Here is a 141846-nt window from a genome sequence, read left to right as displayed (position 1 = left end):
CCCAGAGGAGGAGGGTTGTGGTAAATACCATGGTTCCCTAAGAAATAGGTGGGCGACAGTCACAGAGGAGCCTGGGAGTGTGGCAGACAGTGTGAAGTGGATGCCTGTCCTGCTCCTTCTCTCCTCTTGTTTGCTTTTGTGGCCTCTCCTACCCTGGCTTCCTGGCTAGTCTTAGAACACAGCTCACATGCCCTTGTTCTGAGGTCTTTGTTCTGGGTTTTCCCTCTGCCTGTCAGACTCTCCTTCCATTTGTCCTTCAGGTCTTTGTCCATTGCTACCTTTTCTGTGATGCCCCACCTCCACCCTGTGTAACTTTAGCCTGTGGGTCTCCCCTGCCCAGCTCTGTCACTTACCATATTTAGGAAAAGTACTGTACTTTTTATCCTTCCCAGTAAAACATACGCGTCATGAGGGCAGGGATTTTGGCAGTGTTCTTCACTGATGGATCCCTAATATTTTGATAGGGCTTCACACACAGTAGGTTTCTGGTAAACATTTGTTGAAAGAACGAATAACTTTTCATTATCAGTAAATGCATTTTTTTCTTAAAAATTTAAGTCATAGAATTACATATATAAATATATTCTTAAAAAATTTATTCAATGCAGATAAATCACAACTTTCCTTTGATCCTGTTCCTGAATCTCACTTTCATAGAAGTAACCACTGGTAGTGATTTGGATGTGATCTTCCAGATCATTTTAAGGGTATCTGTATATATATAAAGAAATATATATATTATAGAAATATGTAGTTTTGAATTTGAGTATGTTTCATAAATGTGCACACACACACCAAAACTGCTGTCTACACTCAAAACCTTTTTATCACTCCTAACATAAACTCTGTACCTGTTAAACTAGCTCGTTCTTTTTAACTCTCATCTTACAGATTTGCCCTAATTTACTGGTTGATACTGAGGTTTCCAATTTTTCCTTAGTTACAGACATTGTTGAAGCATGCAATTAGACTTTTACACTTCGTACCCGTGGGGGTGTTTTCTCTGTTTATGCCCTGAAAGTGAGAACAGTTTAATCTCTTTCTTTGAAATTGTTATACTACTTTTTGCGGGGGGGTGTGGGGGGGTGGGGCATAGTTTTCTGAAATAGATATTGGAAATTGAATTGCTCAGAAGTAGAGAATGCAAGTTAAATTTTTTGATGGAATAAAATTCTTTAAAAGAGTCATATCCATTTGTGCTCTGTAACTGGTGATAGCAGCATTCATATCTTTGCCCTTCTGTGAGTGAAAAATGCCTCATTTTAGCTGTTGATGTTAAACATTTTATATGCTTATAAGTCATTTCCATGTCTTTTATAAACCTCCTGTTTGTATCTGTTTCACCCCTGTAAGGGTTGTTCTTTCATCTTTATTGATTTATAGGTATTTTCTATAATTACAGCTATTAATTTTTTGTCTATTATTTATAGAGCAGATAGTATTTTCTTCTAGTCTCTAATTTGGCTTTGGAAGTGTTTTATGGTATCTTTTTGCTAATCAGAAGTTTTAAATGTTTATGTACTCAAATATCCATTTTATAGCTTCCTTGATTAAGGAAGTCTGTACCAAGGTTATAACCATATTCTCTGTGTTTCGCTTTTAATTTGTTTGGAGTCTTAATTTTCATGTTTTGCTCTTTTAATTCACCAAGGGATTTATTTTTGTTGCAGCATGAAGTAAGGGTCTAATTTTTTTCTTCCCAAAATGAATAGCCTTTTCTTTATTAGTTTGTTCATCCTTTCACAATTGATATGGGATGCCATTGTATCACAAAGTATTCTCTCATATAAATGGATCTATTTCTCAACTTCAGTCTATTTTATTGACGTATTTGTCTTTTCTTGCACTAATACCACACTATTTTAATATTTTGATAGAAGGAACTAGCTTTGTCATATATCATCTTTTACAAAAATGTAGCTGGATTGTACATTTCCTCTTCTAGATGCATTTAAAAATTAGCTCATCAAGGTGAATAAAATACCTTGTTGGTATTTTAATTGGGAAGGAAAACTTTTCTCTAACACAGTTTTAATTTGGTCAGGTAGTAATAGATTGTATGCTTATGCCATATTTTACTTAAAAATTTCTCGTTGTTAGACCAAAATAACCCTTTTAAAATATTACCTGGTAATTTGACTTTTTAAAAGATTGAGGTATAATTGACATAACATTGTATTAAGCCAAGGTATATAAAACTGTGATTTATATATATATATATATATATATATATATACATATACAGTGCAAAATATATATTGCAAAAATGATTTAATTGTATATGTTCATATGTATACACTATATCTTCTTCATCTCTCCATAGACACTTAGGTTGCTTCCATATCTTAGCTATTGTAAATAATGCTGCAATGAATGTGGGGTATAAGATATCTTTTTGAGTTAGTGTTTTCATTTTTTTTCACTTCACATACCCAGAACTGGAATTCCTGGATCATGTGGTAGTTCTGTTTTTCAATTTTTGAGGAAACTACATATTATTTTCAAACTGTGCCTTGTTGTTCAGTTGTATCCAACTCTTTGCGACCCCATGGACTGCAGCGAGCCAGGCTTCCCTGTCCATCACCGTCTCCTGGAAGCTTGCTCAAACTCATGTCCGTTGAATCGGTGATTCCATCCAACCATCTCACCCTCCATTGTCCCCTTCTTCTGCCTCCAGTCTTTCAAAGCATCAGGGTCTTTTCCAATGAGTCAGTTCTTAGCATCAGACAAAGTATTGGAGTTTGAGCTTTAGCATCACTCCATCCAGTGAATAATCAGGACTGATTTCCTTGAGGACTGACTGGTTGGATCTCCTTGCTATCTAAGGGATTCCTAAGAGTCTTCTCCAACACCACAGTTCAAAAGCATCAGTTCTTCAGCTTTCAGGCTTCTCTACGGTCAAACTCTCACATCCATACGTGACTACTGGAAAAACCATAGCCTTGACTAGGTGGACCTTTGTTGGCAAAATAATGTCTCTACTTTTTAATATGCTGTCTAGATTGGTCATAGCTTTTCTTCCTAGAAGCAAGCGTCTTTTAATTTCATGGCTGCAGTCACTGTCTGCAGTGATTTTGGAGCCCAAGAAAATAAAATCTGTCATTGTTTCTGTTGTTTCCCCGTCTACTTGCCATGAAGTGATGGGACTGGATGCCATGATCTTAGTTTTCTGAATGTTGAGCTTTAAGCCAACTTTTTCACTCTCCTCTTTCACATTCATCAAGAGGCTCTTTAGTTCTTCTTCACTTTCTGCTATTAGGGTGGTGTCATCTGCATATCTGAGGTTGTTGATATTTCTCCTGGCAATCTTGATTCCAGCTTCTGCATCATCCAGCCCAGCATTTCGCATGATGTGCTCTGCATATAAGTCAAATAAACAGGGTGACAATATATAGCCTTGACATACTCCTTTCCCAATTTGCAACCCATCCGTTGTTCCATGTCCAGATCTAACTGTTGCTTCTTGACCTGCGTACAGGTTTCTTAGGAGACAGGTAAAGTGGTCTGGTATTCCCATCTCTTTTAGAATTTTCCACATTTTGTTGTGATCCACACAGTCAAAGGCTTTAGCATAGTCAGTGAAGCAGAAATAGAGGTTTTTTCAGAATTCTCTTACTTTTTCTGTGACCCAATGGATGTTGGCAATTTGATCTCTGGTTCTTCTGCCTTTTCTAAATCCAGCTTGAATATCTGGAAATTCTTGGTTCACGTACTGTTGAAGCCTAGCTTGAAGAATTTTGAGCATTACTTTGCTAGCATGTGAGATGAGTGCAGTTATGCGGTAGTTTGAACATTCTTTGGCATTGCCTTTCTTTGGGATTGGAATGAAAACTGACCTTTTCCAGTCTTGTGGCCACTGCTGAGTTTTTCAAATTTGCTGGCATATTGAGTGCACTTTCACAGCATCATCTTTTAGGATTTGAAATAACTCAACTGGAATTCCATCACCACCACTAGCTTTGTAGTAGTGCTTCCTAAGGCCCACTTGACCTCTTACTTCAGGATGTTTGGCTCTAGGTGAGTGATCACACCATCATGGTTATCTGGGTCATTAAGATCTTTTTTGTATAGTTCTTCTGTACATTCTTGCCATCTCTTCTTAATATCTTCTGCTTCTGCTTTAGGTCCATACCATTTGTGTCCTTTATTGTGCTCATCTTTTCATGAAATGTTCCTTTGATATCTCTGATTTTTTTGAAGAAATCTCTAGTCTTTCCCATTCTATTGTTTTCCTCTATTTCTTTGCTTTGTTTAGTTAGGAAGGCTTTCTTATCTCTCCTTGCTCTTTGGAATTCTGCATTCAGATGGGTACATCTTTCCTTTTTTCCTTTGCCTTTTGCTTCTCTCCTTTCCTCAGCTGTTTGTAAGGCCTCCTCAGACAACCAGTTTACCTTTTTGCATTTCTTCTTCTTGGGGATTGTTTTGATCACCACCTCCTGTAGAGTGTTATGAACCTCCATCCATAGTTCTTCATGCACTCTATTAGATCTAATGCCTTGAATCTATTTGTCACTTCCACTATATAATCATAAGGGATTTGATTTAAGTCATACCTGAATTGTCTAGTGGCTTTCCCTATTTTCTTCAATGTAAGTTTGAATTTAGCAATAAGAGTTCATGATCTGAGCCACAGTCAGCTCCCAGTCTTATTTTTGCTGACTGTATAGAGTTTCTGCATCTTTGGCTGCAAAGAATATGATCAGTCTGATTTCAGTATTGACTATCTGGTGAGGTCCATGTGTAAAGTCTTCTCTTGTGTTGTCGGAAGAGGGTGTTTGCTGTGACCAGTGCATTCTCTTGGCAAAACTGTGTTAGCCTTTGCCCTGCTTTGTTTTGTACTCTAAGACCAAACTTACCCGTTATTCCAGGTGTCTGTTGACTTCCTACTTTTGCTTTCTAGTCCCCTATGATGAAAAGGACACCTTTTTTGGTGTTAGTTCTAGAAGGTCTTGTAGGTCTTTATAGAACCATTCAACTTCAGCTTCTTCAGCATTAGTGGTTGGGGCATAGACTTGGATTACTGTGATATTGAATGGTTTGTCTTGGAAACAGAGATCATTCTGTCATTTTTGAGGTTGCTCCCAAGTACTGCATTTCAGACTCTTCTGTTGACTATGAGGGCTACTTTGTTTCTTTTAAGGGATTCTTGCCCATACCATGCCTCAGTTCAGTCAGTCAGTTCAGTGGCTCAGTCGTGTCGAACTTTTTGCGACCCCATGAATCACAGCATGCCAGGCCTTCCTGTCCATCACCAACTCCCAGAGTTTACTCAAACTCATGCCCATTGAGTCGGTGATGCCATCCAGCCATCTCATCCTCTGTCATCCCCTTCTCCTCCTGCCCCTAATCCCTCCCAGCATCAGGGTCTTTTCCATTGAGTCAACTCTTCACATGAGGTGGCCAAAGTATTGAAGTTTCAGCTTCAGCGTCAGTCCCTCCAGTGAACACCCAGTACTGATCTCCCTTAGGATGGACTGGTTGGATCTCCTTGCAGTCCAAGGGACTCTCAAGAGTCTTCTCCAACCACCAGTGTTTATTCCCACCAGTAATGCAAAGCAGTTTCCTGTCCTCCACATCTTTGCCAACACTTGTTATTTTTTTCTTTTTGATGATAGCCATTCCAATATGTATGCTTTGAGAGCTCACTGTGGTTTTGATACCCATTTCCTTAATGATGTGATATTGCTCACCTTTTAAAAAAAGGGTATTCTTTAGAGTATTCTTTTCTCTTTTTATTAAACTTTTTATTTTCTGTTGATGTATAGTTGATTAGCAGTGTTGTTGTGATAGTTTCAGGGGGACAGCAAAGAGACTCAACCATACGTATAATGTGTATTCATTCTCCCCCAAACTTTCTCCCATCCAGACTTCCACAGAACCTTAGGGTATTCCTGAGTTGTGGCTTTTGTTGAAAGCTTTTACTGTTTTTGTAAATTAATAAGTATTGATTTGTTCAACTAAGGTAGATATGCCCTGTGTTGTGTTTACATAGTCATGAAAAGTTAAGTTAGTGTCAAATTTAATTTAGATGATCTGAGTGGCTAAGATTTGTCAACTTAACAGACTTATTTTTATGTTCCTAGTTCAACATGTAGCAGTGGGTTAAAAACAACAATAACAAACAACTTAATGAAACAATAGAAATTTTCTACTCCTGATAATCAAGTTACATTGACATTTGACAGATGTAAGTGTAATATTTAATTTACATAGCCTGTCAAATAGGATGTGCACAAGGTCAGAGAGTGAAGGTTAACCCTTGTGGGGAGTGAAAGACCAACTGAAATCTACACATGTGTGGGGGACAAAAATACAGTGACTCCACCACTAGCATCTACTGTCAGGAGCAAGGTTAACTTTGCAAATCTGCCCCCAGTGGAGCATCTGATTTGCTGAATTGTTTGCATTTACCTTATTTACAGCATACTTGAAGTTATTATTGACCTTCCATTTGTTGAGTTGAGGGAGAGGAGTGCAAATTCAAACATTTCAGTGGGAATTTTCTTTTTAACTGTCTGTTAAATATTTACTGAGTTAAAACATTTTCTTGCAGCCACCATACATAATAGGTCATATCTTCATAGTCACACTGAGTTTTGTCCTTCCAAAGCGCTTTAAAAGTTATGTCCAGCATGTTAAATCATTTGGCTGAGGACTTAAGCTATAGAAATCTCTCTGGCATTATTGTAACTTTTCTCCGTAATAAATATTCTTACTCAGTGTTTAATCTTAGCCTTGAAAATCAAGTGCTTTATCGTGGAGCCGAGTAGTATAAAGGGAAGGGGAAACATCATGTAGCTGTTTGTTGTTCAGATGACTTTTAGATCTTTTAAAAGTTCTGTTTAAAAGTAAGTATACCATGGCAGTTTTATTTTACATTGATGTATCACTAAAAATGAAATAGTTAAATTCAGTTTTATTCTGCCTGGGTTTTGTTGTTTCCTTTGTGTGCCTGTGTATGTTTGACTTCAGAGCTTGTTTTGTACAATTAATTTTGCTTTTTAAATTGTTATTTATATTTCTTAGAGGTGTTTCATATTTTAGAATAGCTATACTTTGGCTTCGGTCTCTTTTATTAGAATCTCCTGTAATAGGCTCCTGTTTAGCTCACTGAAATAATTTTAAATAAGATGAACAAGATCCAGATCAGTTAGTTCATGAGAGCTTATTTACATAAATAGCTCTTAATGTATTCTGGTCACCACAAGAGGAGTTCTAATGCCAAAATCAGTAATAAAGGCAATAAAACAATTTAACATGAATAGGAAATAAATGAAATAAAAGGAAATAAATGAAAAGTGAATTAAATTTTTACAGTTTTCAAGCTCCTGGATATTTTACTTTTTTTTTTCCCCTCACTGCATGAAAAGACAGCAGACTAGCAATAAAGAGAAGGACTTGCCAGATGTTCTACAGCAAAAGTCTTCATCACTTTATTTTTCTTGATCCTATTAAGACTATGAACTGACTGTTTATTGTTTAAAAATCTAAGTGATGTTGTAAGATTGAAAAAGTCTTAGTCCTTTTTCACAGCTTAGCATGGTGACAGATGGTAACTGGTCTTATTGCAATGATTGTTTCATATTGTAAAAAAAATTGAATCACTAAACCTGAAACTTACCTAATACTGTATGTTAATTATAACTCAATTTTTAAAAATTTATATTCTTAGTTTCACCTGTGTAAGACTTGTATTTCCGCCAACTCGTATCTTTTTGGCTCTGAAGATTTATTTATAATAATTATTATTATTGCACTATGGGGCTCACTGCACAAAATATGGCGGTGTATTTCAAGAGTTGATGAGTGCAAGCAGTGGGTGCTATCTGCAAAATCTTATAAACCAACAGAAAATTTTGTCGTATCAGACCCATGATGAAGTTTCAAGACTATATGTTGAGATGACCACTAAATTATTGCCATAGGAATAATAAATAATAATATATTATAAGTAATAATAATAATAAACCTATCAACTGCATAACATTAACTCAGCATTTACTATGTAACTCTCTGGTAAATGTTCTTCATGGTTTATCCTACTTATCTTGTCAGCTGGTGAGGTAGGTGCAATACTGTTAATCCCCACTTTAATAAGTGTTATCATTGGCACAAATAAGGCATTTGTTGAAAGCCACATAGCCAAGTAAACAATGGACACAAGATTTTTGAAAGTTAATATAAATTATCCTTCACTTGCCTTTTTTTCACTGAGTGTAAAGATGACATTCCCATATGCTTTTATAAATCTACCTATATTCTTCTAATGGATACAGAGTATTTCCTAGTGTACATGTTTCATAATATGTGTAGCCATCTCATCCACGTTTGATGAATGTGGTTTCTGGTTTCTCACTGTTACAGATAGTAATATTAAGGAGATTGGACATATTTTTGTAAGTTTTTTAACTCTGATTTTTAATGTGAGTTAATTACTTAATTATTAATATTTTGCCCATTTTTCTTTTTTTCTTGTTGAATTATAGGACCTTGTATTAATTAATCCATTATCTTACATATTGCTAATATTTTCACCTATCTCAACTGTCCTTTTTATTGAATATTAATTGACATAACATTATATTAGTCAGACACATAGCATAATGATTTGACATTTGTATACATTGTGAATGATTGCTGCAGTAAATCTATTTAACATCTGTCACCAAACATAGAAAAAATTTTTTTCTTGTAATGAGAACTTTTCAGAACTATTGTCTTACTGTGAATTTTATTTATGGTGTCTTTGCCATGTAGAAATTTGATACTTTTATGTTTTCGTTGTTTCCTTTTTGTCCTTTTATGTTTTGTCTCCTTTATGGTTTCTCTCTTTGGGTCCAGAGTGATTTTTTTTTTTTTCCGAGTGACCTTTTTTAAAACAAATTTGATCTGTTTAAAACAGATTTAAAAAGGGCTTCCCTGATAGCTCGGTTGGTAAAGAATCCACCTGCAATGCAGGAGACCCCAGTTCGATTTCTGAGTCGGAAAGACCCGCTGAAGAAGGAATAGGCTACCCACTCCAGTATTCTTGGGCTTCCCTTGTGGTTCAACTCGTAAAGAATCTTGCCTGCAATGCGGAGGACCTGAGTTCAGTTGGATCCCTGGGTCTGGAAGATCCCCTGGAGGAGGGCATGGCAATGCATTCCAAGGATAATTCCATGGACAGAGGAGCCTGGCAGGCTACATCCATAGGATCGCAAAGAGTCGGACAATACTGGTGACTGAGCACGCACACACTGCTTAATTAAAGAAGCCCTTGGTTGCGTCTCATTGAGAGGTAGTGTATCATACAGTGCTCGAGGAAGTAGAGTGTGGATGTTTTGCTAGGTTTGAAACCTGGTTTTCCTTCTTGCTGCAGGACACTTCTGTAGGACCCTGGCAGGTAGTCCTTGTTCTGAGCTTGTTTCCTCATGGTGGTCATGGTTACCTTGTCCAGTTGTTGAGACTGTTAAATGGCTTAGTATGTGTAGGTGCTTCGGATAGTACCCACACATGGTAAATCCTCAGTAAATATCATGGGTGTTATTTTCTCTCTTCCTGTCCAGTTTCCTCGTGTGCCGCTTACCCGGTGGGTTCTGAAGCTTCAGCCGCAGAGGCCTCCTCTCGGTCCCTCCCTGCCCTAGAGCCTCTGTGTGTGCTGCTCCCTGTGCCTGGACCACACTTTCTTTTCTGTCCTCTTTGACTCGCTGCAGTTTCCCCTTTGTTGTTCAGTCATTCAGTTGTGTTTGACTCTTTGCAATCCCATGGACTGCAGCACACCAGGGTTCCCTGTCCTTCAGTATCTCCTGGAGTTTGCTCGAACTCATGTCCATTGAGTCAGTGATGCCATCCAACCATCTCATCCTCTGTCACCCCCTTCTCCTCCTGCTCTTAATCTTTCCCACCATCACAGTCTTTTGCAATGAGTCTTTCTTCACATCAGGGGACCACAAGTATTGGAACTTCACCGGCAGTCCTTACAGTGAATATTCAGGAAATATTGGTTTCCTTTAGAATTGACTGGTTTGATCTCCTTGCTATCCAGAGGACTCTCAAGAGTCTTCTCCTGCACCACAGCTCAAAAGCATCAATTCTTTGGCGCCCAACCTTTAGTATCACCTTAAATATCCCCCTCACCGCGCCTCCCCACCCCACCGCCTCCAACCAGGGACCATGTCAGTGTCCTCTTAGTTTAGGTTAGGTCTGCCATTATGTTCTATTTTAGCACCCGCTGCTTTTCCTTCTTAGCACTTTAAATAATTGTTGTAAATTGTTAGCTTAAATTTTCTTTCTCCTGTTGAAAATAAGTGTCATGAATGCAGAAACTAAGTCTCTCTTGGTTACTTTACCTTTACCCCCTGGAATAGTAGATGGTAATGAACTGGTGTTCCATAATATAGGGAGTGAATGAATTATAGGTGGAATGGTATGGTTTGAATGTTTTGGACTTGGAATTAAAAAGGAAGCTGAGAGAAGAAAGCTTGCTCAGAGGCTTTAAATGTCACTACCAAGTTTGTACTCAGTTGTTCCTATCTGTGAAAGTGTGAGTTTCAGTGCTTAAGTTGTATGAAAGGACTTTGGATAACTGGCAGTTACCTCAGATGGGATATCCATAGTATTAACAGTTATTAAGATTTTCTCTATGCTCAGTAAGAAATTTTAGTTTTAAAAGCTGAAAAGGATGTTATGCTCATTTTACAGATTTTAAAAATGGACATAATGTAGTTTGTATAAGATAGCATATTTGTCGTGGGTGGAGCTGGAGCTAGAATCTGTTTAAAAGGTTTTTATGAGAATCCATTACTGGGGATTGAATACAGATTCAGAATCTTGTTGACAGGTTCAGAGGTATTTGCTCTTGTAGGTAACCCAGGCAGCTGTGGCTGTTGAGTTCCTGTCCCACCCTTAACGGATTTCTGCGTTGTTGTCCTTGTGGTCTGTTCACATTGTGCCTTCGGCAGCAGCTTCTTTCCTCTCTCTGCTTTATTAGGCATACGTAAGACAGTATCTGAGATTGTTTTGCATGTAAGTAAAGCAGGAATAAATAGATTCATCCATGTGCAGCATGGATGGGCCTCAAAAACATGCTGACTGAAAGAAGCGAGATACAGGAAACCACATACTGTATGATTCCATTCCTGTGACATGTCCAGAAGTGACAAAATCTCTAGAGACGGAAAGTTGATTAGTGGTTGCCTGAGGCTGGGGATGGAATGGGGAAGAACTGCAGGTGGGAGGGAAGTTCTTTTCCAGGGGGATAGAAATATTCTAAAATTGGATTATAGTGATGGTTACACAACTCTGTAAATTTACTAAAGATTATTGAATTGTACACTTAAAATGGAACATTTTGGCATGTGAGTTATATCCCAATAAAATTTTTTTTTTAAGAATAAATGAATTCAGAGCTCATTTTGGAAGAATTGTGCTTTCTAATTGTAGACAAATATAGTTCATACTTTTTGGTTCTGCATAATATTCTAGGTAAATGAGATGGGAAACTAGATAAAATAATACATTGTATCCTGAATCTTACTCACTAATACAGAACTTTCAAAGCTAAACTCCTCCTCCACTCCCCAGAACTTCCTTAAGAATTGGAGTTTTCGTGGATAGGCCTGCTCAGTATTATAATCTAAGTTGAAGGGATAGTGATTCAAATATATATGTTTATTTGTTGTGATTTTTAGATATCAAGATCTTAATAGCTTGCTCTCTCTGTGTCAACACACACACACACGTCTTCAAAACTAGAAACGGTGTCAATTTTTGTCTGATTACATCTATGCTGCCAGTGTGTTTTCATTTGCCGTTTCAACCCACCAGAGTGTTATGTCTTATGAATGAGTAAACACGGGACTGCAGCCTGTTAATGTGTTTGTTCTTTTTGATTTTTCAGCACTTTCACTTGGACCCTTCGATGCCCATTGAACAGATGCTTGAGAATTGCAAGTAATCTTCAGATTGTAGCATAACCATAAGGCCTGTCCTCTGTGTGGGGAGGAGATTACCCATGTGCTGTGGAAATGAACGGGGAGCAGCAGACTGATGCAGGTATTGGTTTTGCTGAGCGGAATCTGTTTTTCGGAGTGCAGAATTCCATTACTCACCTATGTTACATTGTCAGGCTTATCTTTCTACCACTAAATGGGAAACTCTTTGAAGATATGAGTTATCTTTCTTTGTCCTTGGCACTAGGGGTGCTCAGCCTGTTTGCTGAAAAAGTAAATAACTGTTATGAGCAGACTTCGTTAAAAAAAAAGTTAATTTGTTTTGAAGTAATTATTAATTCATAGGAGCTTGCAAAGATTCTGACAGTCTTCATGTACCCATCACCCAGCTTCTACTGTAAGTTACATCTCATTTAAGTATAGTGCAATATAAAAGCTGGAAATTGATACATGTATCAAATGTATGTATTTCTCTATGATTTGTGTAAATTCCTGTAACTGTCACTTCAGTCAAGATACAGAACTATTGTATTGCCACACAGAGCTCCTTTGTACTGCCCCTTCACAATTAAACCGACTCCTCTTCCCCAGCATTCCCTAACCCCAGGTAACCATTAATCATTTCTTCTATAATTTTGTCATTTCCAGAATGTTACATAAGTAGAACCACAGTATGTGAGTTTCTGAGATGGGCTTTTTTTCACTCAAAGTAATGCCCCTGAGATATCCATCCAGATTCTTGAATATATTAGGAATCTGTTCTCTTTTATTGCTTGGTAGTATTCTGTGGATATACTGCCGTTTGGTTACCCATTCATCTGTTGCAGTACATTTTGGTTGCTTCCAGCTTTTGGCTTTTATGAATAAAGCTGCTATGAATACTCATATACATAAGATTTCATTTTTCTGGGATAAATGCCCAGGAGCACAGCTACTTTCCAGAGTGGCTATACTATATACATTCTTTCCAGCAATGTATGAGATCTGATTTCTTCACATCCTCGCAGCCATTTGGTATTGTCACTATTTTTATTTAAGTCGTGCTGATAAATTAACAGATCATCTTGGTCTTACTTTGCATTCCCCTAATGGCTAGTGATGTTGAACAGGTTCTTACTTGCCATCCCTATATCCTCTTCAGTACCATGTCATCGTAGTTTTGGCTCATTTATCAGTCATATTGTTCGTTTGCTTTTTAATTAACAACTTTTTTGAAGTACTTTTTTTGAGATACAATTCACATGCTATAAAATTTACCATTTGAAAATACACAATTCAATGGATTTTAGTGTATTCACAAGCACTACTACCTAATTCCAGAACATTTTCATCACTCCTCAGAAGAAACCATTGGCAGTTATTTCTTGCTTAATCTAGCCTCTGGAGATCATGTCTACTTTCTGTCTCTATAGATTTTACCTATTCATACTCTTTTTTTATTAACATTTCCATGGTATATCCTTTTCATTCTTTCACTTTCAACCTCTGTGAATCATTATATTTGAAGTAACTTTCTTAGAAAACCATATAGTCATTAAAAAATTTTTTTTCAGTCTTGTAATTGGTGTGTTTAGACCATTTACACTTATGTTAAGGCTCATGTGTGCCTTTTTTTTTTTTTTTAACATCTGTTGGTTTTTGTTTTCTCTATTTTTTGTTCCGTTTCCTATCTTCCTGTGGGATACTTGAAAATGTTTTTAGAATTTTGTTTTGATTTGTCTCTACAGTGTTTTTTTTTTTTTTTTTTTTTTTTTTAAAGATTTTGTTTGCTTGAGTCTTTGTTGCTGTGCAGGCTTTCTCTGGTTGCGGAGAGCAGGGCCTAGCCTCTCGTCGCAGTGCACTGGCTTGTCGCTGGGGTGGCTTCTCTCGTTGCATAGCACAGCCTCTAGGCACACAGGCTTCAGAGATCGCGGCTTGCGGGCTCTAAAGCGCTGGGTCAGTAGTTGTGGCGCACAGGCTTAGTTGCCCCATGGCATGTGGGATCTTCCTGGAGCAGGGATCGAACCTATATCCCCTGAGTTGGCAGGTAGATTCTTAACCAGTTGATCATCAAGGAAGCCCTATATACTGTTCTCGAGTGTATCTCTTTGTGTAGATTTTTTAGTGGTTGCTCTAGGTATTATGTATACCTAACATATCCCACTCTGCTGATGTTATCATTTTGTTAGAGTGAAGTGTAGAAATTTTACCTGCTTCTTATATCTCTTTACCTACTTTTATTTATAATAAAAAATCTTGTCTTAAATATTTCTCTACATATTTTGAGAACCACATCAGATATTGTTAAAATTTGGGGGAACTTTCCTGGCTGTCCAGTGGTTAAGACTGCACTTCCAATGCAGGATGTTGCATGTCCTATCCCTGGTCAGGGAACTAAGATCCTACATGCCTTGTGGTATGGCCAAAAAAAAAAAATTTTTTTTTTTGCTTCAGCTGTCAAATATAATTTAGAAATTGAAGAAGGAAAAATGTTTCATAATAATGTTTTCCACTATTTTTATTTTTTGTTCTTTATTCATTCCTGATTTTCCAAGATTCCTTCTACTATCATTTCACTTCTGTTTATAGAATTTCCTTTAGCCATTTTTCTAGGGTAGGTCTATTGGTGATAACATTATTAGTTTCCCTGTCTCTGGTCACGTCCCTTAGAAGGGGTATTGTTCTCTTGCTGCTTTCAAGATTTTTTGTCTTTCATTTTCAGTAGTTTGACTCTGTGTGTCTGTGTACAGATTTCCTTGGGTTTATCTTGTTTGGAGTTTTCTCAGCTTCTTGAAACTGTAGGCTTTTTTGACAAATTTGAAATGTTTTCAGCTATTATTTCTTCTGGGACTTTTACTGCCCTGTTCTTTCTCTTCTTTTGGGACCCTGAAGACACTTTTGTTAAATCTTTGTTATTGTTGCACAGTTTTGTGAGGCTCTTTTCATTTTTTTCTCTTTGTTGTTTAAATTGGGTGTTTTCTATTGCTCTTTAATTTTAGTAATTCTTTGTTCTCCTCATTCTGCTTATAGAGCTTATCTATGGAGGGGTTTGTTTTGTTTTTTGTTTATTATATTTTCAGTTCTAAAATTTCTTTTTTTAGCTGAGGAGGAATGAAAGATGGGAATAGGACCAACTTAAAGTGCCACAGTCCCACTCTTCTGACAGAGGTTCAGTAACTTGTCTTGAATAGATGCTTTTCAGTTTGTTTTTTTTTTTGCCTTTAGTTAATTTCAGAACTTTGAAGTAGTCAACTTTCATCGTTTAGCCAGTATTTTTGCTGCTTTTCTGAAAGAGTAAGGTATTCACTTTGCTATTTAGGAAGTTGACTTGTTCTCTTTTGTTTTAGATGTTGTTGTTAACTCATACAGCATGTACATCGCATGTATAATATATATTACGTGGGAATCTGAGTCCGTTGCTGTCATCATTCATTTGATGATCAAATTGTTCCATTCTCGAGCAGTGAGAGTTGTTTCAGATTGGTTCCTGTGTTCTTTGGATGAGATGTCATTATATCTCTGATAGTTTTAGTCCTTGCTTTCTGGCATAGTAAGATTCTGAGGTTCCTCCTGTACATTTCCTGCCCCAACTTTTTGCAATCTGACATTTCTCTGAGAAGCTTTTTTTTTTTTTTTAAGTGGATATGATATTTATAGTCTACAGCCTAGATGCTGGGGTGCTCATTGATAGCAGCTTGCCATTTCTTCTAGGTCTCATCCCTAAACATAGCTGGAAAATACACATCATTTTGTTTGTTTGTTTGATGTGCAGTGTGGGGGATCCTAGTTCTGTGACTAGGGATTGAACCCGAGCCCCCTGCATTGGAAGGGTGGAGTCTCAAGCATTGGACTGCCAGCAAAGTTCCAAAATACACATCTTTTGAAGAGAAAAGAAAATGAGATGGCTTAATCAGATATTTATAATTTTATAAAATTACAGGGATTTTCTTTTTTTATTTTATATCTTTTTCTTTGTCTCTTTTCTTTTGAAAATGTGTTGTTTTATAATCTTTAGTATCATCACTTATTTGTTTTTATCCTTGTTTAAATTGTTTTATCCTTATTTAAACTTATTTATTTATATAATATTCATATAATTTTCTCACAACAAGAATGCCAACATTCCAGATATCAATAGAGTAGTAGTGTGTGGTTTAAGATTTCTTTATTGTAAAAAAAAAAAAAGGATTTCTTCATTGTTTTGTTTTTAAATATATTCTACTCAGGTTTGCAGTCAGAATTTTGTATTTTAATAATGACTTAAAGGGATTCTGTTTTATTTGTGGCTTTTCCACCAACCATTAGGCATGTTTGTTTAAGTTCATTTTCAGTTTTTAGAATTTTTAATTTAAATATGTTTCTAAATCATGTAAAGAATATACATAATTATAAAATCAAAATTATATTTATAACAACTTTCCCACTTTCAGGCTGATAGAATTCATGCTTTTTATTCTTCTCCATATATAAAGAAGTTTTATTACATTTTATCCTGTTGTTCATGTTTTAAAATGTAAAAAGATATATGTGAGCATTTACATATATATTCATATCTCTTTTACCTTATGCAAAAATTAGAGCTACAATAAAAACTGCTCTGTTTTGCTGTTTCACTTAATATGTACTGAGGTTATTCCACATCAGTATGTGGAAATCGTTCTCATTCCTTTTTACTGCTGTGTAATGCTGGATGTTGGAGAAGGAAATGGCAACCCACTCCAGCATTCTTGCCTGGAGAATCCCAGGGACAGAGGAGCCTGGTGGGCTGCTGTCTGTGGGGTGGCAGAGTCGGACACGACTGGAGTGACTTGGCAGCAGCAGCAGCAGCAATGCTGGATGTATATACTATATTTTATTCACCCAGTTCCTTACCGATGGACATTTGGATTACTTCCAGTCTTGGTATTACATATATAGTACTACAATGAATAGCCTTGTACATATGTCTTTTTGTATTTTTGCCAGCATATCTTTGGGATAGATTCCTAGAAGTGGAATTGCTGGATCAGAAGGTAAATACATATGTAATTTTGTTAGCTGTTGCCAACAAAAATACAACCCCTTTCACCAGGGTTGTATCATTATACTTTACCTGCCTAATTATTTGTCTTACCATGGAGTATGTTGTCAAACTTAGAATTTTTTCCAATCTGATATCTCAGTATAGTTTTCATTTGCATTCTTTTAAAAATGAGTAAATTTGCACATCTTTCCATATGTTTAAGGACTATTTGCAATTAAAAAAAATAAATTCCCTTTTCATTTATTTTGCTCATTTTTTGTCAGATCGTTAATTAGTTTTGTTTTTTCTAAGTTTTTAGGTAGTTTTTTTGATGTATGGGAGATTTTAATCCTTTAATGCATTGCTTTTATTGCTCCTGTTGTTTATTTGTTTATTTTTTAACTAGCATGCTGCTTGAGGTGCTAGGGTTCTTGCCAAGGACCATGAATACGAATTGTCTAGCCTTGTTATGTTCTAGTGATGGAAGTTGGCTTTCTATTGACTCATGCTTCCGGGATGCCCCCAATAAAGTCTTTATTGATTTGTTTTATTTCTAGTGAAAAATTTCAAATATGTAGAAACAAATGGAAAACATAAGGAATACTTCTGTACCTACCATACAGAATTAAAAATTAGTAAATAATAAATAAACTTTGTCCAAATTTGTTTTCATTTTTTTAAATTGTGGTATATTATCCATAACATAAAATTTACCATTTTAACCATGTTTAGGTGTACTGTTCATTCACGTTGTTGTGCAGCCATTAACACCACCATCTCCAAAACTTTTTTATCTTCCTGTTTTGGAACTCTGTACCCATTAAACACTAACTGCACCTTCCCCTCTCCCCACCAGTCCTTGGAAACTCCCATTCTTCTTTCTATCTCTATGAATTTGACTACTCTACTTCAAGTAAGTGGAAACATATAATATTTGATCTTTTGGGCTTGACTTATTTAGTGTAATGTTCTCATAGTTCATCTACATTTTGTAGCCTGTATCAGAATTTCCTTTCTTTTTGTGACTGAATAATATTCCATTGTATGCATATACCACATTTTGTTTATCCATTCGTTTGTTGATGGGTACTTGGGTCGGTTACTTCCACCTTTTGGCTGTTGTGAATATTGCTACTCTAAACATTCATGTACAGATACCTGTTTGAGTCCCTGTTATCAATTCTTTTGGATATATACCCAGAAGTGAAATTGCTGGATCATATGGTAATTATATTTAAAATGTTTTGAGGAACCACCAAAAAATTTTCCACACTGACTATACCATTTTATATTCCAAGACCAGCAATGCACAAAGATTCCAATTTCTCATTTCCTTGACAACACTTATTTTCTGCTTTTTGATAATAGCCATCCTAATGAGTATGAGATGATGCCTCTTTGTGGTTTTGATTTGCCTTTCCCTAGTGATGTTGAAGATCAGTCCTGGGTGTTCATTGGTAGGAGTGATGTTGAAGCTGAAACTCCAATACTTTAGCCACCTGATGTGAAGAGCTGGCTCATTTGAAAAGACCCTGATGCTGGGAAAGATTGAGGGCAGGAGGAGAAGGGGACGACAGAGGATGAGATGGTCGGATGGCATCACTGACTCAGTGGACATGGGTTTGGGTGGACTCTGGGAGTTGGTGATGGACAGGGAAGCCTGGCGTGCTGTGGTTCATGGGGTCGCAAAGAGTCAGACACTACTGAGCGACTGAACTGAATGATGTTGAACACGTTTTCATGTGTTCCATTTTTTTAAATTAATAAAACATAATACAGTTTAAGTCTCTTTTACTTTTCTTCTAACCTTTGCTTCCCTACATCCCCAAAGGTTATTGAAATGCGTGTATTTATAAACATTATTTTGCAGAGTTTTGTTTTGAGGCTTAAATTATATCTTGTACTTTTTATTCTGCACTTTTTTTTTTACTTGATATGATTTTTTTTTCTTTTTGAGATTTATATGTCAATCCGTTCATTCATTTCAGCTGCTATATAGTAGTGCTCCATTGTAGGATTGCCATAATTTATCTATTCTCCTACTGATTGCTTCTGTCTGTTGCTGTTAGAAACAGTGCCGTGGTGATCATCCCTGTATTTGCTTGCCTCCTTGTATTTGTGTGAAGCATAGACTCCCCAAGGGTATACTCATTCAGCAACTGTTTATTGCAAACCTGGTAGTGTTAGGCATCGTCTTAGACAGTGGGGATATGTCAGTGAATAAAACCCTGCTTTTAAGCAGCTTATGTGAATTGGGGTTATTGGATTACAATGAAGTGTTTGAATCTTTGCTCACTCAACAAAAATGTGTTGAGTCTCTGCTATGACAGAAATAGAAGATTTTCCAAAACAACGTTCCTGTCTTCATAGAGTTTGTTGTCGAGTGGGGAAGATAAAAAGACATAAGGTATACTTTGAGGTAGGAATGAATGCTTTGAAGATAATGAAAGCAGAGGCTGGGGGCTTCTACTTTAGATGTGCACTGATGGAAGGCCTTTCTGGTTGATGGAAGGTCTTTCTGAAGAGGTGTTTGAGTAGAGATTGAATGAAGTAAAGCTGTGAATGACACAGGGGAATGAGCCTAAGCTGAGATAACTAACAGAGGCTGTGAGAAGAGAACATGGTTAGAAAGTAAAAAAATGAACAAACCTCAATGTTCCTCGAGTGCAGTGAGCAAGCAAGAGGCTGGTTGGGGATGCTATGGCAAGGTCAGGAGCTAGGAGTCAGATCATATACGGCTTTTGCAGTCTCCCAGAGATTTTAGGTTTTATTGTGTGATTAAAAGGTGAAAGATATTGTTGTTAGACCTTGCACTTAGAGCAGTAGAGATGGTGGAAAGTGATTAGATTTGGGGTATTTTTAAAGATTGTACCTACAGAATTTTCTGATGGATTGAATGTAAAATGTGAGAGAAAGAGAAAAAAGTAAGAATAACTCCACAGTTTTTGGATTGAGCCAAAATATCAGCCAGTGGTATCTTTTACTCAATTTGAGGACACTAAGGAAGAAGAGATTGAAAATTTAAGTTTGAAATGCCTATTAAGGATCTCAAATACTTGGCAGTTAGATACCAGATTACGGTCCAAAGTGATTATAATAGTTATACTCTCGCCAGCTTTATATGATCCATTTAGGTGAATCCCAAATGGGTCCCAGCAGGAGATAGCATGTCACATTCTATGATGTTGAGATTCATTGATAATCAGTGCATTAAGTGGAAGTGAAAGTGTTAGTTGCTCAGTCATGTCCAACTCTTTAGGATCCCATGGACTGTAGTCCACCTGGCTCCTCTGTCTATGGAGTTCTCCAGACAAGAATACCGGAGTGGGTAACCGTTCCCTTCCCCAGGGGATCTTCCCAACCCGGGGATCAAACCCTGGTCTCCAACATTGCAGGCAGATTCTTTACCATTTGAACCCCCAGGGGAGCCCCGACCAGTGCGTTAAGGGAAACTGCTATTTAAAAAGAACACTTAGTAATCTTGGGTGTAAAGTAAATTAACTTGTGAAGTAAGTTGTAAGTTAGGTTTACTAAGTTTATATTTTTATATATTGCGTTTTCTTTCATTGGATCTTACCTGTTTTGTGTTGTTTTGTTTTAATTCCAGATGCTGGATCTGGAGTGGAAGAAGTGGAGTTAAGCTGGGAAGACTATCTGGAAGAGACAGGGTCCACAGCAGTTCCCTATGGGTCTTTTAAACATGTAAGTGGTGACTATATTGCTTGACTGCCTGATCCTTTTTCATTTAAAAAAATGAAAATCTTTTTTCATTTGATCTTTTTTCCTTTGGAGTCCTTATTGTATGAATCAGTTTTAAATTGCTGGTATGATACATCTCTGCCATATCTGAGCTTGGTTCTAATATCTACTCTGTCTCTTCAAAATGTGTCTTTTGTTTTTCAGTAGCTCTGTAAGTTTTTGTTGAAAGCTGGATATGTTAATAATATACTGAGTTAAAAAAAAAAATGAGTTTTCATTGTTTTCTGTTTATCCAGATAAAAGTTAGGCTGATTTTACTGTTCGTTTTAGCTATAGGTGTGAGAGGCTAAAAGGTACTTTGCTGTCATTTATTTTGCCTCACCTTTTGTACAGGAGCCCTCTTGATGTGGTGGTAAGGTATGAGGGGAGCAAAAGCATTCTCCAGTCCTGTGATTTGGTCTCAGTGTTTTAGTGATCCTGAGTTGTGCATATTCTTTCCCCTATTTTGGAGGCCAGAGGGGGCTGGAGTTGGGTATTTTCCTTACCCTAGATCAGTAAGGTTCTGTTCACTGTAGTTGGTTAGGACCTAGTAAAATAGTTTTTCTTGAGGATTAGTCTTGTTAAGAAGAACAGAACATTTTGGATGTATTTCACGATGCTGCTTTCTTCTCTCCCGTATTTCAGGCAGATTCTTTAGCCACAAGGGAAGCCCAATTTTTGTTGTAACTTGTCGCAAAGAATTTTCTAATTTCCTTTGTGATTTCTTCTTTGATCTATTGGTTAACAGTGTGTTTAATGTCCACATATTTGTGAATTTTTTAGTTTTCCTTGTGTTACTGAGTTCAAGTTTTATTCCATTGAGATCAGAAAAGGTACTTTGTATGATTTTTTAATTTTTCTTCTAACATTATGGTCAATCCTGGAGAATGTTCCATGTTCATTTGAGAGGAATGTGTATTCTCTTGTTGCTGAGTAGTCTCTTTATGTCTGTTAGGTCTCGTTGATTTATAATCTTGTTTAAGTCTTCTGTTCCTTTCTGTCTGGTCATTCGATCCTATGTTAATTGTAGGGTACTGGTTTGTTTAGAGATCAGCACAACCTTGATACCAAACCTAATAATTCAAGAAGAGAAAATTACAGAGATGGGTCACTTATAATGACTGATGCAAAAATAGCTTCATACAAAGTAATACCAAACTGAATGTAGCTATATTTAAAAAGGATAATACATTAATAACAAGTCGATTTTTTTCAGGAATGCAGGATGGCTTAACATTTGAAAATAAACGAGCATAATTCACCATAGTAGTAGAGTAAAGGAGAAAATTTTTACTATTATCTCAATATATAAAGAAAATTATTGATAAAATTCCATATCCGCTTATGATCTTAGCAATCTATAGATGAGAATTTCCTTAATTTGATGATGTGTATATATACAAAATCTACAGAAAATTATTAATAGTAATATGATCCATATTTCTTTTTATTATGGAATAAGACAAAAATTATGCTGGTTAGCATGATCCCTATTTGATAATTGTATTGGAGGATCTAACCAATACAATAAGGTAAGAAAAACAATTTTAATGTTTAAAAATTGAGAAGGAAGGAGAAAATAATCATTATTTACAGATGAATAAAATAATGTACAACTATATTATTAGAATTAATGAGTAATTTTTGCAAGATTTTTAAATACAAGATAGATATAAAAAACTATTATATTTCTATATCCTAGTAACAGACAAAAATGGAAACTGAAAGATGTGGTTTACAATAACATAAAAAACATCAAATAAATGTAAGATATTTGCAAAGAGACACAAATCTTTATTGAAATAAGTTAAAATGAAGGAATATGCCTTGTTCATATAATGGAAGACTCATTATTGTTAAGATGTCAGTTTTTCCCAAACAGATCTGTAGATTTACTGCAACTCAAATGAAACACCAAAAAAATTTAGGTAGAAATTGACAAGCTGATTCAAATAAGTAAAACCTGGCCTCAACCTAATACCACAGATAGAGATTAACTCAGGGTGGATATTAGTTCTCCATATGAAAGGCTTCTAGAAAATAATATAGTAGTATTGATATATCTTATGACCTCTAGGGATAGGAAGAATTTGTTTAAAAATACAGAAAATTAATTAACCTTTTAAAGGAAAAATATTGATGGATCAGAGTATATTGCAATTAATAACTTCTGTTTATTAGACAACACCATCAAGAAAATGATATTTGTAATACAAGTAATTAGCAAACTGATACCTGGAATGTTGACCAAAAAGTTGGCAAAAAATTTAGGCATTCCTCAGAAGAAGAAATCTAAGTGGCTAGTAAAATATAAAAATTCTCAACTCTATTAATAATAATACAAATTAAAATCACCACGAGATAATACATGCTTCAAGATGGTTAAAATGAAAAAGGTTGAAAATACAGTAATATTTGTTAGAATGTTGGAGCAAGAAGATTTCTTGTACACTATTGGGAGAGTACATTGGTGCAGCCACTTTGGGAAACAGCTTGGCCATATCTTTTTATTTTAAGAACTCATGTAGGTATGCAAGTGACACACAGATCTATTCTTATAGTCATGACAGTGTTATTAGTAGTCTTCCAAAACTGTGAACTATCCAGAGTGTCTTCTCCTAGAAGAATTAGAATGGATAAATTATGGCAAATGTGTATAATGGAACACTATACAAGAGTGAAAAGAGATCAAGTACTGTTATGTGCAACAGCACAAACAAATCACATAAGCAGTGTTGGGCAAGAGAAGCATTCATACTGCATAATTTTGCCCACATATTGCTGAAACACAGGCAGTGTTAGACTGTAGTGTTATAATTTAGGATAGTGATTACCTTTCAGGAGTACAGCAGGTTAGTGATTAGAATAAAAAGGAAGTTTTACACAGGATGCATGCTTTCCCTGTCTGTCCTCTCCTTTTCAGAAGCCCCCTCACTTCCCAGTGGTTATGATGGCCACATTGTACTTAGTTGTTGTGTTTCCATGGTCTCCTCCAATGCATAACAGTTCCTCATTCTGTCTTTCATGGTGTGGATACTTTTGAAGTGCAAATCATATACCAGTTATTAGGTTGGTACAAAAATAATCGTGGTCTTGCATTGTTGAACTTCGCTGTTTGATATCAGAATACATTCTTTTATAAATGTGGTTATGTTATACATCATTTTAATACACATTTCTTACTTTATATCTTTTTGCTAGTGACTTATTGCTTGCTGTTTATTTTGTATTTATTTTAAACTAGGGAAATGATGTTAGATGAAAGGCAGATTTGAGCAATTTTCCTATTCAAGTTCAAAATGGGTCATAAAGCAGCGGAGACAACTCACAACATCAACGCATTTGGCCCAGAAACTGTTAACGAATGTGTACTTCAGTAGTGGCTCAAGAAGTTTTGCAAAGGAGGTGAGAGCCTTAAAGATGAGGAGCTTTAAGCCACTGTGCTCCTTAGTGACTGGCCATCGGAAGTTGACAATGACCAATTGAAAGGATCATCAAAGCTCATCCTCTTAAAACTACACGAGAAGTTGCTGAACACTTCAACATTGACCATTCTATATTCGTTTGGCATTTGAAGCAAATTGGAAAGGTGAAAAAGCTTGATAAGTGGTTACCTCATGAGATGACCACAAATCAAAATACCGTCACTTTGAAGTGTCATCTTCTTTTATTCAATGCAACAATGAACCACTTCTTGATTGGATTGTGACGTGCGATGAAAAATGGATTTTATATGACAACCGGTGATGACCCACTCACTCAGTGACTGGACTGAGAAGAAGCTCCAAAGCACTTCCCAAAGCCAACCTTACATCCAAGAAAGGTGATGGTCACTGTTTGGCTGCCTGTCTGATCATTACAGCTTTCTGAATCCTGGCAGAACCATTACATCTGAGAAGTATGCTTAGCCAGTCGATGAGATGCACTGAAAACTCACAAGAGTCGGACATGACTGAGCAGCTGAACCAAACTGCACTGAAAACTGCAATGCTTGCAACTGGTATCGGTCAACAGAATGGGCCCAGTTCTCCTCCACAACACCTGACCACACGTCACACAACCAACACTTCAAAAATTGAACATATTGGACTATAAAGATTTTGCCTCATCTGCCATATTCACCTGACCTCTTGCCAACTGACTACCACTTCTTGAAACATCTTGGCAACTTTTTGCAGGGAAAATGCTTCCACAACCAGCAGGAGGCAGAAAATGCTTTCTAAGAGTTTGTTGAATCCCAAAGCATGGATTTTTATGCTACAGGCATAAGCAAACTTATTTCTCATTGGCAAAAATGTGTTGATTACCATGATTCCTGTTTTGATTAATAAAGGTATATTTGAACCTAGTTATAATGATTTAAAATTCACGGTCCAAAAACACAATTACTTTTTCACCAGCCTAAATGTTTTAGGTTTCTTAGTTGGGCTTTGGTTTTTCTTGTGATTAGCTTGAATTTATGCATTTTGGTTTGTGCACTTCTTTATCCCACAGTGAGAAACTTGGCTCTCATTATTTAGTATATACGTACAGGATTTCCAGAATTGCAGACTGCAATGTTTGTGACTATATAATTTGTCATTTAAATTAGTGCACTTTTGAGAGAGATAGGAGGCATTATTAGAATTATTCAAGGATAACAGGTATAAACACAGACTGTTTTAGGGTAACTGGGAAATATGGCTCCCTCTGTATGGTACATATTATACATATTTATTATCGATATAACTTCTGTTTATCCTTTACTTTTTCTAGCTTCATAAATTTTCTTTTGAATGATTGAGAAGTCACTCTTGAAATCTTAATGTGTTGAAGGTTGTTAAAATGGTGAACATTCAGTGGTCTGTATATTTAATAGAAAGCATATTCTATAATCATGATAGACAGCTTTCATGGAATATTGAGTTCTCTTAAAGCTCCTTCAGGGTCGATGGAACAGAGAATCATTGCTAGTCCCTGTTTTGTTTGGATCACTCCTGTAAGTTAGAATTGAAATTTCTCAGATTTCCCTTGAGAAGATTTTATTGCATTTAGTGCTTCAGAATGGTATGTCTTAAAGAATGTTGACCAAAGAAGCACTCATTTGAGATGTTTTTCTGGTGGTTAATAACATTTCCATGTTCAGGTGGACACACGTTTGCAAAATGGATTTGCTCCTGGGATGAAACTGGAGGTGGCTGTGAAAGCTGATCCTGAAACCTACTGGGTTGCCACCATCATTACCACCTGCGAGCAGCTGCTGCTCCTCCGCTATGACGGCTATGGGGAGGATCGCAGAGCAGACTTCTGGTGTGACATCAGGAAGGCTGACCTCTACCCCATTGGGTGGTGTGAGCAGAATAAGAAGACCCTCGAAGCCCCAGAAGGTAATGGTGATACGTCATATCAAGATGTGGTGTGGTATTGATGTAGGAAAATTTGGGCTGTCCACAGTCTTAAGATTTTCACATCTCCTAAGCACAGTAGTCTTCCTAACTTCTTTGGGTTAGTATTTTGAATGAGAATATAAGGATTAATATACATTTCCATTAAAAAAATTATTTTCTGTGCTCCTTATAAGCCTCAGTCTTTTGTGACATTCATAGGGAGCATCAGTTGTTTATCATCCTATGGGTGTGTGAGGCTCTCTGAGTTTAAGACTTGTAGGTCTGGCTGTCTTAGAGTACATTGGGCCAGCTTGTTTCTCTTCCTGATTTTATTGTCCTCCCTCCTATTACCTACAGATGATCTGGGACCTGTGAGCTTTTAAAATAAACCAGCTGAAGCTCCCTTCCAGGAAAGAGCCCTACTGGGAGTAGAATCCAAATTAAGCAGGACAGAGACAATAGGACAAAAGATAGAGAAGGGTCATATAAACATGGAAAAAGGGATGCCTTAAGAAAATTCTTGACCTTATATGCTTTTCTTCCAGCTTCTTATTTTGTTATATTGATAATTTTAGACTTACAGAAATATTTCAGATTTGCAAAAATATAGAAAATTCTTGGGGCCTTATTGCCAGCTTTGCCCAAATGTTGGCATTGTCCCACATTTACTTTATCCTCCTTTCCTCCCTGTCTTTGTCTCTCTCTTCTCTCTCTCTCTCTCTCTCTCTCACACACACACACACACACGCACGTGCATCTTTTTAATGAACCATTGAGAGTCACTTGTAGACATGATGCCTTTTTTATTTACTTTTTTTGCTTTTTTACTCTTATGAGAATAATATGAGAATATACCTCTAAAAACAGGGACATTGATGAACACAGTAAAATAATAAAATCAGGAAATTAGCTTTGATATAATACTATTATTTAATCTATAGAGCTTGTTCAGTTTTTATCAATAGTGTTTTTATAGTAAGATGTTTCTATAGTAAAAGAAAATCCCAAGTCATTTGTTACATTCATTTATTGTGTCTCCTAAGATTCCTTTAATCTGGGACAGTTCCTCAGTCTTTTCTCTTCCGTGACTTTGACATCATTGAAAGTTACAGGCCAGTTTTCCTACTAATGTTCATTATGTCTTGGATCCAATACATTCATTATTCCCCATGTCTTTTCCTTGTCCAAGATTTCAGTATATTTGGCTATCATCTTTTTAGTTTCCTTAACCTTTCTTTGTCTTCCTTGATGTTGACATTTTTGAGGAGTATAGGCTGATTATTTTTTAGCATGTCTCACAATTTGGGTTTGTCTGATGTTTACTTACATTCAGACTGTGGACATTTGGTAGGAAAAAATGCAGAAGTAATGCCATGTCCTCCTGGTGCATCATGTTAGGAGACAACATGCTGTTGGTTTGTCCAGTAACTAACTTGTGATACTAACTTGCATCACCTACGTTGGTATATGCCAAATTTTTCCACTGTAAAATTACTTTTACTGTTTTTAATTAGTAAGTATCTTGTGGGAAGATACCTTGAAATTATGTAAATATCTCATTACTCTTCAAACATCACCCATTATTTTTGGCATCCATTGGTAATTTTTATCTGAAACAGTTATTACTTTAATGCTTAGCAAATGGTTTTTTCTAATTCCTTCTACATTTCATAATTGGCTTTTTACTACAGAAAGGGCTTTCCCTTTTCTCTTATGTACACACACGCATTTGTGTTTGCATCTGTATTTATGTATATATGTCAGTGTAGACTCATGAGTCTTATTCAGTGGATTACAATCCTTGCTGTCATTATTTATTTTGATGATCACACTGTCCTAGATATGGCCAGTGGACACCTCTTCACGCTGGCAGATGTGTCCCTTGCTGTGTTCCCATTATTCTTTGAGTAGTTTCTTGTTCAGGAAACTTTTCCCTGCCTCAACCCTGAAATCAGCCATTTCTCTAGGAAACCCTGGTGGGTTTTTTTTTCCTTTTTGTATTTTGAAGGATGATATTTACAAATGAAGATCTGAGTCCTGGGGTTTTGGTGGGCTTCTAGCTGATCATTAACATTCTGTGAAAAAACAATGTAAAAGAAAGTTATGGAGACATGAGGTTACCTGGCCCACTATCTCAAGAGTATAGCAAAATTCACCTCATTTAAACATGAACAACAGGAAATTATTTCTGTCAAGTCTCATACAAGGTCACATTATTATAATTAGAAAAAAAAAAAGGCAAAAAGGAAGAATAAAATCCTTCCATAGAAACATAATCACAAAAAAGGTGAACACTATCAGACAAAAACATTTCAAAACAGGATAAAAGAAAATAGTAACTATGATAGAGCAGTGAGAAAAACCATAAATAAAATTTATAAAAATTAGAAAATCAACTGACTGGAGAAAAGGAAGATTTGAAAAAAGAATAGAAGTTAGATAAGAACTAGAAGTTTAAAAATACTTGAAATGAAGACTAGGATGAAAACAGGAGTGAATGGACCGAGAGTAATAACTGAACAGAAAGAGAAGATGAAAAAGAAGAAAAAATTTTAATTAAAATAAAAGAAATAAAAAGGACTTGGAAAAAATAATATATGTTGGCAAAAATAGATGTCCCTGAAGATAAGAACCAAAGCAATGAAATAATAAAATACTGTAAACTAAAATTTAAGAAAACTTTATGGAAATCAAATAGGACCTAAAAATACATATTGAAAGGGTTCACTATGTACATGGAGAAGTCAAATGAGAACAGGTGTGTATTAAACTCTAAAGCAGAAATGGATCCCTTGATTTTTTAGGCAAAAAACATTTAAGTTTCTTGAAAAGTTAAGAAAACAAGATTGTCACCAGACTAATTGACAACATGCTTTATGCCAAAAGATGACAGGGTAACATATGTAAGAAATTCAGTAAAAGAATATACAAGGCCAGGATTTTATGTTTAGCCAAACTGAGCTTCAGGTGTAAAGGCCGCATGCCAACTGTTAGGAATATGTAGAGACCCAGGGAATATTGTTCCCGTGAGCCCTTCCAAAGAAATCCACTAGAGAATGAGCCGCAGAAAATGAAACAAATGAAGAAATGTTAGTGTGACAATGATTAGTGAAACCCTAAATGTATATATGGCTGTAGAACTTAAATCTAAAAGATGGTTATAAGAGAGACAGTATACTATGTAACTGTACATGCTCTGACAACATAAATACAGTATAGCTATAAAAAATATGAGACCACAGTAGAGAGAACAGGTGAATAGTGGTATAAACTTGTTCATCCTCCCTCCCTGTTTTAAGACAGGGTTATTGCCTAATAATTTAACTGATTACCTTTCATGTATTAACTGGGAATAAAAGGCTGTTATGTGAAATAAGATCCTGAAAGAGAGAAGAAAGGAGGTTATTGCTAACTTTTAATGTTCGCTAAAAAAAAAGAAATAGAAAATAGTCTAAAATTAGAGAGGACTAGAATTGTTACATAAAGATATTAGTATAAAGATAACCAGAAGGAAAAAAGAACCACAAACTTTTCTCAGTGCCAAAAGATAGATTTTAAAAAGAAGAAGTATATATTTAAATAAAATATATCACATAGTGAAAGACTATATACTCACACAGGTAATTTATGTAATATTAATAAGACAGCATTGAGGCCATATCTTTGATAATGTAATAAATTATGTTTATAAATAAATTATATATAAATTAATGGGCTTGCTCTTCTATTAAAAGTAAACAATTCAGGTTGGCTCACAAAGTAAAACCCACTTCTGTGCTATTACAGGAAACATACGTAAATGGAGATATTCTGAAAGAATAAACAGAAAAGGATGGACAAAGATACGTAGACCAGGTGCAAATAGAAAAGAAAGCAGGAGTCTCAGTCTTGATATCTGACAAAGGTGGAATTCAGATCAGAAAGCACTGTAAGAGACAAAGAAGGGTATTTTATTGTTGTTTTTTTAATTGAAGTATAGTTGATTTACAATGTTGTGTTGGTTTCAAGTGTTCAGCAGAGTGATTCAGTTATACATAACATATTATATAAATTATTTTTTAGGTTCTTTTCCATATAGGTTACTGCAAGATATTGAATGTAGTTCCCTGTGCTGTACAGTGGGTCCTCGTTTCTCTGTTTTGTATGTGCTAATGTATATCTGTTAATCTCAAACTCCTAATTTATCCCTCTCCCTCCCCTTTGATAACCATAAATTTGTTTTCTATGTCTGTGAGTCTGTTTCTGTTTTGTAAGTAAGTTCATTTGTATCAATTTTTTAGATTCCACATAAAAGTGATATCATATGATATTTGTCTTTGACTTATGTCACTTAGTATGATGATCTCTTGGTCCATCCGTGTCGCTACAGATGGCATTATTTCATTCTTTGTTATGACTGAGCAATATTCTGTTGTGTGTGTGTAACAATATATATCACCTTTCCAAAGAAGAATACTTTATAGTGACAGAAGGTATAGTCATTAAAAAAAAGAAACAGAGTCCATCTATATACATCAAAGGAACGGTCTCCAGATACCTTGTTACATGAATAAAGAAAAATCTGTATTGAATGAGGGAGGAGGAAGGTGTATGAATGTGTGTGTGAATTTCATTTTTTGAAAATGAAACAATGGTTGAATAGCAGTAAGGAACACACTATTTTAAAAAGTTACCTATGGGAAAAGGAGGGAACAGGATGAAGGGAACAAGGATAAAAGCCAGATTTTCTGAATGTACCTTACTTTCTAGATTTGAATTTTGAACCATGTAAATATTCTGTATAACTTGTAAAAAAAAAAAAGTTAAAAAAATGCAAAAGCAAATAAAGAAATCTGTGTTTGGGGCTTGTGAATTAACCACCCAAAATAGAAAAGCTATTTCAGTGATTTTCAAATGCAGTAATTTAAATGTATGTTCCTGTGGGGAAAGTTACCTGTGGGGAAAGAAGGAAATAGGATGAAGGTAACAAGGATAAAAGGCAGTTGTTGAAACTACTGCACATGGGGATTCATTATATTATTTTCTCTGCCTTTCAGTATGTTTGAAAATTTCCACAATAAAAAAATAAAGTAGCTCATTTTGGGATAACATTATACTTAACAGTGATCCTTACTGTGAGTTGGGCCTGTTCTCTTTGTTTAGGATACAACTCATTAAACTAACCAGGAAGTAACTCTTATCTACAGGAGTATTATTTCTAAGCTCTCAAAGAATCAATATGTTGGGCTCTTGCATATTAAAATGATAAATGCACCTCTGAACCATTTTCACAGAGTTAGTTTTTCTGTATTCTGTGTGGTTTACTTTCTTTGTGTTTTGTGGCTGACAGTATGATTCCGTCACCTAGGCATCAGAGATAAAGTGTCTGACTGGGATGAGTTTCTACGGCAGACCCTGACGGGAGCATGTAGTCCTCCTGTTCCGCTGCTAGAGGGCGTGAGTATTATTGCTTCCAGAATCAGGGTGGAAAACTTCTAATCTTCCTGTCCAGGGAATCTTAAAATGACTTGCTCATTTACCACTGAGTCAGATCAGTGTTGCTACTACAGACCCAGGCGTAGGTCTTAAGCGGTGTAGACTTACCTCAGAGATTGTAAACTGGAGGCTTGCTCAGAGCCTAGAATGTTTTTGAATTAGTTGGAAACACATAAAACTCTATAGTTTTCCAGATTCTTTCACACAGCTTGGAAATGTGGCCTTTTTGAGCTCTCACTTGGAACTGAGCTGGGGTTGACTCTTTCAGTGTGGACATGCGTAACTCCTGCACCAGCTGACTTGAGAGACCCCTTTTCTTTTTCTCAGAAGACCCTGGATCACTACCTACCTGCTTTCAGCAGTTCTTTTAAATTAGTGTAGTAGCTTTTGAGCTTTTTGGTGAATATAGATTTCTTATTTTTGTGAAATAAATTTATTGGTTATGATGTTTCTAATTTACATTTTGTCTCTTTCTGTTATACCAGCAACATTGTAGCATATGTGAAATGCGGTTTATGAAGGTTCCAATGTCTTTACATCCTTACCAACACCTGTTGTTCTGTTTTTGGCTATAGCTCTCCTATTGTGTGTAAAGTGGCTTCTCACTTTGAGTTGCATTTCTCTAATGACTAATAATACTGAAAATCTTTCTATGTACTTCTTTTTTGGAGAAATATCTGCTCATTTTAAAATTGGGCTATTTATCTTTTTATTATTGGCTTGTAAGGGTTCCTTATAAATTCAGATTACAAGTCTAGATCAAGATATATGATTTTAAAAATATTTTATCCAGTTTTGTAGATTGTTTTTTCACTTTCTTGATGATATTGTTTGTAGAACAAACGTTTATTTCAATGTAGTCCAATTTATCTTTTTTTCTCTTTTGTCTTAATCTAAGAAGGCTTTGCTTAACTCAGGGTCAAAAGGTTTGCTCCTATATTCTAAATGTTTTATAGTTTTAACTCTTATATATTTGATTCTGTGATCCATTCACAATTCCCCTTTAAAGCTTCAATGTCAAATTTGTTTCTAGGTGATTTTTATATATCTTCTACACACATACCTTGATTTATTGTGCTTCACTTGACTGTGCTTTGCAGATACTGCAGTTTTTACAAATTGAAGCTCTGTGGCAACCCTGCTTTGAGCAAGTCTGTTGGCACTGTTTTTCCAGCAGTGTTTGCTTACTTTGTGTTTCTGTATTACATTTTGGTAATTCTCACAATGTTTCAAACTTTTTCATTATTATTATATTTGTATGATCTCTGATCAGTGATCTTTGATGTAACTATTGTATTAACTTTTTTGTTCTGTATTTTTAAAGTTTATGCATTGTTTTTTTAGACATAACGCTGTTGCACATTTAATAGTTTATACAATAGTACAAGCTTAATTTTTATATACACTGGGAAGCCAAAAAATTAGCATGGTTCACTTTATTTCTATATACTTTATTGCTGTAGTCTGTAACTAAACCTGCAATATCTCGGAGGTGTGCCTGTACTCTGACACATTTAATTATGTTTAGTCAGGGTCTGTCTCACCACTCAGTAACATATGAACAAATACATTGACTTTGATTCTGCCATTTTTATCTTTAGTTGTGGATGTGTGCCTTTATTTGTTCATGTGTTCTTTTCCATATTTATAAATATGTAATTGTCATAGAACAGTTCTTATTAGGAAAAAAATGTAAGTTTGAACATTAAATGATGATACTGAAGTCAGCCTTTTTTCTTTCTTTTTTCTAGTTTTTAATAGTATATCTATAGAGTGAGAATTAGACTTTTCCTTTGCTTGAGTGTATTCAAAACACTCTATTATTCGTAAGAGCATTGTTGTGAAATGAGTAAAACATCAGAAATAACTGAAATCCCATCAGTATATAAGTGGATAAACTACTGCCCAAGTATAATAGAGGATATCAATAAAGCAGATTAAAAGGATGAGGAAGATTTGTATGTGCTGTAATAGAAAGATAGCTATAAAATATTAAGTGACACAAACACACTGAAAAACAATATACATTTTTCAAAAAATACAAGCGAGAGAAAAAGATAAGACATGGATGGATGTTGACTTGGGTGTAAAAAACCTATTCTCAGTGTTTGCCAAAGCATTTATCATGTTCTTTCCTGGAGGTGGGTTGGGGGTGATTTTGACTTTTGTCATGTTTGATTTTTTTTTTTTTAAATGATGATCATTCTTGGCTTTTACAAAGACTAAGTAATGATGCTATTTTAAAAATTCTTTCTAGATGAAACTCTTTAGCATAGTCCTGGAGATAGAAATCTTTTAGAATAGTTCTATTGCTTTATAGTAAATTTTCTTTAAGGTAGACATTTTCACATCACCAGAAATAATACTATACAGACTTGTCTAATATTAGACAGTTCAATGTCCTGGCTTTGAATGGATAAAAATATAAAAGCTAGTTTGAGTTCATTTAAAACTTGACTTTTAAAAATGTTATGTTACCTCTCATAAAAAATCATTTTGCTTTTTTACCTATAGCTCCGTAACGGGAGGAATCCTTTAGATCTCATTGCTCCAGGTTCCAGGCTGGAATGTCAGGCTTTCCAGGACTCTTTAAGTACCTGGATTGTTACTGTGGTGGACAACATCGGGGGAAGGCTGAGACTGCGCTATGAAGGCCTTGAGGGCTCTGCTAATTGTGAGCATTGGTTGTATTACTTGGATCCATTTCTCCATCATGTTGGCTGGGCTGCTCAACAAGGGTATGAGCTCCAGCCCCCATCAGGTGAGGAGCAGTGCAGCATTTTTCTTTCAATATTGCATTATTGTTTATAACATTTAGTCATATTTATTGTTTATTAATATCAGTGAGACTGAAAAATACATTATTCTGCATATTACAAAAGCCTTTGTTGATTTGCATAATAATAATAATTGCAAATGTATATGGAATAGGTAAATGCCTTTTTTTTGGAGGGGGGAGCTTTGTTGCCTTAGTAATTTGCCACACATACTGATATACCTTCTGCCCCAGCTCTACTGACTGCTGCCCCAAGTCATACTGACCCCTTACCAAAACTGAAGAAAAGTTCTCTAAGTAGCATCCAGACAGATATAGGAGTAGGACAGGTCTTGAGTTCAAAGAGGATTATTGATTAAAAGATACTCCAGTTTAAAAAAATAAAAAACTTTTAAAAAGATATTAAAATAGGAGTTAATATTGAAATCACTCACATTCATTATTATGTACCGCAGTTTGGATGTTGTATTATTTTGTGGACTAGAGTAATCCTTGTGGTATCATGATAGGTGTTTTTACTCAACTACCACCCAGGTTCTGAACAGAGGACACAAGGTATTGAAGTTTAAGTAGTTGTTCTCTGAGTAAAGATGGTATAAGTGGGCTTGAACCCCTACCTTTTCCCGGGGGAAAATGACTTTTTTGTTTATGTGAATGCTTTCAGAGCAGTTATAAAATGTGTAAGTTCTCACATCACTTAAAGCATCCTGTTTTGTTTTAACTAAAGCCATCAGACATCTGAAAAATGAAGCTGAGTGGCAAGAGATCTTGGCCAAAGTGAAAGAGGAGGAAGAGCCATTGCCATCTTATTTGTTTAAGGTAAAAGCAAAAACGTGGCAGATAGGGACTTGTCTTCTCACAATAGAGTACAGCAGTATTGGGGAGCTGCGCAGTGTGAAATAACCCCTGGTGTCAGCGAGAGCGCTGTGATGGCTGAAGGAGACAAAGAGGTTTCAAGGCTGGAGTGATGATCATCCTTCCTTTTTTCCTGAAGGTGGTCTAGGTTTTCTCCCAAATGCTCTTAAAGCATTCTGAGTCTTTTCTCTTCTGCTTTTAACTACATAGCCCTGACTTCTATTAAAATAAGCTTGTTATTTTCTGTGGATGGTCCTTGTGTTCCAAATGTAGCGAGTAGGAGTGCTTGCTCCCTTTGGTTTTCTTTTTTTCCTGAATAGTTTTTTCTAGGCAGGGAAGATAATTACAGGACTAGATTATTTAATATAAGATGGACAGTTTCATTATTTTAATTAAGAGTAGTTTTCAGGACTTCCCTGGTGATGCAGTGGATAAGAATCCACCTGCCAGTGCAGGAGACGTGGGTTCGATCCCTGTTCTGGAAAGATCCCACGTGCCATGGAGCAACCAAGCCTGTGCGCCGCAAGTACTGAGCCTGTAGTCTAGACCTAGGAGCCACAGCTGCTGAGCCTGCATGTTAGAGCTACTGAGGCCCGTGTTCCTAGAGCCTGTGCTCTGTAACAAGGGAAGTTACCACAATGAGAAGCCCACACACCACAGCAGGGAGCAGCCCCCACTCACCGCAACTGGAGAAAGCCTGTGTGCAGCAACAAAGGCCCAGTACAACCGAAAGCGAATAAATAAAAAATTTTTAAAATGAGTACTGTTCAGCTATATGTTAGTGTAAAATTAATGTGAAAATATTATATTTTATTTCCTCTTGGCCTTTGCATTTCAGGACAAGCGAGTGATTGGCACTCATTCTTTCTCTATAAATATGAAATTAGAAGCTGTGGACCCCTCATCTCCTTTTGGCATCTCTCCTGCTACAGTTGTTAAGGTAAAATAGAGTCAACTATCTTGGTAAGAATTCTTGTCAGGGTGGCTGTTTTAGGAAATTGGTGGTGTTTTGATCGTCAGACTCCACTAATCCAACCCATTGTTTCTCCTAAGCTGTGAGGTTAGAATTAGTTCTGTGCACGTCTTACGTTTGTAATGTCCAGCTCTTTGTGGCACCTTCCTTTTTCAGAGCTTGGTTGCCCCAGCTAACCAAGGCCTGGGTGCCAGAGGAGTCGGGTGCACATTCTTTGGGGGCAGTCCTAGCTGTGTCCTATGACAGTCCTGCATAACTAGAGGAGATCTAACCAGGAGGTAGCCATGGTATCTGAAAAGTTTGGAGGCAGGCAGTGTCATCAATGTCCAGCTAGGTGCCAGGCTCATTGGGTGAACAGGTGTGTGGGAAACAGTGGCTTAGTGTCACGAGACTTGCAAGTAGGGTTGTTCCAGCCATGGATTCCAGATGTAGACTTTTAATCTTTTGGAAGACTAATGAAAACAAGGCTCTGGTTAGGAGTACGCACAAGAACAGGGCAGGTTGTCTGTGACTGTAACAGGCCCAGTTACTCGTTATGAGAACTGATGCATAAGGCAGAGGATTTTGTTTTAGTAGTAGAGCAGAAGCTCATTTACTGAAAGTAGAACCAAAAGTCAGGTGTGACAAGAGGAGTGGTTACTTGGAAGCTGAATTGTCTAGCCTGTTGAGATTTAAATTTTCCTTGTCTTAGAAGAGGATAATTCTTAGAACAAGAAGGGATCTTGAACCTGCAGTGGGACCAGAAAGTCTTTTCTGGAGTCTGAAGGATAGGTGGTAAGGAGCTAGGGGAGGTTCATAAAACCTTCTTTTTGGTATTTGAAACTAGGCTAGGATCTGATCTAATAAACTAGTGTAGTTGACTCCTCACTGAGTCTGAACTAAGCTTTGTTCACAGCTCACATACTTAGATTTAAATCTAAGCTCTGTTTCTACCTGTCTGTGTAACATGGTGTAAGTTATTAACTGTTTTTTAAACTCAGTTTCCTCTTCTGCAAAATAGGGTTGATAATGGTACCTCATTAGATTGTTAGAAAGATTAAAACTGAATTAATACTGCATGAAAAACATTTAATTAAAACAATGCCTGACATAAAGATAAGACTTACTGAGTGCTTAGTAGTAGTATTAAAACAGACTTAATGTTACTATTAATGTGGCTATGAACTTTTATAACATGTTTATTAGCTACACCAAAGAAATGGCCTGTGTGTATGTGCACACATATGTGTATATGTACACAAAAAACATTTATCTATTTTCTGTGTTAAATCATACATACAGGTTTTTGATGAGAAGTATTTTCTGGTGGAAATGGATGATTTGCGACTGGAGAATCGTGCACAGCGATCCTTCGTGTGTCACACTGACAGCCCTGGTATTTTCCCCGTGCAGTGGAGTCTGAAGAATGGTTTACACATCAGTCCCCCTCCTGGTGTGTATTCATTCTTTTCTTATTTGTTTGCTTGGGAATGAGATTTATCATGAGATTTATCAGGTGGCTTTACCTGGATCTTTGTCCCCACCTCTCCTCACACGCAGTCCAGTCCTTAGTGGTTTGCGGGCACAAGACAAGTATAAACAAAAACCTAGATTCCAGTTTCTACATATTTAAGTGTTACAAATTAAGCTTGTGCTGCTGTGCTGTGCTTAGTCGCTTAGTTGTGTCCGACTCTTTGCAAGCCCATGGACTGTAGCCCCTCAGGCTGCTCTGTCCATGGGATTTCCCAGGCAAGAATACTGGAGTGGGTTGCCATTTTACTCCAGGGGATCTTCCTGACCCAGGGTTCGATCCCATGTCTCCTACTTGGCAAGCGGATTCTTTACCACTGAGCCACCTGGGAAGCCCATAAATTAAGCTTGAAAACTAGGAAAGTATGTCCTACTACTTAGATAAATATCTTCATGACAACCTGGGATTCCATGCAGCCTCCATCTGTGTCTGTCGGGAGGCAGTAGGGGTGAGGGTAGGATGCAATGAGCATCGGGAGCTGGCTTACAAGAAGTGGCCTGAGAGCCGGAGTGGGGAGGTGGACTGATGACTGTTCGGTTTCTGGACCTCCTTTTAGAGGGAGATGCTTTGGACTTGGCAGAGGGAGGTTTTTGGTCAAAGTAGAACTCAGGCTGTAAGTAGGAAAGTAGCAGCTCATTTTCCTCATGTTTGAGCTTTGCAAAATTTAATCTTTGACCCTTTTAATTAAGGCTACTAAATATGACTTAGTTGAGCTGAAATTAAAAAAAAATTTTTTTTAACTTACAGTATCTGGAAGAATAATATGTTTATCTGATTTTTATATCAGCAAGTCAGATTATTTGACTGGCGGTGTATGTATACTTTATTGGCAAGTCCTTGGTAAAATGTATCTTCACTTTCTAAATGGTGACTGCTGGAACACTGGACTGTGAGTGTTCTTTTCTGTTCACAAGAGTCACACACTCTGAACCTTTGTCTTCCGTTCAGCCTTCATTTATCCAACAAACATTCGTGGAATGTTTGCGTTGAGCCAGGCCTTGGACTTGTCACTGGAGAAACAAAAGTGAGAAGGACAGTTCCTGCAATGAGCAAAGAGGGGAAAACAGCAGAAGCCCCCTGGTTCTCCCTCATCAGTGACCAGACAGTGGGGGTAACTGCCTGGTGAGGATGGAAGGGTTGGGGTACACACCTTCAGGAGCAAGTTCTTTGCGTGAATGCTCTGAACACCCCAAGTTCCTTATCCTCTCTGCTGTCTTTCTGTGAGAAGATAAAACATTTTTATTAAAGATATCAGAGCTCTCAGCGTTTTTATAGACAATGCAGCTGTCTTTATAAATAGAAGGAAAGTAGTGGATTTTGTATTGAAAATGGCAGGTGATTTACTGTCAGGAATGAAGTGGAGCCAGAGGAAACACGGTGCTGGTCTGAGCTGGGTGAGGAGGTGGCTGCACGTCGCAGGCTGGCACGGTCTCGAGTAGCCTGCTCCGTGCCTTTGGGGTACTGAACTCTGGGGAGCAGAGAGGAGCGCAGACCCAGCGGAGCGGCAGGGCTCAGTCAGCTCCTGGCACAGAGCCAGTGCCGTCAGGGTGTCGGGTTAGAGGGGCTTCTGCCAAGGACCCTGTAGACTGAAGCGGGGAATTAAGCTCAACTTTTTTTGTGAAATGAATTCATGATTCAGGTTATGAGAACATTGAGATTTTGTAAAAAATGTAACTGTTGAGAGTATTAGTAGTAGCTAAGACATGTTTTGGAGAAGGAAATGGCAACCCACTCCAGTACTCTTGCCTGGAAAAGCCCATGGATGGAGAAGCCTGGTAGGCTACAGTCCATGGGGTCGCAAAGAGTCAGACATGACTGAGCGACTTCACAAGACATGTTTTAGGAAATAGCTTTGTGAAAGAAGTCTTCACTGATTTAACTAGTGCTGTAGGTTGTTTGCTGTCTCTTTTCCTTAGAGCCTAAGTCATAATAGAAGGGTAATGAGACTAGAATTATTAGCACAGATCAAATTCAGTCATAACGGTTTTAAAATCTTTTGTTAAATTGTCAACAACTAATCATAAAATACTGCTTGAATAAATGCTTAATTTGAAGTGTGAAAGTTGAAAATTCTGTCCAGAGTTGCTCTACTTTATAAAAATCAACAATACTTTAGATTTGATAGGATGTTTTTTCCTCTAAAATGATCAAGTCCTCAAATTAGCAAAATTAAAAGTTGTGGGTGGATATCAGCAGAGAGGTAAAGCCGGGCGAGCACATGAGGTGTGAATCATTGCTCTTTTGTCCCTGCCTAGGCTACCAGGGCCAGGACTTTGACTGGGCCGACTACCTCAAACAGTGTGGTGCTGAAGCTGCTCCCCAGAGGTGCTTCCCTCCGGTGAGAATCCTGTGCCTGCAGGGCCACTGCTTCAGGGCTGCTGGGGACTGCTGCCTTCCTGCGCTGTAGTGATGTTTACTCTGAAGCCAGTTCTCTCATGCAACCCAGAAAAGCTTCTTGTTGCTTGTAATAAAATGGTCCAAGGAAAAGTTCATTTACTGCAGAAGTTAATTTGTTAATTTAATTAACAGTTTTATTGTTTTTTTTCTTATTAGCTGAAATCATGTGAATTTAAAATTTTAGTTTATGATTAGTTTTGATGGCCCATTAAATATGAAAATATGTTGAAATATTAAGGGGTGAAAATTGTTAAACTTACTTATGGTTAACAAGGCCAAATAGCAGTGAAAAGCTTAGGACATAAACCAATAATTTCCTACTCTATCTGACTTTCCATGGCTTCCCTTCCCAAGAGTATTTACTTCCTATTCTCACTGTTATTCTCATATTTATAGTTCTTTATTTATAATACACTGCTGTCTTGTGAGTTAATTTTAGATGCATCTCTTGATTCTATGTTATGATAAATGAGTAATCTGGCTATTTTACTACTTTTCTCCTCTGTCTTTCCTGTTTCCTCTTCCTATTAGGTTGATTTTACAATTTTTGGTTAAATCTGAATTTGAGTATTTATGTTACCATGGGCATTTAAGTGTGATTCACAGATTGTTGTTGTTCAGTCACCAAGTCCGACTCTTTGCCACCCCTGTAGACTGTGGCATCCCAGGCTTCACTGTCCTTCGCCATCCCGGAGTTTGCTCAAATTCCTGTCCACTGAGTTGGTGATGCTATCTAACTGTCTCATCCTCTGTCACCCTCTTCTCCTTTTGCCGTCAATCTTTCCCACCTGATTAGTAGTGCATTATTTTATGATTGCTTTGTCTTTTAATTTGTCCTCAAGTTAATAATTGCCTTGTTTTCATAGCTTAATTTTCTTTGTTTATAATATAATTTTCTTTGTTTCTTTGTTATAAAACTACCATTTCCCACACCATTCAGTAGATTCTCCAGACTGTTTGCACATCAGGAAATCTGTCATTTTTAATTTTTTTTTTTAAGAGACACCCCTCTTAGCAACCCCTTTATAGACAGGTTACTCTGTAGGCTTGCTGTGCAGTTTTAATTCTGGAAACTGCTCTTCTCTGTCTCCCAAGGAATTGCCTCTCCCTTTTCTTTGGACTTGAAATTCCGGTTTTGTATATCTCATGACCTCCTCTCTGGTTTACTTGCTTGTTTTGATGGAGTCTGTCTTTCAAAAGCTTCCTGAAATGAGATGCAAGAGATGTAAATTTTAGTAGATATTTTGTGTTTGAAAATATCTTCACTCAGCTAACTTGACTCATCATTTGGCTCAGTGTGGAATTTGGGGCTGAAAGTTATTTCATTGTAGAATTTTGAAAGCATCAGTTGTTTTCTACCTTCAGTTCAGTTCAGTTCAGTCGCTCAGTCGTGTCCGGCTCTTTGTGACCCCATGGACTGCAGTACCCCAGGCTTCCATGTCCATCACCAACTCCTGGAGCCTATTCAAACTCATGTCCATTGAGTCGGTGATGCCATTCAACCATCTCATCCTCTGTCGTCCCCTTCTCCTCGTGCCTTCAATCTTTCCCAGCATCAGGGTCTTTTCCAATGAGTCAGTTCTTTGCTTCAGGTGGCCAATGTATTGGAGTTTCAGCTTCAGCATCAGTCCTTCCAGTGAATATTCAGGACTGATTTCCTTTAGGATGAATTGGTTGGATCTCCTTGCAGTCCAAGGGACTCTGAGGAGTCTTCTCCAACACCACAGTTCAAAAGCATCAATTCTTCGGCACTCAGCTTTCTTTATTTATAGTCCAACTGTCACGTCCACACAGGACTACTGGAAAAAACACAGCTTTGAGTAGACGGACCTTTGTTGGCAAAGTAACGTCTGTGCCTTTTAATATGCTGTCTAGGTTGGTCATAACTTTTCTTCCAAGGAGCAAGCGTCTTTTAATTTCATGGCTGTAGTCACCATCTGCAGTGATTTTGGAGCCCTCCAAGATAAAGTCTGTTACTGTTTCCGTTTATTTGCCATGAAGTGATGGGACCGGATGCCATGATCATAGTTCTTTGAATGTTTTAAGCCAACTTTTTCACTCTCCTCTTTCACATTCATCAAGAGGCTCTTTAGTTCTTCTTCACTTTCTGCCATAAGGGTGGTGTCATCTGCATATCTGAGGTTATTGATATTTCTCCCGGCAATCTTGTTTGCAACTTTTGCTTCATCCAGTCCAGCATTTCTCATGATGTACTCTGCATATAAGTTAAATAAGTTTTCTGCCTTACAGTGTTGGTATTGAGAAGTTAAAAGACATTCTTATTCTTGCTCTCTCATGTATGACCTGCCTTTTTCTCTGTTCCTGGAAGATTATAAAATCTCTTGTCACTACATTTCAGTGTGAAACCATGGCTTGGCCCATCTTTACCCATGTGCTGGTGCGTGGAGAGCGGATTCTCTCTGGACCTTTGCCTCTCTGTGCTGGGAAGTTGTCTTGAATCTCTTCTTTGATTCCTTTTCTCGCTCTCTTTTTTCCTTCTGAAATTTTGCATCTTGTTGGCCCTCTGGATTGTGCCTCTAATCCCCCAGACCGCCTGCCCCCTCCCCAGCACCTTTCCTACTTCTTAGGGCTTTTCCCCCTTGCTTTCTGGAAGATTTCCTAAACTTTAGGTTTCAACACTTACTTTGAGTTTTTAATTTTTGATATCACATTTTAAAAAATAGTTTATTTTTGGCTGTGCTGAGTGGGCTGCATGGGCTTGTCTCTATATGCAGCAGTGGGGGCTGCTCTCTGGTGCATACACAGGTTTCTCATTGTGGTGACTTCTCTTGTTGCCGGGCACATGTGCTCCGTAGTTGCAGCATTTGGGTTCTAGAGCACAGGATTAATAGTTGTGGTGCATGGGCTTAGTTGCTCCTCAGTTTGTGGGATTTTCCCAGACCAGAGACCGAACCTGTGTCTCCTGCATTGACAGGTGGATTCTTTATCACTGAGCCACTAGGGAATCTCTGATATCACATTTTTTTTTTTGATATATTTTTTTTTGATATCACATTTTTAACTTTTAAAACATATTTCTGATCTCTGAATATTTGTTTTTAATAACATGCTATTCTTATTTTAAAGATGTAGTAGTGTTTCTTATCTTTCAGAGGATGTTAATTACTCCTGCTTTTTTGGTCATTTTTCTTCTTGCGTAATCTGGTTTCTCCAAGTTGCTTATTTTATCTGTTTTTGTCTCTAACTTTCTTATCTTTAGATACCTGTTAATTCCTCAGTAGGATTTGCTTGTTTATATTTAAGAAATCGGGACTAAGAGAAAAGGCTGATTGGAAGCTCTAAGCATGTAGGTAGCGCTTGTCCATCTTGAGCTACCCAGTTGGGAAGGATCTGGCTGGCCATTTGTTGGAGAAACCTAAACCCATATCTTTATGTGTTCCTTCTTGTGCTTGTCATATTAACACAAGAAGTCTCTTTCAGTCCATTGCATGGCGGGTAGAGGCAAGGGCTGGGCCTCCCGGCATTCCGTATAGTACTCCCTGTTTGGGACAGCATGCACACCCTCAGCAGTTCCTGTGTCCTCCTGCCCAGGGATCTGATGTTTTACTGCCTAGAGGAGAAGTCTCATCTTCTATAGGGAGAGGAAGGGACAGTTATCCTGGGGTGTGGAATAGAGGAGTTACTCTGGAATTAACTGTTACTTGGAAAGATCTTTCAGATGAGCACATGAGTGAATACTGAGTATGTTATTTGGTGAATTTATTTTCTAGTCAATTTCTGAGCATGAATTTAAGGAGAACATGAAGCTTGAGGCAGTGAACCCTCTTCTCCCCGAAGAAGTGTGTGTTGCCACCATTACTGCAGTGAGAGGCTCCTACCTGTGGCTCCAGCTGGAGGGTAGGTGTCAGCTCCCCTGAGAAGCCTTCCTCTGAACACTCTTCTTTGCCTTCCTGTTTACCCCTGTAATGTCGTTTGTTCAACTTAATTGATTAACTAAATAAGGTTCTTGTTTAGAGACTTCTAATTTATAATTTAAGAGTCTAAAAATTTGTCTTCCTATCCTTGACCTTCAAATTTTAGGAAATGAATATGAATAAAAGCCTTCACTTACAGGGTCCCCTGTTTTCTTGAAGGGGAAAATATAGATTAAATAACATATATTTTGATGTGACCGAAATATATGAGCTTGAACATTAATAACCAGCTTATTCAAGAGATGATATTTTGGTTGTCCCCAACCAGAAGTACCAAAAAGTATGTGAAATTGACAGGATACATCATACTAAAAGTACTATTCAGTAATGGAACAGGTTTGTGAACAGAAAGTAGTATGTGAGTACTCATCTCTACAACTAACTATGTTTGGTCTGGATTTTTTTGTTGTTGTTTTATCATTCCCGAATAGCCAGACTTGGTTCTTATGTTGTTCCCAGTTTGCAGAGTTAGTGTTTAACACAGGAATCAAGAACCGTATTAGATATACATGTTTATGCAGCCCCTGCTGAGCAATTTGTCTTCATCACTTTCTGATTTGAGCTACCTTTTCTACCTCCTGGCTTGTTCCTGAGTACCAGAATTGATGTTTTTTAAATGAGTAGAACTATAACTTTTGCCTTTTATTTTCCAGTTGCTTCATGGAATTCACTATCATATTTGTCGATCATCTGAATATTACTGGTAGTTCTAGTAGCTTATTTGCTGTTCCCTAACTAAGGGTTACCCTGTATATTCACTACCTGTTTTGATCATTATTGGGGGACAGTTTACTTTTTTATAAATGTTTGTTGCACATGAAAAAGTATGTGTGTATTTGCTCTGTCGTGTCTGACTCTGCCAGTCCATGGACTGTAGCCCTCCAGGCTCCTCTATCCATGAACTTTTCCAGGTAAGAATACTGAGGCAGGTTACCATTTCCTACTCCAGGGACTCTTCCTGACTCAAGGATCTCTTGTGTCTCCTGCATTGGCAGGCAGATTCTTTACCACTATGCCACCTGGGCAGAAGTATGACTTTTGTAAAGGAAACATGCTAAAGAAACTTTGTGTCTTTTGCAACAATAGAACACTGGGCACTGTCTACTAGAATACTGTCTAGGAAGTAGTTTATGAAGAAAGCTATTTAGTGGTCTTAAATTTTTTTTTTTTAAATCTAAACAGGTTCTAAGAAGCCTATACCTGAATTTATTGTGAATGTGGAATCAATGGATATATTTCCTTTGGGCTGGTGTGAAACCAATGGCCATCCCCTTAGCACTCCTCGCCGAGCACGAGGTAACTGTCTACTTCTGGATCAAAGGTTTGATTGTTAAATAGTATGTTGTTTGACTGTTATCAAGTAGGATGAATCTGTACACTTGAGAGAAAAATAAAATTATATTCTGGTTATCCGTTCCTGCCTAGGAAATTATTCATTGCAACAAAACATTTATTATCTCTCAGTTTCTATGGGTTAGGAATCTGACACAACTTGGCTGGAACCTCAGGATCCGAGTCTCTGGTGAGGCTGCATTTCAGGGTGTCAGCAGGGCTCTTGTCATCTCAAGGCCCAACTGGGGAAGGGTGTGCTTCCAAGTTTACTCAGATGTTTGTGGGCAAGAATTCATTTCCCTGTGGGCTGTGGGGCTGAGGGCCTCTGTTCTTTGCTGGCTGTCAGTTGGAGGCTTATGTCAGTTTCTGGCCATTTGGGTTGCTTCATGAGGGCGCTCACAGCATAGCAGCTGGCTTCCATCAGAGCCAGCGACTGTGAGAGGAAGAGATTGAGCAAGATGTGAGTGCCCATGTTTAGTAACCTAATCCTAAAGTGTTCCTGCCCCTTACTTTTAAAAACAGCTTTATTGAAAGATATTTATTCACCATAAAATATCCTCCTTTAAAGTACGGTTGACCCTTGAACAATGCGAGTTTAAACTGTGTGGGTCTACTTATACATGGTTTTTTCCAATAAATATATACTTCAGTACTGCACGACCCCTGGTTGGTTGAATCTGTGGATGAAGAACTGCACCTGCAGAGAGTGAAATGTAAATTTATACATGGATCTTTGAGTGCATGGGGATTGGCACCCTAACCCCTGCATTGTTCAAGGGTCACCTGTTTTTAAAACCTAGTTCTGTGTATACTTAAGTAGCAAATACTACAGAGATTGAAACCCAAAATAATATTTTTATGCCTCCCTGGGCCAGCTAGCTTCATTTTATATCCAGGGGGATATAAAATTGTGTAGCTGCTTTGGATAACGGCCTGGCAGATCCTCAGAGTATTAAATATAGTTATGTACTCATGAGAAATGAAAACATATATCCACAGAAAAACTTGTACACAAATGTTCATGCTGGAAACAGTCCAAATGTCCATCAGCTGATGCACAGATAAGCAAATGTTATATCTCAATGCTGTGGAGTAGTCCGAAATATAAAGGAATGAGGTATTAATACACACTTGAACGTGGATGAAGTCTGAGAACATTATGCTAAGTAAAAAAAGCCAGTCACAAAAGAGCACATGTTGTGTGATTCCACTTATAAAAACAGGCAAATCTAGAGAGAGAAAAAGTAGATTGGTAGTTGCCTAGGGCCTCAGGGGTGGTAGATTAAGAGGTGATTGCTGTGGGGTGCCAGGTTTCTTTTTGAGATGATAAAAATATTCTCAAATTGATTTGAGATTGCCCAACTCTTTGAATATACTAAAGATCAGTGAACTGTGTGTAGTTGTCCCTCGGTATACACAGGGATTGGTCCCAGGATCTGCCATGGATACCAAAATCTGCAGATGCGCACGTCCCATAGTTGGCCGTCTGTCTCTGCAGTTTTGCGTCTGAGGAATCGGCCAACCTCAGATGGTGTAGTACTACAGTAATTACTGTTGAAAAAGTCCCTGTATAAGGAGACCCATGCAGTTCAAACTCATGTTGTTCAAGGGTCAACTGTAAGCTAATATTAGCTTAATGCATATGTAACTTTTCTTTGTCTTTTTATTTTTCTTGACATTTATTTATGGATTTCTTTTTTCTTTGTACAGTACACAAACAGAGGAAAATTGCAGTGGTTCAACCAGAAAAACAGTAAGTAATAAAAAGTATGTTAAATAGAAGAAGGAAACATAAAAATGTTTCTGTTCTTCATCTGTTAAAAAAAAAATGAGTACAGATCTTCCTCTGCTTACACTGGGATTATGTCCCAGAAAAGCTACCGTAAGTTAAAAATATCATAAGTTGAAAAATGCATTTTACATCCTTGACATACCAAACATTGTAGCTTTGCCTGACTTAAACATGCTCAGGACACTTACATTAGCCTCCAGTATGGAAGAATCATGCACCATAAGGAACACCCAACTAATACATTGACTGCTCTACTGAAAGCAAAGAACAGAATGGTTGTAAGTGTATTGATTGTTTACCTTTGTGATCTCCTGGCTGACTGGTTTGCTGCCCAGGATCATAATGTTATGCTGTCCCGCATAACATTAGCCAGGGAAAAGATCAAAAGTCAAAGTATAGTTTCTGCTGAATGCATATTGCTCTTGCACCTTCATTAAGTTGAAATATCATTAAGTGAAACCACTGTCAATCAGAGATCATCTGTAGTTTACTTGTGTTTTAAGAATCCCACAGGCATTCTATAATTTGCTGCTCACATAAATGCAAGTTAGTTTGAATGTGCAGTATCACAGCACTGTCTACATACTGTTGTTTTCCCCTTAGAACATATAAATAGCTTTTAAAACAATTGCTTTTTTTAAAAAAAAGTATGATCAAGGAAGCACTTTTTGCTACAGATTTCGCAGTCTGCCACATTTGCTTTCTTCTTAGATTTGAAGGAAAGTAATCCTCACATTTTGTTGACCTTAAGGACCATCTCATTATATTTTGTTGCTTTTTCTTGATGCAGAATACCATCCTCAAGGACTGTCCATGAGGGTCTGAAGAATCAGGAGCTGAGCTCCCCAGACTCAGGTATAAGTTCAGACAATCTTAGGGAAAAGATGACCTTTAATTTCCTTTAGTGGACTTTATCTAAAAATAATTTAAGTTTATTGGAGTAGCTTCATAGAGGGATCTCTTAATTGTGATTTTAAAGAGTTAAAATTGTCTAAGATGTATTCAGTTTACTAATTATCTTTAGGCTAGTATTTCTGTGCGTTTATAATATTTTAGCTATTATTTACTGATCACTTGTCGATGTTAAAGGCTCTGGAGGTCAGTATATTATCCCTGAGTTTCATAAAGAACCTGAGGCTTTCCAGATCATGCTCTTTTTTAAGCTGGGTGGTTGAGAGATAGATGTTTGTTCTTCTTTAAAACCTTTCTATGATATACACACTATATTTTGTCTATATTTTGCAAAAACAAACAAACAACAACACTGAAAAACATTATCCTTTATGCAATACCTGTTAAATTAGACAGGGCTCCTTGTTGGAGGTCAAGCTGTTGACCAGGACTCCTTGGCTCCCTCTTGCTGGTTGTATGACACGTAGCATCTTGACTCTGTGTGTTAGCACACCTTAGGCTTTTGGGAGGTATTCAGTGAATGCCTAGGAAAGAAACCAAAGCCCAGAGAGGTCACACAGCTTATAGTAAAAGGGTGAGAAAGGGAACTCAATATTTCTCAAGTTTGTCTCTTCTGCTGCTGCTGCTAAGTCGCTTCAGTCGTGTCCGACTCTGTGTGACCCCATAGATGGCAGCCCCACCATCCCTGGGATTCTCCAGGCAAGAACACTGGAGTGGGTTGCCATTTCCTTCTCCAATGCATGAAAGTGAAAAGTGAAAGTGAAGTCGCTCAGTCATGTCTGACTCTTCGCGACCCCGTGGACTGCAGCCTACCAGGCTCCTCTGTCCATGGGATTTTCCAGGCAAGAGTACTGGACTGGGGTGCCATTGCCTTCTTTGTCTCTTCTACCCACTGCCTTTTTGTAACATCATGGAGGATCAGGGTTGTGCATTTCTTTATTTTTGTTGTATTACTGACCATTTTAATGCCCACTAAAACCACAGAATTAAGATATTAAGATCTCATGTGATCATAGCCAAAATCTTTTTGCTTTGGGTTTTGTTGTAGGTCAAGTTACCTTGGAAACAGAGTCTGAGATTGATATTTGCATGTAGGAGTTTCAGGGGAGTGCTTTTGGCAACACTTCTGGGAAGAGTTGAAGGACACAGGACTGGGCAGAAGGAGAAGCTGAGTCGCAGTGCAGTTGTAATAGAAGTCCTTTCCAGCCCCTCAGGGAGCCCTGGAGCCGGTGGAGCCACTGAGTGTTGCTAGCAGAGGTGTGGTCGCCATACCCTGGTGTCCCCTCAGTGGTCAGCTGTGGAAGTGAGCTCTTCCTCCCTGCCCACCTCACACAGGGTGGGGCCTTGGGCCAGGTAGCTCTCTCCTCCTGAGGGGCAGTTCTAGGCTGAGAGTGATTCCAGGATAGACTCACAACTGAGAGCTGTAAACTGCCAGCATTTCCAGGAGCAGGGTGCATCCCCAGAGGGGACCTGGGTGGCAGAGTTCAAATGGAAAAGTGGGTCCCTACATGTGCTAAGACTGGGTTCTTGGGAATTCCCTGGTGGTCCAGTGGTTAGGGCTCCGTGCTTTCACTGCCGTGGCCCCAGGTTCAATCCCTGGTTGAGGAATTAAGAATCCTGCAAGTCATGCAGCGTGGCCTAATAATAAATTAAATAAACAAATACAAGACTGTGTTCTTAATTAGAGTGTGAACACTATGTCCTGCTGGATGCTGTCGGCACTGGGCAAGAGACTTTCCTAGTGGTCCACTGGCTACGACTCTGTGCTCCCAATGCAAGGGAACTGGCTTCAATCCCTGGTCAGCGAACTAGATCCCACTAGGCATTCACATGCACAACTTAAAAAAAAACGAAATCCTGCATTCTGCAACTAAGATGCGGTGCAGCCATATAAGCAAATAAATACTAAAAAAAAAAACTGGACAATGTACATACACTTTTCCTTTGGGTTAACAAGGCAGTCTTCATCAGAAGAGCTTCTCTTTGCATTGTCTGACAGTAGGAGATGTTATAGTGTTTTTGCATTTTTTTTTTAATTTTTAGTAGCTGAATTGCCAACTACACAATATGAGGGGTTAAAAAAAATTATGTTGGAGTACAGTATTCATACAAAAAAATAGTTGAAGAGAGGGTTCTCTAAGCCCAGTTACACCCTACAGTACATGAAGAATTTAGAGATGTGGTCGCAGCATGCTTTTAGCCCTCTGAAGAATCCCAGTGATGGGAGGACTCCTGCATCATCAGAAGCTGCCAGTGTACTAGTTCAGTGGTTTTAAGGGACAAACCGTAGTTCTGGATATTCACCATCACTATTTAGAAATATTCTAGAACTGATTGTTGAGTAGTTGGTCTTCAGAAATTATCATGAGTTCTCAAAGTAAATCCTCCACTTCCTGTAGTGATAGAAGCACGGGGCTCTAGAACAAATGTTGCACTAACCAGGAGTTAATCTGCAGTAAATCAGGATATTCAATTTCAGCAGAGTGATAGCCCTATAATAGACTTTTTGTTAAGTATAAGGTATTTCATACTCAGACTGTATGTTAAGCTTCAAAATAAGTCCTGACTTTATATAATAGTGGATATACTGGTTTTTTCTTCAGTAATCTTGCTTTAGAAGCATAGGGTAGGATTCTGTTCTGAATATTTGTTTTTCTTCATTTCTCAGTTATGATTAATGGAAAATATTGCTGTCCAAAGATATACTTCAACCACCGTTGCTTCTCAGGGCCATATCTTAACAAAGGAAGGATCGCTGAGCTGCCTCAGTGTGTGGGACCTGGGAACTGTGTTCTGGTCCTCAGAGAGGTAAGGTTCCTGCCTAGAGTATAAGAACTTAAGAAATTTCACAGCTGACTCATAGACTCATTTAGACAAGGATCAGCATGCCATAGATGTGACACCTCCAGGTTTTATCAAAAGTGACTCAGTTTTCTTGTGTCTTGAACAATGAACTAGGCACGTGAATATTTTTTGCTCCATAGGGAACATTCAGTTGAGCAGTTCTTCACGTGGCAGTTCATCTCTGTCACTGTAGAAAAGTCTTCTGTCAGAGCCCACGTGAGGACCATGAGAGTAGTCTAAGCCTGAGAGGCTGCGTAGCATTAACCTGGGACCATGACAGAGCTACACACATACCTGCTGGGCTTGCGCCTCCCCACCAGGGTGCTGCACTCTGGGCAACAGATGTGAGGTTATCAAACCTTCCAGGCCTTAGGGTGGCGAGGCTGCGTCTGGAAAGGCTGAAGCTTCCGTGTGTCCCATGACTGGGAAAGGATTTGGAAGCATATGCTAAGAGTAATTCTTGGTTTGTTGCGCCTATTCCTTCCTGACCATAATGTTTAGAATGTTTAAGATGGTCTCATTACTATCTTATTTGCAACTGTGGTCAACTGTCATATCTTCAGTATTATTATTTTGTTAGTGCTTATTAATTAATTTGACTAGAGTTAATCACCTAGGTGACATTCTAGGGGATAGCAAGGTTCTAATGGTCTGCTTTCCTTTTTCCCAACCCAAATTTCTGCCTTAAAAATGGAGCACAGGTCCTCACTTTACTGATCAATGCAGCCTATAAACCCAGTCGTGTCCTTCGGGAGCTGCAGCTGGACAAAGACTCTGTGTGGCATGGATGTGGGGAAGTCCTCAAGGCCAAGTGAGTAGACTCCTCTGCCCTTTTTTCTTATTCATTCTTAACAGGTGCTTCCATGGAAAATATTAGGATACTTCTGTTCCCTTGGGCAGTCCTTCCTCAACTCTCTGTGGTAAAGGACCAGGTTTGTTTTCTTTTTTAAGTTGACATCCTATTGTGGGCCAAAACTTTTATAAAATATAGTAAAAATGAGTTATAGGAAATATGGAATTTAAAAGATACAAAATGCAAGAGCAGATTTTTTGTTATTAGATTTAAGAGCCATAAAATTACTTTGGCAAGTTACTGTGAAAGTTTGTAAACATCTGCTTTTGTTTTCTGACCTGATCTTGTCATGGACGGGTGGCAGTTGGCTGGTTTTATTGGTCTTGGCTCATACCCTTGTATCACTGCTTCAGGATCAAGAAAGACTCAGTAAGAGTCACTGTTTTTTTAGTAGTCAGTGTAGAAGTTATTATTTGAAAACCTTAAACTTAGAAAGCAGGAACTTTATTTTGCTAATTTAAAAAACTCAGCTTTTAGCTGTCCTAGCTTACTAGATTGTAAATTTGACTTAACTACAACATAAATTTCTCATTGTTTTCAGAGTCCTCAAATTGTAAGCAACATATAATACTCTAAGAAGCAAAACTATTTTTCAGGTCTGTTAATATACTTGATTTTTCTCTGCGAATCACTTGCCCAATATATTTGGTGTCTGATGTCTTCCAATGGCAGATACAAAGGAAAGAGCTATCGAGCTACTGTCGAGATAGTGAAAACAGCAGATCGGGTGACTGAATTCTGCCGGCAAACCTGTATCAAATTGGAGTGCTGTCCTAACCTCTTTGGGCCACGAATGGTTCTGGATAAGTGTTCTGAGAACTGCTCTGTTCTTACAAAGACTAAGTATAGTGAGTCAACTTTTTCAAATTTGTTCACTAATAGCAGCTGACCATACCTCATCTCCTGCAAACTTTTAATTTTGCAGATATTCAGATATAGCTGAGGGACACAAACTTTCTGTATAAAGGGCCAGATAATATTTTAGGCAATAGATCATATTTTACATATTTTAATTTGTCTAGACTTAAATCACCTAGGTGACATTCTAGGGGATAGCAAGGTTCTAATGTTCTACTTGTCTCCTTCCCAACCCAAATTTCTGCTTTAAAAATGGAGCTCAGGTCCTCACTTTACTGATCAATGAAGCCTATAAACCCATTCGTGTCTTTTGGGAGCTGCAGTTGGACAAAGACTCTGTGTGGCATGGATGTGGGGAAGAATATGCTTTTGCATATTCTTTTTCTGTTTTATTTTCATTTTTTAAAAGAACACTTTTAAAAATGTAAACTAAAACAGGCCATGGCCACATGTGGACTATGGGCTCTAGTTTGCCAACTTTTATGTACAAACGGTGTATAAGTTAGCTTTTGCCTTTAATAGGATATATAATCCCTTTATACAGTCTGCAACTATTTATGTGTCCACTGTGTACCACTACTGTTCTGGCACTGGGATACAAATGTAAAGAAAAAAATTCATTCTCATTGAGTTTACATCTTAATGTGGGAAACAGGTAGTAAACAAGTGAAAAAACAGAAGTACTATGGAGAAAAATGAAGCAAAGTAAGCGCAGTAGGAGAGTGAGGAAGGAAGGCTAACAGTTGGGATGTTGTTCATACAGGTGGCCAAGGAAGACTTCCTGACAGGTAACAACCTGAAGGAAGCAGCCCAGCTGTACAGACTTTGAGGGAAGAGGCGGGAGCATGTTATAACAATACCTGCTACCTCTCATTGCTTATCTTTTCCCTTGTGAAGCTGCAAAAAGAAAAAAAATTATACATAATGAAAATTTTAAAATATTTATTTATTTTGCTGCACAGGATCTTAGTTGTGGCACACAGGATCTTTAGTTGTAGCATGTGGGATCTAGTTATCTGACCAGGGATCGAACCCAGGCCCCCCTGCATTGGGAGCTCTGAGTCTTAGCCACTGGACCACCAGGAAGGTCCCCAAAATGAAGATCTTAATTTGGAGTCTTGTCAAGGCATTGTTACTCAGAGACAAAATTCTGATCCTACTTTTCCTTAAATCCTACAAGCCCTGGTATACTTAGGAGAATTAATATAGAAGTGGATTTTACCCTGTTTAACTTGAAGATTTCTTTTAAGGCACTCTAATTTTGTGTGTCTTTAATTTTATCATGTGGGTAAATCACCTAAGGATCTTGTTGAAATGGACATTCTGATTCTTCAGGGTATATCTGGGGCCTAAGTTGTCTGCATTTCCAATAAGATCCCAGATGCTGGTGATGGTGCTTATCCAAGGTCCATATTTAGCATGACGGGTTTTCTAATCAGTGTATGAATCACAAAATCATATGAGAGTCTCACCTTTTTGTTTCCACTTAACATTTATTGGAATGTAAACTTCTTAAGAGCAGGATTTGTCTAGCTTATTATTATTGTGTCAGATTCAGCACTTAGTTAGGCAGATTGCAATAATTAGGAGCTAAGTGAAATGTACTGTTCATATAAGCACATGTTTTAAGCACACCAATTTGAGCCTTTGGTATTATTTGGATTATGTTACATTTCTTGTCTGAATTTATTTTTCACAATGAGATAATTGAAATTAGCCTAGATTTTAGGAGTCTTTATAATTTTTCCCAGTTAGTAATTTAATATCAAATGGATTTATATTCTTTAGCACTCATTTTAACAAAAAAATTACATTATATTTTCATATTACTTTAATGTATAGCTCAGAGTTAAACTATATATGTGTTATTTTTTGAAGCATTTCTACATTCTATAATTTATATGAAAATACAGAGGACCTAAAAATAGTCATAACAATTCTGAAAAAGCAGAATAAAGTTGGAGGACTTACTCTACCTGACTTCAAGTTTTACCATAAACTACAGAAATCAAGAGTGTAGTATTGATGAAAGAATAGTCAAATCGAGTGATAGGACAGAATAGAGGGTCCAGAAAGAGACACAAACATGTAGCTACAAGATTTTCAACAAAAATGACTAATGGGAAAGGAATTTCTTTCAACAAATGGCACGGGTACAATTGGACATCCAAATTGAAAAGGCAAAAACAAAATTCCTTGGCTCCATCTCACTATAGACAAAAATTAATTCAAGGTGTGTCATAGACCTCTTGTAAAACTAAAACTATAAAGCTTCTAGAAGAAAACAAGAAAAGTATCTCAAGATTTTGAGCTAGGTAAAAGTTGCTTAGAGAGTACACAGAATTCACTAACTAACTGAAGGAAAAACTAATACATTAAACACTATGAAGTTAAAACTTTTGCTCTTTTAATGATAGTATTTATAAAAATGAAAAGACAATGCACAGTCTTGGAGAGAATATCTCATTTATTTGTTTTGGCATCTCTGAATGGCACAGAGGAGAAAATGTTCTTAATATGTATATCCAACAAAGAACTTGTCTCCAGAATATATTAAAAACTCACAACTCACTAAAAAGAGGTTTTGAAACTAAAGAAAACTGGTAGTTGTACAACATTGTGACTATATTAATAGCACTCATTTGTACATATTTATGTTTAGTTGTCATTAGATTTTATCTCAATTTAAAAATAAATAAAAAGAGGAGTTAATCTGAAATTAGATAGTGGTGGTGGATTCATCTGTGTCGAAAAACCACTGAATATGTACACTTACAAATGATGGATTTTATGTTATGTGAATTACATCTCAATTTTAAAAAATGAAATAAGCAGAGAAAACTGTTTTAAAAAGTGAATAAAAGACTTGAATAGGCACTTCACCAAAAAAGTGGCCAAAAGCACATGAAAATGTGCCTAGGTTAGTTGTCAGGGAAATGCAGGTTTAAACTATGATGAGAAAGTACTATGTATCCATTAGATTGGCTGAAATGAAAAAAGACTGACAGTCCCACACATGGGCAGCGTGAACCAAGCTGCAGCGGTGAGCCGAGCAGCCTGACCTCTCGTACATTGCTGGTAGGAGAGTAAAATTATATAACCCTCTTGGAAAACTTGGCAGTTTCCTTGAAGGTAATCCTGTGTCTACCATGTGATCCAGCAATTCAATTCCTAGGTATTGACTCAAGGAAAATGAAAACATGCCCACTAAAAGCCTTGTACAAGAATGTTCACTGGACTTAATAATTGCCAAAACTTGGAAACAGCCAGGTGCCCGTCGGCAGGAGAATAGATAAGCCAGTACATTCATACGATAGCATGCTTTTCATCAATATGAAGAAATGAGCGTCTCACACATACAACATAAATGAAACTCAAAAACATTCTGCTGAGTGAAAAGGAGCCTTGTTGGAAAAAGTACTTACTGAATGATTCCTTAGATGAGGCAAAACTAACCGATAGTGAGGAAAATTAGAATAATGGTTACTTCTGGTGAGGGGGACTGATGAGGGAGTGACACTGAGAACTTTCTACATTGATGGGGATATTTTATATCTTGATAGGGAGGATTATCTAGGTTTATGCATTTGACAGTTACTAATCGAACTATACATTCAGAATCTACACAGTTAAGATTATTCCATTATATGGAATTTAACCTTAAATACACTGTATCCATTTTGTGCTATGATAGTGGAATCTCTTGTGGTTTGAGGTACACAAAAATAATGAAACTACTTCATTTTTCTTTGTCATACACATTTAGCACACTACTACGGAAAGAAGAAAAATAAAAGAATTGGGAGGCCACCTGGTGGGCATAGTAACTTAGCATGTGCCCTGAAAAAAGCAAGTAAGAGGAGAAAGAGGCGAAAAAATGTTTTTGTTCATAAGAAGAAACGCTCCTCTGCGTCTGTTGATAATACACCAGCAGGCTCTCCCCAGGTATGAGATCTGTGATGTCCCAGTAATGTCTTTACACCAAGAGATCCCTGCTTTACAATTCAAACAGAAAGATATCTGCAGGTCTTTTTTTAATTCGAATCTCTAGCCAGTGGAAGATGGTTTTGTGGTCCAGGAAGTAAATCAGTCTGGAATTTCAGTGACACATCTCCCCTTGTCCTCTAGGGAAGTGGTGGTGAAGATGAGGAGGACCCGGATGAAGGGGATGATGATTCCCTAAGTGAAGGCAGTACGTCTGAGCAGCAGGATGAGCTCCAGGAAGAGTCAGAAATGTCAGAAAAAAAGTCATGCTCCTCCTCCCCCACCCAAAGTGAGATATCCACATCACTGCCTCCAGACAGACAGAGAAGAAAAAGAGAACTTCGCACTTTTTCATTTTCTGATGATGAGAATAAACCTCCTTCACCAAAGGTACCCATTTTAAAACTACAGTGTTTTTTTTTTTTTCTTTCTTGACAATTTCCCTCAACAGTCTAATGGTGAATGATATTGGCATTACACTTATTTCAATATGGCATCAGTTGAATTTCCTGAGTCTCTTTTTAAAAGATCCCAAATTCAGATTTACTTGTATGTCAAGGATTATTTAGAGATCAAATAATAATAATCCTTATCAGGGGGAAAGTCTCTCAGAATGGCAGCTTATTTTAAGTTACAAAAGTTTCATTGGTAGTTTATTAGTAGTCTATTAGTCTTTTAGGGAAAACTGTCTTTTTGATATTTTTCATGATATATGTGGTTTTTTTAGAAATAGACTATTTATATCTTTTTGGCTCTTGTTAAACCATTTTGTTTGTAGATTCATATGTGCATATTATATAACACATACACACATTATGAGAATGGAAGAGTAAGTTAGTATTTTAAACTTGGATTGCTTTTTAAATATAGTCTGTGAATAGAAGTGGTTAAAAATGATTTCTCCTGGTAATTTAGTTAAGCCTTCTCTTATTGGAAATACCAGCCTGTTCACTTCTGCACCCTGACAGAGCGTGCGCTAAAATAAACCAAGGAACAAATGGGAGATTTTAAAACTATTTTCTGCTGTTAAATTATCTACATTATTTGTATTGAGACTTTGAGATACATTCTTGTCCACTGGTATTTCTTATTATAAAAGACAAACAGTTTCTCAGTACCTAATGTGTGTGGACCTTTGCATATTTTCTGGGAGAAATCATGTCCTTAAAAGCACTTTGAATTCTGCCTTTTAAAGGGTTATGACTTTCTGTAGAGACTTTCTTAGAGTGAAGTAGCTTTAACACCATTTGTTTTGCTTTTGTTGTGGGGAATGAAGGAAATAAGGATTGAAGTTGCTGAAAGGCTTCACCTGGACAGTAACCCCCTGAAGTGGAGTGTGGCGGACGTTGTGCGGTTCATCCGATCCACAGACTGTGCTCCGTTGGCAAGAATATTCCTAGACCAGGTATCACAGCGACCTTTAGTTTTTAGTAATGCGTCTCTTTAGCAAAGGACTATGGATATAATAGCAATAGCAATTTATTTACAAGTCTTAGGAAAAATACTTCTATCCAAAAATAAAAAATGATTTCCCTGTTTAGGAGTAGAAACGTGATAAAAAGTTATTTATCTGACTTCCTTCACAGTTGAAGCAGATTGTTACTGCAATCTTATTTTTCCTAAGAGTTTGTTTGCATCCCCCATTAAATAACTTAAAATCAAGCATGCTATACTTAATGCTTATACTTATGCCAAATATATACTTATATATATACACAAATATATACTTATGCATGTACTTATGCCAAAATAGCGATTTGCTTGTTATTAAAAAATAATTAACATCTATAATATGTTAGGATCTAACAGAAATAGTCTGTGACCTTAAACAGTGAAATAAATTTTGTTTTGATAATTGAGATTCACAACTGAACATCTTTGAAAAGCTTCTCAGGCTTTTGTGAATTACAGAGCAGGAAAACATTGTAGTTTATAGGTAATATTTTCTTTCGGATTTAGGAAAGTTCCTCTAAAAAGATGATTCTTTTGACACATTTAGTTGTCAATTACAAGGCTAGTTAGTTTACTGGATTTCTGCAGAACAGAATAGATTCTTACTTGTGGTAAAACTTTCATTATTCATTCTGAAGATTCATTAGTATAGAGGACCATGAGAGGTATTTAAAAGGAAATGTGTGATACTTACTTAAGGAGAAAAAGTAATGAAAAGCACAGGGACCCTGATTTTGACAAAACGAAGTGAACCAGGGCTGTCATGGTTGAGCTGCCATTCATGTGCACATCACAGATAATTTGTATTTTATGCTTTAACAGGAAATTGATGGGCAGGCCCTATTGCTCCTTACTCTTCCCACTGTTCAAGAGTGCATGGACTTAAAACTGGGCCCTGCTATCAAACTTTGCCATCACATAGAGAGGATCAAGTTTGCTTTTTATGAACAGTTTGCCAACTGAGAAGGACAACCAAAGTAGGCTGTATCTTTGAAGCACAAATGCAGCAAATCCTTCGCCCTGCTCTACAAGTGGAGCTGAAGTAGTCCCAGGGCTCTGGGCCCTGCAGGTGTCGGCTTGCTCTCTTTGCACTTTCAGGGAAGGAGGACCCACACCGAGGAAGCAAAAACTGCACAAAAGTGGCTCTCCCGCCAGTGAAAATGTGGGCATCTCTTGTTCATCAGATTGCAGTTTTAAAAAAAATAAAGATTGTGAAGAAAAGACTCATATAAAAAGAATAAGCATTTCCACTGGTGTGGCCTGGAAACAAGGATAATCGAGGCTGCTGGCACGCACCCTTTTGATTTTCTTTTTATTCTCTCTGTTCCTTCCCATTGTAGATGGAACTTTGTTCTCTGCTTTCTCTTTCTTGGGAAGAGAGGACACAGCTTTAAGTCAGCACTGATTTGGGACTGTGCCTCAGGCACGTCAGTGCTTCATTGTCATGTGTTTTAAAGCTTTTTTAAATTAAAACGGTTCATTTTGGGGATAATTATGTGGCTCTAGGTTTTTGAATGTACAGTCACACTTTGATCCATTTTAAAATCTATTCTTAGGAGTTCCTTTGTTTACTACCTCTGTTGATAATTGAGCTTGTAGCCATGTCTGAGGTTTTTTTAATGATGCCATTTTTAAGCTACATGAACACTAAAACTATGACAGAAGTTGGAGGAAAAGACACTGTTTTCTTTCTTAAGAATAATGTGTGGCACTTACACCAGTTCCTTAACTGACTGATCTAAGAACTCTGCTGTCGTCGTTTTCCATCCTCACCTCGGTTGGGCTGCCTGTTTCAAGTAATATCGCAGACTGTTGCTGTTTTAAGTTGAATTGCTCTCTCCCCACTAGTTCTCAGAAGGATGTCCATAGCTTTTATTTTGTATTTACTTTTCTCTACAGTTGTTTGTCCAACTTTCATTTTGAGAGTCCTTACTTTGGGTAAAAATCAGTAGGTGTTTCCTGGACCCACAGTAAAGCCCATTTCCCCATTTTTCTCAGTGTCTCTAGACAGATAGTATAGAAGCACAAAAGAGAAAATATGTTTTGGGGGAGGGGGAAAGTGATGCAGAGCATCAAGTTTCTGTCACAGTATGTCCTTAGTGACCAGATAAAGATTGAGAGATGGTTAAGGATTCTAGAAACATCTTTGACTAGTCACATTTACACTTTCTTTGATTAAACCTTTAAATTGAATGTATTCTACAGTCAGTTTCCACTCAAAAACTCAGTTTCCTTTTAACTGTTTCTTTTGACCCATCTCAACTTGACATTAAACAGAAAAATTTTCACTTATGATTGCACTGGCTGTTGGCTGTTATAGAAGAATAGCATTTACTGTACTGTTTCTTCCATGAGGAATGAGGAAAGATACATAGGTTGCTTCTTTTAAATGGTTTGCTTTGCTGAATGGTTTTTTTTTTTTTTAATTATCCTAGTTACTTACAACTTTATAACCTAATCATTCCTCTTCAAGATTTGAAAATGTTTTAAAACTACAAACTGGGTAAATTCTAAATAGCTATACAAATATAAGGTAATTTTATTACAAATTTAAACTGATTGTGATTTTTTTCCTTTTCTTCTCCGCTGTTCCACCTTTTTTTTTTTGGACCTTGGCAAACATTTTGTAGTCTGACTCTTCTCTTTATTGGATAATTTATGAACCACTTTAGTTCAAGCCCTCCAACCAGACCCTATATTAAAGCATCAACTCTTTGCTTAGGTTACTACCAGATATACCTGGAAAGAAGATTTAAGTAAAATTAATCTGTTTAAATGTATTGGGAGATCCAGTTTTTAAAGTTTTGATTGATTCTGTGCCACTGCAAGAGAAGCATATATAGGATGCTTGGGAACAATTAGTCTTAAGTAGATCAAGTTTGGGGAGCAAGTATCTTGCATAATAATGTTTTGTGAGAGCTCAGCAGTCAACACACTATGGCAAGGAGTTCCTTGAAGTAGATCAGTGGAACAGAAAAGTCTGGAATTGATTAACATTGTTGTCTTATTTAGGAAAGTGGTATTTATTTTCTAAGAGAGAATTTACCAAATGTAACAATGAATATATTATCTCTCTTTTGACCTCTTCACAAACCATAGAATTTAAAACACCTCCCATCACAAATGAGAGGGCAGAGCCCCTGAAAGATGAAATGCATGGACCTATGTAGAGTCTCTGATCAGAGTCAAACCCTAGCCAGCTTGTCTATTTACACCGTGTTTAATCAAGCTCAGCTTTCTCCTAGAGAGAAGCTGACTCTAAACTGGACAAGTCAGTAGGGTTTCCCTTAATATTGTTTTGCATTCTCATACCAAGATAATAGTTTTATCAGGCAACTACAGTGAAGAAGCATGATATACCCCCAGCCCCTCCTCCCAGATATCACATAAGAGAGGATAATTATTTGGGAATTTTAAAGTAGGAAAAGCTTCCCTGATAGCTCAGTTGGTAAAGAATCTGCCTGCAATGCAGGAGACCCCGGTTCAATTCCTGGGTCGGGAAGATCCGCTGGAGAAGGGATAGGCTACCCATTCCAGTATTCTTGGGCTTCCCTTGTGGCTCAGCTGGTAGAGAATCCGTCCACAATGTGGGAGACCTGGGTTTGATCCCTGGGTTGGGAAGATCCCCTGGAGAAGGAAAAGGCAACCCACTCCAGTGTTCTGGCCGGGAGAATTCCATGAACTGTATAGTCCATGGGGTGGCAAAGAGTCAGACATGACTGAGTGACTTTCACTTTCACTTCAAAGTATAGAAGGGCTTTTAAAGTATAAAATTAAACTCCATTTGCCTCAGTGTTGTTGGGGCTGGACTGTACAGCAGTGATGGTCTAATTCTTTTGCTTCTAAAACAGATGTTAAACCTGATAATACCTCACCATGTTGGGTAAAATGTTTGTATATTGCCCATAGGTATGTGAACTTTGTTTTTTAAAGATACCAACCTCTTAAATTTGTGAGAGGTACATTATGAGGGACTGCATTTGTCTAAATTTGACCTTCAGCTGGCTCTGTAGCCTCCTTAAAGTCAGAAAGTTTTCCAGCATCAATTTTTGATCCTGAGTTGACAAGCTTGGACACAGGTGAATGGATTATATCATACTTCTGGACTTTGAAGTTGATTAACCAACATAGACCTCTTATTGTAGTGTTGGTGTGTTAGGGAAATCTTTTACCACCCGTGAAGATTTGCTATGACATTTTGAGTTTATTTTGTGGGCTTCTGGGAACTCATGCTATTTTTTATTTGTAAACTACCTACCTCCATCTCTCTCAGTTGAAGCAGAATTGAGGTGGCTAATGCAGGAAATGCACTAACGGGGTGGGGGGCACTTTTGTCCTGTCTGCCTTTCTTTAGTGATGTAGGTGGCACCCAGCATATATGAGGTCAGAAAAGGGTAGTTACTAACCTCTGGAAGAGTTGGGCTTCTTGGGTAAATATTTATTGAATTATGATAGAGGCAGACATGGAATACCAGTTCAGAACTTGACATTTATATATTTCTTCTCCTGAAAGCAAAATTATTCTCACTGTGAGAGAGAGAGGGCATTGGACCAAAGCTTCCTGAGGACTTGAATACATTTTACTTGTTCTCTTATCCCAATTGTCGCTAATACAGCACCTGAATACAGAGTGAAAGCTTTAGGAGGGCTCAGGTTAGATAGTATTCAGAACTGCAAGCCAAAAAGTATCTCTGGAGCACACATAGAACATCAGGGAACTGTAGGTGAGATTTAACTAAATGGGGACATTGGGAAAACTATCATAGGCACTTATATTTACTTGGCACCTATCACCAAAGACTTTGCCATAAGACACCGTGTGTTGGTTTGATTGATGCCCACAGATGCTCTGAGAGAGTTGTTAGGAGCATAGCCTCGACAGTGGAATCACACGCCAGGTTTGAACTTTAGTGGTGTATATTGGGGATTTTGTGTGGTTGTGTATATATGTGGAAGTTCAAAAGTGTTCAATGTTATCAGTTGGCCTTTTGAAGATGGAGAAGGCAGTACTAACAAATGAAGTATAAATCTCAATGGGGACTGTGTACCCTCTTTAAAAATTTGAATGTCTTTGGGTCCAGTGTAAGTAACCATGTGTCATAGTCATGATGCTGGCTCAGAAACTCTGTAGGACAGACGCTCCTGCAAAACAGAAAAGAAATCAGTCACTTTCATGCAAGTGTAATTCTTGATTTTATTCACTTTACAGTGTTTTGCTAGTGAATTTTGATGATTCTCTCCCATTGTGTGAGGATGTGCATACTTTAGAAATTTGAATTTATCTAAATGAGCCACCTATGGACTTGGAGTTTTGGAAGAAGAGTTCTAAAGTCCAGCCCAGTCCAAATGGATCTGGTTCCAAGCCTGCTTGCCTGGGATTTCCTCTGTACCTGTTTCAGGTTTCACAGGTAGTTCTGTTTCTAAGGGGAGCCTTAGGGGTGAAGGTATAGAAGCTGATGGGCCCCAAGTGCACTGGAGATCAATTTTCTTCATTCTCATGTTTCAGAAGTCTTAAGATTTTTGCAAGAACCAGCAAAACCAGGAGTAGGGGTTGCAGAAATGGAGAAGTAGGGCTTAAAACTCCATTCCATTATGTTTCTTCTGACTTGACATACCATTTGGGTCTGTCCTGGTGCCAGGACCTATCACAAAAGACTGTCTTCAGAGGGAAACAAGCCACGGCCTTGTTGGACATGTCTTTAACTCCAGCAGCAAAACTGGGACCCAGAGCTCTCGGGAGGCAAAGGATGACACTGGCTAGGGCAATGAAGCTATAATACCATTGCTAATAGGTGTGCCTGTTCACAAGATGTGTGGGAACTCATTCCTAAGGGTTTCTATATGTTTTATTGAATCTAACTATGCCTAGCTAGGCAGAATGGATGTGGGCAAATAGTGTTGAAAGAATGAGGTTAGGCTCTTGGGGCAAATCCAGTCACAAAGCAGATGACTGAAGAAGATAACAGAGTTAAGACAGTTAAAACTGGGCAGTTCCTTAGCTACTTTTGCAAGAAATCTCTGGGGAAGTGGACTTTGAATGTTTCTCTTGAGATTTTAAAGTGCTTGTTTCTTTTCCTCTTCTTATTCTTCTGTTTTTTTGTTTTTTGTTGTGGTTGAATATTCTCTGAAGACAATCAGAGGCCTGCCAGGGTGGGACTTCTGGCTGGTTCCAGCACTGTCCTTAGGCCTCTTTCTAACACTAACTCATTGGAATTGATGCACTTTGTTTAATGGATATTGTCCTTTTTTTTTTTTCTTTTTTTTTTTAAGCTGCTTGTTTGGAACAAAATGAAATGCATATTGCATTGTATCCCTCCTGCTTGCTGTTTTTATCTCAAATTTAAAAGTTATGCATTGAGGATTAAGTACACTTAAGAAGAAATATGTGGAAGAATACCTATTAAAATAACTCCCATCAAATTTGATGGTATAATTTCAAGGGATTAAGAAGTAACTATTTTGGATGAATATTTTGCGCAGTGGTGGTTTTTTTGTTTTTTGGTTTTTTTGGTTTGTGAATAAGAGTGTATATAAATGTGTGGTATATTACAAGTTTTAAGTGGTCGTCAGAAAATTAAAACTGGTCTTAAGGTATATATTTAACGTCCTTTGACAGCAAGGAAGGCATCTTGACCAGAGTAAATCCTTCAGAACTTTCCAGTGGGACCTCAGAGAATCATCTCTGAATGGAGGAGAACGTTCGTGCTTCAATAAAATTAACCTTTCCAGAATTCTCCCCCTCTCTCCTGCCATCTGATGCTTTCCCCTCTGGATTCGGGTGCTTTTTAATTGCAGTTCAGAAAAGGTAGGGAGAGCAGAATTTCCCAGAGTGAGCTTGCAGCTATCACTGGGGACTCTGCTCCTGATCTCTGAAGACTGTTTCTTGTTCTTTACTTTTGCCTTGGTACAGCAGCAACTGGCCTTAGGACTCCTCCACATCTGGATGTGCAGAGCACTGCTTTGTCAAAAAATGCATTTTTCAGCTCTATGTGAAATTTTCCTTGAGCTGTGTCTTCAAGCAATCAGTAATCTCCTTATGCCCAACTACAGTCTCTTCTGCTTTACACATCCTACTGTTTGGTTCTCTCTAAACATGAACTGTAACTGTTGAGCATACCCATAAGGGACCTTCTTAGACTTAAGACAACGGTAATGCAATTTTTCCTTACCTGTTTATTTTCTTAATCTGATTTTCTGTATTTTCCCATGGTCAATACTTGTGGAGAGTTTTAAATTTTATAAATTAAAAATCAGTTTAATTTAAAAAGCATTTTGTTGCATGCTCTCTGTGCCAGGCACTATGTTGGATTCAAAAGTGTGAATAAAAATCAGTTCCTGCTCTCAGGAGGCTCACACTTAGCTGGAAGAGAGAGGTGTGTACAGCCGTCTAGAAGTCTAGACTGCTAAAAATTTAGCAGTCTGAAAAGTTCCAGTGGAGCAGCCAGCACACACAAAGTAATCTGGATGCATGAAGCATGGTTAGCAGTTCATGACGCAGGGAAAAGGAAACTGTATTCCATGCAGCTAGAATGCTATGTATAGGCACAGAGGTGTGGAAGTACATTTTTTAAGAAAAGGGCTGGAGAATTGCCTCTAAGGAGCCAATTAGCATTTGTGTTCCTCAGATAATCAAGTTAGTATTCCTATTAACCAAGAAAGCTTTTGGATAGCATTTACCGTTTTATGTAATTGGATTTTTTTAAATTGAAATTTCTTGATGGCTATCTTAAGGGAAAATTTCCCTAGATTTGATTTTTATTGTTCAACAAATGTACCCCAATGTCTACTGGAATAATACTGTGTACATTGGCATTAAGTGGATGCAATCCTGGTCAGGGACCCGAGAGCACCAAGAGATGTTTGGAGAAAAGCGAGAGGCAACTGAGAGGGTAGATGACAGAATGGGGATTAGAGGTCCTAGTTGAGGAAGAGAGCAAGTTCCAAGGAGTCAGAGTTGAAGGGGAATAAATGTGTTTATTTGGAGGGAGGCTCTGGAGACTGAAAATACCAGCAACCTGGTTTTCTTTTATGAATCACGTTCAAAATTAACAAGATGGGGATATATTCACATGTTTACAGTATATACCCCATATATTTCTAAATGAAGGCAGTTGGATTGAAAGTGACGATGTAAATTACGTTTATGGGGGGAAAAGTGGATTGGGGCCTGACTGATGAATTTAAGCTATGCCTCTTGGGGACTTCCCTGGCTCTGCAGTGGTTAACACTTCACCTTCCGATGTGTAGGGGGTGCAGGTTCCATCCTTGGTCTGGGAGCTAAGATACCACATGCCTCCTGGCCAAAAACCCAAAACATAAAACAGAAGCAATATTGTAAAACATGAAACAAAGACTTTAAAAACAGTCCACCCCCCTTCCCCAAATCTTAAAAGATTAACTTTTGGCCAGTATATTGGTACTAACAAGGAAGGTAGGACGCCGAACGTCTGGGTTGAAGGGAATATGATCAATTTTCCTCAACGACCTGCCTCAGAATAATCCAGGCTGCTTGCCGAAATACAGATTATTGGCTACCTCTCAGAACAACTGAATCGGAATCTGAGGGAGGAATTCAGAACTATTTTTTCACAAATTCTTCAGGGGTGAGGGGTTTATCTTGGAGGGAAAAAGATTTTAGACAGATCTTCCCTGCTCTTCCCCTCAGGACCAGGAGCTCGGGGTCCAGGGCGGGACTCTCAATCCGGTTTGAGCAGCCCGCCTCACCTGGTCTGTCCTACCTGTGGTGGGGACCCAGGACACCGCCCCCTTGCCGACCGGAGCCCCGCCCTTCGAGAGGGAGAGCGGGAGCGGCCAAGGCCCGCCTCCACGCCGGGTCTGGCCAATCAGGAGCTGCGGTCTCAGACGTCGCGTTACGCGCGGCGCTGAGTCGGCCGCGGGGCTGAGGTACCGGCTCCCGGCTCGGACTTCGGGCTCTGGGCTCGGTGGCGCGGCCCCAGCAGGTTGGGAGGCCCGGCGGGCGGGCGGGCGGCGGCGCCCAGCGCCCCTCGCCAGGCCCGCTATGCAGGGCCCTGTCGGGAACTCGAGCCACTCACTGCCGGGAGGGCCGCCCTCCACAGTCGCGTCCGGAGCGGGCCGCTGCGAGAGCGGCGCGCTCATGCACAGTTTCGGCATCTTCCTGCAGGGGCTGCTCGGCGTCGTGGCCTTCAGCACGTTGATGCGTGAGTCTGGGACCCCCGCCCCTCCTGAGGCCTTGCGCCTCAAGCTTCTGGCCCACCGGCCTCAGGGAACCTCCTGTCTGAGGAGTTCAGGCCTTGGGCCCTTTGACGGAGGTTCCTGACTCGCGCGAGCCCAGGCTGGGCATTCCCAGACAACGGGGAGCTCTGACCCCAGACCCAGGGTCCTGAGTTCCTCACCTTATCGCGTCAGCCTCTAGTCAGGGGTCACTCCTGCTCCTCTCTTCACACCACGCACGCTTCTCTTCTGAGATGTCCCCCTGCAACCGTATCATCGCGAATTAAAGCTACCTCACTTGACAGCCTACGCCAGGACCCGCAGGTGGCATATTCCTTTCAGCCCCCTCTTCTCTTCTTAGCCTCCTCTTCACACTTTGAATCCGCATTCCCCAGTCTGATCCTGAGTTTTTTGTTTTTTCTTCACCTTTACGTCAGGATTTACTATCTCCCGTTTGCATGTAAATCCTATCCTGTCACCTTGCAATACCGGACTTGTTAGGTCTTGCGTTCCGTTCCCGGCACTGCCTACCCCCTCTCCCCTTCTCCCCGAGCCTAATTTTCCGTTTCGGTTGGAGCAGGACCCACCCAGACTGCCTTCTTCCCCGCATCTCATTTTTTCTCTCCTTTGCCTGAACGGGCTCACCTCTCTGTCCCAAGCTTTCCTAATCAAGTTGCATCTCAAGTCTCCCCTCCTCAAGTCTGTTCCCTTTCCCAGCCCACTTTTGTTTATGTTTCAAGTATTCTTCCTTTCTGTGAGACTTGGGCAACTTTAGAAACTTAATAGAGAAGCAGATTCAGAGGGTCTGAGGAGGTCTTAGAATTTCTGCGCTAAATCATCAGGGGCCCTTCCTGGAGCATTTCATGATGAGGAAGAAAGCACCAAATAGGCCCTCTGGAAAACCAGAAGTTCCAGCTTGTTGTCCTGTGTACCACTGGTGACGGCTTATGTTTCCTTAGTGCACGTCCTTCCTTTTATTAAAGTGATAGGAGGCCTGGTTCCCCTGTGATTGCATTTCAGGGAAGGGAAGAGTTATAACTATTTTTTACAGAGGTGTTAATTCCAAAATGACTTCTCAAAACTTCCCCACTGTACTCACGTGGGCAGAATGGGAAGTTCCTGCAAAAACTATGCTCCTTGGCATCTGGGAAGGAGCCTGCAGCCGTGTGTGTCTTGTAGAGTCCAGTTGCTGGAGTTGCAGCTTTGCTTGTTTATGATGCAGGCCTTCCTTATTTGGGTGAATTCTTCCAGGCGTTAAGTAACCCTGAAGAGGCTGTTCTTGGACACTACTTTTTTCTGGTTGCCTGACCTTCATAAGTCTAGCAGCAAGTCCTGGACTGTATATGTTTGCTACATTTTCTCTCCTTTTCAATCTCTAGTTGCCTTGCTATATTTTCCCTGCTGAACAAATACCCACTTGTTCCCACAGTAATAATATGTGACGACTTAGCCAAAATCAGCTGCTGACTTGAGTGCATGAACTGTATGTGTGTGTGTTCGAGACTGTGTGTGGGTCTGCGCTCCTCTCCCCACGTCTCTCCTCCAGCTGGACTTCTTTTCTGTCTAAAGGAACTCCAGGCTTAGGTTTGGTCCCTAACCTAAGATTTCTTAGCATGGCCTTGGCTGTTTTCATGGGTTTGATTGATACTAATGGCCCGACTTATTCCCTGGGGTTTGATACTTGGGATTCAGAGAGGGAAATGTGATTATGACAGGGCACAGTTGCTCACAGCTGAGAAGTGTGCCAGGTTGAAAGTTCAGAGTGACAGTGCTGGCCCTTTGAGTCTTCAGGGACACAAACACTTCTGTACTTAATATTCGGTGTGAGCACAAGTGCAAATCTCACTGTGGTTGGTATATTCCGAATGCAAAGGCAGGACTAGAAGTAGGGTTTTTTTTGCTCAGTGTAAGCTAGACATGGAGGAACTTTGTGGCAATGGGTAGTAGGTCTTGGGACAATGATGAGTAGGGGTGATGGGGAGAAGAGTTGAAAAGGCTCGAGCTATGACTGCCCAGGACACAGGCATGGTCATGAATCGAGAGCCTTTTTCCCCCCACCGAGAAACAGACAGCAGGCCAAGGAGAGTCCCACTGGCCAGGACCAGTCCAGAGAAGTACTTTTCTTCTCTTTTAAACTTGTTGGTTCTAATGAAGTAGAACTGTAGGGCTTTTCCATTTTGCAGAGCTGGTAAGAGGAGACGTCATTTAGAAGCTGCTTTACATTTTGAAATGAACTTTGCTGGGGAAAAGGAAGGGGAAAGAGTTGGTCTCAAGGAAGTTTTCCTGCTTGGGTTTGGCTGTCTTCCTGGTCACAGGACCTGTTCCTCAATCTGGCACAGCTGCTGTCAGGAATGCCAGGCTCCCACTACAAGACTGCTCATCTTGTAACCCTTTGAGGGAGGTCTGGGTTTGTTGAGATGACGCCACTTCATTCTTTATCAATTTCATTCTTAGTTTCTTAAGCATATTTCATCTCTCTTTTTTGGAGGGAGGGGGGCACCATTCAGCATGTGGGATCCTAGTTACCTGAACAGGGATGAAACCTGTGCCCTCTGCAGTGAAAGGGCAGAGTTCCAACCACTGGGCCATCCAGGAAGTCCCCAAGCAAATTTTTAATACCAGTCGTCTCTCTTGAGCAGTGAAACTGACAGCCCCTGTCCTCTTTGGAATCCAGTCGTTTTCCTTCCAGTGCTTTCCTCCTGTGTGGTGAACTCAGACACTTCTGACAACTTCCCAGTTTTGAGGGCTGGCGCTATTCTGTTTTCCTGTTGGATCAGCTATGTTCTATAGGATGGACCCATTTCTCTGCTAGACAGGCCATATACAGTATGGTTGCCTGACCTTTGTAAGTCTTGCAACAAATCTTGGACTGTATATTTTTGCTACTTTTTCTCTCCTTTTCAGTCTCTAGTTGCCTTGCTGCAACATTTTCAATCCCTTCACATCCTGACTTCAGTGAACCGTCAGACCACTGTTTCTGTGTTTGTTTTTCTATCCCCCACATCACTTTTTTTCTCCATTTACAGCTTGCTGTGTTTTTTACCTGAAGGAACACCCTCTTATATCTCAAGAGAGGATTTTTGATTCTCATGGGGATTTCTCATCCTGATGCTTGGCTCACTGTGTAGGGCTTTTCAGACGTCTCAGGCCAGGCAGTTGGGAGTTGATGTGATAGTTGATATGTATAGCTGATTCTTTAAGCTACATAAACATACAAGCCACCATCCACAGGCGTGTGCCAGCATCAGCATCCCCTTGTTCAGGTGGTGAGCTTTCCAGAGGCTTCAGCTAAGGTACCTTCTGTGTACAAGGAAAGCCCAGCAAACTCAGAGACAAGCTTTTATAGGGCCTTCCCCCTCTGGGTTTTCTGAAGTGTTTCTGAAATGCATTGGGTGTAGAAGTAGAAGGAATTGCTTTAAACGAGGGACCTTTGCCATGCTCTACCTGCCAAGCAGTTCCTCTTGTTTTGGTGACTTTATCTGTGGTCTGTGATTTAATTAAGTCACAGCAGAGCAGAGCTGAGCAGTTCTGGGGCTGCCTTGTGTGTTCCAGCCCAAGCGAGTGGCCCAGCCATCAGCCGAAGGTCATTATTGACCAATGTGTATGTTGGCGCTAGGATTATTTACTCTCAGGACCTGTAAATGCAAAGCACACTCAACCCTCCTTCACCGTGCACCATCAGAATCCTGGCTGAAGTGTAGACAGGATTGCCCTTTTAAAAAAAGCATTTATAGAGTTTGGATAAACCTACCTTCTTATTTTCATGTGACAGATTTTGGCACTAGCCAGTTAGGAGAAGGTGTCAGTGTTTTATGAGAACACTGCTCACATTGAGAAATGATAGCTTTTTTCCTGAGGTCCAAAGTAACATCACAGACTAGTCTACCCAGCTTTGAAATCTTGATCTCACATGAGAGTCCCTGCTATTTTGTCAAGCAGTGAGCTGGCCCCCCTGAGTGTTCTGTATAGATATATGCATGTTGGGACAGCCTTTCCTGGGATCACCCCTCCCCACCTCTTTCCAATATTTATCTTAAAAAATGTCAAATATACGGAAAAGACAATAATACAGTGAATGCATATCTGCCCCCCACCTAGATTCAGAAATTGTTCACCTTTTGCCACATTTACTTTATCTCTTTATACTTTTTTGGGAAGAACGGGGTGATACATTTAGAGATAACTTGCAGCCAGCATCACACTTTATCCCTAAAAACTTCAGTTGAGTCTCCTAAAAATAAGGACAGTTGCCTTCATAACCACAGTTTCATGATCACACCTATGAAAATTTATAACCCTGCAAGATCATCTAATAGCCAGTCTGTATTCACACAAACACACAAAATTCCTCCATTGTCACAGGTCTCTAATAGCTGGGATTTTTGCAAAAACTCTGACCTGATCAAGATCCACACATTGCATCTGATTATGTTTTGGGTTTTTTTTGTTTGTTTTTTTTTTAATATTCATTTATTTGGCTGCCGGCTTAGTTGCTCCAAGGCATGTAGAATCTTAGTTCCCTTACCAGAGATTGAACCCATGTCCCTTGCATTGCAAGGTGGATTCTTAACCACTTGACCACCAGTGAAGTCCCTGGTTATGATTTTAAGTCACTTTTAGGCTGAAAGAATCTCCCCTACATGTGCATGCGTGCACACACACAAACACAGAGTTTTCCGTTGTTGTTGTTTACTGACATTGCCTTTGGAAGAGTCCTGGCCAGTTGTTGTGTATGGCGCCCCATCTTCTGGAGTTGTCTGGGTGTTACCTCGTTGAGGTGTTTGGGTGGTTTCCTGGACCCCTGTGTTTCCTGAGTTTGGTGTGATGGAGCCATTAGATTGCGATGACTTTTCTTTATAGCAAGAACACTGTGTGAGCAGTGCTGTGTGCTTCGTGTTACATGGCACCAGGCAACACATGACATCAGGCTATCCCATGGTTAGTGACAAGGTCAGTTACTGGGCATAGAGGGCGTGTGTCTAGCTTCCTCCTTTGTAGGGTACATTGTCCCCTTTGCAGTTAGTATATTATCTCTATGGTGGTAACTCTTAGAGATCTTGTGAATATCCTGTTCCCTGGTCACTTCACTTCTGGTAAAATAATGAAATTCAGTGATGGCTGGAATGGACCTGGAGCTCATGTGTGAAGGTGCCATCTCTGGGCCTGTCACCCAACACGCTCTAGATAATGTCGCTCTCTGTCCCCCCTCCCCCACACCTGGAGTGCCAGCCAAGGCACAGGAAGAGCATTCTGTCACAGGCTGGTATTGTATCCAAGGGGGAAAAACGTGTGGCCAACATTAGCATGGAGGAAGATGAGGGGTTCTTTTGAGGGGGGGGTCATTATTTTTAGGAAGTTTTTGGTTTTCTAAATGCTGATTCATCTGGTAGCATTTATCAATAATGGTGATCTCCTTTTTAAAAATTATTTATTTATTTGTGGCTGTGCTGGGTCTGCGTTGCTGTGTGGGCTTTTCTGTAGTTGCAGGAAGCAGGGGTTATTCTAGTTGTGGTGCTTATGCTTCTCATTGCCGTGGCTTCTCTTGTTGCAGAGCCTGGGCTCTAGGGAGCATGGGCTTCAGTCATTGTGACACATGGGCTCAATAGTTTCGGCTCCCGGACTCTGGAGCACAGGCTCAGTAGTTGTGGCACACCAGCTTAGTTGCTCCGAGGTATGTATGATCTTCCCAGACATGGGATCCAGCCCGTGTCCCCTGCCTTGACAGGCATATTCTTTACCATTGAGCCACCAGGGAAGCCCTATTCCTTTATTTATAATGAAACTTCACCAATTTGGAATAAATTCAGGGCCAAAGGGAGTTGTCTGAATTAGGGGATAATCTGAGTTGTAATGAAATGGATCTTTTTAGCCTTTTAAATACCTCTGTTTTTCATGTTGTCCTATAGGGGATTGTCAAGCTTCTACTGCTTTAATGAGCTGTTTAAAATCCTTTGCATTTAGTACTTCCATGAAGTCTTCTGTTGAAGAAATTTTACAAATGGTTAAAAATAGCAGGATCCCTGGCTCTGGAATCCATCTGACCTGGCTTTCATGCCTGCCTCTGCCACATACTGCCCTTGAAGTGAAAAAGTGAAAGTGGCTTAGTCTTGTCCGACTCTTTGCTACCCCATGGACTGTACATTCCATGGAATTCTCCAGGCCAGGATACTGGAGTGGGTAGCCTTTCCCTTGTCCAGGGGATCTTCCCAAACCAGGGATCGAACCCAGATCTCCCACGTTGCAGGCAGATTCTTTACCAGCTGAGCCACAGGGGAAGCCTAAGAATACCGGAGTGGGTAGCCTATCCCTTCTGCAGCGGTCTTTCCCAACCCAGGAATCAAACTGGGGTCTCCCGCGTTGCAGGTGGAGTCTTTACCAACTGAGCTACCAGGGAACCTTGTGGCTCAGCTGGTAAAGAATCCGCCTGCAGTGAGGGAGACCTGGGTTTGATCCCTGGAATCTCCTGTCTGCAGGATTCTCTTCTTTTAGTCTGTCTTTATGGGCTTCCCTGATAGCTCAGTTGGTAAAGAATCCGCCTGCAATGCAGGAGACCTGGGTTCGATCCCTGAGTTGGGAAGATCCCCGGAGAAGGGAAAGGCTACCCACTCGAGTATTCTGGCCTGGGTTGCAAAGAGTTGGACATGACTGAGTGACTCATTTTCACTGCCCTTGAGCAGCCCACATATATCTCGAAGCTTTGGTTTCTTCCCCAGCAAGATGGGATGGATGATTTTTCTGGGACTGTGGGGATTAGAAAGAGTGTGTGTAAGGAAGCTGGATCGGTGTCAGGCACTGTTGGGCCCTTCATAGTGGGACGGGGTGTCATAATCCTCATTGTTATTACAGTGTTCTCATTCAGAGTTCAGTTAAGAACATCTCACAAGTGCTGAAGTAACTTGTTTTCTGAATCAGGTTAAACAATTTCCTTTCTGTCTTGTTTACTCAACATCTTTACCTTTAGCCCTCTTTTAAACGGTGTGAAGTCAGGTTAGCCAAAAAGTTCATTCAGGTTTTCCTGTAAGAGCATACAGAAAAACCTGAACAAACTTTTAGTAGTAAAACCTGAATGAACCAGTAGTAAAAAATTGTAACCCAGCCAGCACAGTGACTGCTCATTCCAAGTTAGCGTGCATCCAGACTGGGTAGCTTTGGTATAAGTAATAATCTCCTTCCTTCTTTTCTTGAGTTTTTGCCTGCAGAGTCTCACGTGGGCCGTGAGTGGGCAATGGGTGGACTGGGGCAGCCCATTTACAGGTGACAAGGTCAGAGTTCCTGACTTCATCGCCCAGGTCTTGTGGTAGCAGGTGGTGGCGCTGGCCGCTGGAGCCTGCATTTCTGCAGTTGGTTCTTTGCTGAGTCCCTAGTGTGCTGTCTTTTGTGCTCAGCTCTTGATGTGCTGCACGGGAACCTTGGTTGTTTTTCCTTTGCAACCAAGGAGAGTGAGCAGGTGTAGTGTGTAGCACTGGGCCCCTGTCCATAGGTGCAGAGCTGAGATGTGAGCCAGGTCCCTCAGGCCCCAGTAGTTCTCAGCCACTTCCCCTGCCCTCTTTACACAGGCACGCTTCTGATTACTCTCTTTCCCTGTCTACTTCACCTCATTCTTTTTTCCTGGTGGGATAATTCCGAGTTTCTTTCTTAATAATTCTTCTTAATGTCCAGAGTATTATATGGAACTTCAGACGGTTGTGGCTGTTGATAACATTAAGCATGTAAATTTGAAATGACCTACCAGTCCTTTCATGTATGTTTGAGTTACATCTTAGGTTTGCTTTTCTGGCCTGGGCCTTTGTGAAGGGTTTTCCTCGCTGTGCTGGGATGATGAGCCCACCCTGGGACCAGGGTCTAGTGTCTGAGGCACAGCCTCCTGGGGCCCCAGGGGAGGCATACATGAGTCCATTCTGTGACTGGTGAGGAGGGATTTCCAGGGCCGTTGGTGATTTCAGGTAACCTCAAGTTTTCACAGAATTTGTTTTCCTGGTGCTGTATGACTATAGGGAGACTAGTTAGTAATCCTAAGAGTTGGAGATGACCCTTAAGAGTTATCCTTTTCTTCATGTGTGTGTAGAAGTGGTCTGTACACCTGTTTTAGTTCATGCCACTGCTCAGAAGTTATCTATCTAACCCAGGGTTTTTCAACTTGACACCACTGACATCTTGTGCCAGGTAATTCTTGGTTTGGGGGGCTGGCCTCTGCATTGTAGGATGTTTAACAGCATCTCCAGCCTCAATACACTGGATGCCAGTAGCTCCCCCACCGCCACCCCACTGACCCGTGGGGTTGAGATTGCCCCTGTTAAGAACTACATTTGTTCAGTTTGTGGACTACTCAGCAGACTCTCTGTGGGCCGTAGTAGAATGGATCTGTTAAATAAAGACCTGGGTGCCAGGCATGTTGTTGGTTGCTGCCTTGACAAAGAAGAGCTGAGACCTAGTCCTCTGTCCCTGAGGGGCTCACAGCTGGAGTGGACTGCGGGAGCCCTCGTAGGTCATCCCAGTGCAGTGTGAAGAGGGCTGCTGACGTTTGAACAGACTTGAGGGATGAGAGCTTCTGCCAGGAGACCTTGGGAAGTGACCCTGAGGAAGACCTGCTTGGTCCCAACACTGGAGGTGAAGGAGATGTGAGGGGCTCTGGATCCAGAGGGAATGGTGAGAACAAGGTCCAGATAGGAGATCATGGGCATGGCCATCGGTTCTGGAGGCTGGAGATAGTGGGGGCAGAGGCTCCCAGAAAAAGAGGCAGTGTGTTTGGAGGAGAGCTGCCTTTTTTTTCCATTTTCAGGCCTATTTTCTACAGCTTACACTTAAAAAGGGTGGTGAATTAAATCATTGGGTGGCAAGTCAGGTTCTGCATTTACCTCAGGCTCCTTTTGGATTGTTTCTTTGAGAACCTTTAGAGCAGTTTCATCACATTCCTTTTAGATCTCATGGGGTCTCCCCAGGGAAGGTCTGCTCTTTGTGTCTTTGGGGCTGTAGGAGAAGAAACAGGACCCAGTGACCTTCTCCCACCCCTGTGTCCTATTGGCAATGCCTCCTGAGATAGCTGTTATGATGATGTGGGCAGACCTGCTGGGCCTGCTCGGTGCCAGCCATCGTGAATTAACCCAGTTAGTCCTCACAGTCATCTTGAGAGGTGGGTGTTGATGTTGTCTCCATCTCATAGGTAAGGAAACTGAGTCACTGGGAGGTTAAGTAACCTGCCCAAGGTCACACAGCCTGTGAGTGGTAGAGGCAGGCCGTGTGGCTCTGGAGACACTGCTTTCACCTAATAAGGGAAACAGTTCCTTATTGGTAACTGGCTTCTGTAGACTGTCCGCTGCACTCCACACAGATAGACACAGTGGGACGCTTCACCCCTGGATTTTTGGTTCAGGCTCAGTTGTGGACAGCTGTCAGGTGTGGTCTCAGAGACCCAGAGGGTAGGCCAATCCTGGGAACTTCTAGCCCCTCTGAGTGAGGCCCCAGGCTGTGGTGATGTTAGGCTTTGCTAACGAACCTCTCCTATGAGTTTCCATCCTCAGTACATGCTGGAACTCCTGCACTAGTGCAGTGGGATTGCCAGCCCCTGAAATCACCTGCTTGCCTATTAGGAAAAGGCTTCTCACCAGAGTTACTGTAGCCCCGTCGATGCAACACGGCCTCCCCTGTGTTTCCTTTGATTTAGAGCATCCTCTTCATTCTAAAGGGTATCTTGCTATAGTCGGGTTCCACTCAAGCTGCTTTTCTGGTGAAGGAGGCAGGAGCTGGCGAGGCTCAGCATCCCCCAGGGTGTGGTGTCACTTAGGGCCTCGGCGGAGGAAGGGTTGCTCAGGTGGCTGGGTTGCTCACCTAGCGTTTTCTTGGCTCTAAAATTGCTTTTAAAGACTTGATGTTGAGCGTTTGTGGCTTTTGCTATTAACAACAAGTGATAGGTGTCAAGAACTCTAATGCCTTTTCTCTATTTTTCTCTCTCATGGACCAAGTTGTATGCACAGTCAGTTGGGACACATGTGTTTTTTACATGTTCAGCTTCCTCAAAATGCTTTACCCCCCACCTCCCAGTCCCAGCTTATATTCTAGTCCATGGACTTATCCAACCTCTTAGCTCATCAGTGTTCTTCACAGGCTTTTCTGTTTTCTTAGAAGTTTTTCCCTTAATAACATGAAAATGACATAGAGAGATGAGGTGGTCACAACACTTGGATTAAATGACAGAAGCCAGGCTGCAGTCCTGCAGGAAGAGATGAACCTTGACAGCGTACACGCACCTCTTGCCAACCCCACACGCACTGGGAGCGTCTTGGCCCAGGTGGGCTCAGAGCATGAGCACAGGTTTTCTATCTGGGTAGCAAGTTTGGGCCTAAAGTATTTGTAAGTGGCTCCATCGAGGTCACGCATGGAGTGGAGACTCACTCATTGCTCCCTTGAATGCCTTGCAGCACAAATGTGCTGCTCCTGCCTGCCATGCCTTTGCTTCTGTGGTTTCCAGGTAGCAGTCTTGAGGACCGCAGATCTGCTATTTCCAGCTCTGCTGCCCCCTCTGGCTGGTGTCCTGAAGACACAGTGTAGGGAGACGTAAACGGATGTGTTTTTTTCTGGCAAGAGGCCTGCTTTTATAATTTTGTCCCCAAATTCTCTGTGAGACATCTCATCAGTTACGAGCAAAAGAAAATTCCAATTCTGTTACCTGAAATTAGAGTAAACAGGAATGTTCAATTGCCCCTCAGTTGGCTTAGCAGATTACATACTGATTTGTTTTTCTCAACGTGTGTTTAGGTAAATAATTTGCTAATACGCCAAATAGGTCAGATTCTCCGAGGAAATGTCCAACAAGCACTGTAGTCTTGCTAAGGACCTGCCTGAGTTCAAGGGCCACTGCTGCGGATGGAACAGTGTCCTGCGTGCAGCTGTTTTATAGTTCTCCCAGCAATGGAGCTTCTCAGGCCCGGCCAGCATGGACGTGGCTCAGGTTGAATTTTGGTCGGTGGTGATGTGAGGGTGAGGAGAGCTGGGGCCAGGGGCCACTGTCTGACCCTGTTCAAAGCAGGTGAACCATTGAACCATACCAGGAACTCCTGGAGTCTTGCTCCCACTGGCCATGGCTGCCAGTGGTGGTATACAGTGGGTCCTCCTTTGCCTGGGACTAAGGTAACACCTTGAAGGACAGCCAGGCTCCTGGACCTGTTTCCCCATCTTTGTTTTCTGAGCTCTTCCTGTGCTGCAGACATTCCAGCTATCACTGTCTGCACTGTAGTCCAGGCCAAGGAGCACAGCCGTGATACCAAACACTGGGCTGCAGCAAGATGCCACCTGCTGCTCTTCTCTCAGCCCCCACACCTGCCAGACCCGGTCCTGCCTCCTCCCCTTACCCACAGTCCTCTTTCCCCTAAATGCTTTTCTCCTTCCTCCCACCTTGCCACGTTCTCTGCATCTTCTAATAGGTGCTCCCTGACCTTAGCCCATACTGCTCTCCTTTGAAGTTGCAGGACATAAGTCTGTACTGTACATGTTAGGTCTTTGCGTGGCACTAGCTGGCCTGGACTGACTTGGCTGCCAAGCAGGTGCTGGTGCCCTGGCCGGGTGCTCAAGGCCAAGGTGGAAACTTGTTCCCTACTGGGAATCTGGTCAGAGAGAGAGCTAGGAGGTGGGGAGACTGAGATTTTTTTCTTCTCTAATCACCGCATGGTTCAGAATGCATTTTCTAAGAAAAACACAGATGTTCTCTTTTAGAATTGTGGTACAGTTTGTCAATGCTGGAGAAATGTAACATTAGTATGCTATTACCAATTCACAGTCCATATTCAGATTTTATAAATTGCCTGAATACTGTCTTTATAGCTATTTTTCCCTGGTCCAGAGTCATACTTTGGATTCAGTTGTCATATCTCTTTAGTCTGGAATCATTCCTTAGCCTTTCTTTATCTTCTTAGCCTTGGTACTTTTGAGGAGTACAGGCCAATGACTTTATAGAATGGCCTAGATTATGTTTGTATGATGTTTTCTCATGATTACATCCAGGTTATGTGTTTTTTGGAGAGAATATTCCCCAGGGATTGCTGTGACTTCCTCAGTGTATCAGACCCTCTGGCACCTGATGCTGCTTTATCCCAGCATTGGAACAAGCCAACACCTGACACCTTGGGTGAGGTGGTTCCTCCAGATCTCTCCACTGTGAAGGTAACATTTTCCCCTTGTAAATTAAGTAAACTGTGGCGAGATACTTTGAGACCATGTAAATATAGGGTCTATTTTCAGTCTTTCTTGTAAAGCCTCCCCTGGGTGGGAGGTAAGAGCCATAGGCTCTGAAGGAGCTTTGGCCAGTTAGAGGTCTGGTGGTAATACTGAGTCACATTTATAGGTTGTTCATTATGTGCCAAGCCCTAGTACATGCCTTACTCATTTTCTTCTCACATTAGCCACACGAGGTGGGTACTTACGTATGCCCTATTTTATACCTGGAGAAACTAGTGAATTACCTAACGATAAGGCAGTCACTAGGTAGTGTACTGGAATTCAGACCTGGTGGATCTTACTCCAGCGGTGGGGCTTCCCACTGTGAGTGTGCGGTGTTCACATGCAGTTCGTGGCACAGGGACACTGCTCCTCCAGCCTCTGGGCTTCCCATGTCTTCTGTGTGTGGAGCTCTTCAACACCATTTGGTTCTCATTGTCCCTCATCGGCTTGGTTTTTCCCTGAGAGCATCACTGCAGTTATTTTTTTCTAGGCATGATAGATGGACCAGGAAAAAGCCAAAGGCTTTTCATCTTGAGATTGGAATCCAGGAGGGCATATCATTGAAGCCAGAGGAATCTTTCCTATGTGGATAAATTTAACACTTGAGCTGTGCAAGAGTGGATGAAAAGGCTTTTGCCAGTGAGGGGACCACCAGTATAGAACTCGTCCTATTTTTTGGTAAGCAATCAGAAAACAGACCAAAATACTATATAAAACAACTGTTTGCAGAAATTGGACATCAGGTAGCTCAGGAGCCATGAGGGAAAGAAAATACTGAAGTGAACTTTCTGGTTCTCCCCCTCAGCTTTCTCTTGGAGGCAGTTTCCAGGTCTCGAAGTAGTGAAGAACAACCCAAACAGAGTCCAGCAGCCTTGCTGAGTTGAGAAAATAAAGTTGAGGAAGCCAGAGCAGCTGGAATTTTCAGGGACAATATGGAGAAAAAAGAGCTACATAGAGGAAAAACTCAAGACATTTGTTCAGAGGTCTCCATAAGTCCTTTTCTGTTGATAGATGTTAATCTGTGTGTGCACAGGTGAAAATTCAAAGGCAGAGCAAGGAACTGCTGAGACACTATGAGCCGGACTATTTAAGACAGTTCAATTCAGTTGCTCAGTCATGTCCAACTCTTTTCAACCCCATGAACCGTAGCACGCCAGGCCTCCCTGTCCATCACCAACTCCTGGAGTCCACCCAAACCCATGTCCATCGAGTTGGTGATGTCATCCAACCATCTTATCCTCTGTCGTCCCCTTCTCCTCCTGCCCTCAGTCTTTCCCAGCATCAGGGTCTTTTCAAATGAGTCAGCTCTCTGCATCAGGTGGCCAAAGTATTGGAGTTTCAGCTTCAACATCAGTCCTTCCAATGATCACCCAGGACTTATCTCCTTTAGGATGGACTGGTTGGATCTCCTTGCAGTCCAAGGGACTCTCAAGAGTCTTCTCCAACACCACAGTTCAAAAGCATCAATTCTTTGGTGCTCAGCTTTCTTTATAGTCCAACTCTCACATCCATACATGACCACTGGAAAAACCATAGCCTTGACTAGACGGACCTTTGTTGGCAAAGTAATGTCACTGCTTTTTAATAGGCTGTCTAGGTTGGTCATAACTTTCCTTCCAAGGAGTAAGTGTCTTTTAATTTCATGGCTGCAGTCACCATCTGCAGTGATTTTGGAGCCTAGAAAAATAAAGTCAGCCACTATTTCCACTGTTTCCCCATCTATCTGCCATGAAGTGATGGGACCAGATGCCATGATCTTAGTTCTGAATGTTGAGTTTTGAGCCAACATTTTCACTCTCCTCTTTCACTTTCATCAAGAGGCTCTTTAGTTCTTCACTTTCTGCCATAAGGGTGATGTCATCTGCATATCTGAGGTTATTGATATTTCTCCAGGAAATCTTGATTCCAGCTTGTGCTTCTTCCAGCCCAGCATTTCTCATGATGTACTCTGCATATAAGTTAAATAAGCAAAGTGACAGTATACAGCCTTGACGTTCTCCTTTTCTTTTTTGGAACCAGTCTGTTGTTCCATGTCCAGTTCTAACTGTTGCTTCCTGACCTGCATACAGGTTTCTCAAGAGGCAGGTCAGGTGGCCTCCCATCTCTTGAAGAATTTTCCACAGTTTATTGTGATCCACACAGTCAAAGGCTTTGGTGTAGTCAATAAAGCAGAAATAGATGTTTTTCTGAAACTCTCTTGCTTTTTCAATGATCCAGCGGATGTTGGCAATTTGATCTCTGGTTCCTCTGGCTTTTCTAAACCCAGCTTGAACATCTGAAAGTTCGCAGTTCATGTATTGCTGAAGCCTGGCCTGGAGTATTTTCAGCATTACTTTACTAGCGTGTGAGATGCGTGCAATTGTGCAGTAGTTTGAGCATTCTTTGGGATTGCCTTTCTTTGGAATGGGAATGAAAACCGACCTTTTCCAGTCCTGTGGCCACTGCTGAGTTTTCCAAATTTGCTGGCATATTGAGTGCATCACTTTCATAGCGTCATCTTGTAGGATTTGAAATAGCTCAACTGGAATTCCATCACCTCTACTAGCTTTGTTTGTAGTGATGCTTCCTAAGGCCCATTTGACTTCACATTCCAGGATGTCTGGCTCTGGGTGAGTGATCACACCATCGTGATTATCTGGGTCGTGAAGATCTTTTTTGTACAGTTCTGTGTATTCTTGCCACCTCTTCTTAATATCTTCCGCTTCTGTTAGATACCTACCATTTCAGTCCTTTATTGTGCCCATCTTTGCATGAAATGTTCCCTTGGTATCTCTAATTTTCTTGAAGAGATCTCTAGACTTTCCCATACTATTGTTTTCCTCTTATTTCTTTGCATTGATCACTGAGGAAGGCTTTCTTATCTCTCCTTGCTATTCTTTGGAACTCTGCATTCAAATGGGTATATCTTTCCTTTTCTCCTTTGCTTTTCGCTTCCCTTCTTTTCACAGCTATTTGTAAGACCTTCTCAGACAGCCATTTTGCTTTTTTGCATTTCTTTTTCTTGGGGATGGTGTTGATTCCTGTCTCCTGTACAGTGTCACAAACCTCCATCCATAGTTCATCAGGCACTCTGTCTATCAGATCTAGCCCCTTAAATCTATTTCTCACTTCTACTGTATAGTCATAAGGGATTTGATTTAGGTCATACCTGAATGGTCTAGTGGAGGAGGTTTTTCTTTCCAGTTAAGAGTGAGAGACGTTGTTGAACCCTGGGGGCATTCAGTAGAGACCTCAAAAAAATCATGCCCTATCTAGCCCTAGAGAAAGGGTACATGGCTTAAAAACAAGCCGTGATACCATATACAAAAACTGAGTAGAAATACATCACAAATCTAGATGTATTGTAGAAGTGAAAACTATAGCACATCTAGAAAAAAACGTAAGAGAAAGTCTTTGTGACCTTGGGATAGGGAGAGAGGGAGGAGAATGGCTGGTAGGTGGAGTCATCAGAACATACTGTATTTATGGATTTAGTTTGCCATCTTATATGGGTGCTGCTTGTAGTGCCCCAAAATAGGTACAACAATGAAATCAAAGGTCACTGATCACAAGTCACCGTAATAAATATAATAATAATTTTTAAATATGAAATATCAATAGAATTACCAAAATGTGGCACAGAAATATGAAGTAAGGAAATCTTGGGAAAATGGCACCGATAGACTTGCTCGACACAGGGTTGCCAAATGCCTTCAGTTTGTAAAGAACGTAGTATCTATGCAACGAGATCTGCTCATAGTCTTGTTTGCCTCACCTTTAGCAAGCCAGCCTGTTTGCTCGTTGCTTGCATTTTAACTGGTAGGAAATTGGAGCTTCTGCGTTCCACACAGATTGTTGATACAGGATGAATTTCAGACTAATTTGCTATATAATGAGCCTTTGAGTTATGTGTGGGAGTCAAATAGGGGCTAATCTTTTACATGGAGCCTGCTCATCCTGTGCAGGTGACTTTCTACATGTTTTCAGACTTCTCAGCTCTTTTTTTGTAAGGAGGCAGTTGATGGATCTTTTTCTCCCTCTTTTAAAAAGGGGCTGTTATCTCAATGCTAAGTGAAAGGAAGTGCTCAAGTTCTAGCTTGTATATAGTACAGAGCTTAGTTCCATAGAGTCTTTGTATAGAATTTTTGCTCGCTGCCCTGAGCACTCAGTCTCTCCCAAGCCAGCTGCTCTTCCCTTGCCCCTAGAAGGTACTTGGCCACAGTTGGCACTTTCCTGATTCTTGGGTCACATTGTTTGGTCATTTCCTCAGCAAGTGAGTGGGTTCTGTGCTAACATACCCACATCAGAGGCCAGCCTCTAGCTCTTCTTGCACAGGGTCAGGTGTGGTGAGACACCTAGCTCAGTCTCCTGCTGGTAGCTTGGTTGAGGAGCAAGCCCAGAGGAACCATGTTCCCAGCACTATTGTTGGGCTGAGTCTGAGGACAGGTAGCCAGGCCCAAACTGGGCCCTGTACTGTGCTCCCATTTTTCCCGAGGTCTCATAAATTGTGCCTAGCCTTTCTGATCAGGAACTGGTGTTGGTAGGCCTATTTCAAGTTAGAAATTGTATGATCAAGGCATATTGATTCTCTGGGGTTGGTTTATGTTCATTCTAGACATCTAGAGATGCCAAAGAATGTACAGACTACCATACATTTGTGCTCATTTTGCATGCTAGTAAGGCTGTGCTCAAAATCCTTCAAGTTAGACTTCAGTAGTACACAAACCAAGAACTTCCAGATGGGGTTTAGAAAAGGCAGAGGAACCAGAGATCAAATTGCCAACATTTGGTGGACCATAGAGAAAGCACGGGAAATACAGAAAAACATCTACTTCTGCTTCATTGACTATGCTAAAGCCTTTGACTGTGTGGATCACAACAAAATGTAGAAAATTCTAAAAGAGATGGGAATACCAGACCACTTTACCTGTTTCCTAAGAAACTTGTATGCAGGTCAAGAAGCAACAGAACCGGACATGGAATAATGGTTGGGTTGCAAATTGGGAAAGGAGTATGTCAAGGCTGTATATTGTCACCCTGTTTTTTTTACTTATATGCAGAGCACATCATGCGAAATGCTGGGCTGCATGATGCAGAAGCTGGAATCAAGATTGCCAGGAGAAATATCAACAACCTCAGATATGCAGATGATACCACTCTAATGGCAGAAAGCAAAGAGGAACTGAAGAGCCTCCTGATGGGGGTGATAGAGAAGAGTGAAAAAGCTGGCTTAAAACTCAGCATTCAAAAAACTAAGATCATGGCATCCAGACCCATCACTTCATGGCAAATAGATGGGGAAAAAGTGGAAGCAGTGACAGATTTTATTTTCTTGGGTTCTGAAATCACTGCAGACCATGACTACAGCCATGAAATTAAAAGATGCTTGCTTCTTGGAAGGAAAGCTATGACAAACCTAGACAGCATATTAAGCAGAGGCAGCATAAAAAGCAGAGACATCACTTTGCCAGCAAAGGTCTGTGTAGTCAAAGCTATGGTTTTTCCAGCAGTCATGTATGGATGTGAGAGCTGGATCATAAAGAAGACTGAGGGCTGAAGAACTGATGCCTTCGAATTGTGGTGCTGGTGAAGACTCGTGAGAGTTGCTTGGACAGCAAGATCAAACCAGTCAATCCAATTGATTTCCTGAATATTCATTGGAAGGACTGATGCTGAAGCTAAAGCTCTAATACTTTGGCCATCTCATGGGAAGAGCTGACTCATTGGAAAGGACCCTGATGCTGGGAAAGATAGAGGGCAGGAGGAGAAGGGGATGACAGAGGATGAGATGGTTGGATGGCATCACCAACTCAATGAACATGAGATTGAGCAAACTCCAGGAGCTAGTGAAAGAGAAGCCTGGCATACTGCAATGCCAGGGCAATGAGTCAGACACGACTAAATAACTGAACAACAACAATTTTGATCCACACCTGCCTTTCCTAGGGTGGCCTGGAGCTCCCTGTCCTGAGGGTTTTGGATACTGATGTTGTCTCTAGCGTACACACTAGCATACACACTTCTCATTTATCATGCCATCCTCTTACCCAGGCCACCTGTTGTTCCAAAGTGGGGAAGAGGTGAAGATAGCTGTGAGAGGAACCCAAGGTGCCTGAAGCATCTGTCAGACTACTCCAGATGGGATTCGTGCTGCCAGCCAAGGAGGACTTACAGATATGTTAGTTCAAAGGGGATGGATGAATTCTCTATTTATGGTCCCAAGGCTCCTTGGATTCAGGTTATTATTGTAAAGTTAAGGCTTCCTCAACTGCTCTCTGCTTCTCTGACACCTGATTCCCAGACTTTGGGACTAAGAAGATGAACTCTGTTGCTTCTGTTCTGCTCAGACTCTTGTTTTTAAACAACATGTGTTGTTGAAAAAGAGAAAATTGCATGCCAGCTGCGCTGAGTTGAGAAGCTAGGGAAAAGGTCTTCAGCGTTGGTTTATAACTGTGGTATCAAGAGAAGAGCTGACCTTCTATTAATTTCTTTGCTCAGGTTTCTTATCAGTTCACTTCCATCAATAAAGTTAGAAGGTATACCCCAGAGCCTTCCCAGAGGAGAGTCCTCTGCTGGGTAAATGTGTGACGCTGTCACAAAGCGGTGCTGCCTCTCACTTGCCTGGGCGTTCCGAACCTTTCTGGTCTATGAACATTCCTTCCTAACTGTGCCACTTGGTGCTGACAGCCGGGGAGCACAGAGCCTGGAGTAGCAGCAGGCGGAGGGGGTGGAGGGCCGTGGGGATGGTGGAGGGATGTTGCACACACTGGGGGACCTGGGGCTTCCCGGCTCCCGGCTCTAGCTGCTGGGGCTGTGCTGTGGGAGGCCGAGCAGTGGCAGGAGCAGCCGACGCTGGACAGTGCTTGTCAGAGGCCTGTTGTGGCCTCTCTGTACCAATGAACTTTGCCAGCCAGTCTCAGTTTCCACCTGCATTAAGACTTGAGTTGACTTCTTAACTGTAAGCCTTGAAATTTTGGATAATGCGTGTATTATAAATATATACACTATTAGCTACTGTCAGTATAGAACAGAGTTCTTAAACAATTTTTCTTGAACTTAAATTTTCTGAGCAAACTCTTTTGGAAGCTGTTCTTGACTTGTTAATGCTGTCTAGATTACACATAGAGGTTTGCGTTTTGCAAGCTTTGCATTTAATACCAAGGAGCCAAGCCCAGTCAGTCCTGATGCTGGAGCTTGTTTTGTGGGGGTACAGGTCAGCACTGGCCTGGATTCTGGACCTGATAGCCTCCTGTCGCCTGTGAGACTTCAGCAAGTTCCTTAAGTGCGCTGAAATTCAGTTTCTTTATCTAAAACATAGGATAATACTGTCCTTCCAGGATAGATGTGAGAGGTGGTTCAGTTGGCATAGCCTGCGCCTTCAGTCCCTGGTGGCTCAGATGGTAAAGCATTTGCCTGCAATGTAGGAGACCCGGGTTCGATCCCTGGGTTGGAAAGATCCCCTGGAGAAGGAAATGGCAACCCACTCCAATATTCTTGCCTGGAAAATTCCATGGATGGAGGCGCCTGGTATGCTACAGTCCATAGGGTCGCAAAGAGTTGGACATGACCGAGCGACTTCACTTTCTTTTCAGTATTTTGACGATGACCATGATGACACCATTCCTGATGAGCCTTTCCCAGAAAGACTTGTAGCAACTCACATGAATAAGCTGTGCATGTACGGTTTAGGAGACGAGGCTGTTTTTCTTCGAAGATGAGATGGGGTTTGGTTGGAGACCCTTTTGTGTGTAACCCTGCCTTGGGCCAATTGCCCTCACATAGCTTCCAAATTGTTCACAGGGGCTGCTGGATGAGGGAGGTGGGGGCCAAGTGGCCCCTTCACCACTGCTAGGAAATGGCACTGAGTGTATATGACCTGCAGAAGGCCAGAGGGCAAGTGGAGTCATCTTTATGAATGAAACAGTACACTGGGCTTTTCCTCCTAGTGAGATTCTTGAAGTTGAATGAGCCAGGTCCTCAGCTTCTGTGTTTAACTCTCCATGAGTAAATGTGTAGCTGTACCTGTACCTTCTCCTTCCAGGCTCAAAATGTGAACACAGCATCCCTATATACCCATTATATGCTCTGTTCTCTGCCAGGTTTGGACCACCCTAAGCAGCTGGAATCATTTTGGAGCCTTGGATTACAAGGATGAAAACCCACTCTGTAGTCTGCAGCTCATCACTGATCAGTGGGGCAAGCAGGTGTCTCCTCCAACTGTCAGAGGCAGTGGTGAGACAACTTTCCATGCCAACAATGATGGGCCAACGGTCATCTTCCCTGGTGGGACTGGACCCAGGCTGCAGATGTTCCCTCTGAGAAACTCCGACTCTGGGGCCACACCTTTTTCTGTTTGATTAGCCATGAAGTGCAGTTCTTTTAATGCAGTCAAAAGCCTCTTCTCCAGCACAATCAGGATTGCTATTCATTGGTTAGTTTTTAAAAGGCAGGGAATCTGGGAAATCCTATAAATTGTAAACATATACAATAAACATTTTATTTTAACTTAGGCATATAAGCATCAGGTGTGAGGGGAGCCCTGGCCTGGCTCACAGGACCACATCCACCAGGGATGATAAATAGTGCAGTAGTGACCTTGCCCCTGGTTGAAGTGGACTAAATGGACTGAAGTGACATATTTCCCATCTCTAGTGAGTCCTGCCAGCTGCAAGCTTTTCTGTCAGAAGGAAATTTTCTGAACGAGTTAGGTTTGAGGAAGGCTATAAATTACCTAATATGCAAAATTGTATTATTGTTGTTTTTAAATTATTGTTATTGCTAACAAGCTTTTTTCTCAGTTAATTGTTGTTAGACCTTTTTTTATTTTCTTATCACAAAGTAATACATGTTCTTTGTAGACAACTAAAGAGAATAGTATGGAAATTTGTAGCATCAAAAACAGAAGTTACCTAAAATTCCATCCTCGAGAAAGCTACCCATGGTAACAGTTTATTATACGCATTCAAATTTCTATATGTACATATCATTTTAAAATAAAAATAGGCTCACATGACACATTGCTATTATGGTGACTGCTTTTTCCCCCAGACTTCTCTGTCCTTCACCATCTCCTGGGGTTTGTTCAAACTCATATTCACTGAGTCAGTGATGCCATCCGACCATCTTTATCCTCTGTCGCCCCCTTCTCCTCCAGCCCTTAGTGTTTCCCAGCATCAGGGTCTTTTCCATTGAGTCCGCTCTTTGCATCAGATGGCCAAAGTATTGGAGCTTCAGCTTCAATCCTTCCAATGAGTATGCAGGATTAATTTCCTTTGGCATTGACTGGTTGGATCTCCTTGCTGTTTAAGGGACTCTCAAGGGTCTTCTCCAATACCACAGTTCAAAAGCATTAATTCTTCGGCACTCAGCTGTCTTTATGATCCAGTTCTCACATCCATACATGACTGCAGAAAAAACGATAGCTTTGACTATGGAGACCTTCGTCGGCAAAGTGATGCCTCTGCTTTCTAATACACTGTCTAGGTTTGTCATAGCTTTTCTTCCAAGAAGCAAGCATCTTTTAATTTCATGGCTGTAGTCATGGTCCACAGTGATTTTGCAGCCCAAGAAAAAAAATCTGTCACTGCTTCCACTTTTTCCCCATCTATTTGCCATGAAGTGATGGGTCTGGATGCCATGATCTTAGTTTTTTGAATGCTGAGTTTTAAGCCAGCTTTTTCACTCTTCTCTATCACCCCCATCAGGAGGCTCTTCAGTTCCTCTTTGCTTTCTGCCATTAGAGTGGTATCATCTGCATATCTGAGGTTGTTGATATTTCTCCTGGCAATCTTGATTCCAGCTTCTGCATCATGCAGCCCAGCATTTCGCATGATGTGCTCTGCATATAAGTCAAATAAACAGGGTGACAATATACAGCCTTGACATACTCCTTTCCCAATTTGCAACCCAACCATTATTCCATGTCCGGTTCTGTTGCTTCTTGACCTGCATACAAGTTTCTTAGGAAACAGGTAAAGTGGTCTGGTATTCCCATCTCTTTTAGAATTTTCTACATTTTGTTGTGATCCACACAGTCAAAGGCTTTAGCATAGTCAATGAAGCAGAAGTAGATGTTTTTCTGTATTTCCCGTGCTTTCTCTATGGTCCACCAAATGTTGGCAATTTGATCTCTGGTTCCTCTGCCTTTTCTAAACCCCATCTGGAAGTTCTTGGTTTGTGTACTACTGAAGTCTAACTTGAAGGATTTTGAGCACAGCCTTACTAGCATGCAAAATGAGCACAAATGTATGGTAGTCTGTACATTCTTTGGCATCTCTAGATGTCTAGAATGAACATAAACCAACCCCAGAGATCAACATGTCTTGATCATACAATTTCTAACTTGAAATAGGCCTACCAACACCAGCTCCTGATCAGAAAGGGCAGGCACAATTTATGAGACCTCAGGAAAAATGGAGGCATAGTACAGGGCCCAGTTGTTGAAGCCTAGCTTGAAGGATTTTGAGCATTATCTTGCTTGCATGTGAAATGAGTGCAATTATGCAGTAGCTTGAACGTTCTTTGGCGTTGCCCTTCTTTGGGATTGGAATGAAGACTGACCTTTTCCAGCCCTGTGGTCACTGCTGAGTTTTCCAAATTTGCTGACATATTGAGTGCAGCACTTTCACAGCATCATCTTTTAGGATTAGAAATAGCTCAGCTGGAATTCTGTCACCTCCACTAGAAACTATTGTGGTGTGATTTACATAGCATAAAATTCATCCATTGCAAGTGTACCATCTCTGCCTCACTTTTTTAACCATTGTATTCCATTGTATAACTTACATGTAACCCCTCCCCTAGTGATAGACGTTTACCACTTAAGTTTTACACTCTTGCAGACAAAACGGCAATTTTTGCACAGAGTTTTGGATATTTGTGTGAGTGTAGCTATAAAAGAAAATCCTAGAAATGTATTTTCTGGGCTACAGTGTATAAATATTGAAAATCAAAGCAGAAAATTACCAAAACATCTGCTGTAACTTTATAAGTGATCTGTGAATTGACAGGAAGAAAATGACACACATCTTTGTCCACCAGGAGATTAAATGAAGTTCATAAACGTACTTGGCCAAGAAATCCAGTTAGCAGTGCAGTCACAGCGAATCTCTGATTTCCCTGGACCTGGAGGAACCCCAGCTCCCCAGGGACGCTGGCTCACAGAGTAGAGTCCTTCTAGGAGAACCCATTCCTGTATTCTTGGGGCTTCTGTCAGTGTTCAGAGGGAACTCACACTGCCCATCAAGCCCTCATTCGGCATATTTATAGGTCTGCAGCTCCTCCTGCTTCTGACATCACACTCAGCATCCTGGAGGCCTCTTCATTCACCTCCAGCAGCTTCTCTAATATCTCTGCCTCTAGCATCCTTGGTCCCGGGAGGCTCTGGTCACTGTGACCCTTCTGACATGCATTTAATGATCATGGGGACCAGGATCACAGATCCACTTGCCCACATTTCCCTAGTGGTTGTACCTTTTACTTTACTTTTTCTGCTCTTTAACTGAGTGACTGTGTCCTAATATTCTCACTAAATGTTTTAATCTTTGCTAATTGGGGCAAGAATAATTAATTTGCATTTTTAAATTGGCCTTATTAGGTTGCATATCTTCTTGTGGGCTTATCAGCCTTTGGGCATTTCTTTCCATCCAGTGGTCCCCTGCGGAACTCTCCCACCCCTGCCGAGATCATCAGCATTAGCAGATGGCGCAGCCACCCTGATCCCAGGGAAGCTGTGCTTCTAATGAGGCCCCATGTTTAGAAGGTTAAGCATTTTTATTTGCTAGACAGTTTATTCTCTTACTTCTCTCTCAGCCTTTGGCAGAACCACTGCGTGGGAGGATTAGAGGTAGATAGCTTAGAACCTAGGCTTTGTCTGTCCAGTAAGAGTCCTTACAAAAAGTGTTCATGAGCACTTAAACTGATTTCAAACCCAGAGTGCCTGGTTCTTGCATCTAAGACCAAATATGAGGCCTTGACGGGCCGGTTCATCCTGCCTCGTGGTTAGTTAGAAGGAAGAAAGCTTAGGGGTAGTGTCCTCTGGCAGTCTTGCTGGCAGATTACTTTGTCCAAAGCCAAATAAAAAGCTTAGCAATTTTGGTCCTGTTTCAGGATTAATGGTTTATAAACTAGTCCTCTAGAAGGACTCATTGTGCAAATTCTTGGAACTTACCGAATTAAAAATAGATACCTGAAAAAAAAAAAAAATAGATACCTAGACAGCCCTCAATAACTATGTCTTAAGTGACAGACTAGATGAATTCCTTTGTTCAACAAATATTGTGTAGCAACCTGTTGGGAGCCAGGCACCCTCTTGGGTGCTAGGAATGTGAGGATAAACAGAGCAGAAGGTCCTGGTCTTAAAGAGCTTACTTTCTAGTGGGGAGAAAAAACAATAGTCAGGAAAACACCTAAGAATTTCTGAGATGAGAACTATTAGTAATGTGAAGAGAATGGAACAGGAAAATGAGATTGAAGGATGGGGGCAATACAGGATGTGCACATCTCAGATAAGATGATCATGAAAGGTTGTTGCTGAACGATAAGACGCGGGATTCTTGGCCTCCGGAGGAGACGAATTCAATCCGGGGCCAGAGACGAGGCTGGATCGCTCAGAGCTTTTGTGTAATAAAGTTTTATTAAAGTATAAAGGAGATAGGGAAAGCTTCTGACATAGGCATCAGAAGGGGGCAAAAGAGTACCCCCCTCCGAGTGTTTAGCTGTATGTTATATAGTCACTCACAGTCTGTTAATGAAATGAAAGGAATGTCATAAAATTTAGAATGGCATCAGATAATTCATCCCAGGCCATAAAACGATTGACTTGAATCTTGTAGAAGGGCAGAATACCAACAAATAGTTCCGTTTACATAGATTAGGGGAACAATACCTGAGTAAGTAAATTAGGCCGTTTGGCGGAACCAACTTGAAGATAGAGTCTGGGGTTCATTAACATAGCTTAAGACAACATTTCCATACGAAAAAGGAATGTATTGGTTAACTCAAAGTTTGAGAGTAGTTAGCTTTAGGTGAGACCAGGTGTCATGGCAACACAGAATGTTAAGAGAAACCTCCTTTTAAATTTGTATAGAGAAGGAAAAACAGATTGCTGGTTTGTTTCTTCCTGCCGTTTAAGAGAGATAAAAATGTCTGGCACTTACAGCCTCTTTCCTCCATTTGGAGACCCCTGGCCTTCCTGCTTGTTACCCTCTCAATCAACAGGGGCTTCCGAGAAGGTGACCTGGAAACTGGGAAAAGAGGGGCCTGACACTTGGCCAACAGGGAGCAAACTGGGAAAAGAGAGTTCCAGACATTTTGAAAATGCAGCTGTGGCAAGATGGAGCCTGGTGAGCATGGTATGTAGTGAGAAGGCCAGAATGGCCAGAGGGGATGAGGGGAGGAGGTCCGGGAGGCAGGTGTAGCCATGAGTCATGTGTTCCCTGGGCCTTGAGAAGGAGCCTCTGTTTTATTCTTCTGCTTTGGTAAGGCTTTGTGTTTGTTTTGTTGTTTTTAAAATTCTTTTAAAGTACACAGCTCTAAGGTATAAAGTTTGACTTTTGACAGATTTGTTTGCCATGGGAGTTTTAGGTGAAGAGTGGCATAATTTTATGTTTATGTTTAATTATATATTTTTTTGAGACTTCCACAAAGAGCTCTGTGGAGGATGGATAGATGGATGGATGGATGGATGGATGGACAGACAGACCAGCAAACAATAGTCTTTTTTTTACATTAATTAATTTATTGTCTGCATGTAATCTTGTTTTGGCATGTGTGATCTTCAGTCTTTGTTGTGGCTTGTGGGATCTTTAGCTGCGGCATGTGGGATCTAGTTCCCCCACCAGGAATTGAACTGGGGCCCCTTGTTGCTCAAGTGCAGAGTCCCAGCCACTGGATCACCAGGGAAGTCCCTGCAATAGTCTTATTATGGAAAATAGTGTGACTCTCAAGTGGGACATATAGAAAGAGCCGTTGCGGTGGCCTTTGGAGCTGCTGCTCTGCCATCTGTGTCCCAGGTAAAGGCTAGGAGGTAGGGCAAGAGTGGTGGGTGTGAAACCCACAGCCATGGGCAGGTTAATTTTGGCTCAAGCCTGCAGGCTCTGCAGGTCCTCAGCAGCATTTGCACTGGTTTCTGCTCTGACAAGGTGTTCACTGGTCTTAGTGATCAGGTCCAGCCTGGGTTCTCCTGAATGGGCCCAGCTGACTCAACCTCCTCTCTGTGAATCATGTGATTTGAAGGGGTGATGGGGTTCACCCCGGGGGTGTGATTTCTGAGGGCTGTTAAAAAGGTCTCTTTTCAAAGATATCTTTTCCATCAACCTGAAATTCCACCCCTAAAATATCTGTATTTTGAGTATATGAGGGCACCCACAAGTTACTCCCTATATGATGGGAGGCAGCGGAAGTTGACTGTACTGCTTCCCCCAGGGACAGTGGAAGGAGTAGGGTGTAAAGCAGGTAAGCCTGGAAGGTTTCTTGGGGACTGAGAGAGACCCAGGACCTGAGGCCCTATGTTCCGAGTAGACAGATCGGGGAGGGGCTGCACAGAGGCCCCGAGAGCCTGCTGTGGGAAGGGGGCAGCGGCCCTCGGGGATCACTGAAAAGACACTCAGCACCCTTGCCCTCCCATCTCCTGACAGTGGTTCTGGGTGAGAGGAGGCAAGTTCATCAGAGGCCTCTCACTCTGTGGGGGGAGCACCCCCGGCTGAACTCTGACCCAGCTGTCCTCACTGCAGCCGCCTTCTCAGCCAGCCCTCGGGGCAGAAGCACTGACCCGCTCTTCCTCCTGAGTCACAGCGTGATGACGGGGGTGTCATTCCATGGGGCTTCCTGAATCAGTCAGCGATGTGTCAATTCAAATTCTTTCCTCACTCTGACTCTAGAAGAAATTCTGCAGCAGTCCCTAGTTGATTTCACGGTGCATTTCCCATCCTTAGCCAAGAGCAGCGTGAGATGTCTTGACAAGTACCAGACTTGACTTTTCCCCGGTGACCTTCAAAGCCTTTCAAGTCGGTCTGGAGTCCTCTTTCCTGACAGTCCTTCAGTGTTTCCTGAGCATGTCCTGTGTTCCCTGCCTGTCTGTGGTGAGGCGGGAGGCCCAACCCTGCCTGTCCGTGGGCTGCTCCATCCTGAGCTGTGCCCTGCCACTCTGCACAGGGTGTCCCTGTCACCGCTCTTTGGTGCTCACCTTTCAGAGCACCACGATCTGGAGAGTTCTTCCAGTGGCCGTCCTGTGGGGCTGATGGAGGCTGGTGGACCAGGGAACCGCAGCCTGCTGTAGCTTTGTTCTGGTCCCATGTGGGAAGTGAAGGCCAGAAGGAGATTTGAAACCAGCAGTACAGTGATGCAATGACTAATGATCTTGGTTGTATTTAGATGATGGCATTTTAGGTAATTTCACTTTCTCTAGTTTCCAAACTTATCACAATGATTTATTATCTAAAAGAGAAAAGAAAGACTCTAGGGAGGCCCTGCATTCACAACTTATAGTCAGAGGAGTGCTTTCTTGCTGTGTGTAGGTAGGCCTTGCATCTGAAGATACATTCTTCGTCTGACCGTAGTACCTCTGCTCCTTCTTGCTGTGACGTGCTCAGTACCTGCAAAGTACAGAGCAGTTTTAAATACTGTCTTGCTAATGCTCTAGTGAGGTGAATGCTGTAATTTCTTCCATTTTATAGGTGGCAGATTGAGGCCCAGGAAGGCTAAAAGCTTTCTCTGGGCCCACCTAAGTTGCCAGTGTGAGGTTTTGAGCCCAGAGCTTGCACACCGAGTGCTAAGCCGTCACTTCCTCTGGCCCGTGACGGGGCCTGGTGGGCTCTGCTCCATCTCTTCAGGCCAGCACCTGCTTCCTCCTCGGTGCTGGGCTGGGTGCGAGGGTGTAAACACAAATAAGTTAAGGAGGTGTCTGCCTCCTTAACTAACTGTCTAGGGAGAGAGAGAAACAGACGGATCCTTAGCATAGATATGAGGTGTTAATCCGAGGGTGTTCATAGGCGACTTTGGGGAGCCAGAGGGAGGAAGGAGGCTTAGCTCAGTCACAAAGGAGGCATGTCTTAGAGTTGTCTGAACTAAATCTTAGAGTTATCCAGGAGAAGAAATAAGGGGGCCCTCCCACACCAAAGGGACTGTGTGAGCGATAGCTAAGTTGGGAGATGCCAGACCATGGGACCTTATGTTACCAGCTTGAAAAGTCACAGTTGTGTTCCCTGAGGAGAGGGAGATAGGGTGGACTCTGGAAGGTTTTACAAGGCATGGCATCTCAGCTCTCTCCAGCCACAGTGTGGGGGTGTTTAAGGGAAGAGGACCAGAGTCAGGAGGACACATTGAGGGCAGGAGATGGTCCTTGACCTCAGGGAACCTCCAGGGCCCTCTCTGCCCTTGTGGTCCAGCCCTACCAGAACCAGTGTTATCTTGGATTCAGCATCCTCAGGAGATGGGCTCTGGAGTGAGGCAGGTGTAGATGCACACCCTGGTTGTGCCACTTTGGACCTTCAGCAGACCCTCTGACCTTACCTATCAAATGTGAATAATACATTTCACCATTGTCGTGAAGATAAGAAGTAATGATGTGAAATCCTGGACTGAATGCCTGATGCAGGGTAGTGGTGAGGCAGCCACACCACTCACCCACTGCAGCTGTTTTGTTTTCACGTTGATCCTGTGAAGTCGACAACGGAGGATGCTTAGACCCAGAGGTGTTAAGTGACTTGCTTCAAATAATAAAACTTTTGATAAAGCAGAGACTAGATTTCAGGTTACCCCTGAATGGACTACCTTTAGTTCCTTGCTGTAAGAATCACCTGCCTCTTCATTTCTCCTTGAAAGGTGGCACAGTTCAGTTCAGTTCACGTGTTCAGTCGTGTCTGACTCTGCGACCCCATGGACTGCAGCACACCAGGCCTCCCTGTCCATCACCAACTCCTGGAGTTTACCCAAACTCATGTGCATTGGGTCGATGATGCCATCCAACCATCTCATCCTCTGTCGTCCTCTTCTTCTCCTGTCTTCAGTCTTTCCCAGCATCAAGGTCTTTTCAGATGAGTCAGTTTTTCACATCAGGTGGCCAAAGTATTGGAGTTTTAGCTTCAGAATCAGTCCTTCCAATGAATATTCAGGACTGATCTCCTTTAGGATGGACTGGTTGGATCTCCTTGCAGTCCAAGGGACTCTCAAGAGTCTCCTCCAACACCACAGTTCAAAAGCCTCAATTCTTCAGTGCTGAGCTTTCTCTATAGTCCAACTCTCACATCCATACATGACTCCTGGAAAAACCATAGCTTTGACTAGACGGACCTTTGTTGGCAAAGTAATGTCACTGCTTTTTAATGTGCTATCTAGGTGTGTCATAGTTTTTTTCCCCAAATAGTAAGCGTCTTTTAATTTCATGGCTGCAGTCACCATCTGCAGTGATTCTGGAGCCCCCAAAAATAGTCTGTCACTGTTTCCATTGTTTCCCCATCTATTTGCCATGAAGTGATGGGACCAGATGCCATGATCTTCGTTTTCTGAATGTTGAGTTTTGAGCCAACATTTTCACTCTCCTCTTTCACTTTCATCAAGAGGCTCTTTAGTTCTTCACTTTCTGCCATAAGGGTGGTGTTATCTGCATATCTGAGGTTTTTGATATTTCTCCTGGCAATCTTGATTCCAACGTGTGCTTCATCCAGCCCAGTGTTTCTCATGATGTACTCTGCATATAAGTTAAATAAGCAGGGTGACAATATACAGCCTTGACATACTCCTTTCCTGATTTGGAACCAGTCTGTTGTTCCATGTCCAGTTCTAACTGTTGCCTCCTGACCTGCATACAGATTTCTCAAGAGGCAGGTCAGGTGGTCTGGTATTCCCATGTCTTTCACAATTTTCCACAGTTTATTGTGATCCACACAGTCAAAGGCTTTGGCATAGTCAATAAAGCAGAAGTAGATGTTTTTCTGGAACTCTCTTGCTTTTTTGATGATCCAGCAGTTGTTGGCAAGTTGATCTCTGGTTCCTCTGCCTTTTCTAAATCCAGCTTGAACATCTGGAAGTTCACGGTTCACATACTGTTGAAGCCTGGCTTGGAGAATTTTGAGCATTCCTTTGCTAGCATGTGTGATGAGTGCAATTGTGTGGTAGTTTGAGCATTCTTTGGCATTGCCTTTCTTTGGGATTGGAATGAAAACTGACCTTTTCCAGAGCTGTGGCCACTGATGAGTTTTCCAAATTTGCTGGCATATTGAGTGCAGCACTTTCATAACATCATCTTTATGATTCGAAATAGCTCAACTGGAATTCCATCACCTCCACTAAACTGTCCTAGGCTAGCACTTGATCACTCGGCCACACCCAGCTGCAGGGGAGGCTGATAACGCAGTCTATATGCTAGCAAAGGCATTTCCTTAGAAAGAGAGGGTCCAGGGGGGTTTGGGAGGGGTGGTAAACAGCAGACTTCCTCAGTGTCTTCCTGGAATTTTCTGCCCAGAAGACACTGAGTACATCTGGGGTTTTCACACCACTAGGGGGCGTTAAAGAGGCTTGGCTGTTGGGGTGATCATTTATAATTTAGAGAAAGTGCAGACATACTTCTGGGCTCTTCCTTGACTCCTGGTGAGGATGGATTTACTCACCCCCGCCCCCAGGAGTTTCTGTCCTTTGGGATTGGGGTCCTGGGCACTTAGAACCAGCAGTGTAGTTTGAGGTTACTGAAAAAGCCACCTGTCTCAGGTGGCTTGTATTTCACCCCGGCTCCACTGCTAAGGACCTGGTGGTCTGGGACACATCACCTCTTCCCCCACCACTTTCCTCACCCTTTATGCTGAGGGTGTTGGCCCCACCAGACCCTTCTGGCTGTGACTCAGAGTTCAAACTGCCTAGTTTATTCAGCGATCCCCAGCTGGCACTGGTGGGGGCTGCTTTGCCGCTGGACTTGCTGTGGAGTTGGGGATGGGGTTGCTTGCTATTTGTCCCAGTAAACAGTCAGTTACCTTTGACAGGAAGCCTGTGTCGCATGAGGCCCTGGGCCATGGTACAGTTTGAGAAATGAGGCCATCAGAGGTATCATCCAGGTCAGCAGCCTGTCACTGGGTAGAGGGCTCCACAATTACGGATTTTTTTCCTGGCTGCAGGTCACTGGAAGGAGAGTGTTTGCTCCCAGGAAAGAACAAGAAAGCAAGATCTCACAGTCTCTGGAGCTCCACCACCCCAGAGGGTAGAAGCCTGCTCACAGAGACCCAGGGTCTCACACAGGGACTGGTGATTTCGTGGTCTCAGGGAAGAGCCTGTGACTGATTTCCATAGCCTGTGACACGGCACTGCTCAGGATGTCTTCTGTTGTATCATTTTGTAAAATGCCAGACCTTCAAGTGGCCACTGTGTGGTCTGCGATCACCTTCCAGCTTTAAGATTATGACTTCAGTCATAAAAATACAAACATTCCACATGTTTTATATTGTAGTTGAATTGCCTTGGTGGATTTTCCTGGCCAAGAGAAGCTCTCTGCCAAGAAGCCTGCGCCGTTCATGAGCCTCTTTCTGTACTGTGTTCACAGCAAGGGGTGATTTTATACCCTCATTGTGCTGCTTTGGGAAATACCATGAGGTAAAGAGTGGCACAGGGGAATGCCACCTCCTGGGAACCATGTCTGCAGAAGCCCAGGTTGCCCCATCATCGTTCAGCCTCGAACCCTGCTTTCTCTTCCCCTGGCAGTCAGGAGCCTCTTACTGCCCCTTGCATGCCTCTCACTCTCCTTCCCTCAGGCTGCGCCCGGCTTGGACCACACATCTCTCTTAAATTGTATGGTTTAATTTCAAAACAGTTGCACTTTTTACTATTCAGTTTCTAAGTAGAACTGCAGCTGCTCTGTGGAAATTATTTCTCTTCTAATTCCTGTGGTTTGACTTTTAGTGCCACCTCGTATGTCTTCTTCCTTGTGACATGAAACACCCTATATAAAATCCTAGCTCTCTTCCTCCACTCCGTGAGTCCTTGGAGCATCAGCTGGGCAAGGCTCCAAGGAGGATGGGGAAAGGGGGTGCCTAGGCCCGGTCCTCTAGGTGCTGACGCAGAAAGTTGTCTGCAGAACCATGTGACAGCACTACGTGAGCAGTGATGAGGCTGCCTCTGTGGAACACATAGAATCCAATCACCCCTGCTGCCTTCCAGTTGTGTGGCACCAAAAGCACGAAAACTTCTAGAGCGTGACCACTGTGCCCTGGTCATCTCAGGGGAGGGTGTGAGCTGAAGCGCAGGGCAGCTGGGCAGAGAGGAGGGCAGGTGGGAGTCTTGCCAGCCCCACTTGAGCATGCCTGGGAGCCCATGTTCCCTGATGAGTGCCCTCTGCAGCCATGCTAGGGCTGCCTTTCAGTGACCACACCGTCAAAGCAAAAAGTTTCATAATACACAGTGCTGGCAGGGCTGTGGGGAAATGGGCACTTGTATGTGTTGCTATAGCCTCTCTGGAGGGCAGTATGATACAGTCAGTTGTACGTAAGCTTTGACGCAACAAGTTCACCACTAGGAGTGAACCCACACAGGCAGGGACAGCGCACGGCATGGACATTCGCTGCAGTGGTGCTTGTAGAATTGACTCAGAGATGACACAACCACACCAGGGGATACCACATCACTTCTGATCCAAGAGATGGAGCCACATGTACAGTAGGCGAAGCTCCAGGGGGCTTTTCAGCGAGAGCAGTGAGGGTCTGACTCTGTGAAGTCTGAGACCATCTGTCTCTCTCTTTACAGAGACATCTTCTACTCACCAGCACGTCTTTGGAAGAACACACAAGACCCAGGTTACAGTGGTTGACCCTGAGAAGGGAAACAGAGGGAGTGGGATTTCAGATGGAAGGGAGCGTTTTGGAATCTGAATTTTTTTTTTTAAAAGAAGTAAAGGAATTCCCTGGCAGGCCAGTGGTTAGAATTCCACTCGTTCACTGCCAAGGCCCCAGGTTCAGTCCCTGATTGGGGAACTAAGATCCAGCAAGCCATGCAGCATGGCCAAAAAAAGAAAGAGAAAAAGTTTAAAAATTGCTTTATTAGTTTTCTAGGAATGCCATAACAAATAATCACAAACTTCTTGGTTTAACATAATAGAAACTTACTCTCTCACAGTCCTGGAAGCCCAAAGTCCAGAATCAACATGTTGGCAGGATCACACCCCCTCTAGGGGAGAATCCTTGCCTCTTCCACTTCTGGTGGCTTCTGGAGGCTCCTGTCTTCATAAGACCGTCTTCTCCTCTCCCATAAGAGTACTTGTAATCAGATTTAGGGCCTCCTGCTTAATCCAGGATTATCTCTTCTCAAGATCTTTAACTTAATTATGGTTGCAAAGACCCTTTTTCCAAGTAAGGTCACGTTCACAGATATTGAGGATCAACCTGCATCATAGCAGCCCCCCTTGTACTTTTTCCTTTTACATAAAGTCACATGACTGGTAGCAGAGACAGGACTCACAGTCCTCCTCCCTGGCTCTTGGCCCCTACTGCTTTTCTGGAGATGGGGCCCCATGCCTGTCTTTAGGATGTGTGTGCTTGAAGGCAAGACAGCCTGCCTAGGAGCCCCCGAGGGCCCCGTGTCCCGACGGCCCCATTTCTGTCACCACTCTCCACGTCCTCAGTCTCCTCTTTGTCGCACGAAGGTCTCTGTCAGTTGCTGCTCCGTCAGCCTTGGGTTCCAAGTCCAGGGTCACTTCTTATCAGGGGCTTGACCTACCCTTAAGGTTTGCCTGCTTCCCCTCCACTAGCCCTCCAGCCTCAGGGGATGTTGGTGGATGTGCTGGAAAGGATGGATTGCGTGCTGCTTTGGCCTCTCGCTCCCTCTGAGTTGTCTCCATCCTGCAGGAGCACTAGGAGTTGAGAGAAGATGGATTGTCCCAGGGCTGTGCCTGAGGAGCTCTGTGGAGCTTCTGAGGGGGCAGCTGCCAGACCCCTGTGGGAGCAGGCCTGTGTCCCTGAGACTGGTTACCTTTCTCACCATCCGTCAGGGACTCGGAGGCAGTTCTTTGTCTCTTCCCTGTAGAGAAGTGTGTCACCCGTTTTCCGTTTCTCACCACCCCCAAACCGAAACCAGAAGTGCAGTGGAACCATGTAAGTTCCCAGCTCTGGAGTCCTCCTGGACTGTTTTCTTCCTCTCACACCACCCCCACCCCCGACCCTGTCGGCTCAGTGTTGAAGATACAGCCAGGAGCCCACCTCCTCTCGTCCTCTCCTGCTGCCAGCAGGCCGCACCACCACCGCCTCATCCTGGCTTCTCATAGTGGTCTTTGCCTGCGTACTGCTCAGCACAGCACAGCGGGGGCTGAGCCTGTTGGACTGCGGCCACAGCTGTCCTGCCCTGCTCCCGCCCCCTGGTCGCTGTGGGCAGAGGGGAGCCTTCACCCTGGGAGGCCCACCTCGTGTCCCGTACTTCCCGCAGTCCCTGGCCTCAGCCCTCTGCCTGATGGCTCTTTCGCAGACACGGGTGATTCCCAGAGAGTGATGATCACCTGCCAGGCCTCCTCAGCCGCCCCTGCACACCCGCTTCCGAGGCCCCTTTGCTTCTTTCCTGCTCTCCTCCACTGTTGCTCTCTGACATGCTATGTGTTTACTCCTCTCTCCCCACCTGAGTGTAAGGAAGATGGAAATTTTTATTTATTTCATCTCCTGCCAAACGGACCCTCTCACACAGCATGCCCCTCAGTGAAACAGGGATGGGTGAACGGGTTCTTCTGTTCTTGTCCAAATTAGATCTGGAGTAGCTTTCTTAATGTCTTCATTTACTCAAATATATCAGAGTCTAAAATATATATATTTTATTCCCTATATATATTTATTCCCTATATTATTTTATTCCCTATATATATTTATATATATATTTATTCCCTATAAATATTCTAGGGAAATGGGGTGGAGAGGGAGAGGGAGAAAGCAGGAGAATCTGGATGTACTCTGCGTCCCGCCAGGGGCACTCCTAGGCCTGGATGGCCTGCGCACACTCTTCCTCTCCCTTTCTTGTCGCAGAACCCAGCTGTGATTCACATCACTTTTCCCCATTTTGCTGCATTAGTACAAGTCTGTGATGGGGTTGGCCTTTTTTTTGTTTTATAAAAGCAGTATGAACATGGAAGAGTGTTAAACCATTCAGAATGATATAAAAAGTCTACTCCCTGATCCATAATTCCTTTCATCAAAGGGAACCCTTGTTAACAGTCACTTAACATTAATCCTAGGGGAAAAAAACAACCCCTGGGTAATATCAGCATAAATGTATATTTTTAAAACATGGATCTGAGCAGAATCATAGGCGTATTATTCTGTTACTTGTGAATATAACTTGTTGATCTTTCCGTATTAATCCATGCAGACATACCTTGTTTCTAGCAACTGCCTGGTGGTGTGTCGTAGTGTGATGTATGTACTTGACCCCTTATTGGTGGTGTTGGCTTCTTCCTGGGCTTTTGTTACGGGAGTATCACAGTGAAGACCTACGCATCTTGGCACATGCTGCAGTAAGACTTGTACAGTATGTGCCTGGCCATGCACTGCAGGTTAAGGGGCTGTGGGCATCAGCAGTCTTGATAGTTAATGCCAGATTGCCCTGTGAATGCAGGCACTGGTTCATTCTTCTAGAGTGTGTTTTCCTCCCAGCTTTTTATTTCAGAAAATGCTAGACCCATGGAAAACGTCTCAATAACGATTTCATGAATACTGAAACGTCCTTCCTCTAGGTTTACCAATTACTGTGTTGCCCTGTGTATTGGTGTGCTAAGACTGCCAGAACAAACTACCGCAGAATGGGTGGATTAAACAACAAAGATTTTTTCCTCACAATTCTAGAGGGTGAAAGTTCAGGTCGAGGTGCTGGCCAGCTTCGTTTCTCCCGAGGCCTCTCTCCTTGGCTTGAAGGTGGCTGTCTTCTCACTGTGTCCTCTCATGGTCACCCCTCTGTCTGTGTGTGTCCTAATCTCCTTTCCTTATAAGGACACCAGGCATGGTGGGTTAGGGCCCACCCATGTCTTACCTTTATTATCTTTTTTAAGGTCCCATCTGCAAATAGTCACATTCTGGGGGTCTGGAGGTTAGGACTTCTTCGCATGAATTGGGCATGTGGGAGGAGGAATACAGTTTGGCCCATAACATGGTATTTGCTTCTTTTTATTTTTTATATGTCATATTAATAGAATTACAAATACTTAATATAGAATCATCACTTACATTTGTTTTATTTATCATGTATAATTATAGGGCTTCCACATGATAAATTATACCATTTATGATATATCTATTATAAATAATTAGTATATATAACATAATTTCCCCCTAAACCACTTGAAGGTAAATTGCACCCATTCTGGTGCTTCAGCATGTCTCCCAAGAATGAGGGTGTTCTCTTTGGTTGTTTTAACATCCCTTATTTTATGCTGTTAGGGACAGATTCCCCTGAGGAGACAAGCAAATGAGCAGGAGGTACCCCAGTCCTGCCTGTGGGCCTTCCCTCCAGACGGCTTGTCATGGCCCAGCTCTCTCCACCTCTCTTTCCTGAGCCCCCAGCCCTTCAGTGAGCCGGGAGGTTGCTCACTGAACCTCTGGGCCTCCCTCAAACTCCAGATTCCGAGGCCTTGTTGATGTTTTAGATCTGAGATGTCAGTGGGGTGACAGAGCTCCTCACAATTTCACTTGCTTTTTGGTCTATCAAAATGTCTCTAAAAACACCAGAAGTTTCCTTTATGTGGATAGGTAATCCTTGCTTTGCAGACTGGGGGCTGCCTGTATTTATTTAGAGAAGTAGGGCTTATTGATTCGGCACCGGTTTCTCCCTCACTGCCTCTTTCCTCTTTGTGTATCCTCACTGCAGCTTGGGACTCTGCCAGAAGTCGATTCTTTCATGCTACCATCGTGTCTATTTCTTCCTCAGTACTTTGTGTAGGAAAACCCCATACATATGGCACTTGCATTGTTTGTTTTAGTCGAGTCATTGTGGAAATAGCCTGCCTGGGGCTTCAGCGGAGGACAGGACACTTAGAACATTTTTGCTCCCATCTGTATAAGCGGTTGTGTCTGCAGACCCGCCTGAGGTCAAGATGTCAGTCTGGGGAGCCCTTTGCCATCCATCGTGGTTAGACTGTTGCTGAATGAGCACCCTGCCCCCACTGTCCTGGGCTGGGAGGGCCCCTGCCTGTTTCCTGGGGCTTTGCTTAGTCCCTCGAAAAGCCGCCATCTATACCATTCAGAGGTGATTTTCCACCTCTGTATCTTTCTGTGTCTTTGCCTGTGTTGAGCTCTCTTCCTTGGCTTTTCCTTTCCTGCCAAACTCATTCCAAGCTCCATGGCCTGGCACTGAGGACCCTCTCTCCTCTAGCTCCTGCTCAGCCTGTCTTCCAGGTTACCTGCTGTATTAAAGTGTTAGTCACCCAGTCGTGTCTAACTCTTTGTGACCCCATGGACTATAGTCTGTCAGGCTTCTCTGTCCGTGGAGTTCTCCAGGCAAGAATGCTGGAATAGGTTGCTATTCCCTTCTCCAGAGGATATTCCCGACCCAGATTTGGAACCCATGTCTGCTGCACTGCAGGCAGATTCTTTACCATCTGAGCCACCAGGGAAGCCTGAGCAAGTACCCTGACTCAGTGGTATGAACACTGAGTGTGCTGAGGATCCCCAGCTTATTAAAGGCACTTTGCTTCCTTATCACTGTGGCAAGCTACTGAATATCTGCTCTTTTTTTTCCTTTAGTCAAACGCTTCAGAGAACCAAAGCATGAAAGACGACCATGGAGGATATGGTGGGTATTTAAATATTAACTCATTCCTAGAATACTTTTGACTATTTTGAGGTTTTTTGAGGGGGTGGAGGGGGCATGGAATATGAGCAGTTATACATAGCATAAAGTGTTGAAATCCATTAGTCTGGTTTATCATCATGAGCTGTGCATAATATGAAAGTACTTTTGTTTCTCCAGGTATATGTTGAGCCCACGATAGGGTTAGTGACAGCCAGATGGTGGTGCTTCTGTCATCACTCTGCTGTCCAGTTTTAGGAAATGGAAGATGACACAGATGTGTCTGTCCACACTGCAGGCTTTGTTAGTTATGTCTCCCTGTCGATGGACTATGTTAAATCCTTGAATTCTCTATGTGTAAGCAAAAAACTAATCTAAATGTGGAGATGAGTCAAATGTACCGTGTATATGCTCCTCTCATCAAAACTGTAGTCTTTGTTAATCCTAGGATGACCTTGTGGCAGCAGTTTTTCCTTCTAAATATGCTGGTGAAATACTCAGACATAGCCTCCAAAGACAAAACTCCAAAAAAACTTATATTACTCACAAGGCAACAGGCAGCTCCTCAGGACAACATGATGCCCTCAAGAAGCTGTCATTCTTGCACCTATCCTAACCATAGCAACTTTCCCTCCAAAGGAAACTTGTGAGAAATCTCTGTGGTGAAGGCCCTTTACATTTTTACCGTACATTTTAGCCGTACTCTTGATTGATCTTCAGTACATTGTTTCTGAATGTTGATAATCTTCTCTCAAGTCTTGAGTATCTAGCTTGGACAGGGGGCCTGGGGGAACGTGGAGTTGAGTTTTCCACACGGTCCCCTTTGGCAGCTCCTACTTTACCATGATTTTAGGAAATGATTTTCAAGCCTCAGTTGCAGGGTTGGTCTGGATAATCTCTTAGGTCCATTCCAGCCCTGAGTCCCATGCCCATCATCCCGTCAGTGGCCTGCCCAGTTCTGAAGGCCCAGCCTGGGAAGCTGAGAGAAGCAGCCACAATCCAGAGGGCCCTCAGCCATAGACTGCAAGTGGTCCTCAAGTGCTCTTGGTTGAAGAGAGGCTGAGGGCCCATGTTGTCTTCACCATGCTCCTGCCATGTGTCCCAGAGACTACAGAACTTGTTTTTTCTTTTCTAAAACTCCTCTCCTCTATCCCGGGATTGGCAAGTTATAGCCCACAGCCTCAACCTGGCCACTGTCTATCTCCACAAGTAAAAATGTCCTTGGGGTTCTAGTGACCCTGGCTGCCCTTGCGCTGCAGCAGCAGAGTGCATAGTCACGCAGAATACGATGACCCTCACAGCCTAAAATATCTATCCTCAGACCCTGCACAGGACCGCATGTCCACCTGGGTCCCGCCCATTGTTTAAGCTGCAGCATCTGAAGGTTGCTCAGGTTTCTGGCAGTAGTGCTGGATTCATGCAAGTCTTGTTAAGCTTGCATGTCATTGAGTTTGTGCAGTTGTGAGGTCAGTTGGGTGCTCTTTAAAGTAGAAGCACCTTGGACCTCATCCAAAGCTTTGATCTAGCATTTTGTTTTGAAGTAACGAAAAGGTAGAGACACATATTTTAAATGTGTTTTGTGTGTTTAAATCTGTGTTATCAGTCAGCGGCCTTTAAGGGATGCACTGTTACTGGTGGTTTTGAAAGGTAGCCGAAAGGCCAAGCCAGAGTTAGTACTGGCGCCCCCAGAGGAGGGGACTAGTAATTGGAAGGTGGAGTCTCCCCAGCAGCTGTTTTTTTCTTATTTCAGACTTAACGTTTTCCCCAAATTGGATATTACCCTCCTGTCAGAGTGATAACAAGTGCCGATTCTGTTTTGCACAGGTTTTTAGACACTTCCAAACAAGCCATAGGAATGCTGTTCATCCATTTTGCAAATGTATACCTAGCAGATCTCAATGAAGAGGACCCTTGTTCACTGTAAGTGGACTGTATTTGAGTGCAAACATCACCTGGCCCTCCATGCCTTTCCTTCTGTTGCCAGTCATGTTCCCTTTGGCTTGGGGAGGGGGCAATTCCCCTTCATCCCCTCTTCCCCTCTGAGAGATTGTCGTGTGCATGCTGAGTATTAGAGTTTTACCCAGTGATGGTGGCCCTGTGTACTGGCTTTCTGCTTATCAACCTAAGTTCTGTCCCTTGGCCTCCTAGTGCCCTTATGTCTCCCAGTTTCCAAGAAGCCCTTGCACAGCAGCTTGGAAGGCGTGACTGTGCTGAAACAAGACGCACGGGCTTCTCTGTTGTGTCAGCCACTCAGGGTCAGAGCCATTGTTGACCACCATTGACCTAGTTGACCTGAAGACCATGAGTGGTTCCTCCTTGTCAGTGCAGTCAATGTGCCTTCCACACAACCCCCAGAGTCATCTGCCTGAAACCCCAGTTGGACCACGTCACCTGACCTCTTTGCTAACAACACTCGAACAGTGCCGTGGAATGGAAAAGGTCGCTCCCCTCCCTTATCCTGGCTCCATCTGCTGCCTTCCTTGCTCAGACTTGGTGCTCCAGCCATGCTGGGCTGCTCCTGGTGGTCCTAAAGCCCACCAGCTGCCTCCTTCCTCTGCACCTTTGCTTGCACTGCCCTCTGCCTGGAATGCCCCCCAGCCCTGCCCTGCCCTGCCTCTGAGGGAGAGCAGGCTGGAGGGCTGGTGAGACCCTTGCCAAAAGATTTAGCGTATATTTAAGACCATCTTGACTAGAAGATTCCTTTAAGCTTCTCTTGTTTGGTGACAGTGTGCAATTCTGAGATTTAGTCCAGGTCCAGACTCAGAAGGAAGTTGTAAAGTCTTCCCTCCCCGGGGTTTTTCCTGAAGACCTGGATAGGTTCTCATCTGTTTGGGTGTAGTCCCAAAGCAGGGGACTTGAAGGGGGATTGTCTGTAGGGGAGTTGGTTAGGAAAGGGCCTGTTCCTTCTAGTCCTTGAGCCCAGCAGCAAGCTCATGTCATCCTCTGGTGAACCATCTTGGTTGGCTGAGATACACTGAGAGCCAGCTGCTCACCCTGGAGGCCCTGGGGTGAGGAACCCTATCTCCTGGTCCCACTGTGGTCATTGTGGGTCATTGACAAACTGAATCCCAGCCAGGATGGAGAAGGGGATGTTAGCTGCTGACAGATCTCAGGAAGCCATGCTGGCGAAAGGCGGCCCAACTTCTCCGAGCCTCTGTTTCCTCATCCAGATCCCCAGGATCAGTGCAAAGGTTTCATGAGATGAGGGGTCCAGGCACCATTGGAAGCCACTGGGGTACTTATCAGTGAAGATGTTAGTAGCTCAATCAGAGGACATTGTCATTAGAGCTTGGGAAAGATGTGGCGCTCCAGCAGTTGGTCGAAGAGCTGTTGGGGAGAGACTAGGCAAGCAGAGCAGGAGAGAGAGTGCCTGGCCTGTGGAAGAGTGAGTGCCGGAGTGGGATCTGTTCCAGCCCCACCATCCTTGCTTTGCCCTGTGACTGTTTACAGATGGGGGAAGGGTTGGGCTGGACCTGGGCCATCTTGGGTTTCTGCATATCTACAAGGGAAACCAGTCAGTTCAGGGAGAGGAGAAACTTAAAGGAGGACGAGCTGCTCCCTGTGGTGACGGGTTCCCTGTGCTGGGGGTACTGCTCTGGGTGGGAGTTTGGTCCTTGTGACGTCTCAGGGGCTAGGATTCTAACAGCTCATCTGTGTAACACCTATTACGTGGCAGACTCTGTTCACCTATATTTACTCATTGGATCCTCATAACAGCCCTGCAATATAGATGTTTTGATTATCCTCAGTTTAGGATATTGATTAGAGTTGAAGCACAGAGTTAGATTTTTATAATTTAATTGAGTTCACACAGCTCAAGACTGATGGAGTGGGAATTTGAATCCAGCCAGTCTGGTCTGAGGCCCACAGGATACCCTTTTGGCTGCCAGTCTTGCTGTGTTGAGGGGAGGGTCTAGAGCTTCCTGTCTGTGTTTCCAAGGTCTGGTATACAGTAGGCTGGAATCAGTGTTTGGTGAGGGAATGAATTAAGTAATACATACATCTGTGTCAGGTACTCTTGATATTTTCAGGATGGGTCCCAGATGTCAGAACCACTTGAAACCAGTGTGGTCTAAGCATGAGGGCAGCGTTAGCCTAGGGCCGGAGCTCAGTGTGACCTTGGACAAACTGCTTGGGAAGCAGTCGATATGCCGTCTCTAGTCTCTGGTCTGAGAGTGACCCCTTGTGATTTTAAAGAGGAAAGGCAGGCAGGAGGAAAAGGCTGTTGTCCCCTCCCTCTGATTTTCCCAACACCCCAGGGCGCTGGTTCTAACTGCTTCCTTGGGTTTCAGAGTACTGTGCACGTTATTGAGGCCAGGCCTCGGGGTAGAGGCGTGGGACTGCCTAAGTATCTCAAGCCTCTCAACTTGGAAGTGCTGCAGTTAGTCTGTAGTATCTGTAGCTTCTCTGGGGTGTTTCCAAGCTATGTGGCATCCAGGAGGGCACCTGACCCCATGACTGCTTATGTCCTGCTTTGTCTTGAGAGCTAGGGCCTGTGTTCAGGGCCCTCAAAGGAGGGCTAGTGGGCAAGGGGCCAAGCGAGGGAAGAGGTGTGTGTCGGACAGATAGAAGCAGACCCCATAAGAACAAGAGGTCAGGGTGGGCATACTCTTCCGACCCTCCTCTCCTTCGTACATCATCTTGCCCTTTCCGTAGGTATTTGCTGGCGCTTGCCTCTGTGGCAGGCCGTGAAGTACAGGGCACGTGGCCTTGCCCTTTCTGGTCTGAGAAACCCCAGAGGCCGTTTCCCACCCTGCCCTGTGCAGCAGCACGGTCTCAGGGCCTTGGGAGGACTGGGCCTTCCGGGAGTGAGCAGTCATGGAACAAACTATTTTTATCAATTAAGCTCTGTTTTCCTACCAGCCTCCTTGGCTGCTCCCAGTCACTCTGTCCCAGTCTCTGTTTGGCAGGAACACTTGAGGTCTTTTGAGTCTCTTGTTAGTCTCCCACCTTCCTTGAGCAGGGCCCTGTCCTGGGGTGGGAGGCCTTTCTAGGCTTCCGGAAGTGACCCCGACAGCCTCCCCCGCACAGGCTCGCTGGAGGCTCCCCCTCCCAGAGCAGGGCCAAACAGGGCCGGGTCCCCAGCCTTGACCTTGACCCAAGAAGCATGTGGGGCCTGGCTCCCTGGTAGCGGCTCCCCAGGTGGTGCTTCCTGACGGTGCTGCGGTGCCCTCTCCTCACAGGTACCTCATCAACTTCCTCCTGGACGCCACCGTGGGCATGCTCCTCATCTACGCAGGCGTGCGCGCCGTCAGTGTCCTGGTGGAGTGGCAGCAGTGGGAGTCTCTGCGTTTTGGCGAATATGGTAACATAGCACGGACACCGGACGGGGGTGTGGAGGGACTTCTGGAGGGGCTCTGCTCCTTGCCCTGTCCAGCCCTCCAGGCCACTGGGCTGGAGAAGGTTTGGGAGCGGCTGGCTGTGTCCTCTGTGGTGGAGAGGCTGGTTCTGGAGCCTGAGCTCCATCCTCCTATGTAAGGCAGGTGGGTAGGTGCCCGCTTCACTGCCAAGTCCCCAGCCTTGCTGGCAGGAGCCATAGGGTTCACCCTCGAGACAGGGAGGGGGCAGGGCCCTCCTCCAGCAGAGGGCACCAGCAGCCCTACCTGCGGGGCGGTAAGGCCACCTTCCTCTGCCATGCTTCCCACCGGGCTCGCACTACCCGCCCGCCTTGCTGGAGAGACAGGGGTGGCTCTAAGTTTGGGAGCTGCTCTTCTTTCTGCTGTATGTCCGTACTTGTCCTGTCACTGGGCCGTTCCACTCCCAGAGCTCACAGGATCAGGACTGGAGTGTCCCTCCCCCACCCCAGGGCCGAGTCACCTTGCCATCACCTGACTGTGGGCCGGCCCCCCACCTGGCATCCCGCATGTACAGTCACCAGGGACACTAGGGGCATCCTCACTCACAGAGACCGAGCCTAGAACAGGTGGCCTGTGGATACTGGTGTGGTGTTGACCCACTCCGTCTTGTCAGACCCTGGGATACAGTGTTGGTAGGAAGCTGCCCTCGTGCTGGCTCCAAGTGCACACGGGGTGCCTTTTACTTACTACCCCCAGAGAAAGAGCTGGATGTGGCCTGAAGGGCTGCTGGTGAGAGGGGTTTCTTTGATCCTTGCCCAGTTCTGGGAATCCACCTCTCTCCCACCTTCACAGCGGGCCCTGCTGTCTGTGTCCAGGAGCTCCCATTCGTGGGCACGACATCAGTGGAGCCTTTGTCGTGAGGGGCACATGGGCCAAGATGGGGAGGACCCACAAGAGACTGGCATTTAAAGGGAGAGCCAGTTCCTGGAGCTGGCTGTGAGTGCCTGGGGTATTTCTAGAAGTCTTAAGTAATTGTTTGTCTCCATTGATGGGAGGTGAGCTCAGGGGAGGGCTTTTCTTAGCCTCGTTACTTGACGCCTGATGAGTCACTGACTTAAGATAGTGTCCGACACATAGCGTGTGCCTCTGTGGCTCGGGGTCTTCCCTGCGGAGAAGCTCCAAGTCATTGATTCCTTAGCATGGAGGACAGAAATGGACCACGCACACGTGGACCAAAGTGGCATCATCCTCGTTTATAGGATAGGCACCCACAGGGGTTGAGTGACGCTCACCCAGGCAGTGCACAGCTTGGAGGGCCTCTTGGCTGCTACACTGGGATACCCAATCCTCCCACCAGCTCCAAGAACAGTGCTCAGATCGTCTTTGCTGTTAAGATCCCTCCTGGAAGGCAGGACTCTCAAAAGTCAGCTATAGCTGAGCGGAGCTACAGGGAAGCCACTCGTACCCAGTCGTGCTGCTCAGTGACCTGGGAGTGGAGACCAGGCTGGTCCCGATACACTGGAAATTATGGTAGTACCTGTTACCAGTGCGTTTTGTTTGCATCCCTAAGAGAGATGGAAAAAAGGTAGCAGTGGTTGTTTGAACCTCTTTTTTGCCACCTGCCCTTGGGTCATCCCACCCCCTGCCTTTAGGAATCAGAGTCTTCAAGCCAGGGTGTTTCCAGGTGAAGCTGCCCTTTATCAAGGACCATCTGGGTCCTCCCTGCCCAGGCTGAGGAAGGATAGTAGGCTATTCTCAGATACCTGGTTCCTGTTTTTATTATTTTCTTTTGCTGCTGTAACAAATTACTGCAAAATTATTGGCTTAAAACAACACAAATGTATTATCTTACAGTCTGTAGTGGAGAAGTCTGACAAAGGGTCTGAGGGACTAAAGCCAGGTTGTCAGCAGGACTGGTTCCTTCTGGAGTCTCTACAAAGAGAATCTGTTTCCTGACCTTGTCCAGATTCTAGACAGTGACTGTATTTCTTAGCTTGTAGCCCCTTTGTTCATTTTCAGGGCCAGTAACCACAGGTTGAGTGCTTCCAAGCGGCACAGTGGTAAAGAATCCTCCTGCAATGCAGGAGACCCGAGTTTGATACCTGGGTCAGGAAGATCCCCTGGAGTAGGAAATGGTAACCCACTCCAGTATTCTTGCCTGGAAAATCCCGTGGACAGAGGACAGTGGCTGGCTAGAGTCCATGGGGTCACAAAGAGTTGGACACGACTGAGCAACTGATCATACATACACACAACCACAGGTTGAGTTCTTCTCATATCATATCTCTCTGACCTTTCACACCGCCTCCACTCTGAAGTGCCCTTGTGATTACTGGGCCACCTGGATAGGCCGGGATGCTCTTCCCGTCTTGTCAGCTTAGTCACTGTTATTGCACTTGCAGCCTTAATTCCCTTCTGCACAGTAGCTGCACAGTCTCAGGTTCTGGGGATTAGGGTGTGGACATTATTCTCCCTACTGTACCTGTTAACTGGCCCATCCACTTGAGGCAGTGGTTCCAAGCAGGGTCCAGAGCTCTCTTCTCAGGTTAGTGAAGGAGAGGGGCTTGTTTTCTGGGTATTCCTGTGGTCCCTAGAAGAGAAGGTGAACTTACTAAGGAAAGCATGGGATGTGGGGAATAGACCACGCAGCCCTGAGGGATAAGGCAAGGTTCAGGGAGAGGGGTCCGCAGTCTGAAGACGAGGCTACTCTTCCCCAGACAGAATTCCTGGAAACAGTCTGTGTCCTTCGGGCACGTATTGCTTGTGCCCTGCCACCGGCCCCTGTCCCAGTACTCCCTCTGGAAGCCTCTCCACGTACAGACAAGTTCCATCCTTTTGGTCCCATTCCCATGATTTATCCTGAGGAAATAATCCAGCAAAAACACCCAAGTACCTGAGGGTGTCCAGTGTGGTAATAAAAAGCAGGGCACATGAGAATGCCTGGCTTGTCTCTCCTTGAAAGATGAGGTTGCGGGGAATGCCAGAAAGACTCTCAAATGAAACAAATCTGAAAAACCAGTGCGTGTGCTGGTGGTTATGTGGCTATGTGCTGGATGCTCAGGGGACATGGTCTGTGATAGTGGGGTCACATGTGACTTTTCTTTTTTTGCTTTAAAACTTTCTTATTCAAGCATCTACGCTGAAAAAAAAAAAGGCAGCTGCGGCTAAGGGGGGTGACTCTGAAACTCAAAGCAGTGAAATTCAGGGAGTAGCGTGAGGACAACAGAAGGAAAAGCATTTTCTTCTTCTGTTGCCACTTAAGACTTAGAGCAAATGGGGTGAGCATGATGCAAGTAGATTTTTGTTTGATTTTAAATGTGTTACCACTTGTCTTGTTGACTTTTAAACACACTAGTCTCAGTTCATTTGTCTGTCCTACTGGTGCTTCTGTCTGACCATCCCCCATTTCACTGAACGGTTTTTAGCAAGTATTTTGAGCTGCTGTTTTTGAGAACTTCCCTCAATAACGTCAGATAGTTTACCGAAAGGATTACAAAACTCCAGTAAAAATCTAGTTAGGAGAGACTGTGCTTCTGAAATGGCTTTTTGGCTCAGATGTGCCTTACCCAAAAGTGAAAGTAAATAGGACACCGCAGGAGACACACTGAGGTCTTTCTGCATGTTTTCTGTGCACTTCTCCCAAGATTTTCCAGAAAAGGGAATGGCCTGGGGTTGTGTCCACTATGGCTGTGGAAGGCTTCCCCTGGGGCTCCACCACGCAGAGCGGGTTGGCCTGGGGACTGCCGGCACCCACCCCCAGACAGGGATTGCTGCGGACACTGGAAACAGAAGCCAGAGATCCCTCTGGGGGCCTGGATCGGGGCCTTTGTCTTCTCTGCAGTTACTCTCTAGCCCCCTCCTGGCCACTGTAATCAAGCAGCTGCAGCAGGGCTTCCAGAGTGGCTGGGGCGCACATAACCTCCCTGCCCCGCCTTGGGTCTCCTGCGCTGAAGGTGTGTGGCTCCCCAGGGACCCATCTCATGGGTTCTCCCTGTCACTGAAGATGGAGGATGTTCACTGGAGGGGTCCTCCACCCTTCATCTACCCTTTTGAATCATTCTGGAGGCACTTGAGGGGCCAAGTGTCCCCCAGTGTGAACTGCTGGCCTCTTCTTTTTCTCATCTCAGTGACCGACGGGATCACAGACAGACGTTTGTCACAGCCTCCTTACCTGGGGGGCTTCTCTCTTTGTTTCCTTGTCCCCAGTCCAGGGTGTTTGAGGATGCCCCTAGACAAAATCTGAATACCCCCCAGAGTCAGGTTTCTTACTTTCAGGGCTGAGGGCAGCAGGAAAGTGAGGGGGAGTGGGGAATGGCAGCGGAAGTGGGACAGGGGTGAGAGGCAAACAAAGAGGTTGTTTGCTGTCTTCCTGATTCAGAAACCTTAGCCTGCTCGCGGATGGGGAGAGGATGGGTAGCACCACAGCCACTGGAAACATCAACAATGGATAATAATAGCAGTCTTGCTTAACACAGCTTTTGCTGCCAGTGGACAAAAAGAGCCAGCTTTTCTCAGCCCCAGCAATGGGCACTTACTAACTTTAGTGCCTTGTAATTATATCTTAGAGTCTCTTAAAAGAAAGGCCACTTTGGTATCTCCAAATTAGGAATTCTCTGATTTTTGTTTGTTCAAGACAAGCTGATTCTTGGTGCTCTGGAGGGCTCATTTAGGAGCTCTTGGGTGGGGTGGGGGATGAGGGCTCATGGGAGCTGTGGGTGATGGTAGTGGGGGTGACCGAGTGACTACCCGAGTGACCAAGCCCTCTCTCCCTGCAGGAGACCCTCTGCAGTGCGGAGCCTGGGTTGGACAATGTGCCCTTTACATTGTGATCATGATTTTTGAAAAATCTGTCGTTTTCATCGTCCTCCTAATACTTCAGTGGAAGAAGGTTTGCCTCTTGTTCCCTTCTTTACCAACTCCTTGAGATGTCAAGAAAGACAGTATTCCCCCCTTCCTCAATCCCCACCCCAGCCCTGTTGGGAAACCAAATTGGTTTTCTTTTTAACTCCATGAAGGTACCTGGATTTGGTCTGATGGGGCAGCTCCTGGCCATGTATCAAGAGCAGTAACTTGTCACTTTTTCATATAGCATCCTTCTACCTCCCTTATACACATCTGCTCTAGATTAAGCCTTGGAAATAGGTAAAGCCCATGAAGATACAGTCCCTGCCCTGCAGTTGCCTACGCCACTGGGTAACTGTTAGGTGTTGTCAGCAAATGGTCTCTGCATCTGCAGGTGCCTCCTCATTCACCTCTCTTGGCCAGTGGTTTAATCAAGCCTTTTGGTGCCACAGGCAGTGGCTGGTCACATGTTCCTGTGGTTCCTAACACTGCCCTCTGGTCCCAGGGCTGTGCAGATAAGCCTCCACTGCCTACAGGAAACCAGCCAAATTAACTCAGATCTTTGGTTTTATTTATGGCCGAGTTTTATTTTTTAAAAAAATAAACTAAGGCTTTTGGGAGCTGTTGTTGTTGAGGAGGTGGTTGGTGTGCAGGATTTCCATTAGAAAGTGGTCAGTGCCTCATTGCTAGTGTCTGTAATGACTGTCCACCAACCTCACTCTCCAACTTGCCCTGTGCCAACTTTGTAAAGTCCTTCGGCCTCCAGCCTCCCTTCACTTCTCACATCCACAGCAGGGGAAAGCTACTCAAGGATTACCTGCTCCTAGTGGGCTCCAAAGGGGTCCCTTGTTGGCAGTCAGGCCTGGGGACTGTGTGGCCCTGGGTGTGAGGTTCTAAGGGGAGTGTCTTAGCAAAGCCTCCTCTCAGGGCCTTGTGGGCCATTTCCCTGCCTCTCCCCACCCCCCTGGAAACGATCTTTGTGATCTTCCCCCCACCTCACTAATTCTGCTTCTCTTTACAGGTGGCCCTGTTGAATCCCATTGAAAACCCAGACTTGAAGCTGGCCATCGTCATGCTGATCGTCCCCTTCTTTGTCAACGTCAGTGCCTTATTGCATTTCTTAACCTCTGTTTGCTCCATGCCTTCCCGTGTTCCTTTCAAAATTGTGACAGAGAAAACACCTTATAGCACTTGGGTGCCTCCATGCAAGTATTTGTCAACTCTCATCCCCACCCCAGACCTAGAAACATCCAGATTGCTTCCTCAACATGAAGATCCTGCTCCAGGGCCTCTGTGCAAACTGGAGGGTCCTGGAATCTTTGTCCTGCCTTCCCTACCAGGGAACCGCCACGTGTGTAACAGTGACTTCTAGATTAAGACCATTAGGAATGAAGACTGTTAGGAATTTTCCTGACCGCAGGGCTCCTGGAGAAACTTCCTGACCGCAGGGCTCCTGGAGAAACTTCCTGACCACAGGGCTCCTAGAGAAACTCAGAAGCACACTGGCTAGAAATCAGGAAATAGGAAAGAAATGGTAAAGAAACCTGGGGGTGACAGATGTGACAGGTGTGCCAGCCAGCGACTCAGCCCAGGGGAGGAACCCCTACCAGGAGTCCAAAGACCTTGGTTCAGGCCCTGCTCTGCCGATTGCTGGGACACCCGAAGCAGGCTATCCCCTTCAGTCACCAAGCAGAGAACCCCTTGGAGCAAAACTCTTGAAGAAAAGGCACAGGGATTGGAAGTCTCTTCCTTGACTTCTGAGAGGGAGCAAGGGCCTGCATGATGTCTCCCTCTCCCTAGTTCTTAACGCTGTGATCTGGAATGGGAGTGAGGAGGATGGGTGTGGGGGCTGCTTGCCTTTGCTTTCATAAGTGTCATATCCCAGAGTGACCTGCATTTTTCTTCCCACAGGCTTTGATGTTTTGGGTAGTGGACAATTTCCTCATGAGAAAGGGAAGGACGAAAGCTAAGCTAGAAGAAAGAGGGGCCAACCAGGACTCGAGGAACGGGAGCAAGGTCCGCTACCGAAGGGCCGCGTCCCATGAGGAGTCAGAGTCTGAGGTAGGGCCGAGCCCTCGTGCCGCTGACCCAGGAAGGGTCTGGTCTTGTGTTCGAATCTGGCCGTCTCTTGAATGCTGAGTCACAGCCCCACCAGCGGGAGGGAGAGGAAGCTGACAGCTCCCGTCCAGCTGGGACCCATTCCTGCTGTCCCCTGGTCCTTCCTCGGGCCGGGAGCTGAAGCGTCTGGTGAGGGGTGGCCCTTTTCCAGCAGCCCCTCCATCGGTGGAGCAAGACAGGAAAGGGAGGAGCAGCATTGTTCCAGGGAAGCTGGCAAGGACGAGTGGGCGTGGTTGTCCTTTAAGCATCAAGGCGTTTGAATCCCTGCCCATCGCTCCGGAGCAAGGGAAGTGTTGGCTGGGCCAACTGGAAACTTCTCTGGGGGTAGCCAGGCCTCCCAGGGAGAACCTCACCTCCCCTTATTTTCAAGTTTCCTAAGTGGAAATGTTTGGACCTCAGGGAGATTGGTGGCCATAAATAGGAGCCTGGAGGCAAGGTTGTATGTCTGAGGCAGGCTTGTAGGTGCATGGCACCATGGGTGCGGGTGACAGAAATGGCTGAGGATGTCTTCTCTGAGAGGCCTTCACACCTGTGGCTGAGGTAAGTGATAGCCAGCCTGCACAGCCCATCTTAGCAGTCAGTGATATGTTTTGAGATTGAAGTGAAGTGAGGTGAAAGTCGCTCAGTTGTGTCCGATTCTTTGCGACCCCATGGACTGCATAGTCTATGGAATTCTCCAGGCCAGAATACTGGAGTTGGTAGCTTTTCCCTTCTCCAGGGGATCTTTCCAACCCAGGGATCAAACCCAGGTTTCCCGTGTTGCCGGCGGATTCTTTACCAGCTGAGCCACAAAGGAAGCCCGTTTTGAGATTGAGGCATTGACAAAACCCCGAGAGAACTTGGAACAGTTGGTTTAGCCCCCTGGGGCATCCTGGAGAGCGCTTTGAAAACCACCTTGGTGGAGGACAGAGGCGAAGCCTGCCTCTTCTCTAGGTGCCCCTCAAATCTGGCATGAGGCCTGTCGGGTTGTAAGAACATGGTGAACGTTAGGTGAAGGACAAACAACGTTTTAGGCAGAAGCAGCTGCTCCTGAGGCATCGTGGTCCTGTGGTTTGGTATTTGGGTAATAATGTGAAATTCATTATGGCCAGAGTAGCATGTATTCCAGAGGGTAGGATAGCATGACAGGAAGTGGGTTACAGACCAAGGTCTGAGCTAACTGGGCAAGGTGTTAGCTCAGAGCGTGGAATGGGCACGCACTTGTACAGGTGATAGGGAGCCAGAGAGAGTGCTCGATCAGGGGACCGGGACAGGAGGCAGGGAGCCCTGCAGGGAGGGTAGTGAGAGCACCCTGCACTGGAGGAAGATAAGCTGCCCCTGCGCAGCTGTGCTCTGGGCCTCTCCATCTCGGCCTGGGCTGTCCCTGTCCTTCCCCAATGCTCCGAAGCCTGAGCAGCCAGGCAGGTGGGCAGTGAATGCTGTCTGCTCCAGGTGCCCTAGCTGTGTGGCCATGTTGTTGTAGGGGCTCAGAAGGGCAGAGGGCTCCTGTTTGTCTTCAGAAGTTTGTGAGGTTGACTCATGGCAGCCACTCTGAAATGGCCCTGCTTTGTGTGTGCCCCACAGGTGTTTTCCTTTCAAAAAGGGACTTTTCAGTGCGCTTTTGCTATATTTGAACCAATTTCAAGGACCTGGGACTCCATATGCCAACACTGGGCTTTTTTGGCCAGTGTGACCTTATGCTAAGTTTGCTCTGATGGTGGTTCTGTCCCAGCCGGAGGTTGGACGGAGAAGCAGGAGCAGAGTGGAGGCGTGTCCACTCAGCACTGGTGTCAGCACCTGTGGGTGCACGTGGTGTAAACGAGGCCGGGTGAGGGACAGCTTGTCTCACTCGGTAAAGGGGGACCTCCCCATCTCCCTCTGCTAATAAACCTGACACTTGAGGCCTCCTGGCCAGGTTGGCACTCTAGATGGGGCCCAGGGTGGGCAGGTGAAGAGGGCATCGCTGGCGGTGACTCAGGGCCATGCCTTTCCACTACTCAGATCCTGATCTCGGCCGATGACGAGATGGAGGAGTCGGACGTGGAGGAAGACCTCCGGAGACTGACACCCTTGAAGCCCGCGAAGAAAAAGAAGCACCGCTTCGGGCTGCCCGTATGACACATTCCCAAGCCAGGGTCGGGTGGGGGCCTGCGGCCGGCCACCGGTCAGCCAAGGGTCGCTCAGCCGCGTCTTCCCTCCCCTCCTCTCTCTGCCCCTCTTCTACCTCCACTCCGCCCGCGGCCTCGGCCCGCTCCCAGATACTGTGACCCGGGGAGGGAGGCCGCCAGCTCCACGCGGCAGCTGGAGGTCCCCACTCAGTTGCACTACAAACACTGACCAAATATGCAAGCGAGGCGTTTTGTTTGTGTGTTGTCGTCCCGAGTGGTGTTGCGAGGGACCCGGAAGCCCTGTCCCACGTCTGGCCGGGTGGCCTTGAGGATGAGCACTTACCTGCACGTGGACCGCGGGTGGAGCCTCTCACCAGGGCTTCAGGGGGGAGTGTGAAGACGGAACATGTCTGGGGGCTGAGTTACTCATTGACCAAGTTGGAACCATGACGCTTTCTTACTCGAAATGGCTTTTGTAACTATTGATTTCTATGGCTGGTTTTATGAGCTGTCACAGTGTTAATGTTTTTTGAGTATGTGTTTATTTCCTATGGGACTAATGGGCAAAACATAGATTTTTAAGTCTTCCGTATGCTGTTGACTTTTATATGTTTAAGTTATATTTTCATACTATTGTATTTAAAAGCTCTTTTTTACCCCCAAAGAAATGGGTTTGTTTGCCTTTCATGGGACGTGAACTGGTGGGAGGAAAAAGTTGGGAGTTTTTTATTTGGAATATCGTTAGGTAATCTGTGATCCGATGAGGTAAATGATTCCAGTAGGAAGGGAGGTGGGCCCTTATCTGAAATCAGCAAACCCAGTGGTTCTGCAGAGGTCAGGCATGAGCAGGAGGCAGCTGGTCCGAATGTGGATCCAGGGCCTGTGAGGGTGGAGCAGGAAGGGCTCTGCCTAGGGCCCAGCGGCACTTGGCACTTCAGCTGGCAAGTTAGAGTCTTGGTGAAATGTGACTGAAAAGGGAGCATAAGAGGATATTGTGTCCAGAGAAACTGAGACTCCAAGGCCACTCCTGTTTGTTCCCTACATCTCTTCAGAACCCCCAGATCCGAAGTTTAAAACACAAACTTGGCCTTCCCGCCTCCCATGGTGCAAGCTTCAGAGCCAGACTCTGGACCCCCCTCTGGGAGCATCCTCTCAGGCTACCCCGTGCCTGTCAGCCTAGTGTTGTCTACTTGTCTTGTGCAGCAGTCTAGAGAACGCCTGTCTGACCATGAGATCCTATTGTTTACATCCTCCAGAGCAGCAGGGTGGCTGGGCACACGGTGGGGCAGGTGGAGGTGAGTGAGCTCGCTGTCTGCATCCACAGGCAGGATGAAGTGCTTCTTTCTAAACTTGTGGCCCCCACTCCTCAGAATGGTTATAGGCCCCGTGGCTTTGGGAGTCTGCTGCCCGGCAGTGGAATGGCCTGACCCAGCTGTGGGAGCAGCAAGGCAAAGCAGCCCAGTGTTTTGTCCCAGCCCAGGGTCGGCCTGAAAGTTTAGGAGTAGAGGACCTCGTGGCAAAGGTGCGAGTTGGAAGTGAGATCAGTGCAGGGAGCCCACACCACCCAGAACCTTCCTTTTAGACCTACATAACAATGTGTTTCACTCAAGCAGATTAGGTCTGAATTGCGACGTGTGAGCCACAGTGTTAAACCAGGCATCCCGGGTCTATCCTCTGCCTCCTGCAGTCCCACCTGTGTGGGCCGTAAGGACACAAACCTTGGAGAGGACTTCTCAGCCGGTCATTCTCTAGAGTCCAGAAGCAGGAGGGCCAGAGGAGCCCGGACCTGAACTGCCATGGGTGGCGCCTCTGCTTGGGTGGGTGCCAGTGGCCGCAGGAGAGGAAGGTGAGCCTATCTCCACTCTCCCTTCACCCTGCTTTCATCCCATGCTCTTCCCCCTCCAGCCTCCAGCTGTGTTAGTGGGCAGCCCTGCACCGGAAAGGCCAAGCCTGCCTCTGATCCTGGTAGGTGGTAGGCATCGCTGACTCGCCTTTTGTCTCCTGCTGCCTTTCGTTTTTATTAACCTGTGGTCACAGCTGTTTCCCGCACCTCCCTGAGCCCAGCATCTGAGCTTTTCTTTCAGTCTTGAGATCCTGATGTTTCCAAACCAGCAATAGTGGGCAGGAGACCCACAGGCTGTGAAGGATGGAGCTGGGTATTACAGATCCCAAATGATCTGCTCGTCCCAGTGCCTGCTGGGCAATAGGTTTTGGGGACCAAGAGGTAGCGAGCAAGTGGTGGTTTCTCCCTGTTTCCTGATTTTCAAAGGAGTTTCGTCTCTGAGCAGCAGTTGTGTGGTAGCTGGCTACCTAGGGCATGGACATTTACCAGAGTCTAGTTGTACAGGGCATCGTTGGCATGCTTGGCCTTACCCTCTGTGCACACTCACACGCACACATACATGCACACAGTTAGTATCCCCCAGGAGTGCCTCCTGCGGTTCTCCTGCGGTTACTGAGGGCTTTTCTGTGGTGCACTGTCCCGAGACAGTGGGTACGGTGGGCCGTGGCCAGGACTTAATTCCCAGCTGGCCTCCCTCCCTGGGGTAAGCTTTCTCTCCAACTGCTCCGAGGTGCCTTATGAGGTGCAGCCCTTCACCTGCCCCAGGGCAAGCGTCATCATGTTTAAGAAGCCACGGAACACCAGCTGGATGTTGTGCGCTGTCCATCTGGTTTGTCTGAATTTGGACAAACCAGCCATGCCACCCTTCATGGAAACTTGTAAGTCAAGGCCAGGAACAAGTTTCTTGTAACTGATGGAGGTAACTTGATGAAGTAGAATTGTCACATCTACCGTCTGAATGAAAGAGACCACAGTTGCCCGTTTTCCTTTTGGCTGCCAGTGGGACGTTGTCAATGGCAAGGAGGAATGTTGGTGAGATCCCTGACAACAGTGGCTTCTTGGTCTGCTCAGTCCAAAGGCCCTACCCTGTGAAGTCCCACTAATTAGCCTTCAGGCACGCCGGTAGCCTCCAGCCTCAAGCTTTAACCTGTGCCTCTTCCTGACAACAAGGAGTCATGGGTTAATGTTGACCATGCCTGTGGAGGGAATATATGTAAAGGTTCAAATTCAAGTTGCTTCTTCCCTTCGGCAGTATGGGCCTGGAGGCTGCAGCCCAGAGTCCCCGACTAAAAGCTGCCCCAGGAGCCTGGAGGGAGCAGCAGGGTCAGCATCTCACTCTGCCCTCTAGACGGCAGTCCACTGGCCGTTTTGCAGCCAGGTGAACATCGATGACTCTGGGAACTTGCCATCAGCCAGAGCAGCCACCCTAGAGGGTGCAGGGCTGGCCTTTAGAAGTTTCACACACTTCCAGTGAGGAGCAGAGAGCTGTCTGTTTTACCCTGCGAAACATTGGTAGCTCCGAAGGGCTTTGCTTTGGGGGAGGGCCCTTGAGCTCCTGAGTGGGTGGGTGGGTTGTTTTAATTTGGTTTCTCTTTTCATGAAGTTTGTTAGGAATCAGACCTATGTGAGCAAACCATGGCCTCCCAGTGGAGGTGGTTCAATTTGTGGTGTTATGAGTCACAGAAACACACTTTTGAAATGAAAGGGAAGACGATGTACTTACACTGTAAAATGGTTTACAATAAAGTTTGACATCTTATTACAGTTTCTAAAAAAAGAAACTATCACTCTTGTGGTTGTTGGTTGTGTGTTCTGTGGCGTTGAAACAGCTTGGTGGGGTCAAGAAACTGTCCCCAGTGAGTTAGAAAGTTCTTCCCAGAAAACAGAGTGAGAATGAATTGACCTCTCCTTATGGTGGATGTGGGAACCAAACCCTGCCAAGGGGAAAAAAACAAACATGCTCGTGCCGTTTCATCTTTCCTTCTAATGCGAGTGAAAGGTCCTCTGCCTCCCCCCTGAGTGAGTGAGTGGTGCCTTAGAGATGGGGTGTAAGGCGTGAACATCCCGCATCCTTGTTCCTGAGGCTGCAGGGCTGGAAGGCAAGTGCCTCCCTGGGCAGCGCCGGCTGTGGAGGCAGAGCTGAAGCACCAGGAGCCGGCAGCACAGGCCAGGCCTGTCCTCAGTGCCTCTTGGCCTCTGTTTGGAGTCCTGGATTCGTGCCGGCGGCTGTCTGAAGGCATTCCTCGTGTCAGCACTCGTCTCAGATGGAACCTGGCAGGGCTCGTGTTGGCCTCCCAGAGCCAAGACCAGGCAGGGGGGAATTAGAGATCTGACAGCAGTGGACGGGCATTCCAGGTAGCCAAACGTCAGTGCCTGGTTGGTTCCGTCTGCCTGGAGCCTTCAAGGATAAAAACATGCTCCATCACAAACTGACAAGGAGCCTGGGTATGTTCGACCCAACAGGACAGACCCTGAGCGCCCATCCACGTCCACTCCTACCCTCACCCAAGGCCCAGAGTCCTGCCATGTGCCCTGGGGGTCTCCCCTTCAAGGATGGGGTGTTTGAAACTAGCAGAGGAGAGTTAAGTGACCTTCAGGGTCCCTGTCCCTCTGTGTATGCCTGGAGTGGGCTTCACTGTTGCCCACCCTCTCATAACCTAAATGTCCTTGGGCCAGTTGCCCTTCAGTGACCTCATCTCAGTCAGAGGCTCTGTGCTGTTTCCTTTAGCTCGCCTCATGGTTTCCTCCCAGCCCTTCCTGGGCACTTCGCCCCTTCCTTTGTCCCTCTGCTAATAAACTCACACTGGGAGCTGGACAGAGAATGGGGGCATCAGCAAAAATGTTGATGGGGCAGCTCCCAGGCTTCCCTTGGCCGCAGTTTCTCCACCTGGGAGCCAGGTGCAGGCCCTGTGCTCTCAGTGCACTGTGACGGCTCAGCAAGCTGGCCGTGAACACACTCCCCAGCGGCAGACGCAGGAAGCATCCGCCCCGCTGCCGTGTGGAGCTGGAAAGTCTCTTTCCTGTGGAATCCAGGAAAAGGGTAGAAGAGAGAGAAAAACAAGCTCAGAGCTGTCCACCCTGGCCCAGGGCCCTCCCTTTCCTTGGGGACACCCCCACGCTGGGATGGACTATCGCAGATAGACAGCTCGGACAGCCACATGCATGTTAGAGGACCTGCATTCGTAAACACAAGTTGCTGCCAGGCCCAGTGCCTCCTGCCCACAAGAGAGCAGCTGTCCCCGAGGATACGGGGTCTCCCCAGCTGTCTACTGTCGCCAGGACTGCAGCCCCCCAGGCAGAAGTGCTCAGCAAGCCCCTATCATCTCCAAGAATAAACTCTGAAGCCAGCGACTGCGTGGGTCTGAATCATCGGGGAGCTGTCAGAGGAGGGGGAGTGACTTCCCGGGACAGGCAAGCAGACTATATAAGCCCCAGAGGGCTGGGCGCTGCTTAAATCTCTTCCACAGCCACTACCTGCCAGGGAGCAGCTCCCCACAGCACCCACCATGTCCCAGGTAGGAGGGCCCAGCTCAGGGCCTGCTGGTGCCAGGGGCTGGGGGTGGGGTGGGGGAGATGGACGCTGTCAACTCTGGCAGCTGTGTCTTGAGGTGAGCTTGGAGCATAAACACAGGAGGCTTTGCCTCCCCTGGAAGGCCAGGGCTCAGAGAGGTCAGGCAGACAGATGGTATGAGGCTGTGACAGCCATGGCCCCAGAGCTCCTGGTCTGTGGGGAAAGGAGAGAGACTTGGGGTAGGGGGTGTGACATGCAGTCAGGAAGGCTTCCTGGAAGAGAAGTGATGCCTTGAATTGGCTGGAGTTAAGTGAGCAGGGAAGAGGGGTCTGGGCCAAGGTGTGGTGGTGGGAAAGGGCCCTCAGCCTCAAGGCCTCAGGTTGTAAGATGAGGCTTGGGCTCCCCGAGGCTGGCGCTCAGGAAGCCCCCATCAAGAAGAAGCGGCCCCCTGTGAAGGAGGAGGACTTGAAGGGGGCCCGAGGGAACCTGACCAAGAACCAGGAGATCAAGTCCAAGACCTACCAGGTCATGAGAGAGTGTGGTGAGTATTCTCAGGGCGATGAGGGCCTGGGTGCAGATGTGTTTCTGTGGGAAGGAGGATGGGTTGGGGGGCGGGAGGGTCCCATGGGTCCTTTTTCTAAGAGTTCAGAGCTTGTGGGCTCGGGATGGTGCCTACCACACAGGGGGCCTCTCCTCTCTAGGAAGCCAGGCCTGCCCCTAACCCACCTCCTTCCCATCCTTCCCACAGAGCAAGCTGGTTCTACTGCCCCGTCAGTGTTCAGCCGCGCCCGGACTGGGGCTGAGACGGTGTTTGAGAAGCCCAAAGCCGGACCCGCCAAGAGTGTCTTTGGCTGAGAAATGCATGCCACCCCCCTCACCACAGGCAGCACTGCGACACAAGAACTTTTCCCAAGAACTTTTTTTTTCCAAGAACTCTTTTTTTATGCCAGAACACACCTTCTCACCTGACGCCTTGGGGAATGCCACCCCTGCCCCACAGCCCTGGCCCCTCAGCCCAGGGACTCTGCACTCACACCTGGGAAAGCACCAATAAAGAGAATGCCCAAGTGGCCCCAGCATTTGCAGGGTGTTGGTTGGTCACTGGCCATGGCCACTAAATGCCAGGGAGGGGAGGGGAGGGGAGGGCAGGGCAGGTGTGGGGCACATTTTCCATCCCTCTTGGCTTCTGGAAAAGTCCCAGAGGGTAAAGCAGGTGCTGTTATGCCCACCACCATGTGGCACAGAGAGCCTCGGGTGTGGAGACCAGATGCTGACCCGTGTGACTTCAAACCTCTCTCCTCCTTTTCTGAGTCGCAGTTTCCCCTTATATGTGACAAGGGACCCTATTGTGTAAAGCAGGCCATAGTCACAGTGCTCAGAGTGAAGCAGGTGGGGGCCTGGGGCTTACCCTCTCCCCACCCTTCACAGAAGCCATCACGATGCCCCCAGGGACCCCAAGGCTCTGTGGAACTCAGGGTCCTCAAATCTCCCTCCCCCTTGTTCACATTGCCCCCCTGCCATCTCGCATCCCCTCAAAGAAACAGCCAGGTGGAGGCTCCTCTCTGGCCCGTGGCCTTCCACTCCCTGAGGCACTGTCCCCTCACCCCAGCGGAGTGAGCCTCCCCCTCGCCACTCCCACGGCTCTGCCTGAGTCACAGAACACCAGGGTCTCAGGTCCTGTGTGATCCTTCCCACTTCGGCCCTCAAATGTCCCTGAGCGCCTGGAGCTGTCGGATTCAGGGCACTAGAGAGGCCTGTCCAGCTGTGACAGCAAGACCCCAGACCGTCCAGGCTAGACAGGCAGGGCCTGGGCTTACAGTGCCTGGCTTGGGGCCGATGTCTGCAAGGAAGTCTCGCCCGTCCCCTAAGCAGGTGGGGCAGGCTGCACAAAGTCTTTCCCATGTTCCCAGCCAGCCCTGCCTCCTTATATAGCTGTTTCAGGCTGGGCCCGTGCTCTGTGCCCCGAGGGAGCAGACCTTCTGTGGGGGCCAGGCCTGGGCCTGCCCACTGGGCCCCTTGGGGAGGCCCTTCCCGCAGATTGCTGAAGGGCTTTGTTGTCCCATGCCATTCCGATCACATCCAGAGCCAAGGGGCGGGCGGTGCAGATGTGCATAGAGGTGAGGCTTCAGCCGAAGTCAGGTAAAGAAAGGGAGTGTTTACTTGTAGCCACAGACCCAGCTCCCTTCCCTCAGGGCAGGTGCTGCTGGCGCTGAGAAAGGCAGGGCTAATGGAGGAGCCCCCTTCCTGCCCTGCGACTGTCCCAAGTGGGCCCTGAAGATGGCACCCTCCCTTGGCCCCTATCCCCAGGAGAATGTCACTGAGCCCTCCTTCTCTGACCCAGGATCTGGCACCTGGCCACTTTTCTGAAGCATCTTTAGCCCATATGTGGCCTGAGACGCAGGAGCTGAGCTCTCCCAGATTCACAGGAAGACAAGCACCAGCTGTGTCCCCGTCCCCTAATATTTATTTGCTTCATTGCTGTTACGAAAACAGTCTTTCAACTTTATTACAGAAAAATTGAAAAAAGCCATCCTTAATCCTACCACAGGCCCTCCAGCCATCCTCCCGTGAATGAGCCCACGACAACAGCACTGCCTTGGCGGTGGCTCGCTGACAGATCGGCGTTCTGTCCTTCCTCACTCCAGGAGTGATTCACAGGCTCCCTTGGCATGACTGACCTCCACGTAGGCCACTGGAGCGCACATGCCACCACCCTGAATTGCCCCCTCCAGGAATTCTGTGCTTCCCTCTCAGGAAACTCCCAACAGCCTGATCTCGGGGCCACAACGCGGGGCATCTTTGTGGCTCTCGGTTTGTATCGCCAAGTGAAGATCTTGTTTTGGAGGCCTTGCTGGAACTGCACCAAGATTCCTGGCTAGAATAATGGGGCCCGAACAGCATCCTGGGCCTCCCCCCTACAGCAGAGAGAAGGGGGGCCCCTTGGCCTATCCCCTCTCCTTCCGTAAGTATCCTTCAGGTGTATCCACCCTGCCTTAGCCCCAGCAGATCTTGCTCCACTGAGGTACCCGAGGGCTGCTTAGGGCCCTTGGGTCCCACTGACCAGTCACACTGACCTGATTTCCACGCCCCCTGCCTCCCAGAAGACATACTTCAGCCCTCCTCTTCCCAGCCATGCCTCTCCTCTAAGGCTGGGCTTACAGAGAGCCGACCAGTTCACCGCTGTGCCCCCGAGCCCTGGGGAGCTTTTTGGTGGGATAACTGGTGTGAGGGGTGGCAGTGGCTTGCTTAGATTCTGGACCTTTCAGAAGGAGCACCCGTACTCAACTCCCACCCAAGCCTGCCCCTCCTCCGTGCAGGTTCCCATCCCCAGCCAAGGTCCACAGGACATTCCGCAGCTTGCCTGCTTATCTTGAGTCCCCTGTGGTGTTTGGCTTTGCAGATCCCAGTTTCCCAGAACCTGCCCCCGCAGGGGCGGGGCAGCAAGCAAGTTACTAATTCCGCACCTCCTCTCAGGTTCAGAAGCGGCCAGCCAGAGCCAAAATGAAGACCCCAGCCCCTGGCCGCACCCACAGCATCGTGCTGGTCCTGCTCTCGCTGGCCGTCCTCCAGACCACCAAGGCCCAAAAGGTAACATCCGTGGGGGGCCTGTGTGTGTGCACCTGAGCGTGAATGGGGCAAGTGAGTGAAGGCAAGGAGAGCCTTGGTCTGTGTGAGTGTACAAGTGAGCATGGGTCAGTGTGTGTGCAGAGAAGGGGTGCTGCCCTAAGGGGTCTATGGAGAATCCCCCATTTACTGGGAGGGGTGATCCTGTTATTCCCAGTTCCCAGGGAGGAACTACAGCCTAGCAAGTTGCCCTGGAGGGCAGCAGTAGGTAGGGTGGGTAAGAATGCGCCTCAGGAGCCCAGCTTACCCCTCCTGTCAGCCTGACCTTGCGGAAGTTATTGATGCTTTCTGTGTCTCTTTTTCCTTGTCTGTAGAACAAGGTTACAGTAATAGAACTATTCAGAGGTTTGTGGTGAAGAGGAAACCTTTAGTATTATGAAGTGCTGAGTACAGTGTCTGGCACCAGGAAGACACTCACTCACGTGTAAGCAAGGCACTCAGCCTGCCATGCACCTCTGTGCTGAACACAAGTACGCCATGTGCAAGCAGGCAAGAGCCGTGTAGGCTCTGCCTGTGTACACATACCCTTCCTTGGAGACCGCACACCTGGGGCAAGATACACATGCTTGGGGGAGTGCCCCATGGGCATGGATGGAGCAACAAGGGCAGCCCCACGACTGTGGGGAAAAGGACAAAGCAGAAGATGCTCAGCCTTAGAGGTGGACCTTCCCTACCTTCAAGTCTCCCAGCTCCCGCAGGCCCCTGGGGGGAGGCTGGTGGGCACCGTTTTCCCAGTCACAGGACTTGTGCACTGCCCTTTCACTGGGCAGGACTAAGATGGCATGGGAGCTGCTGCCACTCATCTCTGCCCCAAGGATAAGTCCCTCCCAGACACAGTGGGGCTCAGGCTTCACCCCCCACCTTGCCTGCTTTTTCTCCAAGGAGCACTGTGGCCCCCACTGGAGACCACAAGACAGTCCGGTCCCTTCCCTGCAGGGTCTCTGCACTATTGGGTGGGGAATGAAACACAAAGCAGCCTCTGATTTGAGGTGAAAGTTCACAATGCTTCATGCGATTCTTCTTGGTCTGTGGCTTGGTTGGGGTTGGGGGCCAGGGCTTGGTGTGAGACCAAGATCAAGACCCACTCTTGAAGAGCACTAAACAGTCCCACCCTTTCCTCCTTCACAGGCCCAGAATGACGTTGACATCTACAGCCTCACTGTGGACTCTAAGGTCTCCTCCCGATTTGCCCACACAGTTATCACCAGCCGGGTGGTCAACAGGGCTGATGCCATTCAGGAGGCCACCTTCCAGGTGGAGCTGCCCAAGAAAGCCTTCATCACCAACTTCTCCATGTAGGTGCCCTGCTGCACTCTTCCTGGTCTCCTCTCCCCAACCCAGCAGTCTGACACCATGGCCCTTGTGTTCGCTTCCTGATGTGAGATGTGCCAGGATATAAGCCTGAGGTGTGTGTGCTCTACCTGTAGGCAATACAGAGGTCAGAGGCTTTAGCCAGGAACTTCACGCATTCTCAGAGACCCTTCCCTGCCTCTATCCTTTCATCCCTTCCTCCTTCCCATTCTGCCTCCCTCGTTCCATCCGTCTACCCATTCCTACCTCTTTCCCTCCATCTATCCCTCTCTTCCTTCATCCCTCCCTCCATTGGTCCCTCCCGCCTTCTGTCTCTCCATCCATTCATCCATCCGTTTTCCCTGAGTTCTGCCCAGGTGGCAGATGGAGAACCACAGACTCTTCATGTCTTGGCCTTTGAGAAGTACAGACTTGAGGCATCCTGAAGCCAATCCCAGGCAGAAGGGAATCACCAAAAGGCAGATTCTTGCCCAGAACACAGAAAACTTAACTTAACCCCCTACAATGAAGTAATGCCTCAGGGAGGGGGATCACCTCCTTGTCACAGAAGTTCTGAGCCAGGCTGGTCCACCTGCCCCATAGTGGGGTGTTGCAAAGGATGGTTCTTCTCTGAGCCAAAAGTTGTGTTGGGAGGCCCCTGGGGTTTCCGTGGACTCTGTAAGCTGGTGATGATCGTCACTTTGTCCTCTGCTTTCCTCCTCCACCCCTTCCCAACTGAGTTTTGCAATGTTTGCTAAATGCAAGCGAACTCTCTGTCTCTGGCCCTGCAGAAGAGGCAGTGATTGAGAACAGGCCAGAGAGGGTCTGATCCTAGAAACTCAGGGAGGGTGACGGGTGGGGCAGAGAGCTAGCGTCTCAGGCAGAGTCCCCAGTGTACCCTGGGACCTCTGAACACCTGCGGTGGGGGCAGGGTCCTTGTGGTTGGTTCCTTATCTCTCTGCCCACCCCCTTCCATCAGCCCTTCTTTTCCTAACCAGGAGCCAGGCCTGTGCGGCCCAACTTTCAGTGTAAGCTTCATAGGCTGCACTCCACTTCCCATGTGGGTGCTGTGGCTGGCAAGTTGCAAGGTTCCAGGCCCATTTCATCTTCTGAAGGCCCAGGACATGCACCCGTCTCTGGGCCTAGCTCCTGTGGCTGCATGAGATAGGGAAGCAGGGGGCAGGGCAGGGTGCCTTGCTGCCCAACCTAGCTCAGAGCCCCAGTTCGGCATCCGGAAGGAGGAGCCCTGCAGCCCAGCACCAGCCCCACTGTAGCCCAGGGTTAAATTGTGACCAGGAAGGTGGGAAGGAGGGACACTGGTCCCGGCATCCTGGCTGTCCCCTCCCCCCTGGAGACTCTTACACTTAAAGACCACCCCGGATGGAGCAGACTTAGTTTGCCTGCCGCTTCTCTCTCAGTCCCTCAAATGGCCACTAGGATTGTTTCTACCCACCAAGGAGCCCTGTCCCCTCGTCATCCGAAACCTCCTTCCGCAGAAGCCAGCTTCTCTGCAGTGTGGCCTGCACTTTGTCGGTGAAAAGAGGGGGGCAGCCGTGGAGAGGGGTCAGAGCCTTCAGCCCTGTGTCTCCACTGGCCTGGGAGCCAGCATCTCCCTCCTCAGCATGCCCCACCCTGCTGAACACAAGACTGAGTGAAATGAGGCTCAGAGCTCTCACTGGTGGCTGACTGGTTCCTCTGGAAACAGTCTGTAGGGTGGAAGCGGCAACAGGAACGTGGAGCCAGACAGGAAGGGAGGAGAGAGGCCAAGTGCTTGCTCAGCCCCGCCTCCTCCTTCATCCCGGCTGTTCAGGAAAAGGCATGTTAGCCAGCTCAGGGTCGATGGAAGTCTGCAGAGCCCCTGGCCACCCCGGGGCCCCGCACAGAGACGTGTCCGCAGTAGGTGTGTGAGAGACGCGTGGGCTCGGGTAAAGATAGGAGTCACTCTGTCGGAAGGCATGGGAAGTCCCAGAGAGGGTGGGATTGCAGTGGGCCTCACCCGCCAGGCTCTCACAACTCACTCCATCCTGCCCCAGGGTCATCGATGGTGTGACCTACCCGGGTAACATCAAGGAGAAGGCTGCAGCGCAGGAGCAGTACAGCGCGGCCGTGGCCAGGGGCGAGAGCGCTGGCCTCGTCAGGTGAGTCCAAGGGGGTGGGAGGACCCCTCTGGGGGTGGGGTCAAGGCTGCCCCCAACTTCAGCCGTTGTGCGTTTCTCCCCCTCCAGTGGCCATACCCGCCCTCACCCCCAGTCTGAGGGGCACACCCAATGCCCTCTTCCCCCAGGGCCACCGGGAGAAAGACAGAGCAGTTCCAGGTGTCAGTCAGTGTGGCTCCCGCTGCCAAGGTCACCTTCGAGCTTGTGTATGAGGAGCTGTTGGCACGTCATCTGGGAGCGTATGAGCTACTGCTGAAAGTCCGGCCCCAGCAGCTGGTCAAACACCTGCAGGTACCTGACACCACTTTCTCCTAGAAGGCCTCCTTGATGACCTCACTCTGCCGAGGGCGGACCCAGCTTCCCCCTCTGCCTCCTGTGAGGGCCAGCCCTGGCTCCTAGCAGACCCAGTAACCCGGTTCTTGCTTCTAGATGGACATTCACATCTTTGAGCCTCAGGGCATCAGCTTTCTGGAGACAGAGAGCACCTTCCTGACCAATAAACTGGCAGAGGCCCTCACCACCTCACAGAACAAGACCAAGGTGGGCCTGCTAGGGTCTGTGGGTGAGGGTTCCCAGGGACATGTCTTGAGGCTGGACTTCCAGAGAGCGGAACCGCTAATCAGAATCTCTGAGCTTGAGGGACTTGTGAGGTTCCTATGTCCGTGCTGTCATTTGGCAGACAGGGAGGGCAAGGCCCAGGGACGGATGGTGGGTGCTGGTTTGAACCCTGGGCTCAGGAGAGAAGACTGATGTGAGGGTCCCCAGACCTGGTAGGGAGGAGGGACTGGCTGGTCCGCACACATCCTGGGCCCAGCCTCCGCTTGCACAAAGACGGGAGCAGGAGATTCACTCACACCCCCTCCCCTATATGAAGGTCATCTGGCTGACAGCTCAGCCTGAGAGAAAGTCTCCTGGAACTTGACCCAAGACTGCCTCCTGGAATTCTCTCTTCAAATAGGGATGAGGGGTGTTGTTAATACCACCTTGCTGCTCCTTCCAACTTCAGCCAGGTCATTTTTCCAGGCTCACATCCGATTCAAGCCAACACTGTCACAGCAACAAAAGTCTCCGGAGAAGCAGGACACGGTCCTAGATGGCAACTTCATTGTCCGCTACGATGTGGACCGGACTGTCTCTGGGGGTTCCATTCAGGTATGTGGGCTCCAGGCAAGAGCTGAGCCACCAAAGAGTCCATCCACCCTCAAGGACCTGAGCCTGGGTATTCTTGAAGAAAAGACAGAATAAGCACCCCTAGTCATCATTGCACAGATAGAACACAGGCAGTCTAGTTGTGTTGTCACTGAAATTGTTCCCTTCCAGAGGGGGGAAAAAGTTCATCTCTGCTGAAGAAATATTGTGGGGGGCGGGGGTGGGGTGGGTTTTCCTTGTTGCCCTGGCTGCCAGGAGCTTCACAGTTCACTTTTATGCTCAATCGCAGTAGCTTCTTTCACATAAGTTTCTGGCCACATTGTGCTTCCCCTTTACCTTTTTGATGGACCTTGTTTTTGGAGTCTTCACTTCTTTGATGGATCTTAGGTATACTATGTCTGAACTTTGTAGTATAAGCTGCCTCAAATAATTAAATAGGTAAAGGAAGGGTAGAGTTCTGCTGGGCCAGGTCTGAGTAGGGAAGCCTTTGTAAGGGAGGTGCTGGATCAAGCCAAGCAGTATGGCAAGAATCTGGGGAGGTTTGTGGTGGAATAGGGCCGGAAGGAGCTGGAACCCCAGGGTTGGGGGTGAGGAGGCTGGTTGGGGGCAGAGCTGCAGCTCTTATACCTGGGTGTGTCTCACTCTGGTCACAGATTGAAAACGGCTACTTTGTGCACTACTTTGCCCCTGATAGCCTGTCCACGATACCCAAGAATGTGATCTTTGTCATCGACAAGAGCGGCTCCATGATGGGCAGGAAAATAACGCAGGTAGGTCCCATGGGCCAGGGAGGGGTTCTGAAAACTCACAGATGTCTAACACCATCAGCTCTGGTTCAACAGGCCAACCAGACCTGCCCTCCCTCTTCCTAGGTAGGGGGCTCCCATGGATCGAGGTTGGTCTTGCCGCTAGAACATTCCCCACGTCCTCACTCCAGCTGTGAGCCTTAGGGTGCAGTTTAAGGGCACAGGAGCCACGAGGGAGGCCCCACTGAGACACCCACCTTATGTTCCCTTGCCCTGACGCAGACACAGGAAGCCCTCATCAAGATCCTGAGTGACCTCAGTCCCCATGACCAGTTCAACCTCATCAGCTTCAATGCGGAAGCAACCAAGTGGAAACCTCTGCTAGTGCCAGCCTCGACTGAGAACGTGAATGAGGCCAAGAGCTATGCCACTGGCATCCAGGCCCAGGGAGGTGAGCGCTTCTGCAGCCCTGCATGGTAGACACTTCCAGGGCACCCTGCTGGGAGCCCGCCTGAGGCTGTGTGCCCCACAGGGACCAATATAAACGATGCAATGCTGATGGCCGTGCAGCTGCTGGAGAAAGCTAACCGGGAGGAGCTGTTGCCTGCAGGGAGTGTCACCCTCATCATCCTCCTCACCGATGGTGACCCCACCGCAGGTGAGGCATTGCCAGCACCCGCCTGGCGCACCGCCCAGAAGGAGAAGCTGAGTTCCAGCCTGGCGTGCTGTGGAACCTGGGGCAGGGAGAGGGGTCTTTTAGTCCCCTTTGGCTCTGAGATTCCAGAAATATCCATTGAGCCAATCACCGTTTTCTCACCCCTTTCCGAAACCACTGGGTCCAGGGGAGACCAACCCTTCGAAGATCCAGAAGAACGTACGGAAAGCCATAAATGGCCAGCACAGTCTCTTCTGCCTGGGCTTCGGCTTTGACGTCAGCTACAGCTTCCTGGAGAAGATGGCTCTGGAAAATGGTGGCCTGGCCCGGCGCATCTATGAAGACTCAGACTCCGCCCTGCAGCTGCAGGTGCCCACACACCCTGGCTGGACTGTGTGAGCAAGGGATGGCACGGCCAGGTGGGCAGACCCCAGCCCTGCCCTCATGAAACCCCCCCTGCCCTGCAGGACTTCTACCAGCAGGTGGCCAACCCACTGATGACGTCGGTGGCCTTTGAGTACCCGAGCAATGCTGTGGAGTCGGTCACGCAGGACGCCTTCCGGGTGTTCTTCAAGGGCTCCGAGTTGGTAGTGGCTGGGAAGCTCCGGGACCAGAGCCCTGATGTGCTCTCAGTCCGAGTCTGGGGGCAGCTGGTAGGTGTGGCCGGCCATTCTGGAGGGGAAGCGCAGCTGGGGCGGGCAGTCAGAGGGGCTGGCCTCAAACCCCAGCCCTGCTAGGCTCCAGCCCTTTGCCCTTGAGCAAGTTACAGAGTGCCCTCTGCCACCTGTGGGTGACGCAGCCCCACCGTGTTGGCTCCCGGTGGAGATTAACGAGATGATGTAATTTTCTGAGGGCGCCTGCGCAGCGCTGGCACGTGGTAGGCACGTAACGGTCAACCAGTGCAGCTGCTGTGATTGCTCCCGAGGGCACCAGCTGCTTGGCATCCCCTCCTGTCCTCACCCAAGCGGTCGGGCAGGGAGGGCTGCTCCCATTTCACAGATTAGCAGTCTGACCTCCAGAGAGAGCAGCCAGTTTGCCGCGGGTCCCGCTACTGCCAGGTCAAGAGCCCAGCTCACCAGGTGGTATCCTGTCCTTGCACAGCCTTCCCTGCCTCTCATTCCACAAAGAGAATCACAGTACCTCTCCAGGCCCCGGGGGTACTGCCCTCATGAGAGAGACAGCATGGGTAAATCGTCGCACAAGCAAGGAGCTGTGGGCTACATAAACTCGGGGAGTCAGGGAGGCAGCGCTGGAAGCCCCAGTTTGGCCTGGGGATCAGGGAGGGCTTCCGAGGGAGGGTCAGCTGAGACTGAGGGGTAAGTGGGAGGTGGCAGAGGTCAGATGGTGGAAGGACAGAGGAATGTTTCATGATTTCGTGGCAGGTAGGCAGCATGTGTGGGGAGAAGAGCAGTCAGGAAAGGCAAGCGGGCATGGAGGTGCCCCGGGCCTCGTCTCAGAAGTAGCCAAGTGTCAGAATAGGCAGAGCACGCCCTATGGCGAGTCTGCCCAGCTTCACACGCAGCTCTGGCACCTCCCAGAGGTGAGACCTGGAGCCTGGCACTAAACCTCCCTGTGCCTCAGTTTCCTGCTTTGTACCAATGAAAAGAAGTCAACCTCACCCACCTCGTAAGGCTGCATTGGGGGTTAAGGTTTTACCCTGTGTAAACACTCCCTGTATGTCAGCTGCTCATACTGTCCTGGAGTCCAGGAGTTCTTAAAGTGCAGAACCCAGGGTGACTTAGTGTAGTTCACAAACAAACATGTTTTTGTCTCAGTAGTTATGTAGTTGATGTGTTGTGAAAAATAGCTCGAACACCAGACCTAAGGTTTCACAGGTATTGTTGCTTGGGGCAAGAGTGTTAGTCTATTTAAAATTCATCCGAGGGATTTCCCTGGCAGTCTAGTGGTTAGGACTCCATGCTGTCACTACCAAGGGCCTGGATTCAATCCCTGGTCGAGGAACTGAGATTTCACATGCCACGTGGCACAGCCAAAAACAGAAAAAAATAGCTGTGTGTGTGGAGAGGGCGAAAAATTCAGGCAGCTCCTGGTTCTGCGCCCATTGTGTTGCACCTGGAATAGTCTCCATGTTTTCTCCACCTCCTTATCACCCTTGGAGGCTCTATGACTGAGCCTCTCACTCCCCTAAGCTCCGTACCCTCTGCCCTACTTGCAGCCAACGCCACCCCTTTCCCCTTCGCTGCCCCTACAACGCCAATGCCCGTTTCTCGTGGCTGTCTGGGCAGCACCAGTCCAGGTGCTGGCATCACGCCCTCACTGCTCCTGCCCTCATTGAGCCCCTCTTTCCAGCACAAGGAGAACATCACCTTTGTGATGGAGTCCCATGTGGCTGAGCAAGAGGAGACATTCCAGAGCCCCAAGTACATCTTCCACAGCTTCATGGAGAGACTCTGGGCATACCTGACCATCCAGCAACTGCTCGAGCAAATGTGGGTGAACGCATCCTCCAGGGCCCACTGGGGTGGCCACCCACAGCCTCAGCACCTCCCCAGGCTCTTCACTGGCAGGGCTGGCACAGCCGGCACAGGCATCTCCTGGGCAGGGAGACTTGAGGTGGTGGTAACCCCGGAAGGGTCTGGGAGGGAGGGAGACTCTGGGCACCTGGGGGCTTGCCAAGCGACTGGCCTCCTCTACCTGCAGGGTCTCTGCGTTAGATGCTGAGAAGCAGGCTCTGGAGGCCCGCGCACTGAACTTGTCACTCAGCTACAGCTTTGTCACCCCCCTCACGTCCATGGTGATCACCAAACCCGGTCAAGAACAGTCTCAGGTTGCTGAGAAGCCTTTGGAGGATGGTGGGTGTGGCAGCAGAATTCTGACCCAGCGTTCTCCCCAGCCCCTCCCCAACATCCCAGCCGCGACTCCACCCCTGCCACCCGCAGACTCCCAGAAAACTCATCCCTGTTTCATTGATGAGGAATCTGAGGCTAGGCCTCCTGACCCCCGGCCCCACTCCACCCCCCGCCACCACATGTTCACTGTACCCTGTGTAGCGCTGGGTCTGGGAAACAAGGTTAAACAGAAATACTTCAGGTGTATCCAAACCACCCTGACAAGTGTGTCTCTCTTTCTCCCTCTTTTTGTCTTATTCAGAAAACAGAGACAGGCGAGTCCACCCAGGTAAGAGCCTTATGCCCTCTGAGGCTGGCCTTGGTGACTCTTGGTTGACACAGGGCCTATGGTTCAGCGACCATATGGCGACTAGCCAGGGCCTCTCCCACCCAGCCCTGCTCAGGAGGGGTGTTGTCTGCCCAAGCACGCTGGTGCACTTAGTTACCTGTTCATGCAGACACTGGCTGTCACTCAGGCCCCATCCTGGTCACTAGAGCCACAGAGACACGGGAGGCCCCAGAAACATGCATTCAAGAGGCAAACTCAAGTTTCTCTGATTGCCAGGGCTCATGCTGTTTGGTCATTCTGGGAGGGACGGAGCATCCAGGAAAACAGGTAGCAAAAGAGGAGAGGGCAGAGGAAGGGGATACTGACAGAACCTTGACCCTAGGGCTGGAACTCCAATCCAGTTGTGTCTGATTAGGAGACAGCAGTGCAGACCCTGTCTTTGTCTTTTCTGAAAGAAGAGGCTGGAGAGGAAAAGGCAGTTTGAGGGGCACTAGCAGAGCGGGGAGGGAGGGCCAATATCCCAGCAGGGAGGAGTTTGAGACGGGCCCTTTGTTCCAACCCAGAGTGATAGGGGAGGGGAGGGGACCTACCAGCCCCCTCCACGTCCCTCTTCTGGGGTGAGTCCCAGCACCCAGGCTGTGGGGACCCATGACTCTGCTTGAGAAAACACTGCTTGTGTGAACTTTGCCAAAGGTGGAGCTTTGAAAGTGTTAAACAGCCCTGCAAGATTCAGATTACCTGGACATCTTCCTGCTTCTCCTCCTCCATTCTTCCGTACGACCTCGAGATTGGTGCTACCAGAGATGACATTACGTAAGCCACTTTCTGACCCTCTGAGGGCCAAGTTTCCTCAAGATGCACCTACCCATAGTGTTGGATGAGATAAATCACCAAGCCCAAGGCTAAGCACAGACCAGGGAGGTTTGCTGTAAGGTATGACATTAATTGGGCTTCCCAGGTAGCTCAGCTGGTAAACAATTTGCCTGCAGTGCAGGAGACCTCGGTTTGATTCTTGGGTCAGAAAGATCCCCTGGAGAAGGGCTAGGCTACTCATTCCAGTGTTCTTGGGTTTCCCTAGTGACCCAGATGGCAAAGAATCCACCTGCAATGCGGGAGACTTGGGTTTGATCCCTGGGTTGGGAAGATCCCCTTGAGGAGGGCATGGCAACTCACTCCAGTATACTTGCCTGGGGAATCCCCATGGACAGAGGAGCCTGGCGGGCTACAGTCCAGAGGGTCGCAAAGGGTTGGATGCCACTGAGTGACTAAGCACAGCACAGCACGTAATGTTAAATAGCATGTCCTTTATTTTTACTGAATTGAATTCGTTACACTCTGGAGGCTGGCTTGCTAGGGATGGAACATTCTTGAAAAGGAAGGTTTCCTCCATTCCCAAAGCCAAGAATAGTCCCTTGAGCTGTTTTCTGATCTCCAAACCTAGACTCAGACATAGCTGCAGAGCCAGGCTGGACCCCATCTCCTCAGTTTTTTCCCTGACATCATGCCCTTCTGGTTGGAAAAATCTCTTTACAAAGGTAGTTCTAGACTGGGTGTGTGTTTGTGGCAGGGTTCGTGGAGTTGAAGCTTGGTGGGTGGCAGGTAGCAGTGATGGCTGGAGGGCTTGCCATTTGCTTTGAATTCTGACTGCCTTCTCCCTTTGGGTTCCTGCACTCAACGCCTGCTTCTGCACCGTCACCTACCTCAGATCCTAGTGGAGCATCTTACGACACGGATTTCAGAATCAGAGGTGCCCCCAGGCTGCCCTATGGCAGAGAGACCTGGAAGGGGAGGGCCCCGGGAGCTCTATGAACCTGTCACATAGGTTTCTTGGTAGAGAGGGAACCCTGAACACCCATTGGCTTTTCCATTCCTCAACCCTGCCCCTCCCCAGGAAAAGGCTGCCTAAACTGAGACTGTTTTCTTCTTTCAGGAGCAACCACGACAGCCCCACCCTTCGGTAAGTGCCACCCCGTCTCAGCCTCCCTCCCCATCCTCGCCCCTAGCCAGCTTTACCTGCCCCCAGAACACACCTGCTGTCCCAGCTCCCGTCCAGGCTCCTTCTGTCATCCTGCCACTGCCTGGGCAGAGTGTGGACTGGCTCTGTGTGGACCTCCGACGCCCTCAGGAGCTAGTGAACCTGCTGTCGGACCGTGACCAAGGTAAGAGGCACATACTCAGTTATCCACCCAGAGAAATCTGGCCACAGCGCACCCCCCAGCTTCCTACCTCAGACACTGGGACACAAGCCCACAGACTCCCCAGCAGGCAGCGTCCCAGGCAGGCAGCACCCAAGCTCTGACACTTGTGCTCATATGTCTGCCCCACGACCTCTCACTGGGCGCCACTTATGTGGGCCTGAGTGACATACACCCCAAGGTGACCAGAGGTGGGCTTGCCCCTAGGCACTGCCATACTTCAGGGTGAGGAGACACCTGGGCACGGCCTGTAGTCAGCGCCCAAAATGTAATGGAGATGAGCCCAGGAGAGGAGACAAGAGCTGTCTGAGGGCCAGGACGTAAGGCTGCATGGGGTTGTGTGGGGGTGACGGGGCCTTGGCAGAGAAGTAGGGGTCCATGAGGCCGAGAAAGGGGTAGGCAGGAGCACAGAGCCCTGAGGGAGGCCAGTGGAGCTGGAAAAGGTGTGGAGGAGGGAGGCGTACTGGCCAGACCTGCCCTCCAATTCCCGGAGGTTGGAGATGATCTGGCCATCTGAAGGTGGCCGTCACTGAAGACTCGGGGGCCCCTCCAAAGCCAGGGGTACTCAAGGGATGAGTGGAAAGATGGTGGGAAGCAGGCCTACAGCATGAGGGGAGGCGGGGAAGGGGACCGGCAGGTGAGTGGTTGAAGAGCAGCTCTGGGGGTCGTAGCCAGGGAGGGGTCGGGGGGAACCTCCTGTTCAGGCCAACGCCCAGGTGGAGCCACAGCTTCGACCTCTCTGCTCCTGGCCCTCTCAGGGGTTGAGGTGACTGGCCACTATGAGACAGCGAAGGCCCGCTTCTCGTGGATTGAGGTAACCTTCGAGAACCCTCAGCTGCAGGTCCATGCATCCCCTGAGCATGTGGTTATGACTCGAAACCGAAGAAGCTCTGCATACAAGTGGAAGGAAACACTGTACTCGGTGATGCCCGGGTGAGCATTAGGCGGTAGCCACTTTCCACTTTTGGGGGCTGGGCACGAGTGCTCTGCAGTGAGCCGCACCCACAGGAGGGGCAGCGATGTGAGAGCCCTTCAGGTCCCCCTCCAGCTCTGGAGGGTGCCAGGGGGTTGACCTGGGGACCTGGCTGTGCTCACACCTAACCCGGGTCACTGTCTGGTGCAGGGGACAGCGTGGTTTGGAGCTGCTCTGCTGCTAACCCTGAGTGACCATAGGCAGGGTGTTACACCCCCTCATCCCTAACTAGGGCTAATCATCTGATCCCTCAGCCGGAGGGCTGAGGGGCCAGTCTCAGGAGAGCATGTGGTCAGGGAGCACTTGGCCCATAGATGGTGCAGTGCCCCCTGGGCACACAGGAAGGTGTGCTCTCTATGTGATAAGGTAACCATGATGATGAGAGTCTGCAGGGCATTGTCCAGCAGGGGAGGTTAGGAATGTCATTCTTAGCCTTGGAGCTCTGACAAGGAGAGACAAGTCCCTCTGACATCAATACCAGGCAGCTAGAGGGTAGCAGAGATAGATTGCAACTTCTTCTGGTGGGGCTACCTCTCTGTGGAGCCTGGCAGAGCTTTGTCCAGCTCTGGGAGTCATGAGGGGCGGGGAGTGAGTCCAAGGACCCAGGCCCTCTTCGAGCAGTGTCCTCTGGACTCCCCACCCATGCTGCGTACAGAGAGCCTTGCCTACTCCCTCTCAGTCAACCCCTCCAGAGAAACTGGTTCCCACTTGGTAAGTGAGTACAGACCTCGGGAATCTGAGGGGCTCCCCTTTAAAAGCTCCCAGTTTCATAAAAGGTCCTAAAGTCTCCTGTTATCTGGTAGATACAGAAAGATCAATAGCATTTCTGTGCTTTGGACATACACACTAGAGGATGGAATAAAGGATTCCTATCAGTTGTGGTGCTGGAACATCCACATACTTTCATGAGCTCAGAAGAGCCACATAAAGAAAAATAGACTGTAGCTTTTACATTGAACTGTGTTAACAAGACAGTGTAAGTTTAGGGTGATTCCATTGAAAATAACCTTAAAGTCACAGCAGGACTTTATTCAACATTCTTAAAGGAGTTTAATGTTCCTGAGAAAACCAAAACAGTAATAACTTCAGAGATTATTCTAAGTAAAAAAGGAAGTCATTCAAGAGGGACTTGCCCTTCTAGATCTTA

The 141846-nt window shown here is 44.5% G+C and overlaps 4 protein-coding genes across 12 annotated transcripts in view; all 4 read left to right on the top strand.

Moving 5' to 3' along the window:
* SFMBT1 (Scm like with four mbt domains 1) overlaps positions 1-60255 on the top strand; it is a 109107-nt gene extending 48852 nt beyond the window's left edge. For all 6 annotated transcript variants that reach the window (XM_043442538.1, XM_043442535.1, XM_043442533.1 and 3 more), the window contains 20 exons: positions 11879-12033; positions 20519-20613; positions 25775-26015; positions 31363-31451; positions 34005-34251; positions 34994-35085; positions 35960-36061; positions 37376-37526; positions 39860-39942; positions 43733-43859; positions 45119-45232; positions 46979-47021; positions 47851-47915; positions 50641-50780; positions 51518-51627; positions 52342-52517; positions 56294-56472; positions 56656-56901; positions 57788-57916; positions 58786-60255. In XM_043442538.1, the coding sequence (XP_043298473.1) occupies positions 12006-12033; positions 20519-20613; positions 25775-26015; positions 31363-31451; positions 34005-34251; positions 34994-35085; positions 35960-36061; positions 37376-37526; positions 39860-39942; positions 43733-43859; positions 45119-45232; positions 46979-47021; positions 47851-47915; positions 50641-50780; positions 51518-51627; positions 52342-52517; positions 56294-56472; positions 56656-56901; positions 57788-57916; positions 58786-58926 (2598 nt within the window). In that variant the 5' untranslated portion in view covers positions 11879-12005 and the 3' untranslated portion in view covers positions 58927-60255. The remainder of the gene's footprint in view (positions 1-11878; positions 12034-20518; positions 20614-25774; positions 26016-31362; positions 31452-34004; positions 34252-34993; positions 35086-35959; positions 36062-37375; positions 37527-39859; positions 39943-43732; positions 43860-45118; positions 45233-46978; positions 47022-47850; positions 47916-50640; positions 50781-51517; positions 51628-52341; positions 52518-56293; positions 56473-56655; positions 56902-57787; positions 57917-58785) is intronic.
* A 6578-nt stretch (positions 60256-66833) lies between these two features.
* LOC122424582 (store-operated calcium entry regulator STIMATE) lies at positions 66834-123046 on the top strand. Its single transcript, XM_043442550.1, has 8 exons — positions 66834-67142; positions 105030-105078; positions 106900-106995; positions 110259-110380; positions 115148-115260; positions 116236-116313; positions 117126-117275; positions 119313-123046. Exons 1-8 carry the CDS (start codon positions 66983-66985, stop codon positions 119427-119429), a joined length of 885 nt encoding a protein of 294 aa, XP_043298485.1. The 5' UTR covers positions 66834-66982; the 3' UTR covers positions 119430-123046.
* Positions 123047-123963: 917 nt separating this feature from the next.
* On the top strand, positions 123964-125851 carry MUSTN1 (musculoskeletal, embryonic nuclear protein 1). Its single transcript, XM_043442556.1, has 3 exons — positions 123964-124777; positions 125182-125314; positions 125522-125851. Exons 1-3 carry the CDS (start codon positions 124769-124771, stop codon positions 125626-125628), a joined length of 249 nt encoding a protein of 82 aa, XP_043298491.1. The 5' UTR covers positions 123964-124768; the 3' UTR covers positions 125629-125851.
* A 1865-nt stretch (positions 125852-127716) lies between these two features.
* ITIH4 (inter-alpha-trypsin inhibitor heavy chain 4) overlaps positions 127717-141846 on the top strand; it is a 15494-nt gene continuing 1364 nt past the window's right edge. The window contains exons 1-21 of one of the 4 annotated variants that reach the window (XM_043442527.1): positions 127717-127735; positions 128248-128361; positions 129526-129692; positions 131721-131825; positions 131972-132134; positions 132273-132383; positions 132867-132995; positions 133646-133762; positions 134021-134189; positions 134271-134396; positions 134581-134762; positions 134861-135046; positions 136704-136843; positions 137055-137206; positions 137505-137531; positions 137808-137858; positions 138225-138344; positions 139237-139278; positions 139462-139488; positions 139574-139690; positions 140485-140659. In XM_043442527.1, the coding sequence (XP_043298462.1) occupies positions 128275-128361; positions 129526-129692; positions 131721-131825; positions 131972-132134; positions 132273-132383; positions 132867-132995; positions 133646-133762; positions 134021-134189; positions 134271-134396; positions 134581-134762; positions 134861-135046; positions 136704-136843; positions 137055-137206; positions 137505-137531; positions 137808-137858; positions 138225-138344; positions 139237-139278; positions 139462-139488; positions 139574-139690; positions 140485-140659 (2393 nt within the window). In that variant the 5' untranslated portion in view covers positions 127717-127735; positions 128248-128274. Of the gene's footprint in view, positions 127736-127965; positions 127984-128091; positions 128110-128195; positions 128362-129525; positions 129693-131720; positions 131826-131971; positions 132135-132272; positions 132384-132866; positions 132996-133645; positions 133763-134020; positions 134190-134270; positions 134397-134580; positions 134763-134860; positions 135047-136703; positions 136844-137054; positions 137207-137504; positions 137532-137807; positions 137859-138224; positions 138345-139236; positions 139279-139461; positions 139489-139573; positions 139691-140484; positions 140660-141846 lie in introns of those variants that run through there. The other 3 variants (XM_043442528.1, XM_043442530.1, XM_043442531.1) reach the window with 3 other exon arrangements.

The sequence above is a fragment of the Cervus canadensis genome, chromosome 22 (genome assembly GCF_019320065.1).
Source record: "Cervus canadensis isolate Bull #8, Minnesota chromosome 22, ASM1932006v1, whole genome shotgun sequence".
NCBI classification, from domain to species: Eukaryota; Metazoa; Chordata; class Mammalia; order Artiodactyla; family Cervidae; genus Cervus; species Cervus canadensis.
Note: the sequence above shows the minus strand (reverse complement) of the source record. Positions and strands in the feature narration are given on the sequence as shown.

Bases quoted from the DNA above. Each gene is read 5' to 3' on its own strand.
- LOC122424582 (XM_043442550.1), top strand. From the start codon at position 66,983: ATGCAGGGCCCTGTCGGGAACTCGAGCCACTCACTGCCGGGAGGGCCG. The intron at 115,261-116,235 runs GTTTGCCTCTTG...TTCTCTTTACAG, and splicing joins TAATACTTCAGTGGAAGAAG to GTGGCCCTGTTGAATCCCAT. The intron at 116,314-117,125 runs GTCAGTGCCTTA...TTCTTCCCACAG, and splicing joins TCGTCCCCTTCTTTGTCAAC to GCTTTGATGTTTTGGGTAGT.
- MUSTN1 (XM_043442556.1), top strand. The intron at 125,315-125,521 runs GTGAGTATTCTC...TCCTTCCCACAG, and splicing joins CCAGGTCATGAGAGAGTGTG to AGCAAGCTGGTTCTACTGCC.